Source organism: Nannobrachium achirus, assembly GCF_963921795.1.
Source record: "Nannobrachium achirus genome assembly, chromosome: 1".
Classification (NCBI taxonomy): domain Eukaryota; kingdom Metazoa; phylum Chordata; class Actinopteri; order Myctophiformes; family Myctophidae; genus Nannobrachium; species Nannobrachium achirus.
The window spans coordinates 46,414,034-46,558,212 of record NC_137810.1 but is presented as its reverse complement, the minus strand read 5'-3'; the positions used below and the strand labels follow the sequence as shown (position 1 = coordinate 46,558,212).

The 144,179-nt window shown below is 41.6% G+C and overlaps 2 protein-coding genes and 1 long non-coding RNA gene across 4 annotated transcripts; all 3 read right to left on the bottom strand.

Moving 5' to 3' along the window:
- Positions 1 to 60,395: 60,395 nt before the first annotated feature.
- On the bottom strand, positions 60,396 to 63,519 carry LOC308282949. The gene is made up of 3 exons (XR_013961904.1): positions 61,575 to 63,519; positions 61,333 to 61,461; positions 60,396 to 60,980 (listed from the first exon to the last, which is right to left on the bottom strand). It is a non-coding gene; the product is annotated as an uncharacterized lncRNA (long non-coding RNA).
- An 11,686-nt stretch (positions 63,520 to 75,205) lies between these two features.
- On the bottom strand, positions 75,206 to 108,861 carry LOC308291976 (arrestin domain-containing protein 2-like). Of its 2 annotated transcripts, none has more exons than XM_080734157.1 (8): positions 108,776 to 108,861; positions 107,586 to 107,867; positions 79,669 to 79,886; positions 79,132 to 79,234; positions 78,540 to 78,796; positions 78,212 to 78,374; positions 77,482 to 77,642; positions 75,206 to 77,000 (listed from the first exon to the last, which is right to left on the bottom strand). In XM_080734157.1, the coding sequence occupies exons 1-8, from the start codon at positions 108,810 to 108,812 to the stop codon at positions 76,947 to 76,949; spliced, it is 1,275 nt and encodes a 424-aa protein (XP_080590283.1). In that variant the 5' UTR covers positions 108,813 to 108,861; the 3' UTR covers positions 75,206 to 76,946. The 2 variants fall into 2 exon arrangements, with proteins under 2 accessions (XP_080590283.1, XP_080590284.1); XM_080734158.1 differs by having other exon boundaries at positions 107,586 to 107,871; positions 108,776 to 108,858.
- LOC308291990 (arrestin domain-containing protein 3-like) lies at positions 79,915 to 82,393 on the bottom strand. The gene has a single exon (XM_080734178.1). The coding sequence runs from the start codon at positions 81,393 to 81,395 to the stop codon at positions 81,108 to 81,110; it is 288 nt and encodes a 95-aa protein (XP_080590304.1). The 5' UTR covers positions 81,396 to 82,393; the 3' UTR covers positions 79,915 to 81,107.
- Positions 108,862 to 144,179: the final 35,318 nt, after the last annotated feature.

The window sequence follows — 144,179 nt, the reverse complement described above, 5'->3', positions numbered from 1 at the left end:
GTTATTGGTTCCTCCATGGGACAGCTGTGACCTTTGACCTCTGACCCTCAACTTTACTCTGAGTGCAACATGATCATGAACAGCTTTACACAACAACAACTTACACAACATCCACGTCAACAACAACACGTCAACAACAGGAGTTGTTCACCCCAACAAAATCTATCAATTAGAGATTTGTTTTTGTCGTATTCCTAAGCCAATAACTTTTTGACCGGAGACTCCTACGGCACTCTCCCTCCCTCGACTCCTACTCAAAGAGTCTCATACTGACTGATGACCAGGTCATGTATAATTATTAGCTTAGGAATGTGAGAAAAACAAACACATCTCCATGAATTCAAGGCTTCATGTGGTGTGTAATTGATAGAAAATATGTACAGTATTTTTTGGGTGTGAACTCCCTTAACAAGATCATCATAATGATCAACAACAATGTAAACATCATCAGCATTCAAACAATCAAATAACATCGATGACCGTGTAATGACATAATTATTACTATTACTGCATAATAACTGCATGTTTCACTTCTCGTCAACCGTACTTCATTTTGTAATACATTTCATTATCAGGATACAATAACAAACTAGAAAAGGGTGCATGTCAGCCATGCAGGCTGGGTGTCCTTGCCAGGGCTGTGTGTTTAAGTCGTGGGTTGTAGCCGTCAAAGTTCAGTTCACACAGATTACAGTATGATGAACTAGTTCATGCCCACTTCACAAAATAATGTAATTAAAGTAGGTCGGAGTGGCTTATTGTCGGTTTCGGCCAAGAGCAAGGGTGTCTATGCCATGGTCTATGCCCATGTCAATGCACTAGACCACTGTTTCCCAACACTGGGTCGGAACCAATCTGTTGGTCGTGAAAGAATATGCTGTGCATGGGTCCGAATGAATATCCCTTTATTTTTTGTTTCCTGAAATTTGTCATGAATTATTACTATTTTAAAAGATTTTCATGAGTTGAAAACATTTTCTTTTAAATAATCAAAAAGAATTTCATGAATAAAATAAAATAAATAATCAAAGAAATTCCCCAAATTAGAAAACAACAAAAAGTAAAGAAAATAGCAGATCTGTAAGCCCGCAGCAATGAGCGAAGTGAGTTGGCGCTGAGTTTGCAGTGTCTGGGTTCGGAAGCCTGAACCTTATGGACCAAACTAAGGCGAATACACAATTAATGTATACTTCTAAAGAATCACAGACACAGATTACTTTTATATATTTTTTATACAAACAATGGGTCATGTTATGCAGAAAGTGATAAAATAGGTGCCGTAAAGCCGGTCCTGGATATGTACACACAGATGCACAGTGTGTGTGCGTGTGCGTGCATGCGTGTGTGCATGGATAGTGCGTTTATTTTCTTGTGTGTGCACTGCCCTGCAGACTACTACTATAATAAAATTCCTTGGTCTAGTAGGCCGGAAATTATGTGGAATTTCTGTGGAATTTCTGTGGAATACGGAGGGCATGGGTGGGGCATGAGAGAGAGAGAGAGAGAGAGAGTGTAAACGAGGAGAGAGTAGCGGACTGCAGCAAAGTGGTCCGGCCGACAAGGGAATTCAAACCGAGGGCCTGCTGTCGGGCATCGGAGCCTATGTGGTACGTGTCCTAACCACTCAGCTACCGGGCAACAGGACTTCTATTTTTGTGTGTGTTGGACACAAGGCCATGTCGTCTTGGAACAGCCTCACTCAGCTGTGGCTGTTGATGCTGATGAACCCAGTCGAGAGCATTAAGGTGATGGGAGGAAACCAAACGGCAGTACAAGGCCAGGGCGTCTTTTTACCCTGCTCACTGACCGAGAAACCTGCAACTGAGGAAATATCACAGATTTTCTGGAAGAAGAAAACCAGACAGAACCCGCAAAACCACGACTTCTTTGCCATTTCGCCCGAGTATGGACCAGAGAACGTCAATGGTCAAGATGTTAGATTCAAGTTCATCGGGAGCTTAAAAGAAAACAATGGCTCTATACATTTATCTGATGTCACGCTGTTGGATGAAGGAGTCTACACCTGCATCTTCACTCTCTTCCCTAGTGGGCCCTACACGACAGAGATACCATTGACAGTGCTTGTACCTCCAGTGACCAGCATCCAAAAGCAAGTCCCTGTCGTGGGTGAGGATTCTGTCACGTATGCAACCTGCGTGGCCGCTGGCGCCAAGCCTCCTGCAGAGGTGACGTGGGACACTGGGTCTTCCGGAGGACCGCTGAGGGCGGTGACCAACTCCTCTCAGCACGCCAACGGCACCACCACCACGGTCAGCCACCTGGTCGGCACACCAACCAGGAACATCAACCACCTCCTCGTCCATTGTGTGGTCAAGCAACAAGCCCTGGCAATGGAAGACACGCTGCCCTTCAGCGTCGAGGTGCACTACGCACCTCTGTCCGTGGACATCCAGGAAACATCCAAAGACGTGTTCGAATGTGTGTCTGACGCCAGTCCAGACGGTGCATACAACTGGAGCAGAGTGAACCAGTCGTGGCCCGGGTCTGGGGTCAGAGCAGAGAGAGGCAGGCTGCAGTTCATCAGCCTCACCTCTGACCTGGGAGGTCTCTATGTCTGCGAGGCATCCAACGCTTATGGAAGAAAACGCGGCTCTCTCTATGTGTACCATGCAACAGGAGGCTGCACCACCTGTTGGACTTTATTTGTTTTGAGCACGATCACTGTTGTTGTTGGTCTTGCCTTGTGGTACAAGTGTAAAGAGAGAAGACGCAATTAGGCCTCCCCTTCAGTCTAAAACACCTTTGATTGATTGAAGACTTTATTTGAGGTTTGTATAGGAAAAGGTACAGGACAGTACAGTTCACTGGTACAAGGTCAACTAAAAGGATAAACACCACAAGAAAGCCTTTGCCTTGTTTCCTTTTCAAGCAGGGACAAGAAGAAGAAGCAGAACTAGAGACACAATCATAGAAATGACACTTTCTTTTACTTTCGCTTCAGCGTTTTGATTGATTGAATACTTTCCAAATAGTACGGTGGTACGATTATACAATGCTGCTAAAAGGATAAGTTGGGCTTGTTTCCATTGTGGTCCTGTGTATTCAGTTCATCGAGGCATTTAAAGACATACAATAATGTACAATAAAATATGCAAGACATCATCAACACTAGCAATTAGGGATGGGTATCGTCTGCGATACTTTTAATGGTATCGATCGCATGACATCGATACTATCGGGTATCGGTTCATGTAAAAACGAACGATACCTCGTTTCGATACTCTGGAACGCACCCCTGGCCGATCGCATCTGTAACAGTTGGGCTACTGAGAGTTTAATGACTGCTTTAGTAGGCTACACTCTGTGGAAAATAGCCGACAATAGCCTATATTAATGTTTATTATTATGATGATTATCCAACGTCTATTCTCTCCGCTCCGCCACACTGTACTGTGATCATCATCATCACCTCTGCTCTACCGCAGCAGCGACGCTGCGGTAGAGCAGTTAAACTTAAATAAAAAGTATCGAATAAATGGTATCGAAAAGGGTATTGTATCGATTCCCAGGTATCGAAAAAGGTATCGTATCGATTCAAAGGTGAACGATACCCATCCCTACTAGCAATAAAAACATATAGATGTACAGTAAACAGTTGGAGGGGTAATTTCTGGTGTTAAGCTTAGAATTCATACAGGGATCAGTTACAAATTGCAGATAGGTGCTCTTTTAGGAGGCACACTTTTTGTGACACTGTTGGTAGGCATTTCCACATTTTGTTGGCATAGCAGCAGAACGGGTTTGACCCCATGTTTGTGCCTAATCTGCATTGAATGACATCAGTGTTATCATAAAATACAGTAGAATGTTTTAACCACTTGAACTGTAGCAACCTTATTCTGGCACAAACATTTTGCAAGAATAGCTGATCAACAATTGAGTTTGTAGATCAGCTTTGGTCAAGTAGTAGTCTATAGAATGGGCATGGCTTCAGGGGCCAGAGCTAGGCCATGTGTCATACCATCCATCTACACACTGTGTGTATGTTTGAGGGTATGTGTTATGTTACACATGTGTTACATTACAACATTCCATGCCATTGCATTTGTACATACATACAGTATGTCTTAGTTGTGCGCGTGTGTGTGTGTGTGTGTGTGTGTGTGTGTGCGTGTGTGCGTGTGTGCGTGTGTAATATGCCTGGCCCTGTCCCTGTATGCACAAAGCATGTGTCAGGGCATGTGTGATGGCAGGAGAAATGGTGAATGCGTGCACGCATCAACAATATGTGTGCATGTTGGCGTGTGTCATTGCACACACATACATGCAATATGCATGCATATGTATTTTGTGTGTGTGTGTGTGTGTGTGTGTGTGTGTGTGTGTGTGTGTGTGTGTGTGTGTGTGTGTGTGTGTGTGTGTGTGTGTGTGTGTGTGTGTGTGTGTGTGTGTGTGTGTGTGTGTGTGTGTGTGTGTGTGTGTGTGCTCGTATGAATGATTATGTAGTGTTGTGCTTGATTGATGGTTTGACTAAGGATTCATTGCATTGCTCCTTTTTGCATTCCTATCAAGTTACTTTATATTAATATTGTGGTGTAATGACATGACTCAGACTTTCCTGATAAAATTATCTAGCACTTTTTAATAATCCAATCTTTATTACATTCTCAGAATGCCCTAGAGGTGGGCCTTCATTTTCAATGATGCCGAGAGGTTACAGCAAATCATGAATAAAATCAATAAAATACAAGCAAAGCGTTAAAGAAATAATAATAAAAGGAAGGGAGGTAATAATGTTTTTAATGTTAATTGTCCATGAGTTGGTAGAGAATTGTTATAGCATGCTTAGAAGTTAAGTTTCATGAGATACTACCTACCTGCTTGCCTAACATAGAGATGCAGTTATATTGTATTAACATCTCTACCCTATCATACTCTACCATACAGATAAACTACTGTAGTTATATTACTGTAGTTAACCAGTCCCTGGTTGCAGCTTTAAGCATAAGTACAAAGTTCCAATTGTGATACTACTAAGGTGGTAGGCAAGGCAACCGATACCAATGTTTATTACGCCTCTCTGCCACAGAAGACCAACCCATCTTATCATACAGTACATACAGTAGAGGTCTGTACACAATGTGAGTACACATGGCTACAACCAGTAATACATCTGAGGGCAGAATGATATACAGTACTGTGTCTAGCCCTTTAATAATTTGTCATATGATGACTAGTGAAAATCACCGATATACAAGCTCACAATGTGTTGCGATGTGGCACGTCGAGAGGTTGTAGGTTAGCAACTTTGGCTATTGGGAATTTTTCATGTCCAAAATAGAGACACCAGTTTGAAAGTGGTTCAAATGCATCCCCATAACTAGCGTCATGTCCAGGGGGTGTACATCAAGACGCCTCACCCTACAGAAACAGGAGATAGGCTCCTGAGTCCTGCCCTATGGGCCACCTGGCTCGGGATGAGTCGGGAACTATTGGCTGAATTTGGTTCCCATAGACTACTTACTTTGCTACAGACCAGTGGGGCACCCCGGTCAAATAAGTATAGTTTAAGTGATTAATTAGAGCTCTAATGAAAGCAAACAGTGTGTTGTGTTGTGTTGTGTTGTGTTGTGTTGTGTTGTGTTGTGTTGTGTTCTGTTGTGTTGTGTTGTATTGGTAGCCTATGTGCAAAGTCAGGTTCATCTTCTCCACACAGAGCTGTACACACACGCACGCACACACACGACACACACACACACACATTCCCTCTTAATTAAAGCGATAATTATTATTTACAGTAGACCCTCCTTAATGAACCTGATAGTTATTTACAGACAGCCAACGCACACTCCCTTTTAATCAAAGTGATGATTAGACCTTTTTACCTCTTGTGGCTGTCATTGACTGGAAAAAGACGCATACATGGCTAAATGTGGGAGAAAACTGTAAACATGTATTGACTATTAGAAGTGGAGACACATGTAAAGGTGGAAAAGTAAATGGTTGTTGAGCCAGAGCCATGATGAGCGATCTTTGTGGTGAGTTTGAAGACAATTGGACGACTGCTGTGCTATTAGTTTGTAGTCTGCACACATACGGGCTGCGACGCGTTGAGCTTGTAGATCGGCTATTTCCACTATTTTTGACTTTTTTTTAAATATAAGAACATTTTTCAACATGGAAACAATTATGACGATTATGAAAATTAATGTGGAGAGGATAATAATAAACAAGATTTTCAACAATAACTTTTCTATTAATTACACTGAAGCAGGTTTGACAGAAATGCACGTGATGGAAAATGATGTCTGATTTTAAAAAGAAATCTCCTCGCACCCCATCAAAATTCCAATTGCCTTTAGCGACTCTGTCATGATGACATATTTCTAACCTGACTGGTTTATTGAAAAACTAAACGAGACGCTACCGTACCTGTACTGTACTGTTAACAGCTGCCTGTTGTTGTTATTATTTAAGGTTGTCCAACTAGGTCACGTGTCAATCACACTGTATGAAAACATCTAGTTAGAACAGGTTTATCTGGCGGGGCGGGGGCGGGGGCGTCTGCTCCGTTCCTCAGCCTTTTAAATTCTTGTGGTTGAGACATTTAAACAGTCTGCTGTGATGTCACTCACCGCACTCAAGGTGTCAGGAAGTCGAGGGGGGAAACTCTAGCTTCTTGCTGATTGGCCTGCGCCGGGTCTCCGCTTCCTCGTAAGTTGTGCCTGACAACAGCACGGCCAATGGGAGCGGGTTGAGGGCGTGGCCCTGGTCGCATGTGTCTGACCACAGAAGTCTGTTGATGGAGTGTGCTGTTTGCACTGTACTGTACTGCACTCTCTCTCTCCCTCTCTCTCCCTCTCTCAAACACACACACACACACACACACACACACACACACACACACACACACACACACACACACACACACACACACACACACACACACACACACACACACACACGTGCACGCCTACAAGCACACAGTCTTGCTTTTGCTTCCCTTTTGTTTGCAGCCAAATGCCACTGACAGGAAAGTTCAGTGAGACTTGTAAACAAGTGGTTCTCTTCCCCCCAAGGGTCCTTGAGGGGGGTTCTGGGGAATGGGAATCTCCAGCTAAATTGTTTATTAGTTAGGAACCAAATGGACCCCTATGGTCTTCAACTGTGAGAGTTATCATGGTCTGTGGCCTGCTGCATAACAAACTGAGGGTGCTTGAATTTTTTTTTTTTTTAAATTCAACCTTAATTTAATCCAGGAAAAGCCACTGAGGTCTCATTTGTGATGGTACCCTGTTTACAAGCAGATCATACAACACATGAAACATTCATATATCATAATAAATACAATAAAATAAAAATGATCCAATCTATCAAAATATCACACAGAACATTTAACATACCGTAACATGAGTATTTATACCATAAACAGGTCTCAACTTCAAAAATCCTTTATATGTATTTACAGTAGGCGTAGGCCTATATAAAGTTTCAGAACCAAAAACGAAAGCGAGAACCAAAGTTGCAAGTTGCACAAGTTTGCTGTGAACTACTGTGGTTCAGGGATTGCAGGATGTGTGTGTGTGTGTGTTGTCGTGTGTGTGTGTGTGTGTGTGTGTGTGTGTGTGTGTGTGTGTGTGTGTGTGTGTGTGTGTGTGTGTGTGTGTGTGTGTGTGTGTGTGTGTGTGTGTGTGTGTGTGTGTGTGTGTGTGTGTGTGTGTGTGTGTGTGTGTGTGTGCGTGCGTGCGTGCGTGCGTGCGTGCGTGCGTGCGTGCGTGTGTTGTGGTGGTGGGCAGGTCGGACCACCTCTCACCTCCCCAGCTGTTTCCTTTGGCTACAGAACAAGGGGCAGCGGAGGCGACATGTCAACAAACAGTGTGACACATTCAGAAGCACAGCCAGGGAGACACAGGGGTCTGAAACCAGCCTACACGCCAAGCACAACACCAGCACGCTACAGCAGCAGGCCGTGACCCCCCCAAAATAATCATATTTGAACTGGGGGAACTTCTTTCTTTCTTTCTTTCTTTCTTTCTTTCTTTACCAGTTTTTAGGCCTCAAAAGTCCGTCACTTCACTGTTATCTGCCCCCCCCCAAAAAAAAACACACTCACATACTACACATACTGTACAGACATGCGCACACATACTGTACACAGCACACACACACACAGCACACACACGTGTGTGTGTGTGTGTGTGTGTGTGTGTGTGTGTGTGTGTGTGTGTGTGTGTGTGTGTGTGTGTGTGTGTGTGTGCGCGCGCGAGCGCTCACACTATACTGTACATGCACGCACACACACATGCACACAAACATGCACACAAACATATTAAAATGTTGAACTTGCATTAAATCAGACATTAATAGGCTCACGCACACATAACACGTGCATAAGTACCCCCCACCCCCCCCCCCCCCCCCTCCCACACACACACACACACACACACACTTACTTCCTCCATATGTTTTTGTAGTTAAAGGGCTTGAACTTCGACACAGCTGGAACAGAGGACCGGGGCTGGGGCACAGTAGTGCGTGTATACGTGCGTGCATGTATGGGTGTGTGTGTGTGCGTGTGTGCATGAGCGTGTGCGTGAGTGTGAGATTTATGCATCTGTCATACAGTATGTGTCCCTGAGCACACACACATATATGTGAACATACAGCCAAACACGTGAGCGTCCACTCACTATTAAAAACACAGATGGCTGGAGAATGGAATGAACCATTTCCTAATGCCAAGTTATACTCCCTCAGAACCCTATTCTGGGGGGAACATTGGCCAAAAATAGTTGATCTACTAGCTCACGAGTCACAACACGTCGCGTTGGGGCATGTTGTAAGCTTGTAGATCGGCTATTTCTGGCGAAGAGATTTGCCAAAAAGGGTAAAAAAGCAGTCCAAGTACAGAGCCAGGTTCAGTGACTTTAGAAGGTTTAAAGGGATAGTTAATTCTTTCTATTGATTACTCACATATTTGTTTTGGTTTTTGTTGCATTCCTAAACCAATAATTTGATGACCAGCAGTGGTTTCCCTATATGGAGACAAAGAGCCGCCTCAAATTATTGGCTTATAGTCAGAGCGTTTCAGGCAAAAATCGTGCACTTTATGAAAGAAGCATGACATTTGGCACACAGTTAGAACATGCCATATGGAACATTTTTGGCTATAGGGGCATCGCAGATTTGTCTTGGGAAACTTGTGGGAGCCAATCAAAGTTGGGCTCTCATAGACTTTACTAAAGAGTAAAATATGTGAGGGGTTAAACTAGGTGTTTTTTGGGATTCTGAATCCAATGCAAGCAGTTGTTTTGCACGAAAAACATTCCTTTCCAAGAAACGTCCGCCACAAAACTGTGAAAAGTGATGACTAATCACCAAATTATAGTTTTATTGCCAAATTATGGGTCAGTTTTTAGCTCAAGGAATGTTTTTCCTGCAAAACAACTGCTTGCATTGGATTCAGAATCCCGAAAAACACCTAGTTTGACCCCTCACATGCTACTTAAAGCATATTTATTTTTTGTATTATTTTACTCTATAGTAAAGTCTATGAGAGCCCAACTTTGATTGGCTCCCGCAAGTTTCCCATGACAAATGTGCGATTCCCCTATAGCCAAAAATGTTCCATATGGCATGTTCTAACTGTGTGCCAAATTTCATGCTTCTTTCATAAAGTGCACGATTCCATCAAAATACTGCCCGAAACGCCTGGACTATTAGGATTGCGACAAAAAAAAATATATCCATGAATTCTCCTTGGGGTGAGTATAATCGATAGGAAAGAAAGTCATTTTGGTGGTGAACTATCCCTTTAAGTGGTTGGATTTAAATTATGGAGAATTTAATTAAATTACTGATATAAATAAATATATTATTTCTCACTGCAATGCCATCAGTCGGTCATAATGGTGTTCTTGGTGTGGTTTATGATCAGAGCTGATAAGACTTATAAAGGAGCCTCTGTATGAGCAGCATTCCTGCTACAGTGATCCTACAGCACACAGGATGTTCTACTTGACCTCTAGGCTAGGGCTTAGGGGTTGCACAAAACAGGGACGTGCAGAGAATGTTAGAGAGGCAGGGAGGGGCTGAAATTTCTAAAAGGGCCTTTTGGTGAAAATATTGAAAATGGCAGACCTCAACGCAACGCGTTGTGAGCTTGGAAGTCAGCTATTTCAGTACTTGATAACACGCTAAACTAAGCATAAAAAAGACAATACTGGAGATGTGGCGTATACGGCAATTCTTGTTCAGGAGAGTTTGGACAAGGCAATTCTCTTGAATGCTGCCTTCAGGTATGGCATGGAAAGAGGGCATTTGCATTTCTTTCACTAGTAAAAACTGCATTCATGGTCTAGAGAGGGCACTTTTTTACAGACGGATAAAAGGGCAGGGGCTCAAGTCCCCCTTTCATGTCCATGTGCCTGCATGGGTTGCACAAAAACACATTGCACAAAATCATAACCTGTTTTCATCGAGCCTTGTCAGATGTAAGAAGGTGGGGCTGCAAGGAAGAAATTGGTTCCGAACCATTATTCTATCTGACCTCTAGGCTTGTACATCTAGGCTCAGGGTCAGAAGGTCAAAGGTCATAAGGTTCTATCTGACCCTTGACCTTCTGATCCTGAGCATTTCACCACAGCTCCAAGCTGGGTGACATCAAACCAGATAACATCTGCCTTCATGCCGCGTGTGTATGTCTCTTTAACTAGCTAACTGCATTTTTTTATATAAATCAGTGCTATCGAACTGAAACCAATGGAAAGTAGTAAAAAGCGCTTCTGCCAAAACCTCCTAATATAACTCCACCTGGGCTCGATGTTTTCTCATTTCCTGGAAAATAAACATTTGGGGGTTTGGTTTTGGCCTGACAGCAGAGATACCGGTATAATAGTTCCGCTCCTGCTTTTCTACAGCAAATCTATTTACCGAAAATAGATGATTTGCAAGCATTCTCTCTCTCTCTCTCTCTCTCTCTCTCTCTCTCTCTCTCTCTCTCTCTCTCTTGCTCCCAGTGATCATAAATCTCTCTCTGTTCCTAGAAGTCTGTCTTCCCCACATGTACAGGACCAGAATACTGGTCTGTAATGTGACCTACACATCCTTAATATCTCTCTCTCTCTCTCTCTCTCTCTCTCTTTCTCTCTTTCTCTCTCCTCTCTCTCTCTCTCTCTCTCTCTCTCTCTCTCTCTCTCTCTCTCTCTCTCTCTCTCTCTCTCTCTCTCTCTCCCTCCCCATCAACAGATACTGTGTTGGGGTCATTGATGTGATACCATCAGTGTATTCTGAAGTGTTGCGTGACTGCACTCCTCCACTTGCACAATCCTGCAGAGTTGTTTTGCAAAAAGTCTTGTGCTCGTGCACATGCGTGCGTGCACATGCATGCGTGCGTGCGTGCGTGTTCTCCCAACACTGACAGACGAGAAAATTAACGGGGTGTGGCCTGGCCATAATGCAACCCAGATGCAAAGCCATGTAGAGTTTAGCATTGCTATGCTATGGAACGTTACGTTATGCTTGCATGGGAGTTCTGTTTACGCAGCCGGACCAACATGTGGAACTGAATCTCCACGCCGAAGCTGAAATGTATAAATCCATCTTTCCCTGTATAATGAGTGAATAGCTTTGTGACAATAGACGGAGTGTGTTGTTTAGTCTCCGTCTTGTTTTCACTCTCTGTGTTATTGTGACCCAGCGAAAAGATCAACTAAACTGTGGAGGCTTTGTGCGTCCCTCCAGCTGGGAGGAGGCTGACACCCAGAACAGAGCATCAACGAGAGAGAATATAGAGGAGAGTTTATTTGATTGATTTAATACTTTATTTGTCCGAAATGTAAACAGCACGAGGTACAGGACTCAGACATTATAGGCTAAAAAGGATAACACAAAAAAGGTCCAAGGGACTTTCCATTGTGGTATTCAATTAATCAACATAGCATAAAAATAACACAAAAATACATATCATCAACAAATATAAAACACTATTATTATGTACAAAGGAGAAAAGACTTCACACTTTCTCTCTCCCACATTTATTCATTTTGATCGCGGGAGTCGAAAGCAGGGGAGAGCAGTCCAGAGCACCGCCCTCCCACCAAACCTACTGCACCCATTGGCTGTTCTACATCCATTGGCTCAGTCGACCAATCGCTCACTGCCCTCGTTAGTACCCACAGACCGTACTAAGCTGAAACTACCAATCGTTGTGCGCTCTGTAGCAGAAACTATAGTGCCCGCCCACCTGCTTCACAACAGCACTCAGCCAGCCAGCGTTTGTTTTGCACAGGCATGGAGGGTATTTAGCAACTTAATTCATTACAGACCCCCAACAACAGATACTTATGGTCTGTAGGTGCTGTTTAGACTCCAAAAACATTTCGTTTTTATTTGTTATATCTTATTGATGGCATGTGGATTATTTTATCTGTCACTCAGTCTGCCCCTGCCTGATAGCTAGCAGGCTACTTGGATGTAGAGAGGATAACAGAGTCATACAGGTATGTACAGTTGTGCATTAGATTTACACAGAATGCCACAACGCCACCAAACACAGGTATCATTGTGTCTAGAATGCCTGATTTCATTGTATTTGGACATCTTTGATCCAAGGACAGCCAAAGCTAAACAATTAGCGTATTAGCATCGCCTGTTTAAAGTGTCATTTATGCATGAATTAGTCATTTCTGACATAGGCAAACCAATCGTTTTGATGGCCAGGTAACCTGTTAATATATGGGGATTATAGAGGATTCGTTTTGAGATAATCTGACATCTGATTTGAATGTGTACAGGGCTGTACAGGGCTGACAGAGTTTGCTAGCTGGAGCTAGCTAGCAGCTCCGTTTTTATATGTTTATTCATTATAACCTGACAGGACAGTTAGGCTATTTAACATGACAATGCTTGTTTATTGTTGAAGGCGTGAAGTTTACATTCATGTGTGGTGATGGGGCTTGTCTGTATGTCTCAGTGAACATTGTTATGCAAATACTTCAAAACGTTCACTATTAGGCTATTCTATTTTAAACAGCCTATCTTCCAGCTTGTAGATCGGCTATTTTCAACAAGCTGATGTAAAGGTTTTAAAGTGTCTAAAATTCTAAAATGCTGCATTAACAAAACCTGGAGTATCTAAAGCTACAGTATGACTGGGGGGGGGGGGGGGGGGGGCTGAGTTACTAGGGCCCAAGGTGGAGGGGCCTTAATTATTTTATACTTTAGCTATTGAAAAACAGCTATGTGACACGTGTGCTTGCAATCAATCAATCAATCAATCTACAAGCTCGCAGCGCGTATTTAAGGGCAGCAATCACTGTATTTATTCATAATACCTGAATGCACTTATCATTATAATACATAAATCAGATAGCCCTGTGTTTACAAATTAGCACATACACTTTAATGGGCTTTGGGCTGATAGATATTCACATGTTTTCTAATGTTAAATGCAGTTGACTAAATGGTGACGACAGCCAATACCAAAGAGCCGGTTCGGAAACGACTTGTTTTTGGGGTGCTACACCTCACTGACTTGTTATTGGGGTTCAACTCCTCACGGCTCTGTAAATGCTAAATGTCACCTAAATGTCTCTGTTGTAAAAGGTTTATGTGAAATGTCAAATTCACAATTCTATATTTCATGACAGTCCATCATACAACAGTGCTTTACTCTGCAACCATACTGTGGTTAAATTATTTCACACATTATGCAGTATGTAAAAAATATTTCCAATTAAATAGTTTTGTATTAAAGTATCAAATCACAAGTTGTCACTTGAGCTCTTTTTGTAGGTTTTGCAGATTTTCCAGCCAGCCCTCCTCCACCATCCTCAGAGGTGTGAAACTAGACAACAAGACAACTTAAGATGGTCCTCCACCATACTCCCCTCACTACTAGAGCAATGGTTCTCAACCTTTTCAGGCCGCGACCCCCAAAATAATCATATTTTAACTGTGGACCCCCCCCCCACCCCCCACCCTGACAAGCACATGAGGCATTACATTTTGTTCAATTGTGAAAATATCAGATCTACATTGCGAGGTGTTGTGAGCATGTAGATCAGCTATTTTCACAACCTCTTATTTTGGGACCCCCCAAAATAATCTGGTGTGTCCCCAGGCCTGACCCACAGGTTGAGAACCACTGTACTGTCTACTCTAGAGGGTGTCAGGGAGGGTGAGGTGAGCCAGAGGCCATTGCCAAGGAGAAGGCTTGGCATTTAGGAGGGCTTCCTTGTTTGTTTTTACTTTTAATTTGCAATATACGGTAGGTGCTCTTACAAAGGCTGCTGTAATAGTTTTTCTGTAATAGCTATTCATTATTGTATTATATTGTCGCTGTTTGCACAGTAAATTGACTTATTGTCATTGTTTTCATTCTCATTATAAATGCAAATTTTTGAAAATTATAAAAAGAAAAGTAGGACCATCAGCATCCGCACTCGGCGCTGCGCTGTGAGCTTGTATATCTGCTGTTTTTTCAATAGTTAAAGCACAAAATAATGTGTTCCCAGTCTAAATGGGTTAAACCCCCTCCCCCCACCGTGTATACCATTATATCTCTATTTTGTTTGTCTTTGAGTACTTAAAAAAACAACAAAAGCTGTTATTTGTTTGACTGGGAGCCAGTGAAGGTGACATAGGACTGGTGTGATACTGGTGCATACCAATGGAACGCGTTGTGAGCTTGTAGATCTAGATTCCAAAACTACTACAAGCTTGTAGATCGTCTATTTTCATCCAGTCTGTCTCAAGAGCTCCTATGCTCTTGTGTAGGCTACATGATAGGAGATATATTTATGTGTAGGCCTATTGTTATCAATAAATACATATGTGTGCTAGTGGTTCTTTAACCTTTGTGTGTCAAGGACCCCAAATTAATACTAACCCTTTTATGTTGACGTGACATACAAACAGACAGACAGACAGACAGACAGACAGACATCATTTGGCTACCCTTTGTAGGTGTTAGGTACTGTTGCTATATGCTGCCCAGCATATTGAAAACGAAATGTACACATTGTGGAATAAGTAAAGAGAGACAGAAACATATTTTGTTTTGTACTAAGAAAATGCTATAATAAATATGATAACAGTGAGTTGTGGAATATCATTGCAACAATGTCGTTTTTTTGTTCTGAAAAGCAGACAGAAGTGCTAGCTTGTAAGTACAGCTGCCTAAACAATGTCCAAAACATGTCAATGCATAATGTTGGCATACAGTACTACAAGCATTTTATCAGATTCCTAAATACAGGATAGAAGTGATATGTAAACAAAAGGCATTTGGGGGAAACTCCATTCTTGCAAAACTACTTTTGAGAGATGATGGCTCACATTTACACTCTATGTTCAGCAGAATCCCCATATAACAGGGATGCTAGGGTTCAAGTGTGTGGACCTCATTCATTCTCACCAAGGACCAGCTGACAGGGTCCCCAAGGAGCCTACACTTGGTCATTTTCTTTATCCATCTATTACATCAGACAAGTGATCTAAAAGCTCAGAACGCATCTTACTGTGACACATTATAGTAATAGTAGGGCAATAGTAGTAGTAATAGTGTAATAAGTCTGCCCTGTGGCCACAGAGGGTCATTGTGGGAGGCACCAAGCTAGATATAACTTATAATACCCCAGACCAATCGGTAGTGGTCAGGGAGGAGCTACAATACGCATGATACGCAGACCACTTCACCGTAAACGTTTAGCGAATCACAGGAGCGATTGATTTATCTCCCCTGTGACTATCCCCCGATCGCAGGAGAGGAGAGGAGAGGAGAGGAGAGGAGAGGAGAGGAGAGGAGAGGAGAGGAGAGGGTTGGCCTCTGGGTGGTTAATTTGCGGGTAGGTCGTTGTTGACTTATCTCTGGACTGTTTTAATTCAGAGTTTAAACACAGAGGCCGACGCACTCCACGAGTTCCTTGAAAAATAAAAACAACAACTTGACCTCTGCACTTCTCCGGGGGCCCATGCTGGGAGGAGGAGGAGGAGGGGTCACTGTGGTTTGTCACAGAGCAGCAGGGTCTGGGAGGACTGGGTCACATGTAAGACTCTCCCCAGAGAACTGCTTAAGCCTCATTTATACTGTAATTGCGTGCCGGTGTCGGACTCAGTAAATAGCAGATCTGCAAGCTCCCAACGCGTCCCGAATGTGACGCGTTGTGAGCTTGTAGATCTGCTATTTACTGCATGCACCCCAGCATGCAACTAATTATAAATGAGGCTTTTTACTGTACAAAATGGAAGACCCTAACAAACTGCAAAGTGAGAGTCTTGGTGATAAAGAAGTAAGATGGCGTCCTCCGCGGCTTTTTTCCCATGTTTTGAACCCTGCGGCTTATACAACGGTGCGGCTTATATATCTCTCTATATATATTATATATAGAGATTATATATATTATATATAGAGATTTTTACAGCTAACGGCCAGTTAGTTAGTTTTACAATGGTCTTTAACAAGGATTTATATTTATATTTTTACATCTAACGGCCACCAGGGGCGCTCTAGCGGGAAGCAGGAATGACACCTGCGGCTTATAGTCAGGTGCGGCTTATATATGTAAACGTTTGTTTTTTGTTCTAAATTTAGCTGATTGCTAATCTAAACAGCGTTCACTCCATAATCTCTCCAGAACAGTGCAATGTGAGAACATGTCATCACACAACACAATCTCATCAGACATGAAAATAGTGGCAGCAGGGGCGTCACAACGGGGGGAAAAGTGGGACTGAGTTACGAGGGCCCAAGTTGGAGGGGCCTTCATTATTTTATACTTTAGCTATTGAAAAATAGCAGATATACAAGCTCACAGCGTGGCACAGCGTGCCGCGCTGCGAGCTTGTAGATTTGCTATTTTTGAAAAGTCATGAAAATGTGTGCAAATCTTTGAATATACGTATTTTTTAAGTGAAACATTTGTAACTCAAATTTAGCTGTTGGGGGGGGGGGGGGTCTCTGGAACTAAATATGTTGAGATGGGGGTCCGTGGCCAAATACCTATAATTTTGGGGGTCCTTCACATGAAAATGTTTGAGCACCACTGACATAGAAACACAGGTTTTTCAAAAGAAGGATTTGAAATATTCAAAGATATTCACGATTTTGAAGAACATTGATGGGGGCCCGCAGTGAATCATTGTACTCAGGGCCCAGAATTTGGTGCGACACCCCTGTCCTGAGGACATAAGTGCAAAACACCCTGCCGGGCAAACGGCGCGCTTTAGAAACAGCCGCCCCTATTATTGTCTTGTGTACAACCCACACACCAGCAGCGGCCAGGCACGCAGTGGCACACGTCAACGCGCTGCACACCACGTCCACATGTCGTATTTCCAGTGCCGCTGCTACCATTTTTGTTACATAGCCTGGATGTAACAAAAATAGTAGCAACTCTGTTTGACTCTTCTCATTTAATGCGCTGCTGTGCCTAGACCCTGTTTTTTGTATACTGTGTAACTTTTTTCCAATTAAACAAAGTAATGTTTCAGTCGCGGTGGTCTGTCCCCGACACTAAAATATGTACCTGCAGCATTCATTTTACTTCTGTCTGTGGTTTTGTTAGATAGATGATAGATAGACCAGAGGCGTCGTATCACCAAAAAAAGAATGACACAGTATGTGTGGCTTGTTTAGCTTGGAGCCTTCGTCGAATAGAGTTCATGTATTCTTGCATCTGATCATTTGGTTCATGCAGCCAGATGGTTGGGTGGGGTCAGGTCAAGGATTTGGGGTCACGACCTTGTCATGACAACAATGAACATTGTCAGACAGGCAGCACTGCTGTAATGTTGTTTAACAGGTGTCTGTCTGTCTGTCTGACTGACTGACTGACACTTTCAACCTGAAAGGACACGTGACACAAACTGTCCAACTTCCATATTGTGACGTAGTTCCTAGAGCATCGCAGTTGAAGCCCCACCCCGTCTTCACTCTGGTGTCGGAAGCGTTTTCCCCATTCATTTCTTCCATAGACATTTCATAAAGTATTTATTTAAACGTTGTTAAGCCTCAGACAAAGCCACCTCGGCTGGAGAGGAATCATGACAATATTCCATTTTTTTTAATGCAACAATTAATTAGAAAGCTGAAAAAAGGGCAGGGTACAAGACTGTGTACATCATTATTTAAAAAATTGCGTAAACTACACTCCCAGAATGCATTGCGAATGACACTTGTTTCCTGAAATATAGCCCTTAAATCACGCTCAGTTTAGTTATCCAGGCCAGCATATGGCCTGACATGTATTGATTTTCATCTCTGTGGACGCTCTTATCGTCATCTTTAACACAGTGCATCATATTTGTAAAAGAAAGACACTCGCTCACGGAGTTCTGCTGAAGTGCAATAATCTGCCGGGCAGACAGGGAGCAGTAGCTACTTCCGCGGTAACCGCAAGATATGTGAAAGAAGAAGAAGCTAGACCAATCACAGACGTCGATTTCACCGGATGTACATGTTTAGCACTATGGGAAATGCAGTTCTCCCCCGTGCGATCTTGATTAAAACGTGTTTTTACTAAAACTAGAGTTCTACAGGAGCATATAGAACCATTTTACAACCACCAACCTAGTGGTAAGTGTACATTGAATTGCTACGACTTTGTGGCAATTCAATGAAAAATAATAATGAAAAACCCTATGGTGAAAATGAATGGCCAGCTTGCTTCCGATGCACTGCGATGCTCTATAGTGAAACAGTGGCTGGGCGCATCTCAGCCAATCAGCGATGGGGGCAGGGTCTAAACTTGTTGTCTAGCATAATGAATCATAGCTATGTGTATAAAATGTATTGACAAGGGCATGCATTTGGACATCTAACCATTAATTTATCGAATGTCTGTCCGTCCGTCTGACCATCTGCATGCTGACATCACTGATACTACACAGTTTAGCCGCCATGGTAACCGTCTGTCTGCTCTGCATGCTACTCTGACGTCATTCATACTCTGATGTCAAAGTACTGACATCACAGACTGGCCTGGACACGGAACACCATGTATGGGCATAAAGATCTGCCCAATGGGCCCATACGGGCACTCCAGAGGCACTCCAACATTACTTCTGAGACTCCTACATTTAATCCCTTAGATACTGTGCACACACATGCTCAACAGAGCAAGTCTTCAATGCTGTAATCTTAATGTGTATTTAATTGTGATATTATTCCTGGAGCAAACAATAGTCCCAATGTGGTATTAGTGTCTTAGTCACCCACATGTGTTTGAACTTTTGGTTTCACTTAGAGAGTTGACATAGTGGTGGCATTGACGGGGACTTCCACTGTGTTTCACACTGTGATGAAATTCATGCCTGTGGATTGAAGTATGTCTGAAGTAAGAGCAAAAGTCCCCCCACCCAGTGAGGTAGTGTGTGTGTGTGTGTGTGTGTGTGTGTGTGTGTGTGTGTGTGTGTGTGTGTGTGGGTGTGGGTGTGGGTGTGGGGGTGGGGGTGGGTGGGTGTGTGGGTGTCATCTGGTGATGCATACTGTTGCTACAATGCAGGCAGGCATGGCCACAGTACTCAAAAGTTCCCCTACTTTCATCCGTGATACTGCACTGCACTGCACTGCACTTAATAATAATAATTCATAATCTGTGAGGTTGCAGGTGGGTGTAGCCACATACAAACCTAATTTTAACACTTTAGTCCCTGTCCTGTTTAAAGGACAACTTTAGTTTTTGGAGCTGTGTGAAGCACAGGCTCCCTATACGTGGCCGTGTGGGTCTGTGTGTGTGTGTGTCTGTATGTAGCCTGAACTTCCTAAACTTCGGCACGCTACTAGTCCCACAGTTTTGCCACCACACACTCGCGCCATATGTCAAATCGACCGGCTTACTCGGGAATCGTGGGCTAGTAACTTGCTAAGAGAAAGGTTCAATAGTTTAATTGATATTAATTTATTAGTGAATTAATTTTCCCCATTGACTTATAATGGGAATCGCAAAAACTCACATTCAATTATTTGTCTCTCGCAAACCATAGGGGCTAGAGTTTCAAGACTTGGAGAGGAGGTTCATAATGATTTCAAGGATTAAATTAAAAATAATTGTGTCATTTGGCCGCATGGTGGCGCCATAACACCCCACTTTACGTTTTGGCCTGTAACTCTTGAACCGTAGGTCGGAAAACGCCCATTTGCGCCATGATAGATTTTCCGCCATCTTGAATTTTCTCCAAAACACACTTTTTGCTCCTTTTCCTACATATTTTCTTCAAATGTCACAAAGATCGGTACACATGATCCACACACACACACACACACACACACACACACACACACACACACACACACACACACACACAGCTCCACTTCACACGGGTGTGATTTTTACAACAAGGGTTCATATTTTAGATTGTAATTAAAGAATATAAAAGATGAGTGTTGAAATGATTTAATTTACTTCTTTCTATTGTTTTAGAGATTCTTATTTCAGTGGTTGGGGGCATGCGTACAAGTGGCTAAATATGTCATATGTCACAAAAAAAAAATATGTCATTTGACACAGAATAAGCCCATTCCCAAGATACAGTGCAACCTTTCATGGTTGGATGTGACTTATGGGGGCTAGGAGTGTTACTGTAAATAGCAACAAAGAAACTGCTGACTTACTGTGTCTAAAAAGACATATTTAGCCTCTTGTACGCATGCCCCCATGTGTACGCATGCCCCACATTTTAGCACGGTAAACACGATAAAACAATAGAACGAAGCAAATTAAAACACTCACTTTTTCTTTTCTCTAATTAATATCTAAAATATGAACCCTTGTTGTAAAAAACTAAAGTTGTCCTTTAAAGAGGTGGTGCCATAGTTTTGTACTTTTTCTGTTTTTCATGTGTCTAGGAGGTTGAAAGTACTTCATTAGACCCCCTGGTGTGGTTTTTATGAGAAATTATTTATTCTCTTGGTATTTGTTTGTTTTCTCTTGGAGGCTGCCACCTTGTGGTCAAAAGTGTCAGTTAAAAAACACAGATACTAAGTATGTCACAGTATCAACTCCTCCCCTAATTACCATTCACCCAACACTGTGGGGTGTGGCTAACTTCAGCTGGGTCACCACCCACCATGCCATCCATGCATACTTAATGAACTGGGGGTGTGGCCACATAAAAACCCAATTTTAACTCTTTCTGTATACTTTTTTGGAAAAGATCTTCCTCCTAGTATAATCAGAATACCTGATAATCATGTTTTAGAGGGGGGGGGGGGGGGAATCATGGCACCACCTCTTTAAGAGGAAAATGTTCCATGTCATGATAAGAACAGAAGTCTGAGATATTATTCAAGGTACAGGTCAAGTAAGAGGAGAGAGAAGGTAGTGGGTAGGGTACCATTCAACACTTGTCTGTCTGCCTGCCTGCCCCTTCCGTCTGTCCGTCCGTCCGTCCGTCCGTCCGTCCGTCCGTCCGTCCGTCCGTCCGTCCGTCCGTCTTGTCTGTCACTCTGTCTGTCTGTCTGTCTGTCTGTCTGTCTGTCTGTCTGTCTGTCTGTCTGTCTCTCTGTCTGTCTGTCTGTCTGTCTGTCTGTCTGTCTGTCTGTCTGTCTGTCGGTCTGTCTCTCACAGTGTTTTCCTGAAAGACGACTCCCTCTCTCTCCACAGGCACCTGGGTTCTTTAAAAACAACCTCCCTGTCCGAGAGAGAACGTGTAAAACAAACCCAACAGGTTCTGTTTTTCTGCTCTTCAATGAGAGGCAAACAGTGAGCAGGGCAACCAAGGAGAGACCGAGAGAGAGCTAGAGTGGAGGATGGAGAGAGAGAGAGAGAGAAGGGGGGGCTGATACAGTATTTCTCAAACGTGTTCATGTCAAGGACATGTATTAAGCCGCGGACGCCCATGTGAAAATATGTTGTGCCAGGACGGGACCCCAATGCAAGATTTTTTGTTGTTAAAATATTAACAACAATATATCAAAAATAGCAGATCTACAAGCTCACAGCGCATTGTGAGCTTGTACTCAAGATGTACTCTATAGGGTTTTATGCTATATTAACCACTTAAATCCCATATAGTTGAGTCCCTCAGGGCTCTAGGCTAGAGTATTCTCTGTTATTGTGAGGAAAGCTTTCGCCTGAAAATAGCATATCGACAAGCTCACAAGCTGTGATCCTGTCGCAAACTTTCCCCACAATACGGATGCTGGGGTTTAAGTTAACACATTTAGCTGGGGACCCCCTGGAACTCCCTCAAGAGACCACCTGGGGGTCCGCGGGCCCCACTTTGAGAAGCCCTGGGCGGGGCCACGGAGGGAGAGATGAGATGAGGATAAAAGTGTATTCCTGAGAAGCAGCATGGAGGTGGCAGAGACATGACACCTGTCAACGCTTCTCTGAACTAACAGTTTGCTGTGAGTCAGGGTGGTGGTGGTGGGGGGGGGCAGGCTGAGTAGACTTGTCTTGGTCATTGGCTAGCCTCAGTGTAACCCCTCCTACACACAGACAGTCAGACAGACAGACAGACATATCAATCCGTCTGATATCTCTTTTTCATAATTCACAGAAATCAATCTGTCTCTCAGATTCTTTTAAATACACTGTGTGTGTGTGTGTGTGTGTGTGTGTGTGTGTGTGTGTGTGTGTGTGTGTGTGTGTGTGTGGGGGGGGGGGGGGGGGGGGGGGGAGAGACGTCTCTCTCTCTCTCTCTTATTTTATTATTTTGATGAACATGTAACCTCTCCAACTGTATAGTATCCTTCTCATATCCAGTTGTCTCTATACTGTATGTAAAAGAAAATGCTGCCAGCAGCAGCAGCACTCACACATCCGTTTACCAGCAGCACAGAGCAGAGAGTGGGAGAGAAAGTAGAGAGAGAAGATAGAGTGAGTGAGAGAGAGAGAGAGAGAGAGGTCCAGGTTTGTGCTAAAAACAAACCCCATGTCGCGCATGTTTTCCAGTTAGAACTTGCTGCCGCTTCTCTGCTGGTTCTTGGAAAACAGGCCTGTGCTCTCAAAGTGCTCTCTGGCTCACACAGACCCATCTGACACCGTCTGTCCGTCAGTCCGTCCGCACACTCTCCAGAGGGAAGAGTTGGCCCACAGCACAGCAGCCTGACATCATGGCCAGTTGTTGCTCCTCTCAACACCGACTGCACGCTAAACAAAACCCTCAGGACTGAGGAGGATTGCATGGATTAAATAGCCTGTCTCTCTGCCTGCCAATAAAAGCCATATCTGTGTGCAGGAAGGATGTTGTTTAGGAAGGAAAAAGAGGAATGCACCCTTTGTTTACCACCGTTGGACTATTTCTGAGAATTTGCCTTGCAGTTTGTTTAAAAAAAATTAAAACACTTAAACACTACTGGCAATTCATAGAAATGTGTCTATTTCTGTGAATTTGCCTTGGAGATCGTTTGACCAATCAAATGGGAATGAACTTCTGGGGTCACGTTCAGTTCTACTAGGAATTTTGTGTACACCACAGTTACATGATTCACTATTTAGATAATTGGTATTCCGATGGTTTGTGTAGTCCAAGTAGGGAATGAGACTTTACCCCAGGTGAAGGAGTTTAAGTATCTCGGGGTCTTGTTCACGAATGAGAGAAAGGGGAAAATGGAGAAGGAGATCAGCCGGAGAATCGGAGCAGCAGGAGCGGTTTTGCAGTCACAAAATCTCACTGTCACCGGAAGGCAAAGCTCTCTGTCTACCGAGCTATCTTCGTTCCTACTCTCTCTTGTTGTTGTTGTTGTTTTTTGCTGGTCATACATGATCAAATCAAACTCAATTCCAATCTGGATAGGCCAGAAATAGGATTCGGGGAGCCCAGTCTGAACATAGCCTGAATGTGGCTGTTGAAATTCAGGTCTGAGTCCATGACTACGCCAAGATTTATGGCTAGGGTTGTGGTTTCTAACATTACAAATTGAAACTGAGCACTGACTTAGCAGTTCCAACTGGTGGAGCAGGCAGGGCACTAAATGTGGTATACCACTGCCACCAAACTCTAATGAGTCACCATGACTAACAGGCCTCCGGGGGTGCATTTTGTCTCTTTTCAACCATACAATGCCAAAACTATGAATATGACATTCAGAGGTGAAACACATTAAATTCAGCAGCCTCTTTGGTTTGGAGATGACTTCCGTTGTCGTCTGTTGTTTACAACAAATCCTCCCCCGGTCTTACTTCACCCATTAAGACCTGAGGCCGATTCTAAATATGTCTTGAAAAACGTATCGCTAGTATCGCTAGGACCCCCAAAATTGGTCGCCAACCCAGGGACCCCGGAAGCAAAGATTTGAGTTAAAAATGTTTCGTTTAAAGGATGTATGTATTCAAAGATGTACACACATTTCCACGATTTTTCTAAAATAGCAGATCTACTAGGTCATTGCGCAACACGAAGTGACGCGCTATGAGCTTACACGTCCTGTCTGTCTGTCTGTCTGTCTGTCTGTCTGTCTGTCTGTGCGAGCAAACTCAATGACCACGTCTGGTTTGAACAGAACAGAACAAAACTCTGCACTGTGAACTAATTATAACACTAAAATAATATTTACCCACAGGCTTCTGATGGATAAATTGTCTAACAATCTGAGAGTCACGACTTGATAGCAGTTCAAAACACAGATTCTTTTTTCCAGGTATGAAACAAAAGCAGAGTGTGTGTGTGTGTGTGTGTGGGTGTGTGTGTGTGTGTGTGTGTGTGTGTGTGTGTGTGTGTGTGTGTGTGTGTGTGTGTGTGTGTGTGTGTGTGTGTGTGCGTGTGCGTGTGCGCGTGTATGCGTGCACGTGTGTGAATGTTTTCTCATCACCAGTTGTCAAACACCATACCCACTTCAATTGATACCAGGCTGCTATCGCTGCCATAGTTACCAGCTTTTGATCTATATGTTATAAGTTCATCTGGAGGTAAAATGGGAACTTTGTCATGTGAAGACTAGAAGGAAGTTTCTGTTCAAAACATAAGAACTGGAAAATCATTTAGTTTCCAAGTCCTGCTGAGAGTGATATTTACATTAGGTAGAACGTTCAGTACACCTCTATAGAAAGTCACAATCAATTCAATTGAAAATGCATCATTTTTATTGAACGCTGCGTGTGAAAGGGTGTTGTGCAGTGAAGTATACATTTGGATTTAGTAAGATCATAAAAGTGTTTGAGTGGTGTTGATGAGGGGCAGATTGATGACTCATTCCTGACTCATCAACATGCATGACTCATCACATTCTGTGAAACACGAAACCCCTTCTTTTACCCCGTAAAACTACATTGCATAACTCCAATCTGTTTTCAACTAATAACATGGGAAAAAAACAACACTGACCAGTTCCAGATTTCATTCAGATTTATCCGGTTTCCTTTCACAGTGATGGGTACTTTAACTATTGAAAAATAGCAGATATACAAGCTCGCAGCGCGGCAGAGTGCCGCGCTGCGAGCTTGTAGATCTGCTATTTTTGAAAAATCGAGAAAATGTGTGCATTTCAAATCCTTCTAAGGTTTTTTTTGAAAAACCTAAGTTTCTATGTCAGTGGTGCTCAAACTGTTTCATGTGAAGGACCCCCAAAATGATATGTATTTGGCCACGGACCCCCATCTTAAAATATTTAGTTCCAGGGACCCCCCAGAAGCAAAATTTGTGTTACAAATGTTCGCTCAAAATACACATATTCAAAGATTTGCACACATTTTCACGACTTTTCAAAAATAGCTAATCTACAAGCTCTGAGCTCCTCCCTTGTGACGCCCCTGTCCTTTCATAACAGTTTCTGCTCCATGCAGCCCCTCTGAGTGTGTGAAACACCACACACATGTTCCGCTTAACACACTAAAGGATGATTTAGCCTCATACACGCTGTGTCATCTGGACTCTGTGTGTGTGTGTGTGTGTGTGTGTGTGTGTGTGTGTGTGTGTGTGTGTGTGTGTGTGTGTGTGTGTGTGTGTGTGCGCGTGTGCGTGTGCGTGTGCGTGCGCGTGCGTGTGTTTCATGTGAAGTCTCTGCCGCAGTTGTTTTTTACCTTTTTTGATCTCTGGACCACTGGCACATTTCAAACAATCATCAAGAACCCCCCACAACAATATACTGCTCAAAGACATTATGGTATCCCTTCATTCTTTCGAGCAGTATATGTTGCTGTTGTCAGTCAGAAACCTCATGTCTCCATGTGTTTTTTTGTTGTTGTAAATTAGGGCTAGTCCCGTTTGGGCGGTGTAGCGATAAGGCGAAGTAGCGATAAGGCTTCATCCCATTCATGCGTTTATCGTGCACTTGCCCAGGCCTTACGGCCTGGGCATAAATATAACGATTGCATTCACCACGGCTTCGTAACTCTAACCCTAACCCGCGAAGAGCAGGACCAAGGTCCGCTGGCCTTCGCGCCGCTTCCAATGTCGTGGACAATAACTGTGACATATCGCCTTATCGCTACACCGCCCAAACGGGATTTTCCCATAAATTAATGCCCTTCTAAGCCTACTTGATCATAATAAAGCGTCGCACAAAAGCATCAAAAGTAACAGATCTACAAGCTGGAAATGTGGCACGAAGCAACGCCTTTGAGCTTGTGGATCTGCTTCTTTTTTTTCCTTTTTTTTTCTTCGACAGAGATGATATATAAAGAATGCATAACAGTCATTTATATTACATTTTTTAACATTTTACATTAATATAGACAGATTTAGTTGCCCGACACCTCACGCAGCAGTACAGTATATGAAGCCAATAAAGTCCTTTTTTAACAAACCAAACTGGGTAAATGGTGCATTTATATAGCGCTTTTTGATCCAAAGCGCTTTACAGAGATTGTGCATTACATTCACCCATTCACGCACACATTCATACACCGGTGGCGGAGGAAACCATGCAAGGCACCAACCAGCTCACCGGGAACAATGTGGGGTTCAGAGTCTTGCCCAAGGACCCTTCGACATTAACTCAGGGGGAGCCCGGATTCGAACTGGGAACCCTTCGTGCTCTAATAACGGTTTCTCTACCCCCTGAGTCATCTTCAACACAACAAAACAAACTGAGTCTTCTTCAACACAACAGGTGGTCTGAGCACGATTCACTTTGGTGGGGTCTGAATACAGTTCACATACAGCTGCTTAGGTCTGAAAGTGTGAAAACGCAACATTTAACAAAGATACAATATTACACTTTTTTTCTCCCATTATCCTGTGACTTTAACAAAAAAAGAATGGCCAGTAGACACTCTTCAGTTTCAGTTGAACCTGTGTTATTATCGTACATATTACAACCACTATTAAAAGAAACGCAGCAAATCAGCTTTTTGTGGTCACATGTTCAGATACTGGATTCTGAAAAAAAAAAAAGTAAAAAAAAAAAAAAAAAAAGTTAAAAAAAAAAAGTTAAAAAAAAAAAAAAAAAAATTGGGGGGGGGGGAACTATTGTGGCGGAACTATTGTGCCACAGCGCACGTTTCCGGTCGGACATATTTGACCGCCGGACGCACTGGAGAGAAGTGACTGTTATGCCTCTGCTATTTCTCTGCCCTCACTGTGGAGGCAGCAGCAGCAGCACGCACATAGAAACACAGTGGTGTCAAATTTCACTCCACTTACTGCGACGCCCCCCTCTGTTGAAATTGGATCCGCCGGTCCCATAGCTGGGAATGAGCCAATGGAGGGCTGTCACCATGGCGACGGGGGGCGAATGATAGCGTTAGGGGCGGTATTCCTTACGTCCTAGACGACTACCTATGAGTTGAAGTCGATGTAAAGGGGGCGTGAATGGGCTTGGAAGTGGGATGCGGCAATAGGAGGAATGTATATATAAGATAACCTTGCAAGTTACAACTGTGTTTTCTTTCATTTATATGGTAGAAGTGGTAGAAAAGCAATTTACCATTCGAGGGTCGTGGGTTGTTGGCTGATTTACCACCTTCAGGGTTGTTTGGCACTCGGCTTCGCGTTGTGCCACAACCCTGAAACAGTGGTATAAAAATATATGTAATTTATTTTAATGTTCCATCAATCTAAGTATCTATCACGTACGTTTCAAATGGATGTGATTTCGGAATACAAACGGATTGCATTCCACCTCAGACATTGTCACTCAGTGCGTGCAAACAGCATGAATCCATCATGATAAGGATTAGTAACAGCCTTGTTATTAGCAGACTACATTAGTTCCAGTCTGTCTGTCATCAAAAAACACTTTCCACAACAAACTGTTTCTGCTACAAACTATTCTGCCGAGGAAGTTGGAGTTACTGTGTGCGTGCGTGTGTGTGATTTGAAACTTTGTGGTTAAACAACTCGCTCCGCTCTCAGTCACTCAGTACACAATGTACAGAAAACAAGGCCCTTTGTTGTCTGGCCCATCATGTCACATGACCCAAAAAACAACCAATAGGAGTGCACAGTCTCCACGTGGAGATTTCCCATCCATAAAACACAACAACGCCCAGAGCACACATTGTCAGTATGTGTGCGTGCGTGCGTGCGTGCGTGCGTGCGTGCGTGTGTGCGTGTTTGTTTGTGTGTATGTGCATGCGTGTGTGTGTGTGTGCGCATGGCTAGGCTACAGGCTCTATTCTGCCCTGGGTTCACAGTCACACCTGTTGATGAGCTTCCTGTCACACACCTGTAGTCATCTACACCTGTGCGCACTTGTGTGTGTATGTGTAGGTGTGCGCGTGCGTGCGTTTCATCATCTCACTTATAAATAGCTCAGCTGGCTCAGTGTCAGGTGGTTTTGCAGGTCAGTCACGTAACGTTCCAGACAGACCTGATACAGTACATGTCTCTACTTCCTCTGTGTGTCTTATAGAGTAGAGTTTCTCAAACTTTTACATTTCAAGGTCTCCCCTTAACTCTGACAGTAACTCTGACAATATACCAAATGGATTTGGTTCCATTTGTATAGGGTCAATTTGGTTCCATTTGTATACTGTCAGAGTTACAGACTTGTATGGGTCCATTTAGACCCCCAAAAAGATCCTTTGAGTTATAGAGTGTTCTCTCCTGTCTCTCCACTGATCAACTTCTTCTAAAAGTTAAATGTAGTTCCCTTTTCTTCCCTCTCCCCCTGCCCCAATGTGTTGATGTTTAAAACATTAAATTATTTGAGTTTAAAGGACACCAATGGAAACAAGCCATAGTGCTTTCTTGGGTTTAAATACTCTTAGCAGACCTTGTATTGAACTGTTCTGCCCTACAAAGGCAGAGTGCAGTAACTACGTTTTCGGACACACCGACTTATTTGTGTCGCCCAAAGGTCAAATTAGCTTTCAAGATATTGGGGGATGAACAATTATCTCAAGAACAGATATACAATCAGTGTAATATCACATTAATGTTTTTATCTAATTTGGCTGATCAGCTGTAACACTTTTAAACCAATTTTTTAGTGAAATTCTTGTACGTAGAACTGCACTCTGCCTTAAAGTGCAGTATACTTTCCTGTGCTTTTTTCCTGCGAACTGCTAATAAAGTATTCAATCAATCAATCAATCAATCAAGGAGTAGAGAAAGACATTTTCCTCAATATTTTCAAATTTCTTTGTTCAAATTCAAAAGAATCAAACAGTAGCAGATCGACAAGCTCGAGCTTGCGGATCTTCTTTTGTGTGGCGCTGCGGTGTGATCAAGTAGGGCATTATAATTAAACACAATTAAAATAAATAAATAAAATATGGAGATAAGAGGGAATTCTGCCCGACAGCCATGGTAAAGATAAAGTGATACAGCCTGCCCGTCACCTGCCTGTTCACCCGCCTACTTGGTAACCGGTAGAGTCGCCAGGAAAGAAACTCGCAGAGATTTTTATTCTTGTATTTGTTTTACTGAGAATAAAGTTAGAAATAACTTTAGGATTACGCATTATGGTTAGGAATAAAGTTAGGTTTAACTGTTTAGGCATAGTTTACAGAGGTATAGGATTAGGATCTCAATGGAAAATAACAAATAAGCCTTGCCTTACCCGAGTTTCCTTTTAGTTGACATTGTATCAGTGAACTGTACTGTCATTAAACTGTACCTTTTCCTATCCAAAACCTCTAATAAATACCTCAATCAATCAATCAATCAATCAATCAATCAATCAAAAGGCATAAACTATCAGCCCAGGCGAGTTTCTTTCCGGCGACTCTTCTGGTATTGGCCTGCTTGCCAGCCCTGACTCCCCACAGCTCCACCATTCTGTATTTAAACTGCAACACTTTCTCTCACTGTTTGTCATGCCTCACTGCTGTGATCTATGTGTGGGTTCACCACTATAAGCTTCACCAGTCATACCGTATACCAACTAATGACTATAGCCACAGTCATTTGTTTCAATCATACCAGTTGAAAGAGAGAGTTACCACACTCTTTTATCTCGCCGCAACGTCATCACGTAGGCCTAGTTTGTGCGTCGTGTGTGCTTCATCAACAACCATTATGAACGCTCAAGGTTTGGATGTTTGTATAGTCGAAGTATAAACTATGGCTTAATTGGTTAATGTATCATGTTTTGTTCTGCAAAGTAAATGGTAAATGAAGCTGTAAAACTTTTTTACATTTGCCTCTGAGATGTAGTGTTGTAGAAGTAGGCATATAAACTATGCTTATAAGTAAAGTAAATGTAGGCTACCTCAAAAATGTAATTAATGCTTTAAAACCGGGAAAGCTTCTGTGTCATTTTAGATGTTTAAGTTGGCTATTCATAGGTAGCAGATGTACAAGCTTGTACATCTGATATTTTTTAATAGTCAATACATAAAATGTGGATAAAGTGGTTAAAATGATTGTGACGCACATTAACATTTAGCTGGGGACCCCCTGGCACCCCCTCAAGGACCCCCACTTTGAGAACCAACACCATACGGGTCATGATGACCCCCAGAGGGGATGGTCCCCGTTCTGGTGGGAGGCATGATGGCGGTGTGTGAAGATCACTCTCGTATAGGCCAAGGGTCTTCAACAGGGGGTCTGGGACCCCTAGGGGGTCCTCAGAGTTACTACAGGGGGTCCTCCAAATCTTTGTGTGACAGAAACTTTTTTCTCCTTTTTTATAATAACCACTTGAACCCTAGCGTCCATATTCTGGTAATTTTAGCCAAAAATAGCAGATCTATAAGCTACATTTACAAGCTTGTAAATCAGCTATTTTCGGCAAAGAGGTTTGGTGTAGAGGGGAAAAAAGAGCAGACTAAGTACAGAGTGAAAGGTCAAGTGAGGGTCCCTGCTTCATCTCTCTCTCAACTAAGGGGTCCTCAGTCTGAAAACGTTGAAGACCCCTGGAATAGGCAGAAATGATGGGGTGTTTTTCTCTGGATATATAAATACATGTTTGAGGAAGAACTGAGGAGGGTAAAACAATATTTAACCTCAGATCACGTCTCCACACGCATTCAGGTTTCATAGGTCTATTTAAAGTATAGTCTGTGGTTTGTGATGAAACCTATGACTTATCTAACCTCAGGCCATGAAGACTCATCTGTCTGAAGCTCTCTCTCTCTCTCTCTCTCTCTCTCTCTCTCTCTCTCTCTCTCATGTGTAATAGTACAAAATTATAGGCATCAAAATGTACTTAAAGTACCAAAAGTAAAAGTACTCATTATGCAGAATGTCCTGTTTTACAAGTTTTATTCAAATTAAAAAAAGAAAAAAGAAAATAGCCAATGTTTAAATAGGGCTGAAATGGGAAATGGCTAATGTATGTTTTGTAATAATAATCAACATCTATTCTTTATTGGCATTCTGGGGTGAACATGCAATGAAAATAGCTGATCTACAAGCTGACCACTCGTTGCTTTGCGACACATTGTGAGCTTGTATTTTTGGCAAATAGTTTCTGTGTAGAGGGACATACTAGAGCCCTGAGGGACCCCAGTCAACTAAGTACATAATTGGTTTAAGTGGTTACATTGCCAAACCAAGTGTGAAAACAATAAAATACTAAGAAAGTATGTTAAGTGTAGTTTAAATATAATGAGTAAACAGAGCTGTGTCACATTTTTTGTAATTAATATAACCAGTAAGACACCGTAAGGGAGAAAAGCGACCTTGCCCTTTTCGCACAGAACAGAATTAATTTGCAAGTGTGATTCGAGTTGTGGTTGGTTGTTTAAGTTGGACAAAATGTGGACAAAACATTTTCCCAAATATGGATATGACTGACGTCTGACATCATAGATGTCTTATGTTATAGACCACATGAGACGCACACCATATGTCCATATATGGGCATTCCGAGCTAGGGGCTTAATATTGATGACATCAGGGATCTCCATGTATGGGTATACAAGAGACGAGGACGGAATTCTTTTGCAAGTGTGATTTGTGTCAGGGCAGCCACACTGGTTAGACTGACACAATATGTATATATATTGGCATTCCCAGATATGGGCTTAATATTAATGACATCAGGGATCTCCATATATGGGCATAAAAGGGATTCTGTTAGGGTGGTTCCCTAACGGCATCATCTGGGAGCGTCCATATATGGGCATTGCCAAATATGTCACAACAATGTGGTGACTCACACAATATGTCAAGCTATGGGCCTAATATTGATGACACAATGTGATGTCACAACAGGTCAGCTATAGATTACGGAAGGACATATCAGTTAACTAGCTCGAAGGTACACAGCTCTCTCTCTCTCTCTCTCTCTCTCTCTCTCTCTCATATGAAACAATTCGACCAGCTCCATTCAAGTTTTATGTATCCTGATGTTGTATCTCTGCTTACCGCTTACTCTCTCTCATCACTCTATATTCTATATACTCTATATACTCTATATCTCAGTTTGTATTTTCCCCTCTGTCTCCTGTCTCTCGCTTTCTGTTTGTCACACTTCAAATCTAACTCACAAATCAACTTTATGCTTCTCCATCACCGTGTTTATAAACCCACTGAGAGCAGGAGAGCTTCTCTGAAGTTATAGGAGGAACTTTGAATAGAACGCATTAAATCCCTGATCATACATCCATACTATTAACATAGCATGAAGAGATGCCAGGAATGAACAGATAGGCTGAGAAGTTTAAATAGCCCGCTCTGATCAGGCAAAGAGTGCATGTGACTGGTTGCCTGATCAGGTTGGCGCGCTGTACTATAGCTACGCAGTACGCAGGCTTCGCATCATAGATGGACGAAGTATCAGTTAATCCAGCTGTCTATCTGTCTACAACACCATACATGCAAATGTTGCCACAAGAGTCAGCAGGAGACTGAACTGCATCAATCAGCTCTTTGTAAATCCTTTGATGTACAAACGATGACATTATCATCTATGTTGATCTGACATTTATATATACCTCATCTGATCTGCAATGACACCAACATCTAAATGCATGTCCTTTGGTTCCGAACCTTCTACTCTACTGTACCCTTCTACACACATTTGCTTGCTCGCAATAACACTTTGTCCTTATATGCCTCGTTATATATTCCAATACTTATTGGCCGATCGATCCACTTTTGGAACGCAGCCCCTCGTTGTCAGATATGTAGTTACCTGGAGATCAGTCTTTGATATTGATGACATCAGAGATCTCCATACAGACAGACAGACAGACAGACAGACAGACAGACAGACAGACAGACAGACAGACAGACAGACAGACAGACAGACAGACAGACAGACAGACAGACATTTTCGCTTCTGCAAGTTGATCAGCCGGATGGATCTCTCTATATGAGGGGAGCAGGCAGACAGACAGACAGACAGACAGACAGACAGAGAGAGAGACACACACACACACACACACACACACACAGATTCTGTGCATTTTATTATTTAGCGAATGCATGGTCCTTAAGCCAAGCAGTTGCCTCTTGGTCTGCTGTATGGAGGGTGACTAATCCTCCTTTCAGTCTTTGGAGAGGACAAAATGTCTATGATGTGCTCCATTGTTCTTTGTGCCTCTCCACAAGCACACAGTGGGCTTAGGCTACTGGCCCATTTGTCGAGGCTGGCCAAGCGGGGCCATGTCTAGTACTCAATCTATTGAGCGTATATCCTTGGTTGGTGCCAAGAACTTTATTGTATTCTGTGTAGGCCTATAATGTTTTGCTCTGTGTCTGAGAGCAATGCACTTACTCTAATTCTAAATTGTAGAACTAGGTTAAACAAATAAAACGTGTATATTTACACGTGACCCAAAAAAACTAGGCTGTGACCCATTTCTGTTTGGGAAACAGCCATCACTGCTCTGGAGGCACGTGCATGCATACCGGTACTAGCTGGCTGCTACTTGACAGGAGGGAGGAGCCACCAAGGTGTGATTAGGGTCAAGTATGCCTCGGGTCAAGTAAGTGTGTGTGTGTGTGTGTGTGTGTGTGTGTGTGTGTGTGTGTGTGTGTGTGTGTGTGTGTGTGTGCGTGTGCGTGTGTGTGTGCACGTGTGTGTGTGTGCACGTGTGTGTGTGTGGCTGTGCACGTGTGCATGTGCACGTGTGTTTTAGGTCTTATAAACAGATGATGATGGAAAGGTCAGAAATGGCAGCCCAGAACAGACCATCCTACATAAGCCCTAGCTGCCCTCATATGTCCCTTCTCATCCCCTAAATAAGCTATAGGAACCAAACAAAGGGACCCATTTGGGACCTTATGTGTCAAGTTCTGTCTCTCCAACTGTCTGTCTCTCTCTTTGTCTCTCTCTGCCCATAGATAGACATAGAAAGGTAGACGACTCCTCCGGCTCTAGGGCGTTGGTGAAAAAGGATTGGCATATTTTAGGCAAGCTTCCGGAATTCTGAAGGACGCTTACACGTGCGTCACAGAAGGGGAAGTTCGGTAGGCCAATCAGATGCGGGACTCCCTCTTTCCAATAATGCTCCTTTTAATGGAATGTAAAGCCCTTTGCACACAGGCGCGTTTATCCGCACGGATAAAACGGACAATTTCATTTTTTTAAAAGAAAACTATGATTCTCTACGACCTCATGCACACCGGATCCGAATTAGCCGTGCAACGAGTGGCTGCGGCCGTGCGTTTTTTTCTCGATCGAACCCAGTTCGATTTGTGCGTCTTGTCGCATGCGGTAAAAAACTAATCACTCCTTTTATGACTCCTTTTGGGATCCACAGCGCCGATTCCGCACAGCATTGCACACCAAATCCAATGCGTTTTATTCATGCAGCAAACGAAAAAAACACAACTGCCCTGTGTGCAAAGGGCTTTAGTCCCCGAAAACACATGCTATGATTGGTCATACATTTAGTTAAACATTTAGTTCAGTGCTAGTGAATCGTTTAGAAGCTGTGTTCACGTTCACTCTCCCAATGGAATTAATAGACTCCAACCTAATTCCACCTTCTGTACGTCACGCAGATACGGGAGGTAAACTGGAGAGGTATTGTCTTGGGGCTGTAGTCCAAGGTTTTCAGAAGGTGCCATACCCATACCCGTTTCCTGTTCCAGGTCATTTTCCCATACTTTCATTTGATTGGCTTGTCAATCAAATTAAACACACATTGCTAGTATACCATCCTGTTCAAATCTGCTGCCGATCCAATCAAACACAGCTGGGACTGGAACCTGCCACCTTCTGGAGGCATGGGACAGAGCTGACGACGGCGCATCGATTACGTTGAACGTTTCAACGTTGAAATCAGGTGATATTCCAGGCCAGATCTGACTAGTCATGGTTTGACTTGATCTGGCCCCAATCGAGACGTCACTTATTGGTCCAGGTCCTGACCGTGCTTGTTGGGTGTCCATTAGTCTCTATCTTGCACGCCCTCTCTTCTATATCTCTCTCACTCTGACTCGATGTATCTCTCTCACTCCCTCACACTCTTGTCACTCTCTCACGCACACGCACACGCACACACACACACACACACACACACACACACACACACACACACACACACACACACACACACACAGTCTGTCACTGTCTCTCTGTCTCTCCCTCAAACTCTCTCACACTGTTCTGTCTCTCTCTGTATACGTTGACCTTGGCGTGTCCTTGTCAGCGCATCTAAGCGCTATTAACACTGACAACAGTGTTGTTTACGAAGGGCTCTCTCTTTGTTTACGTAGCCATGCGCTCTGACGTCAGAGCAGAGGCGGCCCTTCCTCTCGGGGGGAAAAGACAATAAATCCATGAGATCTGAGAAGACAACAGGGCTAGAAAACCCACGGAGAGACAGACCGACCCCAAGTGTTTTTGTGTTATGAACAGGGGCGTCACACCAAATTCTGGGCCCTGGGTACAAGGATTCACTGCGGGCCCCCCATGAATGTTAACTATTGAAAAATAGCAGATATACAAGCTCACAGCGCGGCACCGAGTGCCGCGCTGCGAGCTTGTAGATCTGCTATTTTTGAAAAATCGTGAAAATGTGTGCCAAGAAACCTATGTTTCCATGTCAGTGATGCTCAAACTTTTTCATGTGAAGGACCCCCCATCTCAAAATATTTAGTTCCAGGGACCCCCCAGAAGCAAAATTTGAGTTACAAACTTTCACTTAAAAAATACATATATTCAAAGATTTGCGCACATTTTCACGACTTTTCAAAAATAGCAGATCTACAAGCTCGCATGTGAGCTTGTATATCTGCTATTTTTCAATAGCTAAAGTTACTAGGGCCCCTCCACCTTGGGCCCTGGTAACTCAGACCCACTTTCCTACCCCTTGTGACGCCCCTGGTTATGAAGCCGAGAGACACGCGATGGGAAGAGAGCGTTTGACCACTGACTGACCCTATCTGAGGACACCACGGTGTTGTTAATGGAGCAGTCTGTAGTGAATGATCCTCTTAGGACTCAACAGTGTTAATGGAACAGTCTATTAGAGAGTGTATGAATGCTGAACGTTTGACAAAAACAAAGCTGGGTTTACTTTATATCACTGTTTCTCAACCTTTTCTTGGTCACTTGCAAATCTTGAAAGCGCCCGTCTGATTCAGCTGCCGTGTTGTTTCAGATGGGCTGCATGCATCAGAGAATGTTTATTTTAATGATCAATCAAACGATTGTGTTCCAATTTGGATCAATACTAACAGTAGTACTTTAATCATTGTATCACAAAGAAAAAAAAAACATTTCAAGGTTTTAAAGAAAGAATACCACAACCTTTTTTAAATCATTTATCATTTATTATCATGATCAAATCTATTGTGTTTTGCCAATATTTGGGGGCCTCCAGTGGAACTGGGCATCTCTGGTTTATATGATATTGAAGATCTGTTCTTTCTTTATATCTAAGTGACACTTTTGTGCGGTGGGGTTTACGTTAGCCATGAAATATCGAGTCAATAGGGAGATCAGAAAGAGTGAGACAGACAGACAGACAGACAGACAGACAGACAGACAGACAGACAGACAGACAGACAGACAGACAGCTAACTATGATTCCCTGATTTATGACTGGACGAAAGACTTGATGTATTGAAAGGGAACTCTCTCTATGTATAGAATGTGTGACCAAATAACCACTGGCATCTAAAGTTTCTTTCTACGCTTTATTTTCTCCAGGGGATGATAGTCACACAGCAGCATTGTGCTGCTTTGCACACAATCACACCTGGGAGCTGCTAGCACCACCCACACCATCTACTAGTGTTTCACTGTTGTTATCACCATACGTACAGTATACAGTATATCACTATGATGCTGCTGCACCGACAATATCATATGATATATTTAGAAAATATATTATAGTGGGAGTAGCAGCAAAAAAATGTGCTTTAAACCAGTGGTTATCAACCTGTGGGTCGGGATCCCCAGGGGGGTCCCCAGATTACTTTAGGGGGTCTCCAGATGATTAACTTAATGTGCAACAGTAGGCCTAAACAAACCAACATAAAGTTTACGTGTATAGAAGGTATCTGCACATTTCTAAAGTGACAATTTAAGGACTTTTTAATACCTCTGAAATGACAAATTAAACATTAGCCAAATTGTCAAATATTAGAGGCAGAAATTGAAACTCTTACTCTTGTAGGGTGGGGGGGTCCCCAGTTAAAATATGATTATTTTGGGGGTCGCTGCCTGAAAAGGTTGAGAACCACTGCTTTAAACAAAACACAGTGCGTGCAAAGTGCAAACTTTCACGCCAGTTGGTCTAATGGTGCCTCAGATTAGGCGCTCACAGACATACACATACAGACACACACAGCGTGCGCGGAAGGACGAACGGACGGACAGACAGGAGTGAAAACATAGTCTCTGGCCTTCGGAGGCCTTGAAGCTGAAGAAGTTGACGTTATTCGACAGGGTATGTCAACAGTTGCTGCTGGTGACAGCAGCATAAAGAACTACTTGTGCAATTTCCAGGTGGTCTGTGGATTTGAACGGCCTATGACCCTCCAATCAGGAGTCGAAAGCTATGTGGAACAGCTTCCTCCAATGTCCTGTGAGGTCACGTTCAGCTCAACCATGCAACATGCAACAAGTCTGCACGCGGCACATAAGAGTGAAACGTTTTAACTTTTAAATCTACGCTGAGTACTGTACAGGGAGTGTATACATGATCAAACGGCTCTAATGCTGTTGCATAACAGGCCCATGTACTAAGACCATGCGTTCCCCACTCCAACAGCGCCTGTTGACTGTGTGCCAGGGTGCCAGACGCTTTTGTGCCCAAATTTAACTCCCTGCAGGAATTCCACGACAGCATGACCTTCTACCAGAGTACCCACCTAGCCTTCGCTGCACCCTGGCCCTGCCACCACTCCACCCTGACCCTCCACTGGAAGCATCAGGCTCTCTACTGCAGTGGTTCTCAACCTGTGGGTCGGGACCCCCAGGGGGTCCCCAAATTATGTGGGGGGTCCCCAGATGATTAACTTCATGTGCAACTTTGTTTTCTCACTCAACAGTGAACAAACCAACATAACATTTTAGTGAATAGAGGGTATATGCACATTTCTAATTTCTATTTAAGGGCTTTTTAATACCTCTAAAATTACAAATTGAACATGCATGGAAGGAAGGATGAGGTCAGTCCGTTGCTCTCCCCAGGTTGGCAGAGGGAGTTTAGCGCCCAGGATTACATTAGACAATTGACGCTTCACTGGGTGAAAAAAATGGGTTACAAAAATCGTGAAATAAAAACCCCTGGGTCCCCACATTATTTTAGGGTGGTCCCCAGATGACAGTAAAGTGACAATTTGAGACCTTTTTAATACCTAAAAAAGTTCATTTCATTAAGCGTCCCATAGGCCTACATACGTACAGACAAAGACAGATGTCGGAGTGGTTAGCGCCACTCAAAGAAATACCATTACTGCATCAAAAGTTGGCCTAATCAACAAACGATACAATAAAAACTGGTCAAACATTGGCCAAATTGTCAAATAATATAAAAAAGAGGCAAGAATTGTGAAAATAGACGATCTACAAGCTATCTAAAAGCTCACAGCTTATTTTCACAATATTTATCTGTGGAACTGAGTCAAACTACATTGCATGCCTCAACTCCTACATTCCAAGTGCTCTATATGTTCAACTTTATGTTGTTGTCACCCTCCCTTGCCCCACCACGGGGAGGGGAGTGGAATTCCGGCAGGGAGTGAACTTTCTGCTTAAATAAAAACACTGACTAAATAACAAAGTTGCTCTGACACCCTCTGCTCAGCCGGAGAAGGAATCACCCAAGTCTAGGAGCAAAACAACAGCCCTGTTACCGTATCAGCACGCCCGCGTACAAACAGTCTGATCCTATTACATCTCCCTCCGCAAAACAAGTGGGAGAGGAACTCCCACTCTGCACATGACGAGCGCTTGTTTGCCCGGCCCACACAGACACACCACTGTACAGTATCAGTGTGTGTGATACTGTAGAACTGTGGTTCTCAGGCAATTTGAAAACACGTTGTGATGGCATAAGATACGATTTTTAGATTTAGTACAAAATTATAATTCTCTCATTGGGGTTAAATTCTTCCTTTTTTTTAAGATTTGTTTTGGGGCTTTTATGTGTTGTAGACTGACAGGAAATGGGGAGAGAGATGGGGAGTGACACGCAGCAAAGGTTGTCGGGATCGGGATTCGAACCCGCGACACACATGCATACCACATAAGCTATGCATGGGGACCACTAAGCCAGCGGGCACCTCACCTTGGGGTTCACTTCTAGCAATTTGAAATAAAAATACAGTGAAATGAACCACTTCCAATGCAAACAGTAAAAAAAACATCTACAGTATAAGGTCACAATGCGCTGCAATGTGTCACGTTGTGTGAGTGTAGATTAAAGGCAGATCTTAATCTGTTCCTCCTTTAGCTGGGGTCCCCTTTGAACCCCCATCAAGGATCTCTGGGGTTTACAACTGTCAGAACCAATGGTGCTGCTAATAATGTCTTAGAATTGACTTGAGGAGAATGTGCTCGCATCCCATTATTTGTGATTGTGATGATGGCGTGACAACGGCCTGATCAAAACTACAGTTCTGTTCATTCGCACACGTTTCAATAACAACATCATTCAAGGATACATGACACCCCGGCAAGGCGTGGGCAGACCTACACTACACAGTGTTGCCATGTTGGCTTATTATAAGCAACTTCGGGCTTTTTTTTTTTCCTGTGAAGTGGCTTGTGGATGTTGGTAGTTGCGGTTTGCGGATTTTTTAAGCTTGTTTCTAAAGTCGCTTATTTGGAGGGGGGCCCGGCCCCTCAAGTGACGCAGGTGAAATGTTAACCTGCTGACCGTGCCGTCGAGCGCGTGCCATGGGACGGGACGGGGCCGCGAGAAGTGCCAGATTTTTGGTGTTAAAATGTTTCGAAAATAGTTTTTAAATACCAGATCTACAACTCACAACACGTTGCGATGCGTTGTGAGCTTGAACATTGGCTATCTTCAAACTGCTCATGTGTTAGTCCAGGGGTTTTCAAAGTGGGTGACGGGCACCCTGGGGTGCCACGTCGGCAGTCCAGGGGTGCCGCGAGATAATTTGATAATATTTGGAATTTCTTTGGACACTTGAAAAAATATTTAGTATCATTTTAAACTTGAAGTACAAAGTTATTTTCAGTCAGTTCTAACCAAAATGGCTATTATCTCAATGTTTTCCTCGCAACATTATCACTAAAATATCATTACTGCCAGGCAGAAACCTTGTATCTCCAAGTTTCAAATGTCTACGTCATTTGGTAAAGCAAAGCCCTGCTTCATCATACAAGACTGTCACACAAAACCTACAAGCACACAACGCCTCGCGATGCGAGGCGTTGTGTGCTTGTAGATCTGCTGTTTTCACTAGTTTACTACATTTTATAGATGATAAATACAAAACGAACGGTTTTGGACAAGGTTTCCACCCGACGACGACGATATGCTATAAAGTTAAGGTGCTGGGAGTGAAAATTATAATGTAGGGTTGCCTCGGATTAAAAACATATTTATGGAGTGCCCTGAGACAAAAAGGTTTGGGAACCCCTGTGTTAGTTGCTTCTTTTGGGCTTGTTTTTTTTTACCTGGCAACACTAACCTCTACAAGTAACAGCCCCTCCTGCCTTGCCTTTTCCTAGAAGGAGCGGAGCTCCCGCCTCCAGGCGTTTAAACGTCTCCCCGCTTGTTTTCGTGGGACATAGTGTTCTGTTTTAGCATGTTTTTTTTTTTTTTTTTACCAAAACTGAACTGGTGTTGTCACGTCAGCCCTTTTACCCTGACGTTGTTTTGATGTGTTCTAGCCTGAGAGAGAGAGGAGCTGAGTGCTTTTCTGCGGTGCCTTCACAGAAAATACATTCCTCAAGTCAGCGCCCCTTTCATGTTTGTCACTGTGTGTGTGCGTGTGCGTGCGTGTGCGTGTGTGTGTGTGTGTGTGTGGTGATGTAGGGTGTGTGTGTGGGGTGGGGGGGCTTTAGTTAGCAGTCTCTCTCCAGACCTGGCTCAGAGCCAGAGCTCTGTATGAAATAACACGGCCACGTGCGCGGCCCGGCCGCCCCGCGTGCGGACCGGACCGGAGGCGGTGCCCCGGGACGGGAAGTCACTGCCGTATGTGGTTTACGCATTTAGCACACACTGAATATATGTGAGCTATTCGACTAATTTGCTGCGCACACACACACACGCACGCACGCACGCGCACACACACACACACACACACACACACACACACACACACACACACACACACACACACACACACTAGGCCTCAATTGGACAGGCTGCAGCTCTCTCTGCCTGTTCTGGATGCTGGACACTGGCAGACAGGCTTTTTTCTTTTAAGATATTTGTCGGGCTTTTCTGCCTTTATTCTTAGTATACAGTGGAGACAGACAGGAAACGGGGTGAGAGAGATGGGGAGTGACATGCAGCAAAAGTCGTCAGAATCGGGATTCGGGACTCGAACCTGCAACGCGCTGTCAGGCATCAGAGCCTATGTGGTACAGTATGCCACAGGGCACCCCACTGGCAGACAGGCTTGAACCCCATCACCAGCATCCATATTCTGGTGGGAATATTAGCCAAAAATAGCAGATCTGCAACGCGTCGTGTGAGCTTGCAGATCGGCAATTTTTTTGCAAAGACATTTGGCGTAGACTAAAGAAAGCTGTCCAAGTATAGAGCCAGCTCAGGACCTGTTTACTACGTTTAGAGGTTTTAAGTGGCATTAACTGGATGCACTGATGCATGCAGTGAAGAGGGGGGCGCTTAACCACTTAAACCCTATAGTAAATACTTTGTTGACCGGGGTCCCCCTCTTTGTCCAAGATCACCAGTGCACTATATATCACAGTATAGTGATTATCACCTTTTGTAGTAGTGTGGTGTATGATTATGAATATGTAGTGATAAATGTTATACCCTGCCTATATAATAGACTCATTTAATCCTCATTTAAATGCATTTTGAAAAGTATAGGTACAACCAAACCCTAGAACATACCACCATCATGCATTGCTCTGAAAGAACAGATAACCAGACGGTTATCTGCCACGTGAAGTTGTTCACTACATAGCCTACAGTAGTCCCCTACATAGAATGCCCTATTTCTAGGGAGTAGCATAGGCCATACACATATAGGCCAGATCGACTTTTTTCGATGAGCGCTATAGGGTTCATGTAGGCCTAGTTAAAATGTCACTTAGATTTTCTCTTTGTCATAAGATCTGAAAGTTAACCCCTTCAACCCTCTATACTGAAACGGACTTGCAACTGTACTTGGATTGCTTTTTCCCGTCTATGGGGAAAAAGTAAAAGTAGCCGATCTACTAGCTCACAATGCGTTGCAACACATCACATTGGGAGCTTGTCGATCTGCAATTCTTTGGCTAATGTTCCCACCACAATATTGATTCTGGGCTTCAAGAGGTTAAATGATGTACAATTTGATGACATGTAATAGCTCTGTGTGCATACAACACAATACACCAAACAACACACACTGGAATGCACATTAACTCTACTGACAACACATTGTGAAATCCCATTATAACAGCCTGTTCAATATCATGACCAGGTGGCAGTGGCTCCGGAGGAAGATTCTGTCATGGAATCCGAAGGTTCCAGGTTTTTGATCCCGGCTCTTCCTGGCTATGTGTCGAAGTGTCCTTGAGCAAGACTGAATCTCTAATGTCGCCTTGCATGGGTTCCTCGGCTAGCGTTGTGTGAATTGGTGAATGTGAAATACATTGTAAAGCGCTTTGGAGAAAAGCGCTATATAAATGCAGTCCATTTACCATCAAAAATCGAATCAAATCAAATAAAGTGCAGCTGTGTTCTGTGGCGGCGGCGACGGCTCTCCTTTAATTCGACAGTAATATATTTGTTTCAAATTCATTATTTCAGCGTGACATTGTGAGCTGTGAGCGGCTCTCTGTTGTCTGCTCAAAGAACCACAAACAATGAGCCTCTCAGAGACGTAAAACAATGGGACACAGATAAATGCCGAACAAACAAAGTTACAAAATAACAAATCAACGAGACCAACCACAGCGTTAAAGGGGAATGAAACAACGTGTTGATTTTGTAGCTTAGTTTTCCAGTTCAGGTTAAAAACTACAGCAGATTAGAACATGGCAGGCTGCATAAGGTTTTTGTGAGGGTATCTACCCTAGGAGACACGGGGAGAACATGCTAACTCCACACAGAAAGGCCCTTTCACAAAAATATTGTTTTTCAATTGAAGTGGATAGTAGCGTCCACACCACAACGATAAAGCCGTCATAATTGATGTGAATGCCGTCGCCGACATCGTTATCGTGCCCAGTGGGAAAGGGCCTCAAGACTGCCCTTATCGTATTCGTATATCGTGATGTAAGCAACACAGCTACAGCAAATAAAATGTATATTGGCTATATTGGTTTTTGCAATACTGTTGACTGCTGTCTATATGCCTGCACATTGACACAGCATGGCTACGGACACACCTAAATCTCCAAGTCCAGTCCACACCAATGATTCGTGATGCAACAAAACAGTTGCAGAGACAAATTGCAGGTTGGTGCAGCTTTTGGGATTATGTTGCAAGTGGTTGCAAGTTGCAAGATGCAAGCTCGGTATGACTGTGAACTGGCCTGAACAAACCCATCGTTAATTTGATTAGCTGCAGCTGTGTTGTTTTTTTTTTTTGGCGTGCCAGGTTTTTAATCTGAACCGGAAAACGGGTCGGCCTAGCTTAGGGCTCCATGTCACCCTTTAAACAAACTAAAACATATAGATATAATAATAAAATAATAATAATAATAATAATAACAAAGATAAATAAATGAAGAAGCACATACCGGTAAGTAAAAAGTAGAACACACATCTGATGTTGTCTTTGAACTCTGGTCCAGTTGATGTGACCTCAGGTCATATTTTTTTGGGTGTCATTTTAGAGCACTGTACCGTACTGTCCCCCTCTAAACTTACACACATTTCCACGAAACACACAAGGGGGTGGGGGTCAGGCGGCCTGGGTTGAGAGTTGGGCGTGGTCGTGGGGCTCAGTCGCAGTATAACCCCTTCAGCCAGGCTGAGCCAGCCTCATTCTTCCGCCAAGGAGAAACCTTGGACGTGTATGTCAGTGGTTGTCAAACATTTTCATGTCGGACCCCCAAATTGATATGTATTTCACCACGGACCCCACCCTCCATCTGAAAAGGTTTTGTGCCAGGGACACACAATTGTTCATATTACGTTTGTAATTTTATAAATTTATTAAACAGCAGGGGCCCTATTTTTGTCCATGCCTTACCTCTTTTTTTTTACTATTTTGACAAACATTTTATATAATGTAGATCAGCTATTTGAAGTATTTTAAAATGTTTGGATGAAAATAGGCTGCAGTCCCCTCAAGGACCCCTGGGGGTCCCTTGACCTGCACTTTGAGAGACTCTGGTCCGATCAAAATCAGCTGTGTCAGGTTGTCAATCAAAAATGTCAACAGGAGGGGTCATACTTAAGTTGTCACTGGCGGTCGGGTTCCTCAACTGTCCACAGCCCTCCTCTGACTGAGACACAGGTAGACACAAATGGTGCCATCTTATCATTTTTACATTATCAACATAGTGAGGACCAATGGTATGAAGATAAGGTTGAAAATGGGTGATGTGCTCCTTAGAAATAAGTAAGAGGCATGTCTTCAAAATTGTACTTGAGTAAATGTACAAATGTATTGGCACCCACTTACAGTATCAAAGTAAAAGTATGAATGTTCACACAGTTTTTCAAAATCTTTTAATAATCTGGAAGCTCACAGCGCGTACCATTGCATTGTGAGCTTGTAGATCTGCTATTTTCGAATAGCCAAAGTATACAATAGGTAAATCAAAGTATAAGGCCTAGTATAAGTACAAGGCCTAAGTATAGTACATTTTAGATTGGCCTCTGAGATGTACTGCATTTAAAGAATAAAAAAGGTAAAACTACCTCAAAGTTAAATTTAAAAAAGTACAGTACTTGAGTAAATGTACTTGGTTACTTTCTACCACTGAAGAGCAGGAGGAGCTGTGGCGGTTCCCTGCAGAATGTAAACACTATCGTTTTAGGAGGAAACAGAAATCTCATAACAATCCAGTGGAATTCCACTTATTATTCCCCCAAAGCATAAGCCACCTCTGGCCTGGCCTCTCACTTTCACAGCCAACAGCATGATGTCAAGTCAAATACCTTGACATCACTATTGCAACCGTAGGTCGCAGTTAACTATGAAAACCGGCACATCTTGTCCACGTATCCGTGTATCCGCGTTTCTCTGTAGGTCATGCCTGACACTGTAGTTCCCCTGACACATCACTGTGACATCACAGGTCTATGGGTTTGCTGTGATGTCAGGGGAACCACTCTTTGCTGCTCTGACATCACGCTCTGGCCTCACTGTGATGGCACACTAACGGAATCCCTTTTATGCCCATATATGGAGTTCCCTGATGTCATCAATATTAAGCCCATATCTAACAGGACTTCATATGGGAATGTCCATACCGGTAAGTGGAGGCCACATTGGCCACATGCCACACTAAAATAATCCATATATGGCCAAGACAGATGGCCAAGACAGCCCATATCTGTGTGGCTGGTTTAGTTCTACAGACAGGGATCTCCATGTATGGGCATAAAAGGGTATGATGTCAGACATAGACATCATAGGACTTTCAAATAACGAATAACTGAGTAAGCATGTTTGGGCTCTCACAGCATATCTCCATATACAGTACATGGATCTTCATATATGGGTACCAGGGGTCTCCATATGGGTAACTGGTCCGATATACATCACTGGCCAGATGGCAAAGAATTGGCGCGACCTGTCGCCCTGAGGCGTCTTACTAGTAACATACTGTATATACTTTGTTGACCGGGGTCTCTATTCTTGGGACCCTTCTTTTTTCCGTATACAACAGAGGCCTTCTATGTTTTTCAGCCCAAGGACAGCTGAGAGAGAGATGAAGCAGGGACTTCCACAACACTACATATTGTATAACATTGTGTAGCAAAAGCTTTCATAGATTTCATTGATCGTAGTATAGCAGCGGAGGCCGTCAGATTTTGAGATACCCCTACCCGAGGTATAACCAAACACAACCATCTTTTTTCTTATGTTTAGGGTCTCCCATTAATGAAATGGATTGTTGTGAAATTTTATTTTTTGGAGAAATTCGTTTTTTTGGCTATTCTTTAGACCTACCCCAATCTCTGAAAAAGGCAAATCCGCCTAGGTCAAAGCTGACGAAAATGCCTATCACTTGAGAATGCTCACTCTTATCTTCATAAAATCTGCTGAGATGTGAACCAGGTGTCTACCCTACATCAGCAAAGAGTCAGAATGCAATTTACCTAAAGCAATACTGAAATATTATCCTTTAAACACACCTTTAGTTTAGGCGGAAATTGTACTTTTGTGGTGAGAACTACTTTACTTTCTCTCATTTACAAGAAACACAAATTTACATCAAATAAGATGTGCACTGGGCAGTTTGCAGCTGCATTCCAGCATATATTCGACTTCTTCCTGAGGTTGAGTAAAGTAAAATGTCCTGGTGTTTAAGAAGGGACACCCAGTGCATTCAGTGACTACATGCCAGTTAATTTTCTTGACATTACATGTCAAGAAGATCTTTGAGATTCTGCTCCTGGTAGCACTGTGAGAGTCATGTTCTTTGACTTCATAAGCATCTTCAATACCATCTATACCTACATTTTAGAACTGCAGCCAGCGGTTTTTGTCAGTTTGTGTGTGTGTGATCACTCAGACACGACCAAATGCAGCACTCCAATTGGCTAGGACTGATCACGTGGCACACGGAGTTCTAAACCGGAAGTGCGTCCGGCGATCAAATAGGTCCGACCGGAAACGATTTTTTTTTTTTTTTTTTAACTAGATGGGAGCGGCCCGAAGGGCCGTGACCCTCTAGTACAGTACATCCTTAGATGGCCCTGAAGCTGTCAGTGCAAGTGGATCTAGGCTTGGTTGCAGACTATGTCACCAACACTGGTGCTCCCCAAGGAGCCATATTATCCAAGTAGTAACTGCTGCAACCTGCGGGAAGGCGTCTGCGAGACCTGGGTCTGCAAACAGGTCTGCAGTGCAGACCTGTTTGCAGACCCAGCACTGCAGACCCAGGTCAACCTCTCTACTGCTCCCAGTGGCAGCCTTAGCTCCAGGCGTTGCCGCTCGATTGTCCACGACATTGCAAGCGGCGCGAAGGCCAGCGGACCTTGGTCCTGCTCTTCGCCCCCGAGCGCCGCAGGCGCGAGTGGCCGCGAAGAGCGGGCCAGGGCCGCGCGGCCGGCGGAGCGCCGCGCGAGTTACGAAGCCGTGGTGAATGCAATCGTTCTATTTATGCCCAGGCCGTAAGGCCTGGGCAAGCCCACGATAAACGCCCTGTCCAAGTGACTACAATGTCTGCACAGTCACCGAAGCACTAGGGGGTAGTAAAGTCAAGTAGTATGGGGTCTGCAAACCCGGGTCTTCAGACCCACGTCTGCAGACATGCTGCAGACTTCCCGCAGGCTGCAGCGGTTAGCTTCTCATATTATCACCCTTCCTGTCCACCCTCACAACTTCATGGATGACAATGTGGGGGAATACAGAGCTACATAGGGTAGTGAGTGAGCGAGTGTGTGTCCCCGCAGGCACGCGCGCACACACATGCACAAACATGCACACACGGACACCTATCCAAGGGGAGGAGTTGGTGGTGGTGGAAGGAAACCTATAACACAAGCACTGCAAAGAAATGAATCAGCCGGTGAAGAAGTTCCAAAGCTCGAGTTTAACAGGACAGTCTGGAGATGGTCACAGAGGGTAGGAGCTAGCTGTCCTGATGAACTCCTCTCATCTATCCTATGATTGTGCTAGTGGGGATGAGGAGCACAGTCATCCACAGATTGATCATCCCAGGGTCAACACAACATGATTTTGTCAGTCCTTTGTGCCAGTAGCCATCAGGGTACACATCCAAGTCTTACCCCCATATGTTCTATTGTTTTTGGGATTACTGACTTCTGCTTCACTCTGACACACAGAGTATTTCAGATCCAATAATGCCCACATTAGTTTTGACCAAGAGAGAACATGCAAAGAGCAAGGTTACTGAATGGGATTAAGTAAGACCCTGTCCCAGAGTTTGTTTCAAAGAGTCCTTGAGCAAGACTCAAAATCCCTATACTGTAGTTGTTCCCGGTGCCTTGCATGGTTTCCTCTGCCATCAGTGTATGAACGTGTGTGTGAATGGGTGAATGTACTGCACAATCTTTGTAAAGCACCTTGGATAAAGGCGCTATATAACTGCACCATTTGCCATGTATCCATATTGTCTTTCTATATGGATTGCATACCTCTAAAACACTTGATAATTGATATATTTATTTTAGTGTTAGTGAATGTCAAATGATAAGGACTTGACTTGAAAACCTTACAAGTTGGTACATATCCAAACGTTGAGTGTTATTTATCCATGGAAATCTTCGCCTATATATATAGAGAGAGAGGCTTAAAGTACACAGGTGAAATTATCACTTGTGTACTCAGACAGTGTCTTGAAAAGCCAGACAGCATTATGTTGCCCTGGTACGCTCCTTTCTAAAGAAATCTGATTTGCAATAAAACTGTACAAGCTATCTCCACACAACCACTGGTTATTAGTGGCATCTTAGGCAATGCAGTAACATCTTATTTGACATAAATGTATGTTTTTCTTGTAAATGAGAGAAAGTAAAGTCCCCAAGTACAATTTCCGCCTAAACTAAGGGTGTGTTTAAAGACCAATATTTCAGCATTTCTTTCGGTAAATTGCATTCTGACTCTTTGCTGATGTAGGGTAAACACCTGGTTCACATCTCAGCAGATTTTATGAAGATTTAAGAGTGAGCATTCTCAAGTTATAGGCATTTTTGTCAGCTTTGACCTAGGCGGATTTGCCTTTTTCAGAGATTTCACAACAATCCATTTAATTAATGGGAGACCCTAAACATAAGAAAAAACATGGTTGTGTTTGGTTATACCTCGGGTATGGGGTATCTAAAAAAAACTAAGGCCTTTTTTGAGGGCTTGCTGCAGGACTATTATTGCTTTCACAACAAGGTGTTTCTGTTGCATCATGTTTCATGCCAACACATGTCTTTTTTTTATAATTGATTTGGGGCTTTTATGCCTTTAGTCTAAAAGTCAGGTCTGAGCAATCATTTCATAAGGTTGATAGATTAATTTGGCCAGCAATGAATCAACTACTCACTGGTTGAGTGGTGACACATAGTGTGTCCATGCGCATGTTATGCAACTTTGGGAAAGTTGCAAGTTTGTTTATATGGGTTGGTTGTTGACCGTGTGTGCATTCCTTAATTCCCATGGCTTGACTTGAAAACCTTATAATTTGGTAATATCCAAAAGTTGAGTGTTATTTATCCATGGAAATCTTTGCCTATATATATAGAGAGAGAGGCTTAAGTACACAGGTGAAATTATCACTTGTGTACTCAGATAGTGTCTTGAAAGGCCAGACAGCATTGTGTTGCCCTGGTACGCTCCAGAAAGACCAATTTCAACTTTTTCTGAATTTAGTGCACACTTTTATCCTTTTGCCTTAAAATACATTTCCACAACAATTACTTTATGAACGGGAGTAGTAGGGGGGAAAAGGCATTGCTGTGTTTTGATCAATGTTGTAATTTTAGATGAAATACAATATTGGTTTATTCAAATTGTGATAGTTTGGTTCTGTGGTACAGTACAGCCAACTGGACCTCCCAAAAAAACTTACAGTATGTCACCTAACTCCCATTCAGAATTACCTAATTTGTTTTTTTCAGGGGAGGGGGTCTAAAGAAATCTGATTTGCAATAAAACTGTACAAGCTATCTCCACACAACCACTGGTTATTGTTTAGTGGCATCTTAGGCAATGCAGTAACATCTTATTTGACATAAATGTGTGTTTTTCTTGTAAATGAGAGAAAGTCCCCACCACAAAAGTACAATTTCCGCCTAAACTAAAGGTGTGTTTATTCTGTTTAAAGACGAATATTTCAGCATTTCTTTCGGTAAATTGCATTCTGACTCTTTGCTGATGTAGGGTAAACACCTGGTTAACATCTCAGCAGATTTTATGAAGATTTAAGAGTGAGCATTCTCAAGGCATTTTTGTCAGCTTTGACCTAGGCGGATTTGCCTTTTTCAGAGAAGAATAGCCAAAAAAACACATTTCCGCCAAAGGTACAATTTCACAACAATCCATTTCATTAATGGGAGACCCTAAACATAAGAAAAAACATGGTTGTGTTTGGTTATACCTCGGGTAGGGGTATCTAAAAAAATCACACCCGTGTGAACTGAGCGGTGGTTTACCCACCTCATAGATCATGTGTACTGATTTTTGTGACATTTGAAGAAAATATGTAGGAAAAGGAGCAAAAAGTGTGTTTTGGAGTGGCCTATATGGGGAGATGCGTCTTGACCCAAGGAATCCAGGGAAAAAAGAATTTTAATTTTCCGATCTACGGTTCAAGAGTTACGGGGCAAAACGTAAAGTGGGCCGTTATAGCGCCACCATGAGGCCGAGTGATGTAATTATTTTTCGATTCATTCTTAAAATCATTATGAATCTCCTCTCCGACGTTTGAAACTGTAGCTCCTATGGTTTACGAGAGAAAAATACTTGAAAGTGATTTCTTGCATTGTCCCATTATAAGTCAATGGGGACAATTAAGCGTCGTTTTTTGCCGATTATGTCGGCATGGTAAGGCGGATCGGAACGAAAGGTAATAGCACACCATTCCCGGCCGAGCCGCACATTTTGATGTATATATTGCGCGAGTGGCGTAAATGGTGCGGCACTAGTTACGCGCCGAAGTTTAGGCTACATACAGACAGACACGGACGGAGACCCACACACACGGCCACGTATAGGAGCGTTGTGACCACCGCTCAAAAACTAAGGCCTTTTTTGAGGGCTTGCTGCAGGACTATATTGCTTTCACAACAAGGTGTTTCTGTTGCATCATGTTTCATGTAAATGAGAGAAAGTCCCCACCACAAAAGTACAATTTCCGCCTAAACTAAAGGTGTGTTTAAAGACTAATATTTGAGCATTTCTTTAGGTAAATTGCATTCTGACTCTTTGCTGATGTAGGTTAAACACCTGGTTCACATCTCAGCAGAAGATAAGAGTGAGCATTCTCAAGTTATAGGCATTTTTGTCAGCTTTGACCTAGGCAGATTTGCCTTTTTCAGAGTTTGGGGTAGGTCTAAAAAGAATAGCCAAAAAAACACATTTCCGCCAAAAGTACAATTTCACAACAATCCATTTCATTAATGGCAGACCCTAAACATAAGAAAAAACATGGTTGTGTTTGGTTATACCTCGGGTAGGGGTATCTCAAAAACGAAGGCCTTTTTTGAGGGCTTGCTGCAGGACTATAGTTGGGTTGGGTTGGTTGAAGCAGATTTTTTACTTTCCTCAAATTTAAGCTGTTCATTAGAATTTTTGTCATGACATCTGCACATAATGGTACCCATCCCTGGGTATTAGTTCATTCATTATCATTATACAGAAATATAACAGGCCTATGATACCCAGTCAAATGCAATGTAGTGTCACATTGTCTGTCCACCAGCAACATTAACAACAAGTGAAGTCAACATGTCAGGTTTTGACAGAGGAAGAGTCAGTAATGCTCTTGCTGGGCTGTAATGGAAGTCTGTGGTTGGTGGTCAGATATTGACCTAAAGTGAGACTAGATGAGATGTGTGATAATGAACTGTGTTGCAGATGGACACAGAAGAGCACAAAGTGACAGGTTATTATTATTAAATCTGTGAAACAGATTTTATTAAAGACGTGCGATTGTGCTGAGACATTCAGGCTACCTAGGCTACCTAGGCGACCTATTTGCCTATTGGCTGTCCCCATGTCACATGGTAACCGAGCTAGTTTCATGATTGGGAGCGGCCTTGCGCTGTTCTGGCGCTGTTCTTCTTCTCGAGTTTGGAAAAAAAGGATCCGTTCCGTTTGTCACATTGTCATGATCGTAAAACTATCTAGTTTTAACGTTCAGAACGTTTTCTTTTTGAACAATAAAAACATTGACAGCCAGGGGGAAAAAAAATCCATGAAGGACACGGAATGCAATCGTTCACTCGCCGTTCGAAAATTGACATATATTAGACTATTCTGGATGTGTGGCTAACGGCTAACGCTAACGTTAGCTAGCGCTAGCTGCAGGCTAACGCTAGCTAGCGCTAGCTGCAGGCTAACGCAGGCATGTTATACACAATTACTCATGGAATAAAACGGCGACCCAACTCGGAATGCAATCGTTCACTCGCCGTTGGAAAATTGACTTAGACTATTCTGGATGTGTGGCTAACGGCTAACGCTAACGTTAGCTAGCGCTAGCTGCAGGCTAACGCTAGCTAGCGCTAGCTGCAGGCTAACGCACGAGTCACGGTGTGTAATAAATTCACTTCAACCTCGTGTTGAGCAGTTAAACCTATTTGCTACGTACGTCTACAAAAACGTTCATATTTCAAAGATAAAGTGCTTACTGAAGTCTCACAGATGTCACAGTATGGTACGCTCAAGCAGAATTACCTGTATCTTTCGTATTGTTTAATAAACAGCATTTTAATCCGATCAGACGTCATTTTCTGTTGTTTTTCAGCCATGCGACCCCATCGGTTGCGAGGTGTACTGCACTTAGATACATTAATACCTTTTGAAGGAAACGACGACCGATCGGATTAAAATGCTCCTCTTTAAATAATACGATCATTACGGGACATTCTGCTGGAGCGTACCCTATGGTGACATCCGTGAGCCTTCACTAAGCAATTTATCTTTGTAATCTGACCGTTTGTGTAGACGTACGTAGCAAATTGGTTAAACTGCTCAACAGCAGATTGTGTTGAATTCACGGTTGGCGCAGCGTAGCGTCTTTACATTTAGCCCAATAATGCTAATCTACATCAATAACTAAAGTTTAAAACATACATAAACCACTTTAGCCCTATGTTATACCAAGGCTATTTGAAAATAGCCGATCTACAAGCTCACAACGCATTGCGGTGCGACGCGTTGTGAGCTTGTAGATCTGCTATTTTCAAACATTTTGTACTTTTACTTTTGGTACTTTAAGTACATTTGGATACCAATACTTTTGTACTTTTACTCAAGTACATTTTTAATTCTGGACTTTTACTTGTAACAGAGTGATTCTACATTGCAGAATTGATACTTTTACTTAATAAATAAAAATGTAGGTACTTTTTCCACCACTGTGTAAACGTTTGTGTTCTCATGCCAATAAAGCTTCTTTGAATTGAAGATTGCTCCCCATGTGGCGGAGTACACAATAATGGTAAATAAAGTAGCTTACTCTAAAATAATCCATCCATCCATCCATCCATCCATCTTCAACCGCTTATCCAGCATCGGGTCACTGGGGTAACAGTTCCAACTGAGATTTCTAGAGTTCCTTAATAATAATAATTAAAATAAACAATACTAATGAATATAATTGCGACCGTCAGGTCGCAGTTACTATGAAAACCTCCACCGCCTGTCTGTCCGTCAGTCTGTCTGTCACGTCACATCACACTTTTTTGCCCCTATCCATGTGAAATTTTCCACACACAATCCTTGTCTGCCAATCCACAACCTCCACCCTTCCAGGGACCCCCGCAGCTCCAGGGACCCCTGCCAAATCTTTTAAAACACATTTTTGAATACTGCTCCTACAGTTTTTGCCCTAAAATCACACAAATCGCTACACAGTATGTCTACACTTATCTCATCGACATGGATCTGTCCCATATAGCGCCACCATCAGGTCGATTTTTTAACACATTTTTGGACCTACATTTTTTTTTTTTTTCAATTTTTTTTTTCAAACTTTTTTTTTTTCAAAAAAAAATTTTTTCAAACTTTTTTTACACTAACGTCAACACACCAATCCACAGATTTTATATTGACTGTGTGTCAATTCTTGTTATTTATTATTTAAGTAGTTAGACAGGAAAGAGAGAGAGAGAGAGAGAGAGAGAGAGAGAGAGGGAGAGGGAGAGCGAGAGAGAGAGAGAGAGAGGCACGTATATGTATTTAGCAGAGTTCGAGTTATGTGGGAGCCAGTGGGGTCTTAGCTCCCATAGTTAAAGTCTGGGACCCCATAGTCAACAACCCCCTTTGGGGTCTCTTTTTTTCTAAGTGTGTTTTTATTTTTTTTTATTTTTTCGTTTTTTTTTATTTTTTTATGTTCCATTGGAAGAATTTATATTATTTATGTTAACTAGATATACTAAATAAACATGTTAGACAGTAAGACTGAACAATGACATCACACCGTTTAATCCTACTATTAATTTTATTATTATAAATCAGGCGCATTTAATGTGGGGTGTGAGTCTTCCTTTACCGTCCGGGTTATAACACACTCGCTGCAATGGTTCCTACCTTTCTGGATGCAGACCTACCCAGCTGCGTGGTCTCGCCATGGCCTGGGCATAGGCTAAGCTAGGAACCACTGCATCGAGTCTTTGCACTTCTAGCCACGGCCCGGACGGCAAAGGAAGGCGGACACGCCGGAGAGCAACAAAACAACCAAACAAAACAACGCTGTCTTAGCAAGACCATACCCGAGGGAAGTAGGGGTGCTGGGGGTGCGGCCGCACCCCCTCCCCCACGTCCCACCGCACCCCCTAAAGGGGGTTTGGGGGGAAAATATTGCCGATCGGCAAGTAGAGGCTCTGACATCAGTGGCGTGAAGTAGGAGCTATTGGCTACTTCTATTTCCAGTACAATTTCAAAATAAACATGTGTTGAATGATCGATTGTATAGACAAAAAAAAAAAAGAAAGGCTCTTGTTTTGAAATGTGCTTCTGGGCACTGTTCAGTGAGGAAATGGCTTTCAAAGGACTTCCCTTTTAACTTGTCTGAACGTCTGTCTCTCCGTGCGTAACTGATGCGTCATGGACTCGGTGGATTATAACAATACGGCCATAAAGGAATATACAGAACACCAAGACAACACAACCTAGGCTATGAAGGGATTAAACATCGCCCTCTGCTAGCCCTGGCGTCCTCACTGGTGAGTCGTGGGCTCGTGGCTATAGACTTGTAATGATGAATGAATGCTATGTTATGCTGCTGTGCTGCCTGGCTAGGCTAACGTTTGGGCTAGCTAGTGGCTAATGGCTATGGTGTACCAGAACCATCGCCAATGAAGCCTGGGTTTCCGAGGCTAGCTGTTTCCTAACACTGGGGTCTGGACCGATGTGGCGGACACGTTGTATGGGTCACAACGCACTGAACACAGTGCGAAGCAACTCGTTGTGAGCTTGTACATCTGCTATTTTCACTACTTGTTTGGTACAAGGTAGTAATGTCTCTTGGTTCACGGGCTAAAAAGTTTGGGAACCATCATACTTGCTGTTGTAGACAGGTTCACGGGCTAAAATGTTTGCTTGCTGTTGTAGACAGTGGTGTAAAGTAACTAAGTAGATTAACTGAAAAGCTCTGGGAACTGAATGATTTTATGAAACTGGCACTTGTTGTCTGACTGTTGGTACCAAGAAATCCAGACTATATACCGAAAAATACCTGATTTAATATGATTTAATATAGGAAAATACTCGTTTTAGCCGACTTTATACCCGAAAAATAGGGCCCCCATAACTATGGGGGCCACCCCCATAACTATGGGGGCCCTATTTTTCGGCGGCGCCTTTGGCGCCGCTAGAGGGACCCCATAGCTCTCGGAGTATAACTCGAACTCAGGTATTTAGCATACATTTTGGGCCCTACCCTACCCTAAATGTCGGGTCGGGTTCGGGTATGGTCGGGTTCGGGCAGAATTTGAGAACTCTACTACTTCACCGGTCGCACCTCCCTTCCAATGGCGGTGCTCACTTCAAATGATATCAAACATGACACACGTGCACATCTCCTTGCGGGCGGGCACACATACAGACCTGCACACAAAGCCAGACGTAGGAGCGGTTAGCACCGCTCAAAAACAGTTGATTAAGGCTGAGTTCCAGGACCAGACACATCACAACACATGCCCAGGCAACAAGCATCATACCATCTCCGGTTGAGGACCTGATAGAGGCCAGGCCTGTTCTACATCAAAGGAGTCATTCATAGAATGAATGTTCTCCTCTCATAGCCCTCGTTCGCTCAACAATCTTCCCACGACTCTCAGATGAATACTCAATCAAATAAAAACATGTTTTCATTTTCTTAACATGTTTCAAAGAAAAGAAAGCAAGTTAGATTGCAGTAAAATACAAGGGGGAAAAAAGAGCACAAACATATAAATAGATAATGAATTTGCACAGCTGCTGACATTAAAGTGCCTGGTAATGCTGACTCAGCACAATAATAATCATAAACATAACTTCCAGCTAGGTTCACAGCAGTGTTAGATAAATAACACCATGATTAAAACAATGGAGATGACAGATCTACAAACAGATCTACAAATCAAATTAAAAAGGTCAAACGAACCAAAAACAATAAAAAGTGATAAGTGGTCTGTAGAAAGGGGCTTTAAGATTAGATTTAAAGTAGCATTTCACCGCTGCATTTTGAAAATAGACTATCTACAACTACAAGCTCACAACGCTTCACAACTCGAGGCGTTTTGCTTGTCAGGGTGGGGGCCGGGGGTCCCCAGTTCAAATATGATTATTTTGAGGGGTCATGGCCTGAAAAGGGGCACTGCAGTGCTATATAAAGAACCAGGAGCAGCTCTATTGTGATGCCAATATCATATGAACAATGTGCAACCCATACTGAACTCACAGCAAACAAATGACCCAGGCCTTTGTAGCACAATGAGCCAGGCGTTATTAGGCTGATGCTATGTATTATGTTGACGTTTGTTTATGTTGACGTGTGTGAAAATGAATGAGTGATTGGAAGCATCTGGGACAATGGTGGTGTGGTGTACAGTATGTTCTGTTCTAGCTTCATGTTTCCTTGCTAGCTCTCGTTTTGTGCATGTAACAGCAGGCATGTGCAGTTGTGCACACATAGATATCAAGGGGGCTCAAGCCCCTGCCCTTTTACTCTGTAAAAAGTGCCCTCTCCATACCATGAATGCAAATGCCCTCTTTCCATGCCTGTCCAGATCTCCTGAACTTGAATGCAGCATCTTGTGTTGAAAGAATTGCCCTTTCTGTGTAGAAATTATGCGTATGAGTGGTATAACGCAGTGAAAATAGCCGATATTTCCATCAAAGGCCCTTTTAGAAAGTTCAGCCCCTGCCTCTCTAACATTCTCTGCACGTCCCTGCGTAACAGTCCTTACAATAATGCACCACATATCCGGAACATACTCTGGGACACACTGACTTATCTGTGTATCCCAAAGGTCAAATTAGCCTTCGCGATTTTGGGGGATAAACAAAAGATATACAATTAGTTTAATATCACTAATATGCTGATAACCCATTTGGCTGGCCAATTGAAACACTTTTAAACCACTTTTATCAATCAGTTAAATGTTTTGCTGCTCTTAAAGGGCATGATGCGCGCACGTTGCATAACAGTCTTCACATCAATGCGTGCACGTTGCATGGACGGTCCTGATCAGGGTGTGGCTTGCCTTTAGGAACAACCCAGAGGAAAAATCTGCTTCTCATTTAAAGCTTTTCAGTTGCTCATGAGACGTAAGGGAGCCACACTTTTGTTTCTCATGTGTGCTTCATTAGAAGATCAGATATTGCTCACCTTGAAGCTCCTTGTAGATCCTAAAGGTGCTTTAGGATCTTTAAGGAGCTTCTCATTTGGAGCCATGTTTGAGAAGAATTTGAGTATCTTATTCTGAGATTACAGGGAGTGAGAGACGAGATGTAGGGGAGCACTCTCTATTGACTCATTAGTGTATCCTATATTACTCTCATATTGAGCCAAATATGAGAAATAATTGAGTAGCTTTATTTGAGATGATAGGAGCAATAAATGAGACATAGGTGAGAGCTCTCTGATGGCTCATTTAAGTCTCTTAACTGTGACCCAAGATTCTTACTTTGAGCCATTAATGAGCAATAATTGAGATTTAATTACCCAGAACCTTTTTTTCTCACTTGGAGCTGTAAATGAGATACAGTATACATGCAGATATTTTGATATAAAAACAATACAATAATTTCCTTCAATAAAACTTTATTTAATTTCCTTCAATAAAACTTTATTTTCTGTAAGGTGGCTGAAGATGAAGTGCTTTTAAAAGTAGTCTTTTAAAAGACTACTTTGGAAAAGGTTTGGGTTGTGTATTTACCTTGCCATGATGTAACTCTAAGGTGGCCAAGAAAACAATACATTTTAGTTATACAACAACCCAAACTACGACCAAAGTGGTCTTTTATTCCAAATAAAATAAAAACAAACATCACAGTTCCTCCCCTTACTACTCATGAATGCAGTGCCAAACAAGAAAGTGACCCTAATCAAATCAATGTGACCAAAACAGTCACTGCTACTTAAGTCAAATACATGCAAAAAAAAACACATGCAATAATACTTAACTAATTAAATGCGCACAGCTTAAAAGTTCACTTAAGAGTGCAAAGTGCCCATTGGTCAGTGCAAAAAGCAGAAGTGACATGTACTCCCAGCAAAACCGGACAGGAACAAACAGTCAGTGATAACTATTCCAGTTATAAGTTACAGTTGTCCTTACCAAACGACCGTTGTGTTTCATTGTATAATGTGAGGACAACATTCACGAAGGACTGCCAGTCTCTCACGTCTCCGTCCTGGGTAGATGAATCTATCTGTTCCTCTGTCTCTTACTCCAGTATCCGAGGATCTCGGGTGGGAGTTCTTAAAGATTGTATTAAGTTTCCTGCACCCTGGCCAATTCCTCCACCCCTGCAAGGAGAACCCAACAACGGTGTCCGCCTTCCTCACCAGTCTGTTGAGGTTGAAGGTGTCACCCGCTCAGTTGTTCCTCCCCAGCACGTTATTCCAAAGAAAACTGCTCCACTTGCCATACCAGATTGGTAGAACATCTGTAGCATCCTGTTGCACACGCCAAACGATCCCGTCTTCTCAGGAAGAGCAGGCTGTTCTTACCCTTCCTGTGAATCGCCTCTGCGTTGTGCGACCAGTGTTTCCACGGACACCGCCTTCCATCCAGCTTCGGTGCCATACCGTAAGACATAGTCTGCAGACAGGGAAGATGAAATTAGCTATATAAGCACAGTCAACATGTTTTCCCCACGCCAGTGATGTCGTTCGAACCTTCTCTCAGTCAGTGGGGGAAAATAAAAGATACAATGTTACATTAAACCCTGAGACACAATCTCTTCCATTGAAATAACCAAAGAGTTAATGATCGTTTCGGCCTACACCTGCCACTGTTCAGCGACTGTTGCAGCGCAGCTATCTACAAGACTCTTATTAAGAAGGACCCAGAAGGGGCACTGTTTGATGTAAAGTCATCAACAAAACTTCCAGCTAAACCTTCAGTTTTAGAGGGGCTTTCAACAGGATAATCACAAGGTTTGTGTGCTTTATTAAGATAAAGTACCAAAGAAATTAGAACAACCAGGCTGACCGCATTTAAGACAAAGTGTCTTTCCTGAACAAAGTCTGTGGATTAACTTCAAGTGCGTTGTTAGTGAGTTGGCATTGACCTGAGGGACTTTACAAATAAAACAAAACATCTCAGTATCAAATCAGTGCATCATCAGAGCACTCAGATAACAATATACTTTTCAGTATTAAAATTCAGTGCAGCATCAGAGCCCTCAAAATAAATCTTCTCAGTTTAGCATCAGAACCCTCAAAACCATCTCAAAAGTATCAGAAATCAGTGCAGAATCAAGAGCCGGGAGTCTCTGGTAGGGGACCCAACCGGTAGGAGACAATATAATCTCAAAAGTATTAAATAAATAAAAACAAAATAAAAATAATAATCAGTGCAGCATCCGAGCTCTCATTTATTTGACCCTGGGATTGACCTTGGTGGTAGCAGCATCTATCTGGTAAACAGCACTTTGCAAGAAGTGGTAGACATTAGCCAGATCCCGGTTGTACGAGGTAGCGAAGACGAAATGATTTTTAAAAAGCGTGTCGAAAGAGGCAAGGGAGTCTGGTGACTTACACGGGATTGCACGTTTGTCAATCACAATGAAGTATTTGTGTATGGTACACCTCTGGGTCCCCACAGCCAGTAGATAGGGTTGACGACTCTCGTGATGCTGTCCAGATGCCCCTCGACACTGGTCCCAGTCTGTGACAAGAGAACTTCATTAGTCATGTTATTACAATTAATATGTTTGCAGTTTAGAGCCCCAACTTTATGAGATAGCCACCAGAATCACTTCTTGCCACAAAATGCAACCAACAACATTCTGCCTTATCTTTATTCTGCTAAATGTAAAATAAATAAACATTCATATCGGTGTATCTCAGGCTGATGGGGATAGATCTGTGGGGGGCGAAAGCAGACAATTATCACAGGGCAGTCGCTGATTACAGATGAGCATGGTTATCGCATGATTTCACAAAAGTATAGTTTTAAGGGTGACTATTAGGGACAGAACAGTGAGCCATCTTAAACTTTAATTGAACTATAACCTTACCTAGATGAACTTCACAAGGTGGTCAATGGCTTGTCGGGCTGAGAGCTTCCCTGGTCTCTTGTTGCGGCCTTGAGGTGAGGGTGGCATGAGGTGGATAAGGCAAGATGGAGGACATCTCACTGTCCCATCCTGAAAATACAAGGGAGAGAAAAAAAAACAGACATTTTTACTAAAATCTCTTCATTTTGGTTTCGAAACCAATTCCCTCTTCCATTAGTATTAGTCATTTAATTCCAGCATACCATTTTCCAGTTGTCCTGTTGGGATTCAGCTTTATGAAGCAGATCTTCAAGGTCGCCTGTCTGGGTGAGGCCATGGCTTTGTTCAAGGACTTTCTGCCTGTAGCGAGTAGGCCCCTTTTCCAGGAACTTGGAAAAGGGGCAGCGATGCAGCGATGTCATCACCAAACATCAGACTGAAATTCTGCTCCATCTGCAGACAAGATGGAATACAGACGACAACATGGCATACATTTTTAATAGGTTCACCTTATGACCAGGGCTGTGATCTGTTTAAAGTCATTTTTCATTTCAGTTCGACTTTAAGGCAATACATACCATTCCCGCAATGTCAAGAAATCTTGGAAAGGTGGTGAATATTTCAGAGGACTTCACTGGGTCATGAACCATTGCTTGGCGATGGGTGAAGGTGTGTTTCATCTTCTCCTCGACGATTGCTTCATCAGTTGTATGGTTCATCAGTGCGATGGCCTCACAACACTGGGTTTTGACAGGGGATTCTGACACTCTGTAATGATCCTCTCTCCTCCAGGTTTGGCCATCAGAATGTTTTCAATCATCTAAGTGGGAGGGGGGAAAAGGGGGGGACAGGGATTTGGTGGCCAAATATATTTACAGTAGCACAAATGTAAACCATGCCCCCCATACTTCTCCGCAATTGTACTTTGCCATTTACCCCCCTGCTGCCCCCTTTATCAGAATCACCATCTTGATCTCCATTTCAAACAGTCATCTGCAAATCTTACCTGAGCGAGATGAGTCAGGTCAGCTCTGTTCCTTTGGGCAGGACACGGCTGCAAAATGGTGGTGTCATCAGTCCCCATTGTCTGCACTGGAGCTGAGAAAGGCTAGTTTCAGTGAGCCTCACTGAATCTAGCATGTTGACATAACAGGAGTGATTATAATAACATGTGATTAGCAAGAGGGGATCATTTGTGTTAAGAGTAATGTAAAAGAGATATTATAAATAAATATTGCGTGCCGGATCAAACAACATGAAGTGCTTTTGCGCACTGCTGCCAGTAGCCTACTTATTTAGCGTCTGGTACTAACTCTGCTGTCACGTACTGCAGTTGTTCTCAAACTTTTCAGGCCGCAACCCCAAAAATAATCATATTTTAACTGGGGACCCCCCACCCTGACGAGCACTAAGAGTTGGGACAGTACATTTTGTATAACACTGTTCTATTGTGAAAGTCTAGCAGATCTACATGCTCACAACGCCTCGCATTGCGAGGCTTTGTGAGCATGTAGATCTTCTATTTTCACAATCTCTGAGTCTAATATTTGATCATTTGGCCCAATGTTTAGTCTGTCATTTTAGAGGTATTAAAAAGTCCTTAAATTGTCACTTTAGAAATGTGCAAATACCCTCTATACACTTAAAGTTTGTTGGTTTGTTTACTGTTGAGAAAACAATGATTAGCCAATCATCAGGGGACCCCCCAAAATAATTTAGGGACGCCCCTGGGGGTCCCGACCCAAAGGTTGAGAACCACATTTCTAATACCTCAAAAGAACAGGGGAACAAAGGAAAGAAAAGACCGTTATAACATTAAAAGTAAACAAATTATATAAAAACTGGTCAAACGTTGCCCAAATTGTCAAATGATATAAGAGGCAACAATTGTGAAAATAACAGATCTACAAGCTCACTGCATTCCAAGTGCTTGTCAGGGTGGAGGGTCCCCAGTTCAAATATGACTATTTTGGGGGGTCCCCAGTTCAAATATGATTATTTGGGGGGCTTAAGTGGTTAACAGTCAACAGGATCACTGATTACATTAATTATGAGAAGCAGTGTTCTTGGTGACATCACCACCAACAAGTGCCACAGGATATAAATAACAACAAGTGGGCTTGAGACCAGTATATTATACCAAAACTTCATAGGATAGACCAAGGATATTCTCCTCAAAAATATAAAATAAATAAAAAATACCAACAGTACAAAGGCACCCTAACCCTTAGCCAATGAGGCTAAGGGCACAGGGGTATATATTTGTGCCCATATGAGCCCACACTGTTTTGTATGAACAGTATTTCTAGTTAAGAACTGGTTCTCAAACTGTTTTTTTATTTAAAGGACCCCCTGTTTTTAGTATGCATATGGCCATGATCCCCCGTCATCCATAACTCCCCTAGAACTGTACAAATGGAACCAGATGGACCTGTTAGGGTTAATTTGGTTCCATTTGTATACTCTACTACCATTGCTAGCTAACATTAGCCACAAATACCACACACACACACACACACACACACACACACACACACACACACACACACACACACACACACACACAGTATTGAACAGCTTGGCTCTGTTAGCCACAATACCACACAACAGGCTGCAAGCTGTGCACAAATACACAGCAAAGCACCTTCTGTTAATACAAAATAAAAAAACGTCCACTTCTATCAAAAGGGAAGCTTATCTTACACATTTTGAACATTCAGTTCCATTAGGATGTAGTCTACTGTAAAAACGTTAGCATCAGCTAGTGTTAGCATTAGCTAGCGTTAGCATTAGCTTAGTTGTACTGGTTGGATGAACCTTTCAGAAAAATACACACTTTGTACAAAAACACTGCAGACAACATTCTTAAGTAACATACAGTACATGTAGGTTACTTTATCCAGTGGCTATGTTGTTTCACCTACCTAAAAAGGATAAAGTCCATGAGAGCATATAACTCCTGGTTGTTCTTCTCTTCAGCACTGACTGACTGAGGTTCAAAATGGCAGCCAGCCCAGACTGGTTCAAACCAGTTCCAAGTCGTTCCAATAGCTCCTCTCTGTCTTGAGGAGCAATAGATGAGCAGCAAATGAGCAGCAAATGTTTCCTCTGAGAAAGTATAATAATAAGGATATGCCCCGCCTCCTACAGAGCTCTGTTTCCTGCTAGATCAAAGCAATATGTGATGTCACTGTTCTCATCCTTCCCAGTTGTTGTTTGGGCAATTAACCCTTTGACTGACTGCTGCTGAAGCAATAATGCATTGTTTTTCATGAACTACTGTACACTTATCTAAAGATTAGATCTGATCAGATCAGATCAGGGGTCTTCAACAGGGGGTCCGCGACCCCTAGGGGGTCCGCGGGGATACTGCAGGGGGTACCCTAAAAAAGGGGGGGGGGGGAAATATATAGGATATATATAAATATATAATTTATTTTAAGAAAGAAAAAAAAGAAAAAATATATATTTTAATAGCATTATTATTATAGCAGTATTGAATGCACAATGTGATTTTACACAATTTTATACATAAATATACAATATATGTTGTAGCCCCCTTCCCTACCCTACAAGGTATCTCAGTTATAACTATTATAATTATAATAAACATACTATAAAGTGTTAGGCCTATACATCATTGGAAAAAATACTATTTTTGTCAATACTGCATGTAGAAATACTCTGTAACAAATCATTCTAAATTTACTTAAAGTACAAAACTGTTGGTATGAAAATGTATTTAAAGTGCAAAAGTAGAAAGTACTCATTATGCAGAATCTTTGAAAAGAGCAGATCTACAAGCTTACAATGGCATTGGTAACATTTTTGAGAGGCCATTTTTGCGACCGTTAGGTCGCAGTTACTATCAAAACCTTCACTGGCAGTCTGTCTGCCTGTCCGTCTGTCCGTCTGTCCGTCCGTCCGTCCACATCACGGCACACCACACTTTTGCCCTTCTCCACAACCGTTGCCCCTATCCATGCCAAACTTTGCACACACACTCCTTGCCTGCCAATCCACAAGCTCCACCCCTCCAGAGACCCCTGGAGCTCCAGGGACCCCCAGGGACCCCCTGGCGCCACTGCCAAAAAGTCAAAAGTAGCCGATCATACATGTGCTTATCTCCTGGTTAGGGAGTCTTACTGGTATTGTTCTGCTCCAGGATTCTGGCTACCCCCCCTAAATCACATGCGCTGAGTCAGAATATGCAGGTTTTATTCCAATGCGCAAACAGGAAGTGTCTCAAAACTGCCACTTCCTGGTGTGTTTTGGGTATTACGAGTTGGTAGGTGCTCCGATATATTTTTTTCTCATGTCTGCATGTCATTTTAAGCCTCAGGTCGACATTCAGTAACCCTAATATCCTATCGTGATTTTATAGTAATTCAAAGGAGGCTAACCCTAGTTTAATCCTAGGAATGTCGCACAGAAATAAAACACACCTCCACGTGTTCGTCTCGGTGAGCTATTCAACATACTAAAAGATGCGCCCTTGACACATGATGGTTTCGGACTTATAACACGAAATAGCTAACCCTAGGGTCAGCTATTTCGCGTTATAAGTCAAAGACGATGCGACATCAGACCTTGGTTCCGAGATATGTTGTAGAGCTCTCCGAGACGAACGTGTGGATGTCTTGGTTATCCTCCTACGACCTTTCTTCCCTGGGATCTCCAATTTGACTAAGGGTCATAGAGTCTATAAACGTTAGAGCACATTGAATGCCAGGCCAGAGAAAGCTATCTCCTCACAGGAGTGTCTGTGTGGGATGAACCTTATACTGGCGTGTTCAGCTCGCAGAGACGAACATGTGTATGTGTGTGTGTGTGTGTGTGTGTGTGTGTGTAACTCCTCTATACGACACTCCTGTGCCGAGAGAACGGCCCCTAAAGTTAGAATTAGGGTTAGCCCTCTAGGGGTCATACATCAACGCGTTCGTCTCAGCGAGCTGATCAAGAATCTTTTTGCCATGTGTCTGTGCGTCCCCTAGAACCCGAGCTAGCTCTTTTAGAAGGGTTAGAAATCGACTAAAGCATTTTTACGTGACGGGATAAGACTAAGAAAGATCTAACTGATCAGTCTTGATCACATGACTAGCGATTTGTGTGAAATTTGAAGGAGTAATAAAAGAAAATATGTATTACGTAAGTCGGCCTGCTGGTGGCGCTATAAAAGGCATGTGACAAATGTAGGGCAAAGTTGAAGTTTTAGTCATGCTGCATAAATTGTTGAAACTCATGTAGTAGTAATAATATCTTAAAATGTAACTAACTTATAATGGTTATCCCCCAAATTAGCATTCTATTGATGCAGACCCTTAGTTTTCATTAGATAACGTTTCTGTAAGTTCTATACTTTATCTTAATAAACTATCTGATACATTGCTTTTAACATTCTTAAATTGGCATGAGATTGGTTCTGTATGTGATAAAATTGAGACATAATTTATCTAATTGTTGGTATCATTCGAGAGCTTGTACTAGCTAGAATGATATATACTTAAGACATTTTCTGAATATGCTATAAATAAAGCAAGTGAATTAAAATGAGCATTAAACACAAATGCATGATCAAATGAGAATGATTGAAGACTGCATCGTTTATAGCTATATACTGGCCAATCTGAGTCTTTAATGTGACTTAAATGAGATAATCTTGAGAGCTCTTTTACAGCTCAACAGTGGTCATTCTGAGACAGACCTGAGATGTAACAAAAAGCCTTAATTGAGCTTTAAATGAGATTATATTGAAAGCTATTTTTTATATCACTTGGAGCTAAGTTTGAGACGCAACAATCCAGATGAATTGAGCAATATTTGAGACATTATTGAGCTCTCCTGTATAGCTCATCAGAGCTTCCATCTGAGGCATGTTGCTCCCCAGAAATAGAGGAGAAACAGGAGCAATACCTGAGATCTCCTTTTTGTATCACCTTGATCTCATTTGTGGCTTGAGAAACAAAAGAGCAATAGATGAGGGCTCAATCATGGATTCTGCTTTCCTCTGGGAAATGTTCTGGCCCGGCACACAGCTGCCCCTTTCATAAAAGGCCATTACCTTTTTAAAGGGACAGTGTGTCTTTTGTGTCCAGTGTGTGGGATGATAATGGTGCGTTCAGGGCAAATCCCTGGTGCATTCAAAGACGAGACAGCGATGTGTGTGTGTGTGTGTGTGTGTGTGTGTGTGTGTGTGTGTGTGTGTGTGTGTGTGTGTGTGTGTGTGTGTGTGTGTCTCTTTCTGTCTGTCTGTCTGTCTGTCTGTCTGTCTGTCTCTCTCTCTCTGTCTCTCTCTCCAGAGACAAAACACGGCTCTGACCGTGGACCATGCAACTTCCCAAAAGACTGTGCACATTCTCTAAGCAGACAACACACACAACACACAGACGCGTCCTCTGTTCCCGAAATGTCACAATGACAGTGTGTGTGTGTGTGTGTGTGTGTGTGTGTGTGTGTGTGTGTGTGTGTGTGTGTGTGTGTGTGTGTGTGTGTGTGTGTGTGTGTGTGTGTGAGAGAGAGAGATAGTAGAATGTGAGAAATATTGTGGGGAAAGTTTAGGTTTAGGGGTTAGGGTTACATTTGAAGCCTACACTTAGTCAACTGCAGGATTTAGGCTTACAACATTTCTTTTAAATGGCATGAGTGTAAAATCACGGTGCTAAAATGTTGATGTTCTCACCAGTATAATAATATAACTGTGTGCGTGCGTGCGTGCGTGCGTGCGAGCGTGCGTGCGTGCGTGCGTGCGTGCATGCTGGGACCAGAACCGAAGGAACCGGATCCAACATTGAGAAACCTTTTCCGGAACCGGTTTTATCACTCTGTCAGAGCTGGTATGTGGACTTCACGTCTGTTATACAATTACAATACCGGTGGTTCTCAAACCTTTTAATTTCAAGTGCCACCATAACTCAGAGAGTCTCTCAGAGTTACAGACTTCTAAGGGTCCATAATTTCGAACAGCCTACAGTATAGGAATCGTTAAGGACCCAGAATAGCTTAAATCCCTAAAGGATCCCAACCCTAGTCACGACAGTGTCAGTTTTTTTCCTCCTCAAAGATAGTGTTGTGCTCATGCTGGAACCTAGACTACTCCCATAGGCCAGAATAAAGGAAAAACAGGTGTGCGTGTGTGTGTGCGCGCGTGTTGATGATGGAATGTACACTAACCTCATGAAGGAAAATAAGAAAAGAAAAACAGCACAAATTACTTCCTGCGGCCGACCTTGACACAGCGTTGTCACGGCGTTGTCTCCAGGGCGGGGCCTGTGGGGTTGTTGTTCTTCCTGTGTTATCTAGGAGGGGGAGGACTGATGACAAGCTGAACTTTAGCTTCATCATAACAGTCATTCTAATTATCACCGCTATAGCCAGGGGCGTCACAAGGGGTAGGAAAGTGGGACTGAGTTACTGGGGCCCACGGTGGAGGGGCCCTAATAACTTTATCTATTGAAAAATAGCAGATATACAAGCTCACAGCGCGGCACCGAGTGCCGCGCTGCGAGCTTGTAGATCTGCTATTTTTTGAAAAGTTGTGAAAATGTGTAAAAATCTTTGAATATATGTATTTTTTAAGCGAACATTTCTAACTCAAATTTTGCTTCTGGGGGTCCCTGGAACTAAATATTTTGAGATCGGGGTCCGTGGCCAAATTCATATCATCTTGGGGGTCCTTGACATAGGTTTCTTGCACACATTTTCACGATTTTTCAAAAATAGCAGATATACAATACAATATATCTGCTATTTTTCAATAGTTAACATTCATGGGGGGCCCGCAGTGAATCCTTGTATACCCAGGGCCCAGAATTTGGTGTGACGCCCCTGGCTATAGCAGTGACAGGCTGTTAACCACTTAAACCCTCAAAGTGAAATGGACGTGCGTTAATTGGCTCTGTACTTGGTGTGCTCTTTTTTTTCCCCCTCTACACACTCTGACTCAATCTCTTTGCTGAAAATAGACAATACAAGCTCACAAGCTGGGTATCTATCAGCTTGTAAATGAGCTATTTTCAAGCGATCGTCACCCCTAGAATATGCTACCTGGGTTCAAGTCAGGTTAACACTGTATGAGTTGTATGATTTGTATGATTGTATGTATACTGTATTTGTATACGGTATGATTGTATCTATGAATTTATGCATGCTTCATGGTTATTTATGAATGGCATGTACACTGTACTAGTATTCCCTACTCAGGAATGATACGAGTTGGAAATGCATGCCCCACCCAGTACCCGTTGTCAGCGTACCCGTAGCAGTCTGTCTGTCTGTCTGTCTGTCTGTCTGTCTGTCTGTCTGTCTGTCTGTCTGTCTGTCTGTCTGTCTGTCTGTTTGTCTATCTGTCTGTGTCCCTTTTGTGATTTGAATTCCTAACCATATATATCATAGTCGTTTGTTACTAGCATTTTCCTTCACTGTGGCATTGTCTATTTTATAATTTGTCACATGACCGTGTTATATGTCACATTGTCATGCAGTTCAAATCTTTATCATTTTTGTCAAGTCAAGGCTGAGGCGATCCTACTTGTAACTTTCAAAGTTACACTGATTTGTGGAAATTAGCGAATAAATTCACTTGACTTTCATTAAAATCACTTAAACCCTATGCTCAGTCGACCGGAGTCCCAGAGGCCTCTGCACTAGACCCCCTCCAGTTTTTGCTCAAGTTCGCGGTGCTTGTAGATCGTCTATTTTTTTTTTCCGTTTACCCCAGAGTAGGTAGCCTGATAAACGTGTGAATTCACATTTTCACGTGTCTTCTGCAGACAGAAGCCACATCACGATAATGTGAATCCATACGACTGGGATGGTTTACCAGGCCAAGTAGGGACTTTATGGTTCAAAAGGTCAAACTCTTCAAGACAAATAAGTTGGTGCATTGGTGCAAGATGGTTCATAGCTTTAGAAGATGATGTGCGTCATGTGAAGAAGCAGAATACATTCTTCTGTGTCTGCTGGTGCCAGATAATGGCCAGACATTGACGATGCCCTTTTAACCATAATATTCCGCTAAAATGAAAACAGACCTTGAAATTCTTTTTTAAAAACGGGGGTAATTTGGTTAAATTCAACAACATGGACTCAACCCAGCACAGATAAGGAGAGTTTGCCAACTCCGCTGTGAGTAATCAGTGTTGCCGGGCGCCACATTTTCCAAAAGAAGCCCAGGATGTCCCCAGGGTCAAAGCAACAGACAGACGATAAAAAACACTGTGCTCCGCACATGCTTTTATTATACTGTCAGAGTTGGATCAGCCTGAATGTGAAAATATACACACATACTGTTGCCTGTTTGACAGGCAGACATTACACACATCTCTCTTTCAACTGGAAAAAGAAGTAAACACAGTATGTTTGGCCTGATTGTTAAAACACTGAAACCCTGATTTATGCTCAACTGTCGCGTGCCGGAAATGTCTCAGATCTCATGGATTAAAGTTCTCGAGTCGCCTTGACCGCTTTAATACATTTCATAATAATAATACATTTCATTTGTAATGCAGTTTATATTTGAAGAAACTAAATAAAAACAATGGAATTAATACATTTCAGTCATTTGGATTGCTAGCATCTTGCACAGCGACAGCGCAGATGCGTTGAGAGCTTGTAGATAGTCTGTTGTCGGTTAGTATTTTAAGCACATGTAGTGGTCAAACTAGCAATATGTTCAGAAGCATTTTCCCAATAATCGTAATAGTCTTGGATATTTTGCATAAAAGCAAAGGTTAAAGCCTCAGTCTGTGATTTCTTCACCATACATACTGTAGGCTACGAACATTTTCAGTCGTGATATTATTGTTTTTTACACACACACACACACACACGCGGGCACGCACGCACGCACGCACACACACACACACACACACACACACGCACACACGCACACACACACACACACATTCAAATACGGCTAGACAAACTCCATGCCCCGGTTTATTTGCACTGTGAGTCAATACTGCTCTTTGTAAATGTGATTAGCATCAGGTAAACATTTTTATTTCTTAATGTATAGAACATTTGGAGAGGTCAGAGCTACTCGTGGTCAAAGATGAAAAATTATGCTTTGCAGGCTTCTTGAACCAATTGCTGTAGACCAGTGGTTCCATTTCTACTCAACTTCTGCAGTCAAGTGGACAATACGCTGTGTTGTGAGCTTGTACGTTAGCCATGTTTGGCAAGAACCAAGTACTAGAGAGATAAGTGTTGTAGAGTATAGTTATAGAGTATAGTGTTATAGAGTATAGTTTGCATGGTGATGAGATTTGCCTTGAGATTTTTACTTCTTTGAAAACCGTGCCAAGGAAGATGAAGAAATGATTTGATAAGGAGGCTATCTTCATGGATATCATTAAATAAGCCAGGTCCAGGAGGGGTTATTGTTTTTCTCAAAAACTATTAATATTGCTTCCTAAAAACTTGAGCATCTGGTTCGGACAACAGCTTGTCATTTTATTAGGCCAAGAAATTGGGACTGTTATAAAACACACAGAGTGCAGTTCCCCCCTAAATATAGGCCAAGAATCTCCCAGAGGCTCTGTTTCAAGTATGTACTCCCTCTGTGCTACAGCACTCGCTGTGAGACTGAACATACACATTGACTTGTACACAAAATAACACCTCCACGTGCACCTGCCAACACGCCAAGTACATGACACATCATTGTATATGACTCATTATTAACACACTAGTCAGTAACATTTATGGAAAATAACATTGGTATGAAAAAAGCGGATGTTATGAAGCTTGATGTATGATGCATGATGTTTATATAAACTCTGCAGCAGTTATGAGGAATGGGTTTACCTGCAAGCCCTCATTCCATCAGCTCCATTGTTAACTTCAAGTCCTCCATAAAGAGCAGACTGAGAATAGCAGCTGGACCTAATTTTAACCATCAATTAGTTGTGTTATAACAGGTTCCATTCACAGTGCCCATGTTGTTTTTATTGCTGTTTTAATGGTTTAGTACAGTTGTATACAATTCTTTATTATTTTATTTGTCTTTATGTCCCCACGCTTTATGTCCCTCTACTATTCTGTAGGCCTATGCCTCCCCTCCCTACATGGTACTCAGCTTACACACGTTTACACTCAAAGGACCACGATGGAAATAAAGCTCTTGAGCTTAAACTCTCAAGCCTTTGACCTGTTTTCCTTGTTTTGTCTATATTATTTTCCCCTTTCCTGAAAACAAGCAAATCATTGGACACTTGTAATAAGACAAAGAATTTCACCCACTTTGCTTACACCTGTAAACCTGTGATGTGGCAATAATGGTGAAAGTTGAAGTTGAAAGTTTTAATCTTTATTGTGTGTTTAATCCTTTTCATACAGGTACACATACAGTACATACAGTATGTTCAATAACAACGTCAATCAATCAAAAGAGGACAGCGTCTAGTGAGCTGAGGTCTGAGGATACATAAATGATGCCTGGATTGGATACCCGGTTTCTCACCAGGATCACCGAACAGGGACTATCGGGGTCCAATGTTTGTTATTCGGTGCACAATATCCTTAACTGGATTCTAAAGAGAATATAGTAGATTAGCCTTTGTAAGAGAAATTTAACGATATTGCCTGAACAGCGCTGATGCATCAAATGTATAAAACCTTGTTTTATAAAAAAATAAAGAATACATTACAATGGGCTCCATACTGTCTTAATGTCACACTGCCCACTTGGCTATCAATTCACCCAACCTCAAGATAAGAAATTCACTCAGCCACGTTTACAACCTTGTATGTGGAGTGTACCATTCCCTCATCCTTAACCCTAACAAACCCAACCCTACCCTAAACTGGGGGAACCTGGGACTGAGGCCTACAGTATGTTCCCTGTAAGGCAGGGGTCTTCAACAGGGGGTCCTAGAAGTTACTACAGGGGGTCCTCCAAATCTTTGTTTGATGGAAATTCATCACTTCATCTCTCTCTCAACTAAGGGGCCCTTGGCCTGAAACATTGAAGACCACTGCTGTAGGGGCACGGTAGGGTAGCTCTGCTGCTGTATTTGGAATTGTCACCAAGTTTACATTGACATGCCTGATATGTGCTGCATATCAGGCATATGCTGACATGCTGTGTTGTTTACCCAGGGGCGGCTATAGTGGAACGGGTAGAGACTAAGGCAGCATGGGAAACAGAAGCTCCCCGACTCCCCGGTTCCGCGTCTCACCCCTGGTCTATGTGTCCCTTAAACCCCTAACTGCTCCCTGGGAGCTGTGCCCACTGCCCCTGATACTTATGCATTTCACTGTATTTACAGTGACAAATCCCCCAAAGCAGATGGGGACCAAAATGATTAAATGATGGCTCACTGACATGTGACACTATACACGGTACAGTATTATGCACAAAGGTCTATGTTCTATAACTGTTACATGTTCTATTGCTGCACCTTATGTATCTCCTGCTATTTTGACCTCGTTTATACGTCTGATACTATATCTGCTGCTATTTTAACTGCCTCACACCACTGAAGAAATGTCTTCTAACCATGCACCCTACTGTGTATAGAGTATATGTTTGCACATATCTTACACTTACAGTACTCATATCTGGAAAACTGTCACTCTACTCATAATATTCTTCTCAGCAATATTTGAATATCTATTTTCTTTGTTCTTTCTTTCCGTCTCTTCAATTCTTCCCTTTGCTGGAAACTACAAATGATGGAAGCTTTACAAATGTAAACTTGTGATGCGACAATAATTTTTGGATGTACACTGTTCATTATGAGGCAATCAATCAAGTAGTGCACGATTATGAAATGATAGCGCACAATAATCAAATGTTGGAGCATGTGAAAACAATCTTGTGAAACTGATTCCTTGCCTTCCAAATATTTACATACTACCTGCTCCCTGCCCAAGATGATAGTCAACAGCGTTGGAAAGTACATTTACTTTCACTGTAACATTTTGATGTACTTTTAGTTTCCATGTTTCAATACTTTATACTTCTACTCCAAATCACAGAGACACATCTTTTTACTCGCTACAATGATTTGACAGCTTTAGTTACTAGTTACTTTGCAGATTTAGATTGTTAATACAAAACACGAACCACTCAATCACTTTTTTTATACTTCAGCTATTCAAGTAGTACTTTCACTATTGTACGAGAATTATATTTAGATGCCAATGCTTTTGCACTTTTACTTGAGTGAAATATTTAATACAGGACTTTTAATTGTAACAAGAATACAGTATTTCTGCGGTATTGTGGTATTGCTACTTGTATTTTCAGTGGGCAGAATTCTCTCTGCCCAAGACATTGATAGTCAACATGCTCCAATCTCAACGCTATCAGACCCACACATCACAGATTAGCATGATTGTTTTGATTCAGAGGCATCGAGTGGGAGCATTCCTGCAGTGAACCCTGCCCTTGGCAATGATACGTCTTACTCAAGTTAACGGTAGAACATACTGTACTATACCATACATACATCTGAACATGATGCACCACTCACAGGCCAGGGCTGAGGGGGTGGGGTGGTTAGGATCAGAGCAGAAACAATGCCTGTGGTGGTCTTAGTAGCATACAGTATGTGCTCAGACTGGCATTCCAAATCAGATTTTTGCCCAATCCAAATTGGTTTAATCAAGTCTGAACATAAAACAAACACTGATTTGAACCACTTTCCTATTGTAGATGGTTTTGAAAGGCAATTAAAATCTGATTTCTAAAGCCGTGATTCATACTTAGTTGTTGATTTACCATGTCTGGCAAGCGACCTGGAGTATAAGTTAAGCATTACTCACAGCTATCTATATGTTGTTACCACAGCAACCAATGCAAATCATGCCTGTGAGGTCTGTTGGATCACTTGTAATTATCAGCGTGGACAGTCAGTCCTAAAGATCAGTAGTAAGTAAACAAGAAAAGTTATTAATGTATTTCTTTTTTATTAGAAAAAACAATTACAAAACTTTGGCAAGTTCAGAGAATCAATAACAGTCATTTGTATAAAATACATTCGTAGTTTTTTTGTTTTTCCAGGCATTGCGTCCGTAACATCTACGGTGGAACGACTTGACCCTGCAGTTTTCATTCATCATTCCCATACACACTATTTTTGGAAGTGAGGATATTATAAAGAAAATAAAAAGGGAAAATAAATCCTCACGTTGGAATGTTCTTTTTCCATACAAAGTGGCATCTTCTCTACAGCTTAAGGCTTCAATGTGGTACTGGGCTGTGTGTTGTGACAAACACACAGCCCCAGATACACGCACACACGCGCACGCACACACACACACACACACACACACACACACAGTGCTGTAGAACAAAAAAAGGCACAAGGCATCTGGCTTGCATCAAAGCGTCCAGCCCAGCGGGCTCAGATCATTTCCCGCCACCGCCTCGTCTCTTCCATTTAGCAGCTGGGAAAAACTAAAACTAATCTGTGAACTTTTTCTTTTTTTTGCTAGTTTCAACACAAACCTCTCATCTGCCACGTTATTGCTCTACAAGGCGAACACCTGTCCCTGTCTTTTGTTTGCCCGAGACAAGCTTACACCTTTTAACAAGACGCGTGCACGTACGTACAGTATAGGGCCTGGCAACAGCAAAACACCTCTTATCTACTGCATTCGTCCACATGCAAAACAAGTCAACCGTTTGTTCTTTATCGTTGTGCTGTAGAGAGCACGGCTGCTCCTTCAAACTCATGCGATCATGTTTCTTCCACAGATACAAAGATATATGCATTTCTTTCCCTTTTGCATATAATTACCTGCATGCATTCATTTAAATACACCTAGTGTGTATGTATACCTGATGACTTGCTCTCACCTTCCTCTGCCATGACATTTACAGACATGTGCTTACATCGTTATCTATTTGATTAACAGTAGAAAGTCATGGCAGACCACTCTAGTCACAAAGTATGTATTAACACAATAACACTTATTGACTAGGGTTTAATGTAAGTCGCTCCGGATAAGAGCACAGGCTAAAAGCCTAAATCGTAAATTGTTCTCTCTTGGCGAAAGAACAAGACAATTCGCTCACTTGCAGATGAGCTCTGAATGGAATCAAAGCATAATTTCAAACCATCGGTGGTCTGTGTGTGACACCATCTGCAACTCCTGAACTCTCGCCATATAAACATCAAGTGACCTTTAGCCCCCCAAAAAAACACAATGTCCCAAACTTCATCCAACTCTGAGCAAGCTTCTCGTTGAGGGATTCATTGATTGGGAGGACAGTTCCGAGGGCTTTTCTTCACCCCAAAAAGCCAGAAGAAGAATCACTTGGGAGGGGGGGAGGAACAGGAACCGGTGGGGAGAAGTTACATCCTTCTTGATTTTTGTTTGACTTAACAACAGTAACGTGTCCCTCTGTCTTTCTCTTCTGAAAAAGAGTTCGGGGGACGGAGCTTCTCCACCAAGCAGAAAGTTCCTGTGAGCTCCTCTCTCTTCTCTTCCAACTTCTCCGTGGCTCTCCAGTCCCTCTTCTCCTCATCAACAACTGGAGCCGCGTCCCACGAGGGGCCGGAGGCCATTTTTCACGGAGAGACGTTGATCCGGGAGAAGACAAATCTCTTGATTCGTTGTTTTCTTTTTTACACTTTTAATTTTAAGTCGGGCCGTCGCTGAAGGCTCGGGTTGGGGCTTGTAGTTCAACACGTCATGCAGCGAGGTCTCATGTTCAGGGGCTGAGGGTTGGGGTCAACCTGGACGCAGAGAGGGAAGACAAAACATGTATGAGAGTCAAGAATAAAAACACTTTGTGGACACATCAATTTAATGTTTTTGATAGCAGAATATTTCAAGCTGTAGCCTTCCATAGCTCTCTCATAGATCTCTGCCTATTGGTATGTCTGGTGACATCTAAATTCAATAAATGGAGTAAAACTGGCGTAGGTTTGTTACAGCTGGTTTTCTCTGCTCATTGATAGATGTCTCATTGATAGATGTCACCAGACGTAGGCTATCAGTAGGAAAGCTGTAAAATATTCAGCATCTGAAAGTTTCTTTTAGTCTCTTATCTCTTTCAACTCTCAGTCTGACTCATGCGCTTTCTTTGTTTCACTTTCACTCCAAGTTATTCTCTTTTTTTCTCTTGTGGTGCACGTCACAGTAATAATAACGAATCCAAAACTAAAGCTAACTGGCCAACGGATGATCGCGCGAGGTTTGTGCGGCGCCACTCACCTCGCTGTAGACCGGAGGAGGCAGGAAGCGGAACTCCTGGACGAAAGCCATGAGCGGCCGCTGCAGGATGCCACTCAGGTCGTCCGCCGGGGTGGGAGGGGGCGAGGAGGTGTTCTGCTCCGCCTCCTCCGCCGTTACCACAGAGCTGTAGTCAGGAGGAGCTGAGGGAAGGGAAGAAAAAAGAAAGTGAGATTCTGCGATTCTGTCCGGATTCTGAAAAACACAACATGTCCCAAACACCAAGGGCGAGTCAAGACTAGGGATGGGCGATATGGTGATAATTATCGCTGAGACGATACAATGTGTCCAAGATATGCCCTTTCAGAGGTATCGTATATATCGTGATACAATTGAGGGAGCCTTATAAGAAATCCTGTTTAATCGTTAATACAGAGATTCATTGCAGAATTCAATTTAAAACTGCATTTTGGTCTAAATCAGTAGTTCTCAAACTTTAAAATGTCAAGGTCTCCCCTTAACTCTGACAGTATATTTGTATGCTGTCCGAGTTACATACTTGTAAAGTTCAATTTAGACCTCCCAAAAGGAACCCAGAGAGTCTAGTTTTTGTCAAGTAACTTAAAAATAACCATAAAAACCAACGTGAAAAAGAATCGTGATAAAATCGTGTATCGTGATACAGCTTGGGAAAATATCGTGATATTGTATTTTTCCATATCGCCCACCCCTATCCCAAACACGAAGGGCGAGTCAAGACATTGACACTTACGCTCAGGCTGCTCTGGGATGGCGAGGCGAAGCCACTCCAGGTTGCAGCTATACTGGCTGCTGACGCTGGAGGTACGGCTTCCAAACGGGTGCAGGGGGATGGTGCCCATGACCAGCGGCAGCTCCAGACACAGCTTGGACGTCCCGGGAACATCCACACAAACCTGAGGAAGGCAGGAGAGGGGGCACTTTTAGGATGAAGTGTAAAATAATTAGCTTGTGCTAAAAGATGAAAGATATGCTCTCAAGAGGTGTGACACCCTTGAGTCTGTCCAGTTTTAATAAATGCTCAACTTGCATGGAGTGGCCAGTGAGAGAACAACGCTTACCCTGAGCATGTACTCGACTTTGATGATGCGACACTGCAGGATGGAGGGTCCGACGGGGGGTATCTTGATGGCCCGGCCGTGCCATGTCTCCCTGCGGCGCGCGCCCACCACGTCACCGCTCAGCGTGGCCACCACCGACCGCTTCTGCTTCATGGTCCCCCGGGCGATAAAAGTCTGCGTCTGGGTGATGTAGGCCTTGGGCACCACCGAGCGCGACGTGGCGTTGTCGAACTCTGCGAACACGGGGATCACCTCGCCTGAACACAGCGAGAGGGAGAGAGCGAGAGAGATCATTAAGGACTGTGGCTCTGTCGTGGTGAAAAGATTAAGACTAAGTATTGTTTAGACAGATGCAAAGTTCAATGTTTACCTGGTATCCTAGTTTCTTAGAGGTACAACACTGTTCTATCTACACAACATTTATATCATATTTACTTTGTTCGTGTTACTCTGCTTATTTACTTATTTACTCTGCTGATCTAGCACTTTTAAGTCAGTCTGGATAATATTGAACTTTCAGCTAGCGTATCCATGTAAATCTGATTGATGGAGTTACAGGGATGGGACGTCGGTTAGAAATGATCTCTCTCACCTGGTGTGTAACCCTTGCGGTCGATCTTTGCTGTTATGGACACCTGTCCAAAGTTGCGGTACCAGACCCGTGCCATCTTGTCTTTGGTGCCAGCCTGCGGAGCCTGAAAGGACCAAAACACAAGCATACATGAACGAGAAGGTCGACAGAAACCAGTATAATATTTTGTCACAGTAAAGTGTGTTTCATCAGAGAAATGATCATGTGTATTGGGTGAAAATCACTGACTAAGCATTCTACGTATTGTGTATTTTATTATTATATGCAACTTCTGGTTAACTCTGGCAAATTTGTATCCAATATGAATATTCAATTAAATATAATTATTGTGTCAAAACCAAACAAGTTGTGTCAAGACACTTTACAGAGACGCAACATTGTCTGAGCAAGCGTTTATGCCAACAGTAGCAGCGAAAAATTAAATAAGAAACATTGATTTCCTAAGAAGCAAAGTGGAGTTTCCCTGCTGTGTATAGATATACTAAATATATATACAGTACATGACATGCTACAGTTGAACTGCATGTATCTTCCTACCAGCAGGGTGGGTGTGTTGATGTCGATGGGCTCGATGACAGTAAACTCTTTCTTGATCTTCTTGACAGTGGCCCAGGGCCGATGGAGCTTCACTTTCACCCAGTAACGAATGCTGCCGTGTTTCCCCTCGAAGGACGTCACCAGGGTCTCTTCTGGAAGCTGGAAACTGAAGGGGAACTCATGTCTGCCTGCCGGGAGTGTTGTCAGCTCTCCATTATCTGGAGAGAAAGAAAACAAAATAACAATACATGTTAGAATTCATATTCTGTGTAATAACAGCAATGTTTACATGGTACTAAACAAAAAAACTTGTAACGGTGATTACAACCAGTTAAAACACTCACATTGGAACAGCTAAGAATAAATTAAGTTAAAATAAAGTATCTCTCGTTGTTATAGAACTAGTGTTCTCCAAAATGATTGATAGTTGGGAACCAAATGGACAAGACTGCAACTCTATTGTAACTCTGAGAGTGTACATTTGGTTCCATTCATACACTCTCAAGAGTTATGGGGGTCCATACCCTAATGCCTACCAAACTGGGGGTCCTTGAAAAAAATAAAATAGTTGAGAACCACTGTTGTATGTATTCCAACACCTCAACAAACGGCCTACATACAGTTTGCTTACCAATTACCATGACTGTGCAACAACAGCGAGCAAAAACAATCACATGGTTGCTCCTGCTTGCACAAAGGGGTGGTGCCTTCCCCATTGTGCTTAGAGAGCATGTTTTTCTCAACAAGCGCACAAAGAGAAAAGAACAGTATAAAAGTAGGAGCCTAGTTGGAGTGTAAACTCTTTTTAAGTCACACTTCGACGGATACAATTCAACGCGTTGGTGGTTCTTTGTGTTTACTGTTATTTTGAGTTGTATTAGGCTACTCGCAGACTTTGCATTTGCTTACTGTCAGACCCTTTTGAATTGGTTAAATGGGTTTGTTTTTGAGCCATCATGCCGTCACCAGCAATTCATCGTCGAACAGTAATTGCTGCAATTTAAAAGTCAAAGTACACACTCACCAACGTTGTAAAAAAGACACTTAAAATTAGTTTTATGGTTGTTGTTCTAATTGCCACGATTCCTATAGCCTAAAACGCTGCACGACACAAGGAAATAATAGGCTAAACAAACTAGTCCATTTATATGACAGCCATAAGCCATTGGTCGCAATGAATGGTCTGCAGGCGTTCTGAATGATGCAGTGGTTCTCCTCAAAGTGGGGTCCAAATAATAAGTTCCTTGACGGGGGTCCCCCAAAAGAAAACCAAATGGACCTAATACAGGTCTGCGAAAGTGTGCAGATGCATGGAACCAAACATCTGCACACTTTCAGAGGCACGGACCCTGCGCCCGATCCATTGATTGGTGCACTCTCGGGAGTTATCATCATCATCCTTTTAAATTGAAACCAAAAGTTGTGATCAATGGTGATGATCATGGATCCTGACCTGCTTGCAGGAGCACCTCTCTGCGGTTCAGGTACTCCACCTCGTCGCTGTAGTTCTGGGTGTACGCGGTGCTGGAACCGGCCGAGCGGGACTCGGTCCAGTGGACCTTGGCGAAGCCCTCGGCGTGCAGCTTGACCGACTCCACCCTGCTCTCCCCGGTCAGCTCCACCACCACCCGGCCGGACACCACGTCCCCGCTGCTGAACACCGGGGGGGCGTCGATCTCCGGGGAGTCGAAGACGATGAAGAACTTTTTAAGTTTGTCGAAAATCATCTTTGGAAATGTAAAAGCTGCACGTATATTCCCCAAAGAAATGTTCTTCTTTCTCTTCTTTGTAAGCTCCGATCGCTTCTGTTAAAGTTCTGTTCTTTTAAGCAAAGTTTTGGTCCAAAGCAGTCAAAACTTGTGTCTCTCTCTCTCTCTCTCTGTGTGCGTGTGTTGAGAGATCTTCTCGGTTGGTTTGCAAAACAACTTGTGTGCAGTCTGGATGTGCTGCAGTTGCTTTTGCACGCCTTGCTCTGACGGGAGGGGAGGAGGAGGAGAGTTTATTATGTAAGGCCCTGCAGGGCAGCCTAATAAACATCTTCTCTTTCTGGGTGTGGAGATATGAGAAGCAGGAAAACACGGCCTGCCTGCCTCGGCTGGCTGATTGATGGTTACAGGTTCTTAAGACGAAAACAAGGCTTACTGAGCGTGAGGCAGCCGCCCGGGAGAGAGGGACATGCACAACTTTGGAACTTTTAACACAATGTACAGTTACAGTAAACGTTCTAAATTGCGCGTAGGCTACGTTCTCGCTGCAGGGTTTATGCAAGGTTAAAAATAATTAAATTAATCAAGAGTTTGTGCAAATGAAATGGAACCAAATGGACCCGAAACTCCCCTCAATGCAATTCCACGGAGAAGCTGTTCTATTTCAGTTATTTCATAACTTTAGTGTCACTATTGTTACATAGGCCTATATAGAGACTACAAGAAATCCACCCCTTTTCCACAATGTATCAATAAACACCGTTTCATTATTCTCCATGGCATGGCTTCTACTTTTAATCAGTTGTTACTTGTTGATCAATGAAAAAAAGAAGATACATTGTTGCACGGATCATCCGCATGTCCTGCATGTGTTACTTTGTGGACGCTTTGTTACAATGTTACAACTATTTAGAAAATAGAATCCCAGTTTGAGCTTGCAAAATCAGTGCTCGTGTGAGAAAAATAAAGTTGTTTACGTCTTTGTTCCCCACTGTGTCAGAGAGAGAGAGAGAGAGAGAGAGAGAGAGAGAGAGAGAGAGAGAGAGAGAGAGAGAGAGAGAGCGAGACCCTCTACCCCCACCGTCCGTCGTAACAGTGTAATAGCCTAGATTGTAGATTCTATAGGCCTACACTACAGTAGGCCTACACAGTAGTAAACAACTCCATATTTGTATTTAATAGCCTTAAGTTCTTGTGGACAGTCAGCAACTGATAGCGATGTATGCCGTTTATTTTTAGATAATTAATCAAGATCTAGTCTTCTCTGGAAGATATTTGACAGCAAGAATCCCTGCATGTTGGCATGCGGACTTCCATTGAACAGCTGTGGGGTCTTAGAAAAAGTGTTTTTGTCACGGTCTGGTAGATGAGCTCTACCGCCATCTGGCGGTGGACAAGTGGACTATCCTTGCAAGGCCCCGGGGCCTCATCCTGGGCTATGGAGATAAGAATGAGGTTTGCTTTGTGCAGACTACTAGTAATACTAATACGTTATGATGTTCTTATGTGAACACATTGTAAAACTAGCATAAAGTACAGACAGTTTTTTTATACAAACATGAAAATGACTGCCTTAAAGTGCCTTCTGTTAGTTTGTCTATAATTTGCTATTTAGAAATAGGAAATGTAAGACTGCCATGCATTTTCAAATTCAGGACATTCTGTAGAACAGTGGTTCGCTGCGGTACCCCCTTATACTGATTTCTGAAGCCGAGTACCCCCTTCCCCTGACTACTGCATTTTGCATCGAAAAAAATTACAAAGTCCAGACAGCCTGGACTTCCCATGCCAAAACAAATAAAACAGCATAATGGCAATTAAACATTGCTTTCTATTCAATAACTGTGTAACAATTTACATGTGAGCAGTACACAAAGTCTGTCAATGTTTTATCATTGGCCATAACACTAATATACATGTTCCCATTTTCTAGTTTTTTTCTCCTGTACCCCTACACATACCCCCATTTGAGAAACACTGCTGTAGAATACGAACATTATGTGCTCTGAATTATGTGCAGTTTGGGTTATGGGGTGTGCACAGTACATGAAGGATTGAATGTAGGAGTCTCAGAAGTAATGTTGGAAAACCCAAACTGATACGTATCAGTGATGTCAGTCACCTCCAAATTTGGGAACTGTTTAGTTAGTATCAGTGATGTCTGCATGCGTGGGTGTATATCAGACAGACAGAGACATTCGTCGGATAAGTAGGATATTCAATTATTAACTGTTGAATCTTCAGAATGTCCACTTTCACGATCCACAGTTAAAGGGGGATTTGAAGTTGAATGGGTTTATGTGGGAGGGAGGAGTGTCTGATCAAATTAACATCAAATTGAAATATGTATTGAATCAAGCAACTTAAAAACGGTCTACGGTGCACAAGTAGATGTGAAAAATGAAGTGTCAAATTCCCTTTGAATCTCTCAGAATTTTACGTAGCCGTGTTCAGACCATTACCCTTTGGCAATACATTAGGTATCCATGCAGACAGGCTCATCATGTTCAATCGTTTCCTCATGGGAGAGAGTAGGTTCATGTTTTATAAGACTGGAGGACACTAAAGTAATGTACATATTTACCTCTTCATTAATTTCTTTGCTTCTGTTGCCATTCTTGATTATTGTGGGCTCGCCTGGAAGGCGAGCACACGTATGTTATCTTCATTATTGTGGGCTCGCCAGTACCTGGCGAGCACACTTTAGATATTGTCATTATTGTGGGCTCGCCTAAAGGCGAGCACACTCTAGATATTGTCATTATTGTGGGCTCGCCAGTACCTGGCGAGCACACTTTAGATATTGTCATTATTTATTTATTTATAAGTAGACGGGATTTTCGGTTCCTTTCTACTCCTACATACTTAGTGAGAAAATGAAAATAAAAACATCAATGTGTTCAGCTTACAGTGGCGACGTGTGCTATTACTTTATACAGCAATCGGCCAAATGGTGGCGCTGTAGGAAGCCTTCGAAAGTGCGATCTTTGAACAGGTATAGCTCATGCTGTGTTATACATACAGCCATGAAACCTGTATACACTTATGCGTCTCCTCATGCCGAACAACTTTTACCCTCTAACTTTTGACCTCTGACCTTTAGGTCTCCCACAATTCGGAATTATATGAAAAACGGTAAAAATCTATCTCCTCCTGGGATTTTCGCGTCAAGTGCACAAAACTTTTTTCACATGAACTTTGAACCTATATCTACACAGGCTATGTGGTGAGAAGTTTGTACGTTAAATAATGATTTTTTAATAATTCAATAAATATTGCGGTTTTATGCAAATTATTCTTCTGCCTCTAAATCATGCATGCAAAGTTACACGTTCATGGCATTTGGCAAAGATGTGGAGGGTTAGTCAAAGTATCACTGAAACCAATTTTATTCCAATCGGCCAAAGGGGGGCGCTATACGAAGCGTTTGAAAATTCAAACTTCAAACGGGCATAAGTCATGACTCGTTTCGTTTGAAGACATGCAACTTGTTACACGCGTGCTTTGACTCAAGCGGAAGACATCTGTGTCGTTGTTAAGTAAGCTCCGCCCTTCGATTTTCCGCCACTTTGAGCAGTTTGTAAAACGCGTAAACCCGCTTTTATTCTGGAATTTTCGCGTCACGTGCACAAAACATTTTTTTACATGAACTTTGGACCGATATCTAAAGATCTGTCAGATCGGATTTCTTTAACATTGAAACATGCTTTTTTAAATAATTCAAACAATATTGCATTTTTATGCAAATTATTCTTCTGCCTCTAAAACATACAAGCAAAGTCACATTTTCATGACAAAATAGTGTAGAGGGTTAGTTCAAATATCACTGAAACCAATCTTACCCCAAATGGCCAAAGGGGGGCGCTATATAATTTTGAGCAGTTTGTAAAACGCTTAAACCCGTTTTTATTCTAGGATTTTTTTGGCAATTTGCATGAAACATTCTACACGCAATCTAAGGACCTTTATCTAACATGCCTATGAAGTGCACACAAAAAAATTATAAAATAATAATAATAAATATAGCTGCAAGCAGCGATAAAGTGTCCAAAGCCAAAAACACCTCAAATCATGAACACAGCCTGGGATGTGCGTGAAATCTTGCAAGCACATTCCCAATAGGTCAAGGAACAGATACCAACCTTCTCACATTGGCCTGTTATAGCGCCACCAGCGGGTCAACTTTTGCACAACACATTTTTGGAACAAAATGGACCAATCTTTGACGTCAGTAACGTCAAAGAGAGCACTGCCTGCGATCTTGACATTTTGTGCTTTTATAGCCATTGTTTTCCGGCTTGAAGCGAGCCCACAATTGTTTCGAAGGAACAATATTTTTCTAGTGACAATATCTAACCGTCATATCAAGTTCTCCTCAAAACTTCGGTTCCTTTCTACTCCTACATACTTAGACAGAAAATGAAAATAAAAACATCAATGTGTTCAGCTTACAGTGGCGAAGTGTGCTATTATTTTTTATAGCAATCGGCCAAATGGTGGCGCTGTAGGAAGCCTTCGAAAGTGCGATCTTTGAACAGGTATAGCTCATGCTCTGTTATACGTACAGCCATGAAACCTGTATACACTTATGCGTCTCCTCATGCCGAACAACTTTTACCCTCTAACTTTTGACCTCTGACCTTTAGGTCTCCCACAATTCGGAATTATATGAAAAACAGTAAAAATCTATCTCCTCCTGGGATTTTCGCGATACGCGCATGAAACTTTTTTCACATGAACTTTGAACCTATATCTACACAGGCTATGTGGTGAGAAGTTTGTACGTTAAATAATGATTTTTTAATAATTCAATATATATTGAGGTTTTATGCAAATTATTCTTCGGCCTCTAAATCATACATGCAAAGTTACACGTTCATGGCATTTGGCAAAGATGTGGAGGATTAGTCAAAGTATCACTGAAACCAATTTTATTCCAATCGGCCAAAGGGGGGCGCTATACGAAGCGTTTGAAAATTCAAACTTCAAACGGGCATAAGTCATGACTCGTTTCGTTTGAAGACATGCAACTTGTTACACGCGTGCTTTAACTCAAGCGGAAGACATCTGTGTCGTTGTTAAGTAAGCTCCGCCCTTCAATTTTCCGCCATTTTGAGCAGTTTGTAAAACGCGTAAACCCGCTTTTATTCTGGAATTTTCGCTCCACGTGCACAAAACTTTTTTTACGTGAACTTTGGACCGATATCTAAAGATCTGTCGGATCGGATTTCTTTAAAATTGAAACATGCTTTTTTTAAATAAATTCAATGAATATTGCAGTTTTATGCAAATTATTCTTCTGCCTCTAAATCATACATGCAAAGTAACATGTTCATGGCATTTGGCAAAGATGTAGAGTGTTAGTCCAAATATCACTAAAACCAATCTTACCCCAATTGGCCAAAGGGGGGCGCTATATCATTTTGAGCAGTTTGTGAAACGCTTAAACCCGTTAGGATTTTTTTTTGCAATTTGCATGAAACATTCTACACACAATCTAAGGAACTTTATCTAATATGCCTATGAAGTGCACACACACAAAAAAATAATAATAATGAATATAGCTGCAAGCAGCGATAAAGTGGCCAAAGCCAAAAACACCTCAAATCATGAACACAGCCTGCAATGTGCGTGAAATCTTGCAAGCACATTCCCAATAGGTCAAGGAACAGATATCACCCTTCTTACATTGGCCTGTTATAGCGCCACCAGCGGGTCAACTTTTGCACAACACATTTTTGGAACAAAATGGACCAATCTTTGACCTCAGTAACGTCAAAGAGAGCACTGCCTGCGATCTTGACGTTTTGTACTTTTATAGCCATTGTTTTCCGGCTTGAAGCGAGCCCACAATTGTTTCGAAGGAACAATATTTTTCTAGTGACAATATCTAACCGTCATATCAAGTTCTCCTCAAAACTTCGGTTCCTTTCTACTCCTACATACTTAGACAGAAAATGAAAATAAAAACATCAATGTGTTCAGCTTACAGTGGCGAAGTGTGCTATTATTTTATATAGCAATCGGCCAAATGGTGGCGCTGTAGGAAGCCTTCGAAAGTGCGAACTTTGAACAGGTAGAGCTCATGCTCTGTTATACGTACAGCCATGAAACCTGTATACACGTATGCGTCTCCTCATGCCGAACAACTTTTACGCTCTGACTTTTGACCTCTGACCTTTAGATCCCCCAAAATTTGGAATTATATGAAAAACAGTAAAAATCTATCTCCTCCTGGGATTTTTGCGTTAAGCGCACAAAACTTTTTTCACATGAACTTTGGACCAATACGGTCAGATTGATCAACCAGATTTTTTTTAAAGGGAAACATAATTTTTTAATAATTCACTCAATATTGCAGTTTTATGCCAATAATTCTTTTGCCTCTAAATAATACATACAAAGTCACACGTTCATGGCATTTGGCAAAGATGTGGAGGGTTAGTCAAAGTATCACTGAAACCAATTTTATTCCAATCGGCCAAAGGGGGGCGCTATACGAAGCGTTTGAAAATTCAAACTTCAAACAGGCATAAGTCATGACTCGTTTTGTTTGAAGACATGCAACTTGTTACACGCGTGCTTTGACTCGAGCGGAAGACATCTGTGTCGTTGTTAAGTAAGCTCCGCCCTTCGATTTTCCGCCATATTGAGCAGTTTGTAAAACGCGTAAACCCGCTTTTATTCTGGAATTTTCGCTCCACGTGCACAAAACTTTTTTTACGTGAACTTTGGACCGATATCTAAAGATCTGTCAGATCGGATTTCTTTAAAATTGAAACATGCTTTTTTTAAATAAATTCAATGAATATTGCAGTTTTATGCAAATTATTCTTCTGCCTCTAAATCATACATGCAAAGTAACATGTTCATGGCATTTGGCAAAGATGTAGAGTGTTAGTCCAAATATCACTAAAACCAATCTTACCCCAATTGGCCAAAGGGGGGCGCTATATCATTTTGAGCAGTTTGTGAAACGCTTAAACCCGTTAGGATTTTTTTTTTGCAATTTGCATGAAACATTCTACACACAATCTAAGGACCTTTATCTAATATGCCTATGAAGTGCACACACACAAAAAAATTATAATAATGAATATAGCTGCAAGCAGCGATAAAGTGTCCAAAGCCAAAAACACCTCAAATCATGAACACAGCCTGCAATGTGCGTGAAATCTTGCAAGCACATTCCCAATAGGTCAAGGAACAGATACCACCCTTCTTACATTGGCCTGTTATAGCGCCACCAGCGGGTCAACTTTTGCACAACACATTTTTGGAACAAAATGGACCAATCGTTGACGTCAGTAACGTCAAAGAGAGCACTGCCTGCGATCTTGACATTTTGTGCTTTTATAGCCATTGTTTTCCGGCTTGAAGCGAGCCCACAATTGTTTCGAAGGAACAATATTTTTCTAGTTTATTTATAGCTATATGTGTATCTCCTCAAAACTTTGGCGCGCTTCATCTCTTAAACGCTTACACCTTTCAACACCATTCAAATTTTTATGTGTTCAGCTTACTGAGGACAAGTGTGCTTGTATTTTTGGTTTTGAAATGTTTTGTAGTATAAATATAAAAAAATAAAAATGTTTAACTTTAAGCACCCAATGCATTTCCAATGGGTCCCCAGAGTGGAGAGAAGGATAATAGACCCATGTTTATGTTAAGGCGCTGTGGCTGCAGTGTTCACACTTCAGATATGCTATCTATATCATTGCGTTCACACAGGTCTGCTCTCTGATTTGATCCAAATGTCTAAGCTGTGTGATGTATAAAACTATAGTTATAGTTAAAACTATAAATAAATGTCCCTCTCCACTCTACTGATTACACAGCTGTGATCAAGAATCAAGTCCGGGCGATGGGATGTAAATCCCATAGCCATATATCCTAGAGCCCGCAGGGACAGTCAGCCATATTAGTGGTTGTTGTTGGTTGTCAGGGAGATATCAAAACCAATGCATTTCCAAGTCAGATCCACAAACACAATAAAAGCCATGCTCCACTCCTCAGTCTGGAGTGGCCACATAGAAGAACGCCTTGGTTATAGACATAGTGGAGGACATATGTGATCTGGGATTGTTAGCCTACAGTATATGCACTCAATATACTCCACTACAGTTGGAGTCCATTTGACAGTTGCTGGTTCCCAAACACAGAATCAAAAATGTAGATCTAGAACACATATAATATGTACAGTACAGTAAGGTTCAGTAGAGTACAGTAAAAGTACAGTAAGGTTCAGTAGAGTACAGTAAAGTACAGTAAGGTACAGAAAGGTACAGTACAGAAAGGTACAGTAGAGTACAGTACAGTAAGGTACAGTAAAGTACAATACAGTACAGTAAGGTACAGTAGAGTACAGTAAAGTACAATAAAGTACAGTAAAGTAGAATAAAGTACAGTAAGGTACAGTGGAGTACAGTAAAGTACAGTAGAGTACAGTAAAGTACAGTATAGTAAGGTACAGTAGAGTACAGTACAGTAAGGTACAGTACGGTACAGTAGAGTACAGTATAGTATAGTACAGTAAGGTACAGTACAGTACAGTAAGGTACAGTAGAGTACAGTACAGTAAGGTACAGTAGAGTACAGTAAAGTACAGTAAGTTACAGTAGAATACAGTAAAGTACAGTACAGTAGAGTACAGTAAAGTACAGTAAGTTACAGTACAGTACAGTACAGTACAGTAAGGTGCAGTACAGTATAGTAAGGTACAGTACAATACTGTAAGGTACTGTACCTTACAGTACCTTAAAGTATCCTATTTGTTGGGTTGGAACCGAGCCCACACTGTTTCGAAGGAACAGTATTTCTAGTTTCTATACTATGCTATACTATATCAAGTTCTCCTCAAAACTTCGGTTCCTTTCTACTCCTACATACTTAGTGAGAAAATGAAAATAAAAACATCAATGTGTTCAGCTTACTGTGGCGAAGTGTGCTATTACTTTTTACAGCAATCGGCCAAATGGTGGCGCTGTAGGAAGCCTTCGAAAGTGCGATCTTTGAACAGGTATAGCTCATGCTGTGTTATACATACAGCCATGAAACCTGTATACACTTATGCGTCTCCTCATGCCGAACAACTTTTACCCTCTAACTTTTGACCTCTGACCTTTAGGTCTCCCACAATTCGGAATTATATGAAAAACAGTAAAAATCTATCTCCTCCTGGGATTTTTTAGTTAAGCGCACAAAACTTTTTTCACATGAACTTTGAACCTATATCTACACAGGCTATGTGGTGAGAAGTTTGTACGTTAAATAATGATTTTTTAATAATTCAATATATGTTGCGGTTTTATGCAAATTATTCTTCGGCCTCTAAATCATACATGCAAAGTTACACGTTCATGGCATTTGGCAAAGATGTGGAGGGTTAGTCAAAGTATCACTGAAACCAATTTTATTCCAATCGGCCAAAGGGGGGCGCTATACGAAGCGTTTGAAAATTCAAACTTCAAACGGGCATAAGTCATGACTCGTTTCGTTTGAAGACATGCAACTTGTTACACGCGTGCTTTGACTCAAGCGGAAGACATCTGCGTCGTTGTTAAGTAAGCTCCGCCCTTCGATTTTCCGCCACTTTGAGCAGTTTGTAAAACGCGTAAACCCGCTTTTATTCTGGAATTTTCGCGTCACGTGCACAAAACATTTTTTTACATGAACTTTGGACCGATATCTAAAGATCTGTCAGATCGGATTTCTTTAACATTGAAACATGCTTTTTTAAATAATTCAAACAATATTGCATTTTTATGCAAATTATTCTTCTGCTTCTAAAACATACAAGTAAAGTCACATTTTCATGACAAAATAGTGTAGAGGGTTAGTTCAAATATCACTGAAACCAATCTTACCCCAAATGGCCAAAGGGGGGCGCTATATAATTTTGAGCAGTTTGTAAAACGCTTAAACCCGTTTTTATTCTAGGATTTTTTTTGCAATTTGCATGAAACATTCTACACGCAATCTAAGGACCTTTATCTAACATGCCTATGAAGTGCACACAAAAAAATTATAAAATAATAATAATAAATATAGCTGCAAGCAGCGATAAAGTGTCCAAAGCCAAAAACACCTCAAATCATGAACACAGCCTGGGATGTGCGTGAAATCTTGCAAGCACATTCCCAATAGGTCAAGGAACAGATACCAACCTTCTCACATTGGCCTGTTATAGCGCCACCAGCGGGTCAACTTTTGCACAACACATTTTTGGAACAAAATGGACCAATCTTTGACGTCAGTAACGTCAAAGAGAGCACTGCATGCGATCTTGACATTTTGTGCTTTTATAGCCATTGTTTTCCGGCTTGAAGCGAGCCCACAATTGTTTCGAAGGAACAATATTTTTCTAGTTGTGGGCTCGCCTATAAGGCGAGCACACTTTAGATATTGTCATTATTTATCTATCAGTCAGTCAGTCAGACAGACAGTAGACGGGAACTTCGGTTCCTTTCTACTCCTACATACTTAGTGAGAAAATGAAAATAAAAACATCAATGTGTTCAGTTTACAGTGGCGAAGTGCGCTATTATTTTTTATAGCAATCAGCCAAATGGTGGCGCTGTAGGAAGCCTTCGAAAGTGCGAACTTTGAACAGGTATAGCTCATGCTGTGTTTTAGTTACAGCCATGAAACCTGTATACACGTATGCGTCTCCTCATGCCGAACAACTTTTACCCTCTAACTTTTGACCTCTGACCTTTAGGTCTCCCACAATTCGGAATTATATGAAAAACAGTAAAAATCTATCTCCTCCTGGGATTTTCGCATCAAGTGCACAAAACTTTTTTCACATGAACTTTGGACCAATACGGTCAGATTGATCAACCAGATTTTTTTTAAAGTGAAATATAATTTTTTAATAATTCAATCAATATTGCGGTTTTATGCAAATTATTCTTCGGCCTCTAAATCATACATGCAAAGTTACACGTTCATGGCATTTGGCAAAGATGTGGAGGGTTAGTCAAAGTATCACTGAAACCAATTTTATTCCAATCGGCCAAAGGGGGGCGCTATACGAAGCGTCTGAAAATTCAAACTTCAAACGGGCATAAGTCATGACTCGTTTTGTTTGAAGACATGCAACTTGTTACACGCGTGCTTTGACTCGAGCGGAAGACATCTGTGTCGTTGTTAAGTAAGCTCCGCCCTTCGATTTTCCGCCATATTGAGCAGTTTGTAAAACGCGTAAACCCGCTTTTATTCTGGAATTTTCGCTCCACGTGCACAAAACTTTTTTTACGTGAACTTTGGACCGATATCTAAAGATCTGTCAGATCGGATTTCTTTAAAATTGAAACATGCTTTTTTAAATAAATTCAATGAATATTGCAGTTTTATGCAAATTATTCTTCTGCCTCTAAATCATACATGCAAAGTAACATGTTCATGGCATTTGGCAAAGATGTAGAGTGTTAGTCCAAATATCACTAAAACCAATCTTACCCCAATTGAACAAAGGGGGGCGCTATATCATTTTGAGCAGTTTGTGAAACGCTTAAACCCGTTAGGATTTTTTTTTTGCAATTTGCATGAAACATTCTACACACAATCTAAGGACCTTTATCTAATATGCCTATGAAGTGCACACACACAAAAAAATTATAATAATGAATATAGCTGCAAGCAGCGATAAAGTGGCCAAAGCCAAAAACACCTCAAATCATGAACACAGCCTGCAATGTGCGTGAAATCTTGCAAGCACATTCCCAATAGGTCAAGGAACAGATACCACCCTTCTTACATTGGCCTGTTATAGCGCCACCAGCGGGTCAACTTTTGCACAACACATTTTTGGAACAAAATGGACCAATCGTTGACGTCAGTAACGTCAAAGAGAGCACTGCCTGCGATCTTGACATTTTGTACTTTTATAGCCATTGTTTTCTGGCTTGAAGCGAGCCCACAATTGTTTCGAAGGAACAATATTTTTCTAGTTGTGGGCTCGCCTATAAGGCGAGCACACTTTAGATATTGTCATTATTTATTTATCTATCAGGCAATCAGTAGACGGGATCTTCGGTTCCTTTCTACTCCTACATACTTAGTGAGAAAATGAAAATAAAAACATCAATGTGTTCAGTTTACAGTGGCGAAGTGTGCTATTATTTTTTATAGCAATCGGCCAAATGGTGGCGCTGTAGGAAGCCTTCGAAAGTGCGATCTTTGAACAGGTATAGCTCATGCTGTGTTATACATACAGCCATGAAACCTGTATACACTTATGCGTCTCCTCATGCCGAACAACTTTTTCCCTCTAACTTTTGACCTCTGACCTTTAGGTCTCCCACAATTCGGAATTATATGAAAAACAGTAAAAATCTATCTCCTCCTGGGATTTTCGCGTCAAGTGCACAAAACTTTTTTCACATGAACTTTGGACCAATACGGTCAGATTGATCAACCAGATTTTTTTTAAAGTGAAATATAATTTTTTAATAATTTAATCAATATTGCGGTTTTATGCAAATTATTCTTCGGCCTCTAAATCATACATGCAAAGGTACACGTTCATGGCATTTGGCAAAGATGTGGAGGGTTAGTCAAAGTATCACTGAAACCAATTTTATTCCAATCGGCCAAAGGGGGGCGCTATACGAAGCGTTTGAAAATTCAAACTTCAAACGGGCATAAGTCATGACTCGTTTCGTTTGAAGACATGCAACTTGTTATACGCGTGCTTTGACTCGAGCGGAAGACATCTGTGTCGTTGTTAAGTAAGCTCCGCCCTTCGATTTTCCGCCATTTTGAGCAGTTTGTAAAACGCGTAAACCCGCTTTTATTCTGGAATTTTCGCTCCACGTGCACAAAACTCTTTTTTACGTGAACTTTGGACCGATATCTAAAGATCTGTCAGATCGGATTTCTTTAAAATTGAAACATGCTTTTTTAAATAAATTCAATGAATATTGCAGTTTTATGCAAATTATTCTTCTGCCTCTAAATCATACATGCAAAGTAACATGTTCATGGCATTTGGCAAAGATGTAGAGTGTTAGTCCAAATATCACTAAAACCAATCTTACCCCAATTGGCCAAAGGGGGGCGCTATATCATTTTGAGCAGTTTGTGAAACGCTTAAACCCATTAGGATTTTTTTTTTTGCAATTTGCATGAAACATTCTACACACAATCTAAGGACCTTTATCTAATATGCCTATGAAGTGCACACACACAAAAAAATAAAAAATAATAATGAATATAGCTGCAAGCAGCGATAAAGTGGCCAAAGCCAAAAACACCTCAAATCATGAACACAGCCTGCAATGGGTGTGAAATCTTGCAAGCACATTCCCAATAGGTCAAGGAACAGATACCACCCTTCTTACATTGGCCTGTTATAGCGCCACCAGCGGGTCAACTTTTGCACAACACATTTTTCGAACAAAATGGACCAATCTTTGACGTCAGTAACGTCAAAGAGAGCACTGCCTGCGATCTTGACATTTTGTACTTTTATAGCCATTGTTTTCCGGCTTGAAGCGAGCCCACAATTGTTTCGAAGGAACAATATTTTTCTAGTGACAATATCTAACCGTCATATCAAGTTCTCCTCAAAACTTCGGTTCCTTTCTACTCCTACATACTTAGACAGAAAATGAAAATAAAAACATCAATGTGTTCAGCTTACAGTGGCGAAGTGTGCTATTATTTTTTACAGCAATCGGCCAAATGGTGGCGCTGTAGGAAGCCTTTGAAAGTGCGAACTTTGAACAGATAGAGCTCATGCTCTGTTATACGTACAGTCATGAAACCTGTATACACCTATGCGTCTCCTCATGCCGAACAACTTTTACGCTCTGACTTTTGACCTCTGACCTTTAGATCCCCCAGAATTTTGAATTATATAAAAAACAGTAAAAATCTATCTCCTCCTGGGATTTTTGCGTTACGCGCACAAAACTTTTTTCACATGAACTTTGGACCAATACGGTCAGATTAATCAACCAGATTTTTTTTAAAGTGAAATATAATTTTTTAATAATTTAATCAATATTGCGGTTTTATGCAAATTATTCTTCGGCCTCTAAATCATACATGCAAAGTTACACGTTCATGGCATTTGGCAAATATGTGGAAGGTTAGTCAAAGTATCACTGAAACCAATTTTATTCCAATCGGCCAAAGGGGGGCGCTATAAGAAGCGTTTGAAAATTCAAACTTCAAACGGGCATAAGTCATGACTCGTTTCGTTTGAAGACATGCAACTTGTTACACGCGTGCTTTGACTCAAGCGGAAGACATCTGTGTCGTTGTTAAGTAAGCTCCGCCCTTCAATTTTCCGCCATTTTGAGCAGTTTGTAAAACGCGTAAACCCGCTTTTATTCTGGAATTTTCGCTCCACGTGCACAAAACCTTTTTTACGTGAACTTTGGACCGATATCTAAAGATCTGTCAGATCGGATTTCTTTAAAATTGAAACATGCTTTTTTAAATAAATTCAATGAATATTGCAGTTTTATGCAAATTATTCTTCTGCCTCTAAATCATACATGCAAAGTAACATGTTCACGGCATTTGGCAAAGATGTAGAGTGTTAGTCCAAATATCACTAAAACCAATCTTACCCCAATTGGCCAAAGGGGGGCGCTATATCATTTTGAGCAGTTTGTGAAACGCTTAAACCCGTTAGGATTTTTTTTTTTGCAATTTGCATGAAACATTCTACACACAATCTAAGGACCTTTATCTAATATGCCTATGAAGTGCACACACACAAAAAATAATAATAATAATGAATATAGCTGCAAGCAGCGATAAAGTGGCCAAAGCCAAAAACACCTCAAATCATGAACAAAGCCTGCAATGTGCGTGAAATCTTACAAGCACATTCCCAATAGGTCAAGGAACAGATACCACCCTTCTTACATTGGCCTGTTATAGCGCCACCAGCGGGTCAACTTTTGCACAACACATTTTTGGAACAAAATGGACCAATCTTTGACGTCAGTAACGTCAAAGAGAGCACTGCCTGCGATCTTGACATTTTGTACTTTTATAGCCATTGTTTTCTGGCTTGAAGCGAGCCCACAATTGTTTCGAAGGAACAATATTTTTCTAGTTTATTTATTTATTTATCTAGTAAGTAGACGGGATTTTCGGTTCCTTTCTACTCCTACATACTTAGTGAGAAAATGAAAATAAAAATATCAATGTGTTCAGCTTACAGTGGGGAAGTGTGCTATTACTTTTTACAGCAATCGGCCAAATGGTGGCGCTGTAGGAAGCCTTCGAAAGTACGATCTTTGAACAGGTATAGCTCATGCTGTGTTATACATACAGCCATGAAACCTGTATACACGTATGCGTCTCCTCATGCCGAACAACTTTTACCCTCTGACTTTTGACCTCTGACCTTTAGGTCTCCCACAATTTTGAATTATATGAAATACAGTAAAAATCTATCTCCTCCTGGGATTTTTGAGTTAAGCGCACAAAACTTTTTTCACATGGACTTTGGACCAATACCTATACAGTCTATGTGGTGAGAAGTTTGTACGTTAAACCATTAATTTTTAATAATTCAATTCATATTGCGGTTTTATGCAAATTATTATTCTGCCTCTAAATCAAACATGCAAAGTGTTACTTTCATGGCATTTGGCAAACATGTAGAGGGTTAGTCCAAATATCCCTGAAACCAATCTTATTCCAATTGGCCAAAGGGGGGCGCTATACGAAGCGTTTGAAAATTCAAACTTCAAACGGACATAAGTCTTGACTCGTTTCGTTTGAAGACATGCAACTTGTTACACGCGTGCTTTGACTCAAGCGGAAGACATCTGTGTCGTTGTTAAGTAAGCTCCGCCCTTTAATTTTCCGCCATTTTGAGCAGTTTGTAAAACGCGTAAACCGCTTTTATTCTGGAATTTTCGCGTCACGTGCACAAAACTTTTTTTACGTGAACTTTGGACCGATATCTAAAGATCTGTCAGATCAGATTTCTTTAACATTGAAACATGCTTTTTTAAATAATTCAAACAATATTGCATTTTTATGCAAATTATTCTTCTGCCTCTAAAACATACATGCAAAGTCACATTTTCATGACAAAATAGTGTAGAGGGTTAGTTCAAATATCACTGAAACCAATCTTACCCCAAATGGCCAAAGGGGGGCGCTATATAATTTTGAGCAGTTTGTAAAACGCTTAAACCCGTTTTTATTCCAGGATTTTTTTTGCAATTTGCATGAAACATTCTACACGCAATCTAAGGACCTTTATCTAACATGCCTATGAAGTGCACACAAAAAAATTATAAAATAATAATAATAAATATAGCTGCAAGCAGCGATAAAGTGTCCAAAGCCAAAAACACCTCAAATCATGAACACAGCCTGGGATGTGCGTGAAATCTTGCAAGCACATTCCCAATAGGTCAAGGAACAGATACCAACCTTCTCACATTGGCCTGTTATAGCGCCACCAGCGGGTCAACCTTTGCACAACACATTTTTGGAACAAAATGGACCAATCTTTGACGTCAGTAACGTCAAAGAGAGCAATGCCTGCGATCTTGACATTTTGTGCTTTTATAGCCATTGTTTTCTGGCTTGAAGCGAGCCCACAATTGTTTCGAAGGAACAATATTTTTCTAGTTTATCTATCAGTCAGTCAGTCAGTCAGTCAGACAGTAGACGGGAACTTCGGTTCCTTTCTACTCCTACATACTTAGTGAGAAAATGAAAATAAAAACATCAATGTGTTCAGTTTACAGTGGCGAAGTGCGCTATTATTTTTTATAGCAATCGGCCAATTGGTGGCGCTGCACGAAGCCTTCGAAAGTGCGAACTTTGAACAGGTATAGCTCATGCTGTGTTATACATACAGCCATGAAACCTGTATACACTTATGCGTCTCCTCATGCCGAACAACTTTTACCCTCTAACTTTTGACCTCTGACCTTTAGGTCTCCCACAATTCGGAATTATATGAAAAACAGTAAAAATCTATCTCCTCCTGGGATTTTCGCGTTACGCGCATGAAACTTTTTCACATGAACTTTGGACCAATACGTTCAGATTGATCAACCAGATTTTTTTTAAAGTGAAATATAATTTTTTAATAATTCAATCAACATTGCGGTTTTATGCAAATTATTCTTCGGCCTCTAAATCATACATGCAAAGTTACACGTTCATGGCATTTGGCAAAGATGTGGAGGGTTAGTCAAAGTATCACTGAAACCAATTTTATTCCAATCGGCCAAAGGGGGGCGCTATACGAAGCGTTTGAAAATTCAAACTTCAAACGGGCATAAGTCATGACTCGTTTTGTTTGAAGACATGCAACTTGTTACACGCGTGCTTTGACTCGAGCGGAAGACATCTGTGTCGTTGTTAAGTAAGCTCCGCCCTTCGATTTTCCGCCATATTGAGCAGTTTGTAAAACGCGTAAACCCGCTTTTATTCTGGAATTTTCGCTCCACGTGCACAAAACATTTTTTACGTGAACTTTGGACCGATATCTAAAGATCTGTCAGATCGGATTTCTTTAAAATTGAAACATGCTTTTTTAAATAAATTCAATGAATATTGCAGTTTTATGCAAATTATTCTTCTGCCTCTAAATCATACATGCAAAGTAACATATTCATGGCATTTGGCAAAGATGTAGAGTGTTAGTCCAAATATCACTAAAACCAATCTTACCCCAATTGGCCAAAGGGGGGCGCTATATCATTTTGAGCAGTTTGTGAAACGCTTAAACCCGTTGGGATTTGCATGAAACATTCTACACACAATCTAAGGACCTTTATCTAATATGCCTATGAAGTGCACACACACAAAAAAATTATAATAATGAATATAGCTGCAAGCAGCGATAAAGTGGCCAAAGCCAAAAACACCTCAAATCATGAACACAGCCTGCAATGTGCGTGAAATCTTGCAAGCACATTCCCAATAGGTCAAGGAACAGATACCACCCTTCTTACATTGGCCTGTTATAGCGCCACCAGCGGGTCAACTTTTGCACAACACATTTTTGGAACAAAATGGACCAATCGTTGACGTCAGTAACGTCAAAGAGAGCACTGCCTGCGATCTTGACATTTTGTACTTTTATAGCCATTGTTTTCTGGCTTGAAGCGAGCCCACAATTGTTTCGAAGGAACAATATTTTTCTAGTTGTGGGCTCGCCTGGAAGGCGAGCACACGTATGTTATCTTCATTATTTATTTATAGCTATATGTGTATCTCCTCAAAACTTTGGCGCGCTTCATCTCTTAAACGCTTACACCTTTCAACACCATTCAAATTTTTATGTGTTCAGCTTACTGAGGACACGTGTGCTTGTACTTTTGGTTTTGAAATGTTTTGTAGTTTAATTATAAAAAAATAAAAATGTTTAACTTTAAGCACCCAATGCATTTCCAATGGGTTTAGTAGAGTGGAGAGAAGGATAATAGACCCATGTTTATGTTAAGGCGCTGTGGCTGCAGTGTTCACACTTCAGATATGCTATCTATATCATTGCGTTCACACAGGTCTGCTCTCTGATTTGATCCAAATGTCTAAGCTGTGTGATGTATAAAACTATAGTTATAGTTAAAACTATAAATAAATGTCCCTCTCCACTCTACTGATTACACAGCTGTGATCAAGAATCAAGTCCGGGCGATGGGATGTAAATCCCATAGCCATATATCCTAGAGCCCGCAGGGACAGTCAGCCATATTAGTGGTTGTTGTTGGTTGTCAGGGAGATATCAAAACCAATGCATTTCCAAGTCAGATCCACAAACACAATAAAAGCCATGCTCCACTCCTCAGTCTGGAGTGGCCACATAGAAGAACGCCTTGGTTATAGACATAGTGGAGGACAGATGTGATCTGGGATTGTTAGCCTACAGTATATGCACTCAATATACTCCACTACAGTTGGAGTCCATTTGACAGTTGCTGGTTCCCAAACACAGAATCAAAAATGTAGATCTAGAACACATAGAATATGTACAGTACAGTAAGGTTCAGTAGAGTACAGTAAAAGTACAGTAAGGTTCAGTAGAGTACAGTAAAGTACAGTAAGGTACAGAAAGGTACAGTACAGAAAGGTACAGTAGAGTACAGTACAGTAAGGTACAGTAAAGTACAATACAGTACAGTAAGGTACAGTAGAGTACAGTAAAGTACAATAAAGTACAGTAAAGTAGAATAAAGTACAGTAAGGTACAGTGGAGTACAGTAAAGTACAGTAGAGTACAGTAAAGTACAGTATAGTAAGGTACAGTAGAGTACAGTACAGTAAGGTACAGTACGGTACAGTAGAGTACAGTATAGTATAGTACAGTAAGGTACAGTACAGTACAGTACAGTAAGGTACAGTAGAGTACAGTACAGTAAGGTACAGTAGAGTACAGTAAAGTACAGTAAGTTACAGTAGAATACAGTAAAGTACAGTACAGTAGAGTACAGTAAAGTACAGTAAGTTACAGTACAGTACAGTACAGTACAGTACAGTACAGTACAGTACAGTACAGTAAGGTGCAGTACAGTATAGTAAGGTACAGTGCAATACTGTAAGGTACTGTACCTTACAGTACCTTAAAGTATCCTATTTGTTGGGTTGGAATCGAGCCCACACTGTTTCGAAGGAACAGTATTTCTAGTTAGTGTGGTTGCCCAACAGGGCAACACACTATAGTTCTAGGGAAACTTTATTGACCTCTAGTGTAACCTTTTTTTCGGCGCGAATCTCCTCCCACAGTTTTTGCGCCACTCACTCGCGCCATATGTCAAATCGACCGGCTTGATCGGGAATAGTGTGCTATTACTTTTCTAAGAGAAAAGTTGTATAGTTTAATTGATATTAATTTATTAGTGAATTAATTTTCCCCATTGACTTATAATGGGAATCGAAAAAACTCACATTCAATTATTTTTCCCTCGCAAACCATAGGGTCTACAGTTTCAAAACTTGGAGAGGAGATTCATAATAATTGTAAGAATTAATTTAAAAAAAATTACATCAGTCGGCCACATGGTGGCGCTATAACAGCCCACTATACGTTTTGGCCTGTAACTCTTGAACCGTAGGTCGGAAAATTAAAATTATTTTTTCCCTGGATTCCTTGGGTCATGACGCATCTCCCCATATAGGCCACGCCCATTTGCGTCAGGATAGATTTTCCGCCATTTTGAATTTTCTTCAAAACACACTTTTTGCTCCTTTTCCCACATATTTTCTCCAAATGTCACAAAAATCGGTACACAAGATCTCTGAACCCACGCGATAAACATATTCAAGCGATATTTCGATAGTCCATACCGTTCGTCCGGAACACGCTTCCGAAGTTAGCGAGAGGGGCCCGTTTTGCCAAAAATAGCCATAAATCAAAAACGAAACATCCAGTCAACACCAAATTTTAACCACAAGTTGCGGGTGGGATATTCAACAAATCCCCAAAAGCATTTCCACTTCGACCCTTAGGGGGCGCCACAAACGCACAAAACGTAACCGTTTCAGGCCAAAACGCGTTTTTCAGGGGGAACAACCCTCTCAAAACGAAACACAAATGATCTCGGGAGCGACATGACAACGTAAAATCGCCTTTATAATACAAGTGTGGGGAAAGCATAGCCCTATATTGACAGGCTACCGCCACCTTTTTGTAATGGTCAGTCAGTGTGCCATGTCAAGATAGATTTTAATGACATGCCATCAAACATTCATATTTTGATTTGCAGGACATTGTTAGGACGATGATTAGACTACATTAATCCACCTCTTTACCAAAGCCCCCCAATCAGAGTTCAGAGTTTTAATGCATGTAGAATTTTATGCAGATTATGTACTCTATACAAAGTATTTTCAACATCACACAATATCAAATCATATTGTGCTAATCTCAAAAGATTAAGGTTCAGAAAGGTTGCTTTGTATGAATTTTGATATCTATTAAACCAACTGTTCCACTGAAATACTGCACAAGATAAACCATTTTCCTGGGGTCCCGCCAGCACACCCCACAACTCGCGTCCAGGTGAGTCAGGCAACCACACTCGCAATTTCCCAAATTGCACATTTTCTAGTTTATATACTATACTATACTAGTCAGTATCTCCTCAATACTTTGGCGCGCTTCATCTCTTAAACGCTTACACCTTTCAACACCATTCAAATTTTTATGTGTTCAGCTTACTGAGGACAAGTGTGCTTGTATTTTTGGTTTTGAAATGTTTTGTAGTATAAATATAAAAAAATAAAAATGTTTAACTTTAAGCACCCAATGCATTTCCAATGGGTCCCCAGAGTGGAGAGAAGGATAATAGACCCATGTTTATGTTAAGGCGCTGTGGCTGCAGTGTTCACACTTCAGATATGCTATCTATATCATTGCGTTCACACAGGTCTGCTCTCTGATTTGATCCAAATGTCTAAGCTGTGTGATGTATAAAACTATAGTTATAGTTAAAACTATAAATAAATGTCCCTCTCCACTCTACTGATTACACAGCTGTGATCAAGAATCAAGTCCGGGCGATGGGATGTAAATCCCATAGCCATATATCCTAGAGCCCGCAGGGACAGTCAGCCATATTAGTGGTTGTTGTTGGTTGTCAGGGAGATATCAAAACCAATGCATTTCCAAGTCAGATCCACAAACACAATAAAAGCCATGCTCCACTCCTCAGTCTGGAGTGGCCACATAGAAGAACGCCTTGGTTATAGACATAGTGGAGGACATATGTGATCTGGGATTGTTAGCCTACAGTATATGCACTCAATATACTCCACTACAGTTGGAGTCCATTTGACAGTTGCTGGTTCCCAAACACAGAATCAAAAATGTAGATCTAGAACACATATAATATGTACAGTACAGTAAGGTTCAGTAGAGTACAGTAAAAGTACAGTAAGGTTCAGTAGAGTACAGTAAAGTACAGTAAGGTACAGAAAGGTACAGTACAGAAAGGTACAGTAGAGTACAGTACAGTAAGGTACAGTAAAGTACAATACAGTACAGTAAGGTACAGTAGAGTACAGTAAAGTACAATAAAGTACAGTAAAGTAGAATAAAGTACAGTAAGGTACAGTGGAGTACAGTAAAGTACAGTAGAGTACAGTAAAGTACAGTATAGTAAGGTACAGTAGAGTACAGTACAGTAAGGTACAGTACGGTACAGTAGAGTACAGTATAGTATAGTACAGTAAGGTACAGTACAGTACAGTAAGGTACAGTAGAGTACAGTACAGTAAGGTACAGTAGAGTACAGTAAAGTACAGTAAGTTACAGTAGAATACAGTAAAGTACAGTACAGTAGAGTACAGTAAAGTACAGTAAGTTACAGTACAGTACAGTACAGTACAGTAAGGTGCAGTACAGTATAGTAAGGTACAGTACAATACTGTAAGGTACTGTACCTTACAGTACCTTAAAGTATCCTATTTGTTGGGTTGGAACCGAGCCCACACTGTTTCGAAGGAACAGTATTTCTAGTTTGTTTTTGTTATCGTTGCTATTGCTGCGACAACGTTGAGGAACCAAAACCAAAGAATTTGAATGGTGTGCTCGTTTCTCGATACTGTGAATTATATCCTCTCTATCGGGTGGAAACCTCACTATGTCCAAAACTGTTCCTGTTACTAATTCAAAAGTAGCAAAAGTAGCAGATCTACACCCTCAAAACATGTCGCTTTGTGTAGCGTTTCAAGCTTGTAGATCTGCTACTTTTGATGCTTTTGTGCACTGTAGTATAATCAAGTAGGGCAGGGGTCTTCAACAGGGGGTCCGGGACCCCTAGGGTGTCCTCGGAGTTACTACAGGGGGTCCTCCAAATCTTCCAATCCTTTTTATATTAACCACTTGAACCCTAGCGTCCATATTCTGAGAACTTTAGCCAAAAATAGCAGATCTACAAGCTCGTAGATCGGCTATTTTTGGCAGAGAGGTTTGGTGTAGAGGGGAAAAAGGGCAGACCAAGTAGAGAGTGAAAGGTCAAGTTTATTAAGTATTGACGGTTCAAGTATTTAAATATCTGAAATTAACATGAATCCAAAACACACTGATGACTGTGCTGCCAAACGATGAAACTATACAGAATCTATGAAAAGGTTGTGGGGGTCCCTGCTTCATTTCTCTCTCAACTAAGGGGTCCTTGGCCTGAAAACGTTGAAGACCCCTGAAGTAGGGCAAAAAAAAAGGATGTAACAAAAGAAAATGTAATCTTGTATCTTGAATCTACAGTTGAAATACACCGAGCAACAACAGTCTATCATCATGACACAGCACTGCATTCAACATGATGCAAGGTATTTTCTATATTTAGAGATAACATAACATTACATCAGCTTGTGTGGGGTTGGTTAAAAGCATTCATGGTGAAGGTACATGACATGAACAGTGGAGACTCTGTAAGCAGCATGGTGAAGGAGGAGGCGGGGCCACCAGGGGCCCACGTGTTGTTTTTCTGGTTGCCTGGGAGACAAAGGCAGCATTTTTTAAATCCTCAGCCCGCCCTGCCCCCTCCTGTCTGAGCTGAGTGGCTGCAGCTGTCTGCTAATGCTGGCATTATTACTATCCCTTCCTTCCTTCCTTTCCTTCCTGCCTTCCTTCTTTCTTTTTCTTTCTTTCTTTCTTCAGGACCACATTGGAAATAAGTGTTTCATTACACTTAATGTGTAGATTGTGGGTTGAAGTTACTAAGTTGGAACTTGTATTTCTTTTACCAAAATAAAATGCATCACTCTTTCTTTCTTTCTTTCTTCCTTCCTTGTGTTTTCACTTTCTCTTCATTCCACTGTCCCCAACTGTGTACCCCCCACCCGACAACAATCAGGGACCAACGAAACCTGGGTAGGAACTGTGACTTGCCTCTGCCGTTCTGATAGCCAGTTTAAGAGTGTGATAGGCTGGCTAGATTGTGTCATTTCAGTGGCCCTTAAACACAGCTGGGTCATTGTGATAAAAAACATTCCCTGATTGTCACGTCACCAGCTCACCACACAAGAGCAGCAACTTCATGAAAAAGCTGTCCCAGAGATATGGTAATGAATGCACTGGAGTCAAATTATTACAGTATAGTTTAAATTTACTGTGATTCCCATGTAACTACTACTCAACAAACTGCTTATCCCAGCTTCTTTTGGTCAAAATGTTAACAGAAAAGTACAAATTAACCTAAACGAACATCATCATTTATAGGCCTACTAGGTTGCTCAACTCTCCAGATGAAGATTTTGTTGACACTTTTCAACTCAAGTGTGACGCTGTAGCCAGTTTCCAAATAAAACATTAACCCCCTTCCCACTATTTATTTACCATCAGCACAGATATTCTGTCCACAGCTGTCATTTAGTTCAGTGGTTCTCAACCTTTTTGGGCCGATACCCCCGTAAATAATCATATTTGAACTGGGGACCCACCCCAGCCGTGACAAGCACTTGGAATCATAGGAGTTGAGGCATTACATTTGGTTTGACTCGGTTCCACAGAAAAATATTGTGCAAATTATTGATTACTTTTCATGCAGTAATTCCCGTTCAGTTTAGTTCAGCGTTCAACTCAGATGAGCTGTGTGTCTTGTGCCTCCTCCCATATAAGAACAGCACACTTATAGTTGGGTCACGCGTACCACCGGCCAGGCCTGTCCTGTTTATTTGGATAGAGAACCATGCAGGTTCATGAACTCCTGTTCAGCGTTAAGCCCAGTTCAGGGGGCCAAAGATTCGCGACAAGCGTCCAAAATAGCAGGCCCACTACAAGCTCACGGAGAATTGCATCTGCAACATGCTGTGAGCTTGAAGGCCTGCTGTAGCATGATGGAGCATAAATGAAGCTATAGAACATTCGCAGAGAAAAATCACAGCGGTCTGAATGGCCATTTAAGCCGGGTTCAAACCAAAGATTCACAAAGGGCCGAAACCATCTTAAGCCAGATTTCTTTTATATATATATATATATATATATATATATATATATATATATATATATATTTTTTTTTTTTAATTTTATTGTATGACGGTGTGCCAGAAATAGCCAACATACAAGCTCACAACGCATCGCATCTGCACCGCGTTGTGAGCTTGTATGTCGGCTATTTCCGGCACGAGACATTGCCCTATGACGGGGCATAAATTAAGCGTTCTAATTGGGTCACACGTGTAGCCTGCCACAGACCCTGTTTATTTGGACAGAGCCAGGTTAATGGACTCCTGTCTAACACGAAGAGTTATGGAGAGAGAGGTTGGTTCAGAGTGCAGCTGGAATCCAGCCCATCTCTCTCTCCCTCTCTGTGGTGGAAAAAGTACTAAAATGTTTACTTAAAGTAAAAGTATCAATACTGCAATGTAGAAATATTCAGAGACAAGTAAAAGCCTGGAATTCAAAATGTACTTAAATTAGGCCAACAAAAGAATTGGTATAAAAATGTACTTAAAGAACCAAAAGTAGAAATTACATCTTTTGAAAATAGCAATACGTTGCATTGTGAACGTCTTGTAGATCAGTTATTTTCAAAAGGCTGAAATGTATATGGCTGAAGTGGGTTTTCTACCCACTTCATCTACAAAGTAGGCTAACTAATGTTTTCAAATGATTGTAACAGAGTCAGTACAATATTTACCTCTGAGATGTAGAAGTACTGAAAACTGGAAATAAAGTGAAAACAGTAAGTACAGTGCTTGAGTAAATGTACTTAAGTTACTTTAAACCACTGCTCTCTCTCTCGCTCTCTCCTGCAAGGGTCTCTATGCAACAGGTGCAAAACTAGTGTTTCATTCTTGCTGACGTGACATGACAAATGGCAAGATATAGCATGGCCAAAACACCACCCACATCTACACAACTATCTACTGTACACACACAAGCAGGACCAGTTGTTTTGGGGTCAATAGCTCCACTTCCTCCAAGGGATTTCAAAATACAGCATTAGACACTCATACTTTTACATGTAAAGGTATTTAAAAACAGAATAACAACACATAAGCCACTACTGTAGCAAAATATCAATTTATTGTTGTTATTATTATGATACTATGCTATTATTTCTATTATATTCTGAAATTGTATTTATTTATTTTATTGGGGTAATCTTTTATAATATATAATAAAAAGAAAAAAAAGAAAAACACATATTTGACTGGAGGCTTGATATCCCCAACCTGATTTGGGGGGGGGGGGGGTACACTAAAAGAGTTGAACCACCATATCATCGTATGTGCAGAGTAACAGACGAGAGAGAAACAACTGACCTCGGATCAGATGTTGCCTCTTCCTGAAGTAGGTGATCTTGGAGGTGTAGTCGTTGTACACGGAGTTCATGCCCACGCTGCGGTTCTCCAGCCAGTGCGCCGAGGCCACGCCGCGGCCAAGCACCCGCATAGAGCGGACCCGCGTGTCCCGGTTGAGCTCCAGAACCACCAGGCCCGTCACAGGCTCCCCGCTGCTGAACACCGCATCCTCCGGCCCGTCCAACTCCAACCTGAAGCTCTTTATGGCCCGGAATGCCATGATCCTTGTTATGACGATGATGCCTGGCTGGACAGGACAACAAAGTTTAAACATGCAGCTCTTTAAATTCTAACAAGGACAAGACCAGTGCTGTGTTCTAGATTTTTTTTGTGGGCAGACTCCAATTTTGCCCTCCGACACGCGCGCGCGTTCACCCTCCCACACCGAGCATGCGCGCTCGCCGAATGAAATTAACATCACTAATATATATATATATATATATATATATATATATATATATATATATATATATATATATATATATATATATATATATGCAAAACAGTCAAGTACATTGGTGTAGCCAAATGTATTATTCTTTGTTATTCTAAAGAAAACAGCAAGTGCACTTGCTGTTTTCTTTAGAATAACAATATTAAGCTGTGTTCATGAACACAGCTTAATATTGACAATGTCAATTCTAGTTTATGTAGGCTGTTGTCAAGTGGCGAGCACACTCTCTCAGAACAAGTTTGGCCACTTCAGTCATCAGCAAGGGTGGGCAATAGCCAGCAGTCAAGGCAGGCAACATTACGCTTGCTTGTCAATGTTCCCCCAGCAGCCCCCCTCCCATCTGACGATTCTGAGCGCATTTCTTGGACGTGTCGAGTGAGCAGACGCTATTCATATTGTTTTCTCCGACAGGCGACAGATACGTGCGTAGAACACAGCACTGGACAGTCACAAGACACGTTTGTAGCACAATTCAACAATTCGAAGCGAACTTTTTACACAAAACATTAAAATAAGCACAATTTAAAAGCATATGGGAATACAATACGAATTGTAATTAAACGGTTACGAGCACAGAAAATGAGAATAAGCCGAAGACGTGCGTTGCAGGAAAATATAGGCTACGATTAATTGCATGATAGTAACATTTGTTTCTTTATGCATTTGGTCAAAGTGTGTGCGTGCGTGTGCCACTCACCGCAGGCTCCGTTAGCAGCCTGTATGTATGTATGCATACACACACACAGAGGTCTCACTGTCTGCAGAAGGGCTGGTGTTTACTCCAGTCCAGACGCTATCGATGGAAGCCTTGCTTTATAAACTAGTCTATCTGCATCCCATAGCCCGGGGGGACGGTCGGTCGCTCGACGCTCGCACTCTGATTGGTTGTCATGCAGAAACTGTCTGGAGGATGCAATAGCCCTTATAACTATGCAATAGCCCCCTTCTTGTAGTCGGCATCCTTCCTCCAGATCCAAGGGCTATAATAACTATTGATTATCTTGGTAATTATTAACTTTTTGAATAATCAAGAAAAAAACGTTTATTTTTATTTATTTATTTGATCCTACCAAAGTAGAAGTAGGCCTATCCACCTGACTCTTTCCGCGGGAATTTACTGGAGAAATGCAAAAAAAAAAAAAAAAAATAGATGTTTTTAACGATAGACAAAATCGATGGATTTGATGAACATCATAAGAGCTATTTTAGACTTTGTTTTAACTCATAACATTGAATGACAGACAAATAAAACACAGTACTATGCAGAAAAAATAGGAAAAACAGTCGTAAATCGATGCAAAAATAACAATGTGAACAATGCGAATGTTCTATAGCTTCATTTATGCTCCATCATACAGCAGGCCTTCAAGCTCACAGCATGTTGCAGATGCAATTCTCCGTGAGCTTGTAGTGTTCCACATTTTAGCTGTATAGCAGGAGAACAAATTTGACCCTTTGTTTGAGCCGAATCTGGGTTGAACATGATCTGTGGAGCTGCCTCTGGTGGTACAGGGGTGTAGTGCATCTTGTTGTACACCAGGCCCATTGCAAGATGTTGTACTCTGTCACTGTGAGCCACCACACACTTGAAAAGTGATTAGCAGGACCCTAATTAGTTTGTTTTGTGCTGTTTGGAGCCTTGTTTTCAGGGCCTTTGAGGCATCGCGATACTATACGTGGACTCTATAGTCAAAGTGGGGCTGAATGAGTGCACTCGCTAGAATCTTCTGTTTATTGTTATTGACCAACAGGGCGATCCTCTCTAAAAAATAAAAAATAAACGAGTTTGACATCAACAGCTAAAATAATCACAGGATAAAATGAATTAGTTTAAGAGAATATTACAGACACACACACACACACACACACACACACACACACACACACACACACACACACGCACACACACACACACACACACACACACACACACACACACACACACACACACACGCATACTTTGTAAACCTTGTTCAATATAACAAATGTGGATTAGCTTCAATAGGCATATAGGCTACTTATTCATTAGCGTAATTTGTATAGGGTTGATGGGTTTCATAAACCCAAGGGGTCAACTGTGTTGAGTCTTTTAGTTAAATTAATTTTGTTTTCAATAAATATAAATAGCCACGCTACATATAAATGAATAGGCTATTATATGTATTTTGTCATTTCCAATATATTAGGAGTCTCTAATCTCCCAATCTGGCTAGCCATCGTCAAGGAAAAGTTAGGTCGCTCTTTGCAGAAGTCTGTAATCGAGAGACTACTAATCTCCTAATACTATATGGGCCCCCCTCGCATGTGTGTATAAACGTGCACATACTCGCACAATATTTTAAAAATGAGTTACCCACTGACTGATATAGGGTACCTAATGGTCAGTCGCTTGGCACCAACCAACCACAAGGCTTCTGTCCCTCCAGATCTAGAAACTATCTAGGTTCATCCAATCAGATAGAGAGAGTCTGCTTACCATTTCTGAGAAGAGAGGGCAGAGAGCAACACCCACCAAATAACAAAATATGCTCATTAATTCACTTCACCATCCATTTAACACTATTTTACCTAGATCTATGTTTGCATATTTTATGTGGCTTAAATGATTCATGGTTGATAACTTTCAACCTAGTAGGCCTATGTCCAATTATTTCCAAAACAATCACAAAAATGTCAAGCTCATAATCATAATTCATCCCATGTTGATGCTTTGTGATTCTGCTATTTTCTCTACTTTTGAAAATATGAAACAGGGTTAACCTGCTGTAAAGATCCAACCAAACTGTAGTAGGCTATATTGGATGTGTATGCAGCTATGGCCTATAGTTGTTTTGGGGCAAATGTTGGGGGCCCCTATGTGTACTGTATGTGGATTTTGATTAAAGCATCCATCAAAAGGCATATGCTATCTGATTTTCTCCACATACTGAATTACTCCGCCCAGATATTGTATATATTACTAGGTTATTGTTAAAAGAGTAGGTCACCCAAATAAAAAAAGATTTAATTTCTATCAATTACACACCATGAAGCGACACACCATAGAGAATTCTTAGTTTTCGTCACATTCCTGAGACAAACATTTGATGACCGCTGACCGGGTCATCGGTCAATAGGAGACTCAATAGGAGACTTAATTGAGTGTGCCGGTCATCAATTGGCATAAAAACAAGCATAATCCTTGTTTGAATGATAAGGCTTGATGGTGAACTACTGTAACAGATCATATGTTATCTAGTCCACAGTGCATTATGGTTTGCATAATGACCTACAGCTTGTTTAGTAAATGAGTAATGTGATTTGACCTAACGAGGACTTGAACATTGGCATGCTGCCACCTTTCAGCTGACTTATATGACAATGTATATGCATATAAACACTTGTGGGAAGAAGAAAACACAAAGAGGCATGGCAATACAGTTTGATTTAGCAATTCAATGTGCTTTACACACAGAACATCAAGCAAAGGAAACACAGTTATACAATGACAAAAAATAAAAATAACTCAATCAAAGGCAGCAGCAAATAGAAAGGTCTTTAGTTGTGTTTTAAAATAAAGAGTGGCAGCAGAACTGCAATTTTATGTAGAGCTTTTTCCAGATAATAAAAATGAGCAGAGCATAAAAATGACATGCTGCTTCCCCACATTTATTTTTGGTTATAGGGACGGAAAGCAGACCTTTCCCATAGATGACTTGAAAAGTCTGGATGGTTCATGATATCAGAAGATCTGAAATGTATTTTGTCCCTAAACCATTTAAAGCTTTATATACCAAGTATGTTTAAATCAATTATTTGATACACAGGGAGCCAGTGTAAGGATTTATGAACTGCAGTTACACTAGAGTAGTTCTATTACGGCTGCCAGATGGGTGGGCCCACAAATGCTTTCAAGATTTTCAAGTGGGTCCTGATCCAGAAGACACATATACTGTATATACTGTAACCCATTTTCCACCTGGTGCCAATTGCCTTAGCTGTATTCATGGGGGCTACTTGCCCTCTGCCAACCTTCTTCTTATCACCTGACAGGGGGGAGTTTCCCCGGTTGGACGTAGCGCGTGGAAGGAACACGTTATTCCAACCAGTTCCTTTCCCATCCATCAGGCGCCCTGCCTGGAGGCAGTATAGAGACCAGGGTTACTGCATGTTTTCTTTTAGGGTACCTACCCAAGGGGACACAGGGAGAGCATGCAAACTCCACACAGAAAGGCCCTTTCACCAACCCCACCTAGGGTATAGGCACTGTTACCGACAAGGAGTGAACACACCTCCAGCGACTACAGCGTCCCGGCGGGAAGCAAACCCAGGATCTTCTAGCTATGAGGCAACAGCACTACAGACTGTGCCAGCACCACCGTGACCCTGCTCTAAATATCTTTGACACTGATTAGGAACTGTTGGGTTTAAGTGGGTGATCTGAGAATGAAGTTGCTGCACCATATAATGTATCTGCTGCAATTCATCTAATTTCATGAATACACAGTGTTTGACTGTTACTATACGATATGTAATTATGTATATGTTATTCAGCTTCTCATACTATTGCCCTTTTTTGGAATATCATTCTGACCTGCTTGTGTTTTGTATAATACAGTATTTATACAGGATTATACAGGATTATTTGAATATCTGACCTTTTTCTTTGTTATGTCATTCCCTTTCCAGAAAACTACAACCGATGATATATATACTAATTTCACCTGTAAACCTGTGATGTGACAATAACGTTTAAAGTTCAAATATGCCCCCCCACCTGTTTTCACTCAACACTAAATATCTTTGCCAACGATAGCCGATCTACAGGCTCACAGCGGGAGTCATAGTGTGAGCCTGAATGTCGTTTGCCAATCTTTGCCTATTTTCGGCAAAGAGGTTTGGTGTAGAGGGGAAACAAGAGCACACTAAGTACAGAGTGAAAGGTCAGGTTGATTAAGTATTGACGGTTCAAGTGGTTAAATAACTAAACACAAATTGACATGAATCCAAAATACACAGATGATTGTGCTGTCAAACAATCTGGAATCTATGAAAAGGTTGAGGCGGTCCCTGCTTCATCTCTCTCTCAACTAAGGGGTCCTTGGCCTGAAAAAGTTGAAGCACCCTGGTTTAAGTGGTTAGGAATGACTGCAAAAACAAACCATGACAAACCTCACAAACAGACCACATTATGTCTCATGCCCGGGTTGATGACCTCACACTGTTTATTTACATCGATCCGACTGCCAAACTCTTGCATTAGCCAATATGCACGCAAACACACGCACGCACGCACACACACACACACACACACACACACACACACACACACACACACACACACACACACACACACACACACACACACACACACACACACACACACACACACACACACGCTGCCTGCCTGCATCGGTGAGGTCAAGGCCGTGTTGTGTATATTCAACATGATCCTGTTTGGCTTTGCACGGTTCATATTTAATCACGTGTGAAGGTGGACAGAGAATCCATGATCCATTTCAGCAGCTACTCCTCATTGCCTAAACAAAGGCTCCAGCCTTCTGCTTTACAATGTAAACACAGGCCTGAGCCTGCAGTAAACCCTGAAGCTGTGGGCAGCATCACATCGCTCCCTACTTGGCCTACATACGGTGGTGGAAGAAGTACTTACTAAGTAAGAATAGAAAATACCAGTGTTGTGTAGAAATACGCTGTTACAAGTAAAGGGCCACTATTCAAAATTGTAATTGATTAACAGTACAAAAGTACACACATGTTCAACTTTTTCTCACAACGCATCATATCGTGATGTGACATGTTGTCATGTTGCAAAGTAACTAGCAACTATAGTGAAGTGAAAAGCACATTTACCTCTGAGATGTATTGGAGTAGAAGTTAAAAAAGTATATAAAGTATTATAAAGTAAATGCACCTCAAAATTGTACAGTACTTTATAGCCTAAATGTATTTAGTTACTTTCTACCACTGACCTACATTCTATGTATGTTGTTGTCTGGGTTTGTGTAAGTCATCTAACTGCTAAATGCTCCACTTGCACGGCACGCTGCTTCGACATTTCACACTCACGAGTCACGACTGATCCTGCAGGCTTCTTCTGGGTCAAAGTGTTGTGTCTTATCAGGCCACAGGCCACAGAAAAAGAAAAAAAAACACTCCTCATCCTCACGTTAAGGCCGGCCCGGGTAGAAAAAACACATCCACACATGAGGATGGCAGGCCCAGGTTGGCTTGAACTAATTATGTTTAGAATTTGACTTACATTCAAAATGATGAGTGTATTAAATACTTTATATTCAGATATTGTGCATTCGTCTTTCGAGAAGAAAGCTGAATATACAATATTCTGAGGCGCCACCTGCGAACGTGACAGTATAATGTTATCACATAATTGGCCCTTAATTAAAAACAACAATGAAGAATTTGAGCAAAGTTCTGGTGTTTATTACTTATAAACTGATTGATTGGTTGATTGAATACTTAATAAACATGTTTATTAACAGTACGGGTAACAGTCAAAGGCTAATAAGATAACGCAAAAAGCCCCAGGGGCTTGTTTCCATTGTGGTCCTTTGAGCTCAGTTCATCAGTAATAATACAGACAATACAATACAATATACTACAGAATATATTGGAATAAAGCTAGGGGAGCGGGCGGGGTCAGAGGATTCTTCAAGGTGATCAAGGGGTTAAACTGTAAATACTGACCCAGGAAATACACCTCAGCCTATAGGATGAAATGGGTCTGGTACTCCTCAGCCTATAGGATGAAATGGGTCTGGTACTCCTCAGCTTATAGGATGAAATGGGTCTGGTACTCCTCAGCCTATAGGATGAAATGGGTCTGTAACTGTTTGTGCCGGTCCAGCGGGGCAACACAGGACAGAGGTTTGATCTGAAAGGAGTCAGTGTGTGTGGTGGTGAAATATTGCTGAACACATGGAGCCCTGATGTGACTCTCCTTCATCTGCAGAGAGAGAGAGAGAGAGAGAGAGAGAGAGAGAGAGAGAGAGAGACAAGCTCAGTGAGGTGAAGTCAGGTTTATTACATTGACAGTATTCCACAGTATTGTCAATACTTGGACTTTGGCACATCTAAATCTAACACAATAACCCTTTCTCTACTATAAGGTCAACAGCCTGCATATTTTTTATATATATATATATATATATATATATATATATATATATATATATATATATATTACCACATATTACTTCTGTATAGTTTTAGAGGAAATCAAACTAATAGGCCTAGTAGTTGGATATTTCACTTTCAAAAAAACTTTTGGTCATGTTATCATCTAATCAGGCTTTTATGAACACCCTGAACAGTTTTTAATTTGCTTAATTCAATATTTAGATATTTGATATAAATGTTTTCCGGCCTTCCAGGCCCAGGGCCTCTTCCCATACACAGCTATTGTAATTCCATTTTAACCACGATATAGATTCATTAACCCTATTAGTGCCAACACCGAACAATTTCTTTTTCTTTTTTTTTTCAATCCAATACAATTTTTTTGCTATTTTACTTACCCTGAGCTGCTTGTAGAGACGTGGGTGGTCCTGGCTCGTCCTACGCTTTCCAACGAGCCATTCTACGTGTTCCGACGATTTATTCCATTGAAAATGGTTTAGAATAAAGTTTAGAGCCCCCCCCAAAAAACTCAATCTATGCTGTCGGCAGCGCGACGTATCCGGGGTGCCGATACCGAACTAGTTCGGCTTTTTTAATAAAATGAATTAAATAATCGGAGGCCTCACCGAAGCCTGGCTCTAAATTTTCATCCAGGCCGCCGACCGCGATCTCTTTCCACCGGCCCGTAATCGGGTAACGCCGCCGCATCGCGCTGCCTAATCCAATACATTCTCACATCTTTAGAGCTCATTTTCTCTGAACTGTGTTCCTATGGAAGCAGAAAAGTTTTATTTACGGCTAAATCGCCGCAAAGCGGGCTTCTAAAATGAGTGATAGCCTATAGCCATCTTGTAGCGCTCTTCATCTGGGTCATTTTCATTCCACTGGTCAACGTGAAATGAAAAGCCACTGCTGCGTGGGTCCCCGTATCTTACAGCGGTGGTCTATGGGACTATCTCTGGCACTTTGGCACACTCTTGTGGCCTTGGCACGCAAACAACCATTATTTGTTCTGGTGACTCATGCTACCCTCCTATAGCCTCGTAAACCAGTCTCCCTTCCTGCCTTCATTCGAATGATTCGAACTGAAGATGGGAGGAGTCAGTTTACTAGGCTAACCCTCCTAATATGTGAGCAGGCTGTGTTTTTTCAATAACCTTTTTCAGTTATTTCAGAAACAATTAAATACAATAAAAAATATTAAAAATAAATGAAAAAACACGGCCTGCTCACATATTAGGAGGGTATTATGAGTCACCAGAAAAAATAATGGTTGTTTTGAATGAATCTATCATGGTTAAAATGGAGTTTGAAGTTACAATGTGTGTGTATGTGGAGAAGCCCTGGAGAAGGAGGGCCTGATAACATTTACATCTATCTAAATATTGAATGAAGCTAATTCAAAACTGTCCAGGGTGTTCATAAAAGCCTAGACGATAAAATTACCAAAAGTTTTTTTGAAAGTGAAATATCCCTTTAGGGCGAAGTCATGCTTATCCTGGTGAGCAGGTTTTGATTTGTAAAAGACGCTTGCATGCATGAGTGCGTGCGCGTGTGTGTGTGTGTACGTGATTAGTAGGAACAGTGTTCCCCAAACAGTGGATCGGAGTTTTATGGGTCATGATTTCCTTTTTATTTTATTTCCTACAATAGTTTTATTTTTATGACATGTTCATGTGTGAACCACTGGACGTACAGTCACCTGCGTTCATAGTACTCACTGCTTTAACATGTCATTACATAATGACCAATATCTGTACCGATAACCAATCTCATCAATAACTACAATATTTCCAGAAAGAGATTTCATAACTAGTTTCGTGTGTGTGTGTGTGTGTGTGTGTGTGTGTGTGTGTGTGTGTGTGTGTGTGCGCGCGTGCGTGCGTGCGTGCGTGCGTGCGTGCGTGCGTGCGTGCGTGCGTGCGTGCGTGCGTGTCTGTGTCTGTGTGTGTGTGTGTGTGTGTGTGTGTGTGTGTGTGTGTGTGTGTGTGTGTGTGCGTGCTCGCGTGTGCGTGTGCGTGTGCGTGTGTGTGTGTGTGTGTTTTGAGGGGGTTATTTTCCTTACATTTATGCCAAATTAATGATGACTGTGTGTGGACAAAATATCACAATATTTTAGATCAAACACCTCAATATCAATATTGTGACGATAATATCAATACAAAAGCATGTCCCATTGCACCACATTGTAGATTGGCTATTTGCACTATATTTTGACAATGTTTTAAAATATATATTTTGCCTTATTATGATAATACAATATCCAAAATGCTAGACAATATCTATATCAATGTAATTTCAAAATGTTGCCCAGCCATTAAACAGATTTCTCAGACCAGACCGTGTGGTGCTGTTCCCTATAGGCTGGTCTGTTTCTGTAAACAGGTCAGTGGACAAAATAAAAGGTTGAAGTCTGCTTGCGGCTCAGAGACAGCTGACAGGCCTCAAAGAATAATTTACTGATGTGCTGTAAAATACTGACAATAACAGTAGAGATAGCAGAAGTAGTCAAATTAGCAGTAACAGTAGTAGGTGTCATGGTCACTATCTCTGCGATGCCCCCTCTCCTCTGAGCCTAGATTGCTTTGAGTTATCTCACCTGACCTGAGAAGTCCAACTGATCAGCAAGCTCCAGAGGCGATTTACTGTTACCGTTCTTCTGTTCATTTATCTTTGGTAGTTCAAGTGTTCTTTTGCATTTGAGAGTTATGTTTGGAGTCAACTGTTGTTTGCTTGTAAGTCTGTCTCAGTAAAGTCTGGTCTACGTTCATTTTCTGAGTCTTGAGTTTGGTGTTGATTCTTTGAGTTTGACAGTAACAGTAGTGTAAGTAGAAGTGGTAACAGTGGTGATAGAAATAGTAACAGTAGAGGTAGTAGAAGTAACTAGTAGAGAGGAATGAGTGACCAGTTTGTTCTCATGGCCTCTCTCTTACGGTCTTACCATGTCAAGGTGTTGTGGGTTGAGTGTCTGTCTGCACGTCTGGGGTGGTGGAGTGAAATCAGCTTGTACTATGGAGTAGACTGGCCCTGCATGATCTGAGGACCAAATCTGATAATGAGACATGCCTGACAAAAGCTTGTGGATTGTAACAAACCAAAGAGTAGACAATTTGAACAAGAAAGATTGACTTTCAGTGTAGAACCGTCTACACACAATTTCACTTATATCAAACATGTTTGGCTTCTCAGACTGGAACAAATAGGAATGTGATCTTGTAAGTTTGAGCTGATTAACGACAGAAACCTCAACAGCCGCCCTGCAAAACATTGTAATCAGTGAAAGTCAGATTGTGTTTGTGGCGTGGGTGGGGAGGGAGGGTGAGCTCTGCCACTGAACTAGTGACTTCTACAGGTTGGTTGAGGCATCTGTTCAGTAGGGAGTGGATCTGAGGACATGTTCCTCCACAAGCGTTACAGTACCTCCCAGTGATACTTGACAGTCAGGTGAAAAAAAAAGTGGCTACCAAACTACCATGGGTTCTCAACCTGTGGGTCGGGACTACCAGGGGGTCCTCACATGACTTCACTTGGGAGGAGTCCTCAGATGAATTTACATTTTAAGGACTTTTAAGACCTTTTTAATACAAAATAAATAAATTAATGAAATGAAAAAAGAGTCAAAGACCATTACTGCATCAAAAGTAATCAAGAAACTATACTATAAAAACTGGCCAAACATTGGCTAAATTGTCAAATAATATAAGAAAGGGCTATGTCCTCTCTGTGCGAACTCCTCACTGGCAGGTGAGCCAGCGGGGTACAACAGCAGTGGCAACACAGAAATGTACGAGCACGAAGAGGCATTGGTAAAATGACTAAATTGGAAAATAAAATGGTAAATAAAATTGTCTACTATTACTTTGAACCTATTTACAAGAAAACTTTTCATTGTTCTTATAATAGTTATCTTTTCTCAGGGAAATGTATTAAGAGTATTTTTCTTCTAGGGTTTCTGTTTTGCTCTACACTAGAAAGACGCCTCAGGGCGACATGCGACCTCGCCCTAAAGGGCGAGGTTGCGCCAATTCTTCGCCATCTGGCCAGTGATGTATATCGGACCAGTTACCCATATATGGAGATCCATGTACTGTATATAGTACATCCCTTTTATGCCCATACATGGAGATCCCTGTCTGAACCAGCCACACAGATATGGGCTGTCTTCCTCCATATATGGGCATTCTCATTTGAAGTCCTGTTAGATATGGGCATAATATTGATGATAAATGGATCTCCATATAGGCATAAAAGGGATTATTTTAGAGTGGTTCCCATGACATGACAACATACAATATCTTTTATGCCCATACATCCGCAGATATGGGCCTTGTCTTGGCCATCTGGTCAGTGATATATATCAATGACAGGGATCTTCATATATGGGCATAATCACACACACATTATCCCATGTGTGGCTCTCACCTTCTCCAGACAGAGTCCATCCTGGTGTCCAGGAGCAGGTGGTGGCTCTGTGTCCACCTCTCCAGGGGTAGTGGTCCTGGACGGTGGTCCTGAGGTGCTGACCTCTCAGACCGGATCCACCCAGCTCCACGTTGCTCTTGGTCCGCAGGTCAGCTCCAGACACATGTACCGGCCGCTCTCTGTGGTTCCGCTATACGGGGAGAGAGGAAGTCCAAAAAGCTGGTAAGAAACGGAGAGTCAAAAGCCCCCCAAGAAGAATTGGAACAACAGCAAAAACAAAAAGAAATAAAATGTATGTTTACAATACATTTACAAATAGCTCCACTTCTTGGACTTGAGATATACAGCAACTGTTATATCTCTTCCAATACCTAATCACAAGAAGAGATTCAGTTCTAAAACATTGTAGCATTAGTCTCATAAACCACCAACTTCCGGAAATCGCATTGGCACTTGAAGTTGGTGGTTTACGAAGCTACTGTAGCATCCCTCTTCTGGGGTGAACATTCTGCAAAATTAGCCAATCTAAGCTGCGATGCATTGTGAGCTTGTTGATTGTTATTGTAGAGGTTATTGTATTTTCTGTGATTTGGTCTAGAGCCAACAAAAGGAAGAGGCCTAGTACTGTATATTGACCTCTGGGGTCTACGGTCAATTGAGCAGCAGGGTTTAATTGGTTAAATCACTGTACATACAATTGTACGTTAAATAAGAGGCAAGTACAACAGATACAGTACTTGTTAGTTTGACTGATGTTACATAAATTAAGTTAGTGGTTCTCAAACACTTTCATGTTGAAGACACCAAAATTGACAGAGAACCCCCAGCTGAAAAGAGTGCCACGTCCCTCATAAGAGCAGATCGTAGTATAAAATTGGTTTAAAGTGGTTAAACTGATTTTGATGCTATATTAACTAATTCTGCCCCTCTTTATAGTTTGGACACTTTGACGACCACTGACAGTAAAGTGGTAGCCTGGCTCCAGCCCCTGAATCCCTAGCCACGGCCATTAAAGAAATATGTTCAGGCGAAATGAAAATTCAGGCTGATAGTCAGGCTAAAGTGGTGTTCTTCTCAAGTCAAAGACCCCAGCAGAGGTCAGCGTTTCACCTCAGAGAAGAAGAATCTGTTGGTGGTGGCTGACATCATGTCCCTGTTGCGTCCCTCATGCGTGTCACCCCTGGGAACACAGCTCAGGTTCCTGTTCCTCCTCGACAGGTGGACAGCATCACCTGATCAACACACAGATAGATGGAGTCAGTACAAGAGTCAGGACAAGACCTCCTTCAACATGGTGCAGGTTTATTATTAACATCTAATCAACGTCAAGTAAACCTGACATGATGTGTGTTTGTGCGTTTTACTCCCAATCTATATGAAGTGCTTCTCCGTTATATAATCATGTCTTTATAGTCGAGGATAAAAGATGGATGGGCTGAGCTAAAGGGAAACCTAGACCTAAACCTAATACTGTATACTAGTAAGACGCCTCAGGGCGACAAGCGCCATGTCTTGGCCGTCTGGCCAGTGATATCGGACCAGTTACCCATATATGGAGATCCGTGTACTGTATCTGGAAACATGCTTACTCAGTTATTCGTTATGTGAAAATCCTATGACGTCTATCACATCTGACATCATTCACAAATCCCTTTATGCCTACACATGGAGATCCCTGTCTGAACCAGCCACACAGATATGGGTTGTCTTCCTCCATATATGGACATTCCCATAAGTCCCGTTAGATATGGGCTTAATATTGAAGACATCAGGGATCTCCATATATGGGCATAGAGTGCTTCCCATGACATCACATACAATCCCTTTTATGCCCATACATAGAGATCCCTGTCTGATGTTCTCTGAACCAGCCACACCACTGTGATGTCACCTGTTTATGCCCATATATGGAGATCGCTGCTCTGAGTATCTGACATCACTGTGATGTCACCTGTGATGTCACAGTGATGTCACAGTGATGTGTCAGTGTCAGGCGTTACCCGTATGGACAGATACGGACAAGCTGTGCCGGTTCTGACAGTAAACTGCGGTGGCAATAATCCTATGTAAGCTCTCTTTTCCTTGTGCTTTCCAGTTCAACTGAAATGTATTGTCCCATCACAGGTGTACAACATTATAAGTGAAATTCGAGATAGAGAAAGAAGAAAAACAGGCAAGATATCATCAACATGGCAGTGTGAAATATAAACATAATGGGCCTAATGGTGCATGCTGTTTGGATGTGTGATTAAACTCGCAGTGGGACAAGGCAGTACACAACAGCACATAATGTTATAACATGTTATGCACGTTATGTACATAACATAAAGAGCATGGTCTAAGGCAGGGGTCTTCAACGTTTTCAGGCCGGGGACCCCCAAACTGATGGGGAGATGGAGCAGGGACCCCCTACCACCTCGTAGGGTGGGCCGTACCACTACCATTTCTAAACATACTACTTATTAACTGAGAACCAATGTCAATAATATCAGCAATCTGTCAATTGCATAGTAATCATGTATTAAAGCTATTCAAAATGGATGGAATCATGATTTATTTTTTAACATTAATGTAAAAAAAAAAAAAAAAAAAAATGAAATCTTTTTTTTTTTTTTAAGCAATAATTTCACGGACCCCCTGCAGTACCTCCGCGGCGGACCCCCTGTTGAAGACCCCTGAAGGAAAAATCTATACATTCCCCCAAATCCTGTGTGATGATGACCACAGAACACACCTGACCTGCCAGTGTCACCAAAGGCCTCCCTGGACGTTGATGACCACGGCTCTTTAAAGTCATCCCCGAGATTCAGTGTCCAGCGCGGTGTCACTGCAGCTGCACTCCTTCTGGAACTGCTAGATCTTCTGTCTTCACTATTTGTAAATATAGGGAGTAAGTGGTTAAAACCACTAATACTGTTCATCATGTTTCTGACACATTTTACTTGTATGCTGCTAACTGTACATTTAAATGTTCACATTGCATTCGTTTTTAATTTTGTAAGATATTGACAAGTTATTTTAGCTTTTCTGCCCTTATTGATAGTAGACAGTGGAGATATACACAGGAAACAGGGTGAGAGAGAAGGGGAGTGACTTGCGCAGCAATGGTCATCGGGATCGGGAATCGAACCCGCGACACGCTGTCAGAACCTATGCGGTATGCACCTGGACCGCTAGGCCAGTGGGCACCCTGTGCATTGCAATTACGATGTGTCAGGAGGTTCAAAATGGTTTAACGACTTAACCGTATGTTAAATACCATGGCTATTTGAAAATAGCAGCTCTGCAAGCTCACAACACGCAGTGATGTGGCTTGTTGTGAGCTTGTAGATCAGTTGATCTTTTCAGGTGGGGGTCTGCGGCCAAGATGTTTGTGAGCCGCTGTCATGATAAACAACAAGTTACGGAGACTCACACACCCAGAGACCGCCGTGTATGTGAAGGCTGCAGCGTGAGTGGTCTCTCTCTCTATCGTCTTCGCCTGATCGCCCATTGGCACAGAGGAGCTGGACTGCTAAACACATTATGACACAACAAATAGCTATAACTGGTATTACCTTTACTTTTGGTACTTCGAGCGCATTTGTCATGCCACTGCTGAATTGGTTAATGTATGTTTTGTAATAATCCAAATCTTCAAAGTATAAAGTTTTCAAATACCTCAAAATACCTAACAATTGTACTTGAGTACAATACCTAAGTAAATGTACTTCATTACTTTCCACCACTGGGTGCTACCTTATCCACAAGTTGAGGTGGTGGCTGACACTGTCCTCTGAAGGTGTCACCATAGTGGGAGACCACAACGTCACCTCTGCTGTCTCCATTCACAGTGCAACATCGCTCTGAAAGCACACAAACACATCTGCAGTGTTTTATTGAACAAGAATAATTCTTCTATTAAAGAATAATTCTTCAGTGATTCTCTTTTGGATGGTTGAGGTCCTATAGAGCAGGAGATGCCAACCTATTCATCTTAAATATAAATGTGCTATTTCCCCCGTTGTAGATCAGCTATTTCCACTATTTATTAAAAGTACATTTTTATGGAATTTATTGATATCTCCCACAACTCATGAAAATGGGTCTATGACCCAAAAAGGGAGCCCCATTGTTTAAGAATAATGCACCACTATCATACATCATGTATGGTTCTTAGAGATTCACTACTGGTTCTTCAGCTTAGTTTTGTTACCTAATGGTTCCATATTGCACCATTGTTGTGTTTTTTGTTGAGCTATACTGCAGGGGTTTTCAACCTTTTCAGGCCGTGACCCCCCAAAGTAATATTTGAATTGGGACCCCCCCCCCCCCACCCTGACAAACACTTGGAATGTAATAGTTGAAGCATTTTTTTTTCTTTTAATATTTGTTTTTGGGCTTTTATGCCTTTTGATAGGACAGTAAGCTGACAGGAAATGGGGGGAGAGATGGGGAGTGACATGCAGCAAAGGTCGTAACTGGCGACGCCGCCAGGCATCCATGCCTATGTGGCAATGCCTAAGTGGTATGCACCTGGACCAGTAGGCCAGCGGGCACCCCGAAGCATTTCATTTTGATTGACTCGGTTCCACAGATAGATATTGTGAAAATAGCAGATGTACAAGCTCACAACGCCTCGCAACGCAAGGTGTTGTGAGCTTGTAGATCTGCTATAGTCCTTCAATTGTCACTTCAGCCATCTGGAGACCCCCCAAAACCATATCGGGACCGCCCAGGGGGTCCCGACCCACAGGTTGAGAACCACTGCTGTATAGCGCCAAACGGACCAAAGTACCGCTTTTAGTGCTATTTTGCACCATTTGTGTTTAGCGTGTATGCTGTTACTCATTCTGAAAGAAAGTTACTGTTCAATATTTGACCCGGTGATCATGCCCCACTTAAAGTTAATACCAAACTAATATAGCCTACGTTATGAACTTGGTGAACTAAAAATACAAATGAAATAAACAGTCAACTGCCAAGAATATGATTTTGGTTAATCAATCATTTGACATGCATGGATCCGTAATCTCTGAGATCACTGACCTAGATCAGTGGTCCTTGTGGGTCCCTAGCAAGATGATTGATAGTAACCAAATTGACCCTTTCTGGTCTGTAACTCTGAGTGTGTATGTATGGACCCTTACGGGTTCAATTGGTTCTATTCGTACACTCTCAGAGTAATAGGGGTTGGTAGTCGTACCAAGCTGACTGGGTCCTTGAAATGAAAAGGTTTGAGGTCACTGACACTGACCCACAAGGACGTGCAGAGAATGTTAGAGAGGCAGGGTCTGAAATTTCTAAAAGGGCCTTTTGGTGAAAATAGCAGACCTCCAAGGCAAACTCACAACTCGCTGCAGCGCGACACATTGTGAGCTTGGAGGTTGGCTATTTTTCGGTGCTTGATACCACACTGAACTAAACATAATCAAGTCAATACTGGAGATGTGGCATAACGCCATGCATTTCTACACAGTTTCTTTCTTCTTTCAACATAAGATGCTGTATTCAAGTTCAGGAGAGTTTGGACAAGGCAATTCTCTTGAAATGCTGCCTTCAGGTATGGCATGGAAAGAGGGCATTTGCATTTCTTCCACCACAGTAAAAACTGCATTCATGGTCTGGAGAGGGCACTTTTTACAGACAGTTAAAAGGGCAGGGGCTCAATGTCTACGGTATGTACAGTATGCACGTGCCTACTGACCCAGATGTTTGGCTGAGGCCTTAACCACAGCAGTGACACAGAGAGGTGTGAAGGAGGCCCTGTGTGTGCTTTCTGGAAGCTTCTCCTCCGCCCGACTCCACCATGAGGCTCTGGCTGGGTGGGGTTTACTGGGACGGGTGTAGCTCTGGCCCTGCACCATGAGGTCCCTGGAGAGGTTGGTGGAGCAATTGGGTTATTACAGTTTCAAATCAACCAAATTGGTAAATAAATGCTATCCAAGGGGCTTTACAATGATTGTGCATTACATTCACCCATACATTCACACACCGATGGTGGTGGAAACCATAAGGCTACCAACCTGCTCATCGGGAGCAACTAGGGCTTCAGCGTCTTGCTCAGCAAGGACACTTCGACAATTAAGTGCACAGAAAATGTTACATTAATCGGTGGAGTTATAGGCAAAAACACGAGTTTCGGCCATGCCTTTTGGCCTGGCAGAGACAATAAAAACAAGGCTTTACAAAAAAGAATAACAAACAAACAATTAACAAAAATAAAGAGAACATTTTCTAATATTTCATTCATGAATTAACTGCAAGATCCTCGTGCTGGAAGGATGATGTGGTGGTGGGTAGCACTGGGGGTCCGTGATCTCTGTCACCTCCCTGGGCAAGGAGGTGGACTGGGTTTGTGGTGGGGTGTAGCTGTGGCTCTGCACGCTGAGCTGCGTCACCTCCCGGGGGTCGGCATGCATCTTGAAGTTGGTGGTGAGTTTGGTCCAGGCCGGTGTTTGACCCCTCGCCGTCACCTGTTGCTGCTGGGGCCGCCACTGGAAGGAGTCCCCCGACTCTGTCCTGAACTCCTTGATGTTGCCCACGTCCCTGTGCTCCACCTGGGCCAGGGTGGGCCGGGGAACGGCCGGGGTCCTGCAGGGTGGGCTGGAGAAAGGGCCGAAGTCTGCCTGGAAACTATTTGGGAGACAGGGTTATTATTAAACGATTACCAACTGAAACTGTTTTGTGTATTTACAAAACGAACCAAAATGTATAACTATCGTCATAAAAATTAATAACTATCGTCATAAAGAAAATGTCCTCAGATATTTTTGGGTGGATATTATTATCTTCCAATATTTTGGTAAAAAAAAAAAAAAGAAAAAAGAAAAATCCAAATCTTCAGAGGGGAAAAAGGCAGATTTGTAGACGCTATTTGTTTTACCTTGTTGAATCTCTTCCCTTATCAATCCATATTACAACTTAAAAAAGGAAAACTAGCTCTAAAACTATTCAAATATAAGTCACTTAAAAAAATAAAAAAATAAAAGAATAATCTGAAATTGAAGAGAACTCTAATAACCTTGTAGTGAAAGCAGCGCTGGGGCCAGAGAATGGGATGTGACTGGAGCGCAGGAAGTCCATGCCCTCAGCGGGGGTTAGGATGGGTGTTCTGACCGCCACCACCGCCATGCTGGCTCCTCTTGCCTTACTGTATTATCCAGAGGTGCATTGGGTGCCATTAAGACCTGAAGCCGATTCTAAATGCCCTCTAAATCAGATGTTTTCACACTTTATCCACGAGTTTCCAACGCCCCATAGTGCATTGCGCAGACGTCTGTACCGAGCTTCCGGCGCCGATTTACAAGCTCACAACGGGTTGCATGCGACGCGACGTGAGCTTGTATGTCTGCTGAACTCATTCTGTGCCAAATGCCAAAATGGCTCCAAGGTAATAGTCTCCAGTAAACTCCCGCGGAAACTTGTGGATAGATTTTTCTTTAAAGTAAAAAAAATAGCAGATGTACAAACTCACTGAATGCGAATAAGAAATGAAAGCCTGGATACCAAGGCTACAAACTCGCAAAATCTGTTATTTTTTAATATCCAACAAAAACGTGACAAGATGACATAGACGCTTTCTTAGTTTTAATGGGAACTAATCAATTTGATAGATTATTTAGAAATAATTGATAATGTAATAAAATAATCACTTAAATAATTGGCAGTAGCATGAAAATAACACTTGATTGGTTCTCGAATATTGACACTTCCCGATTATTCAATCAATCGAAAAGGTAATCAATAGAATAATCGGTTCGAAAATATTCTATACATGCAGCCCTTCACTTGCCTTACCTTCTTATCTGTACGCTGAATTACTGCGACTGTAGCCAACTGTCCCCCCATCCTCTCCCAAGCAGCTACTGTCCCTCGTCATGGTAACCACGATGACACAGAAAATGATGATGTCAACAATGTGTCTCATGCTCAGAAAACAACAACAACATACTGTGGAATCAGGTACTAATCACAATAGAAAAACATTTACAAATCAATAATTACAGCAAAATACAGTAAGTGCAGTGCAATTATTGGGGGCCTATAATGTTTATTCCAAAGATACGTAAAAGCAGGCTTTAATGTCTCTGTTTACCCCCCACAGGAATTCATTATTCATAGCAGTGCATGGTTACCTCCATTCTGCAGTTATAGTGTCCAATGTTTGAACCATTGTTCACAATCCTCTCAGACTTGTTACTATCAGTTTTATGTCTGTGCACGACAAGCTAATTAAAGTCATTTACCTTTAACACAGTTAAGTGCATAATAGTGTCTAAGCAGTTAGAGGGGACTAGCAGTCCCCTTATTCAATGATCTAATACATAATTCAACATTTCAGTGGGTAAGCTTACAATATCACTTTGCAAGATGTCTACATGTTACCTCACCTGTCACAGTGGAATGCACAGCCATGTAAAACCAGGGTCATTTTACTATACTCAGTCAAGTCAATTTTATAATATATACAAATATGAATAAATAAAGCACACATTTAAAAACAACCAGGGCCTGTAATCGATTATGACTCCTTCCATGTGAACGTTTGGTCTGGGCATTGTCTGTGTGACTCCCATGCTCCCAAATCCTCAGTATGGGGGTAAAGAATAAATCCTTTTGACATTTTATCCCAGATGTATGAAAATAGCATGTGGTCTATGACATCAAACATCTATGATGTCAGACATCAGTCACCTAAAAGATGGACACATTTTGTCCAACTTAAACAACCAACCAGGTCTGTGCATATTTTTTTGGTCAAAGTTGATCCCATTAATAGTCTTTAAAAGACAAAGAAGCGGCCACACACACTGTATCCAAAGTGCCAATATTTATTTTAAGACGCAGAGGGAACGTTGATCCCATGCCAAAGCGCCATTGCTTGCCCAACAGCCTGCTGTCACCCAGGCGGATGTGTGCACACGCCCATGTGCTTCTCGCCCTTAGGGCGTCTTACTGGTGTTAACTTGCTCTACCATATATAGGCCTACAGATTAGACCAAATTACATTTTATTCATTAAAAAAAGTTAGTAAGGCTTTAAAGAATAACTTTGTTTTTGTACAACAAAAGGGTTCATATTTTAGATTGTAATTAGAGAAACGAAAAGGTGAGTGTTAAAATGTTTTCATTTATGCTTTCTATTGTTTTTGCGATTTTTGTATTTTGATTTCAGGGGTGGGGGAATGCGTACAAGTGGCTAAATATGTCTTTTTAGACAGAATAAGCCGGCAATTTCTTTGTTACTATTTACACCAGCGCCCAGAAGTCATATCTGCCCATGAAAGATTGCGGTGCATCTTGGGAATGGGCTTATTGTGTCTAAAAAGATATATTTAGCCACATGGCTGGGGGCATGCATGCAAATCAAAATCGTCAAAATCACTAAAACAATAGAAAGCAGTAAATAATATGAACCCTTGTTGTAAAAAAAACAAAGTTGTCCTTTAACGACTTTCAAAATGTTTTTATAGCCAATGTTGTAAGTACTTTAAAGATAAGGGTTCAAGATTAATTTATTGTGGAAACAATCTGGTATACATGTACCATATATCCTTTTGAAAACCTATTTGTGCAAATAACATCCACTTGTAGAATGCTGACACCTTGTGGCTACATATCAATATACACTTCAAATCAGTCATATTCTGTAGCTAGCACACAGCATAACTTTAGTTTGGAAACAACCCCAGAGTAGGGATCATCACCATGGCTGGCTTGTGGTGGACATTTTTGTCTTTTTTTTGTTGCCATGGATAATAATATTGCCAGAAACAAATAAAGAGCTAGCCCTAAATGACCATTACAGGTTTGTTTGTTTGATTGATTGATTGATTGATTGATTGATTGATTGATTGATTGACTGAAGAGTTTATTAGCATTTTGCAATAGAAAAGAGTATAGTTTCATGACAGCACAAATCACTTGTACAAGGTCAAATAAAAGGAGATCCTAGTAAGCTTTACGGCTTATTTACACAGGAACCACTTCATGTATCTCATAGGCTATAACATTGAAAGACAGACGGATCGAACAGAGTACTTTGAATAGGATAACATCAATACACAAAAGCAGAAAAGAAAATAATAAAAAACATGGCGATAAAAAACAATAGTTGGGGGCTTAGTCTATTTACAAGTCACTATAGCAGCCGTCTGAAGGTGACTTTTCAGACCGATTTTGAAGGAGGCTAGGGATTTGCACTAATCTAAGGCCTGCGGGATGGCGTTCCACTGGAGGTTGGGACTCCTAATATGCCATAGTGTCATAGTAAATAAGTGGCATACATATGAAAACCTGGAGACTTTACATTCTGTAATTGGGATTTATGATGAAAATAAGAAAATAATTATAAAAAATGTTAAAAATAAAATCTCGAATTTACCACAGACAAAACCAAGTCTTGCCATGGTCATATCTGTCTGTGTATGGACATGTTGATGACCCCTGGTGTGTGTGTGTGTGTGTGTGTGTGTGTGTGTGTGTGTTCCTGTAGTAGGTGTGTGTGTGTGTGTATGATGAACCTGAGTGCAACAGTGTGTTGGCTGTGTGGGGTATGGACAGTGGAAAGGACTACTGGCTGGTCAAGAACAGGTAAACTCATATCATGGTCCATTACATTACAAAATCCTCAGTGTTAATTGTTCCACTTTTAAATGAACACTCAGGATTTCACTGTTTTTTGACAAAGACTTCCAAATACATATTGAGGTAAGGAATTCAGACAAAATATTTAAAAAAAAAGTCATCGCACATTTTTCACCATACATTTCTATGAGGTGTTCAGAACAACATACTAAACTAGAAAAGAAAATTTCTAAGAAATTTTAAGTGTGCCTGCAGCTCGCAAAGTCTGTGCAACCTTGTGTAGCGGTTGGTGTTAGTGTTTCGTTTTGAGAGGGTCGTTCCCCCTGAAAAACACGTTTTGGCATGAAACGGTTACGTTTTGCGCGTTTGTGGTGCCCCCTATGGGTCGAAGTGGAAATGCTTTTGGGTATATGTTCAGTATAGCGCCCCCCACTTGTGGTTAAAATTTGGTGTTGACTGGATGTTTCGTTTGTGATTTATGGCTACTTCTTACAAAACGGGCTCCTCCCGCTAACTTTGGAACCCTGTTACGGAAGAACGGTATGGACTATCAAAATATCGTTTAAATATGTTTATCGCATGGGTCCATAGATCGTGTGTATCGATTTTTGTGACATTTGGAGAAAATATGTAGGAAAAGGAGCAAAAAGTGTATTTTGAAGAAAATTCAAAATGGCGGAAAATCTATCCTGACGCAAATGGGCGTGGCCTATATGAGGAGATGCGTCATGACCCAAGGAATCCAGGGAAAAAGGAATTTAAATTTTCCGACCCACGGTTCAAGAGTTACAGGCCAAAAGGTAAAGTGGACTGTTATAGCGCCACCATGAGGCCAACTGACGAAATAATTTCTTATTTAATCCTTGATATCATTATAAATCTCCTCTCCAAGTTTTGAAACTGTAGCCCCTATGGTTTGCGAGAAAAAAAATATTGAATGTGAGTTTTTGCGATTCCCATTATAAGTCAATGGGTAAAATTAATTCACTAATAAATTAATATCAATTAAACGATACAACTTTTCTCTTAGAAAAGTAATAGCACCCCATTCCCGACCGAGACGCACGTTTTGATGTATATATTGCGGGGGTGGCGTAAACCGTGCGGCAGTTATTACGTGCCGAAATTTGTGGGATCGTCATTATTATTATTTTTATTAAGTATGGCGGATTACAATAAGTGTTTTGCCATTGCATGGCAGGCACACTTAATAAAAGTCCTAAGGAATCTTTCTGAAATACGAATTATTTTTAATTGGCATCAATCTAACATGTGGACAATTCCATGCTGTGTGCACTGTTCCTTTAAGCAATGGCCCAGGTGCCAAATGTTTGCAATTAGCGAAGCATAATAATTGTTTCACCTGTGAGCTTCATTCTGCCATTTTCTGTGTGTTTTTGACCATGTAAGTTTTCACTTCTGTTGTTTTTCACTGTTTTAGTGCATTTATGTTGGACCATACAACAATATTTGTTATATCCAGAGTCTGTTTATGCTGCAGGATAATCGAATCTTGTCAGATGTATGGTGATACACTGATGATCTTTAGACTGATTTTAGACTGCTTTGCTAGCTCAATAGCTATTATAAAGTAAAGTTTTTAAAGAACTACGTGTTCAAAACCTGTGTAAATTACATTTTAATTCTCTCTCAACAAATAGGCTATTCTATTAATTTCATTATAGATATCATGCAACAATCATTACTGTTTGAACATTTATTCCATCCTCTCCTATTATCATTTACTGTAGGCTGATGCAGGAAAGAGAAACATGGCTGAAATGAATCCGGTCGATGCCGTTCTACCCCCCTGCTCTATGGATGTTACCTTTGAACTTCAGGAGGGCTCTAGTGAACCACTATCCTCCTCACTGCAGAGTGATGACTATGTGTTTGTGGAGAACAAACACCCCAACAAGCTCTTAGAGGGCCTAAACCATCTGCGACTCAACAATTCTTTCTGTGATGTGATTCTGTGCTGTGGGGGACAGGAGTTCCCCTGCCATCGTAATGTACTGGCCTCCTTTAGCTCCTATTTTGAGGTAAATGTAAAAGGCACTCTGGGCTATATTTTGATTGTCTTAAGTACCAGCTCTTATGCCTTAGGCCTATCGCCGAAACCAAACTTTTGTTCGGTGAGTTATATGACTTTCCAACGTGCAGATTTCTGAACTCTAATTCGGTGTAATGCTTTTCAGAAGTCGCTAGTGACTCGTTTTGTAGTCGAACCGGACCTTTCTGACAAAGTTCAGAAAACTGCATGTCGGAAAGTTGGAACTCTCCGACAAAAAGTTTGGTGGTCAGAGACGGTATGGACAGGCCTTTAAAGGGGCACGCCACCACTTTTCAACCTATCTTCATATAATAGGTCCTCACTAATGTTCATGATAAAATATCACACATTTTTTTCTACTCAGTTTGGGTCTCATAGGAGAGCTGTGGGTGGGTCAAATCCTTCCTACCGGTGACATCATCAATGGGAAATGCAAGCTAATAGAAACTGCAGGCTTTCTATTCCTGAAAAAGTTGCAATGTTAAAGTGGAAGCCATTCTCGTGATAATAAAAATCTTTTTTCAAAAATATTATTTATTTTTTTTGTCAAACGATGATGTCACCGGTAGGAAGGATTTGACAGCTCTCCTATGGGACCCAGACTGAATAGGAAGAAAATGTGCTATTTTTATCATGAACATTAGTGAGGACCTATTATATGAAGACAGGTTGAAAAGTGGTGAACTACTCCTTTAAGTTAAAGGGATATTCCACTTTCAAAAAAACTTTGTCATTTTATCATCTAATCAGGCTTTTATGAACACCTGAAAAATGTTATTGAAAAAACACGGCCTACTCATGTATTAGGAGGGTAGTATGAGTCACCCGAAAATAATAACTGGTGTTCTTAATGAATCTATCATGGTTAAAATGGAGAGGGGAGAGGCCCTGAGGAGGGCCTGATAACATTTACATCAAATATCTAAATATTTAATCAAGAAATTTTAAATCTGTTCAGGGTGTTCATAAAAGCCTGATTAGATAATAAAATGACAAAGTTTTTTTTGAAAGTGAAATATCCCTTTAAGGTATAAGAGCTGGTACTTAAGACAATCAAAATACAGCCCTCTATGCCAACTTCACCTTTTCAACCTGCACAGGCAATGTTTACAGCGGGCATGATGGAGTCCAAACAGGAAAGAGTGATCATCAAAGGAGTGGAACCTCAGATGATTTGTGTGATGGTGAAATATGCCTACACTTCAGAGGTGGTCATCTCCACAGCAAATGTGCAGGTATTATCATCATAAACCGCATTCACTATGTTTTGAGTTTTGACTTTCATCTTTGCTTAAAAAAATAATTTCTTTATCTGGTCTAGGCCCTGCTTGCAGCATCAAATTTGCTGAATGTTATGGCTGTTCAAGATGCCTGCTGTTATTACATAGATTGTCATATGGATGAAAAGAACTGTGTAGCGATTCACAGCTTGGCAGAGACCTACTCCTGTAAAATGTTGGCGAAGCGCAGCAAGGATTACATACTTGAACACTTCAGCGTCATCCACCAGCAGGTCAGAGATTGAGGCATCCTTTTTTGCAACATTTCCCACGTTTTTTTTTGTCTCTTGTTGGATTTTTATCTTATCATTTTATGGTAAAGCAGATAAATTATACCATTTATAGTACTACTACTCAACCTGTCATATCACTGCTAGACATTAATCTGGAATCTCTGTGTGGAATTTTTTTCTTTTTCTTTGTTGTTGCAATGGCAAATGTTTCTGGTTTCCAGGCTAGACCCAAACATCTGTGGGAACTTCCAATCAGTGATTCGATAAATATTAATATTGTGATAAAAAGTCAAACTTGTCCTTTTCACCACCAAACCACCTATCACTTCAGAGGAGAAACGGTTACTTCAGAAACTATATGGGAACAGGGTTGTATTGTGTCAATTAATCTACTGTATTCTTTCTTTAGGAAGAGTTTCTGTCCCTCTGCGTGGACAAACTGACAGAGATCCTTGCCAGTGATGACCTCAATGTTGCCAAGGAGGAGATGGTCTTTGAGGCTGCCATGTTGTGGCTAAACAAGTGTCCTAGCCGCAGACTGAACTTAGAAAAGGTCAGTCACTTCTCAGTGTTTTCACTTTATTCTCTTGAAAGACCATGAAGAGGTCCCAGCAATGGGATTGGCTAAGCCTAGCCTAAAGTGTTGTTAATGTGAGGCCATGCACCACACATGACCTCAGAAGTACAGCAAGACTGGGGGGAAAGAGAGGGACTGTACCTATGTTCCCCACTTACCCCAAAAAGGTCCCATGTTCCCCAGGTTCTATGTTCCCCACTTACCCCTACAAAAAAAGGTTCTATGTTCCCGCTCAACTTAACAATATTCTATGTTCCTCACAGCAGGAAACATTCATTTCTAATTATTAATAACAACTCAAAACACACAATAATGGGGAGAAATTACGAATACTAGTAGGACAGGGGGCACTAGGGACATCTGGACACCATACTTTTGTTATGACTGGGCATCTGGACAAGTGGGCACCTGGACATCTGGGCGATAGGGACATGTGGGCATTTGGACGAGTGAGCACCTAGACGAGTGGGCACCTGGGCAACTGGCCCTGCTCCTGAACTTTAGTTGTCCCAACTCTATTTGCCCATTTGTTCTTAGTGCCCAGATGTCCCACCATTTCCTGCATTTGAGTTGGGAACATATACTTTTTTTTTTTTTGGTGGGGAACTTACAGTAGATCCTTTTTTTTGGTTGAGTGGGGAACATGTAACCTTTTTGTGGGGAGGGCGGGTGGGGAACATAGAACCTTTTTGGGGGGAAGTTGGGAACATGGAACCTGGGGAACATAGGGAGGACCCCGAAAGGCCATTAACGGCATCAAAAGTAATCAACAAATTGTGCTATAAAACCTGGTAAAACATTGGCTATATTTTCAAATAATATAGAGTCAAAGATTGTGAGATTGTGAGAATAGACAATCTACAAGCTCACAACGCATACAAGCTTGTAGATCTGCCATTTTCACTATCTGTGGAACAGAGTCAAGCAAAATGTAATGCCTCCACTCAACAATTCCAAGTGGTTGTCAGGGTCTCCAGTTCAATTATTTGAAATAATTTACTTTACTAGTTACTTTATAGATTTTGTTACTTTCTACTTTTGGTACTCTTAAGAACATTTTGATACCAATACTTGTGTACTTTTACTGAAGTATATTGTGAATTCCAGACATTTACTTGTACAGGTAAGTATTTCTACCTTGCAGTATTAATACTTTTACTTAAAGCTATACTGTGTAAGTTGCTCAACTAGTGGTCAGTAGCGGTATTGCTTTTTTCGGCCGTTTTTCGGCCGGAGTCGTCGCGGACCACCGCCGCGGACCACCGGAGCGGCGCCGCAAACCACCGCGACCGATAGTAATCCGTGGAGGGGTAGAACGCATGGTAGAACGTAATTTTCTGGCCAGGATTTGTGGATTAAGAGGTTAAAATCCTTCACCATGGTAAACACTGTAGCCAAGCGGAGGCGCTTCCTGGAGACCAGAGCAGATAAGCTGTGATTGGCCGGTAGTGTACCATGTGTGCATGATCGGCGATGTGATTGGGCAACGTATACACAACGTATACAGATGATGCAGATTACGTCATTTTGGCGCGAAATCCCGCCCCTGTCACTGCTAAGAAGAAAACATATAAAGAGAAGGCTTCAGAAGCTGAAAATAACGGAGTGGGTGTTCTAAAACTTTAGCGATTTAACAGTTAGGACAATTTTAAGATTTGTTTTATAAAAAAGTTACATGGTACAACTTTAAAGGAGCTATAGTCAACTTTTTCTTGAAAAACGGATGCTAAAATAAAAATAATGTTTCGAAAATATTTTATAAAAGAATAAGCTTCATATATGTGTTTCTATTCAAAAATGACCACAAAAAGCGTAAAATAATGATAAAATAATCATTTTGGCCATTGTCAGACCGACACCTTGTTTACATTCTAGTCTATAGACTAGGATGTAAACAAAGTGTCGGCCCTACAATGAAAAAGTTGACTATAGCTCCTTTAAGTAAGAAATGTGAGTACTGCATTCAACAGACCAAATGAAGGCATTTAAACGCCACACCTCATTCAGGTACAGTCTCTCACTCTCATTCACACCTCATTCAGGTACAGTCTCTCTCACACTCATTCACTCACAGGGCGAACGGCACGGCCGGGCGAACAGACTGGTATTCACTATAAATAGCAGTGTCATGATTCTCCAAATTAGTCTAGTGGAATTTCTGAAAAATCTGATTGTTAGAGGCATTTTGGGGTAAAAGTTTGGAACCAGTCTATTTTACACAATTAGTCCATGGGCCAGACGGGTTGTCGGTATGACGGGTTGTCGGTATCAAAAAGCCGGCAAAGGTTACCATGCATTTTTGAAAAGCTCTATCTGTAGATTATGTTTTGGTATGATAACCCTTTCTTAGACACAGCTAAATTGGTGTTATCAGCCGCTGGAGTTGGTGTCCCATTAACTTTACATTACAGGGAAAAAAAGCAAAAAAATAATCTGCTTTTAGTAGCATAAGGGGGGGTCAAACTAGGGGTTTGTCATAATGCCGAATCCATTGCAAGCATTTGTTTTGCACAAAAAAACATTCCTTGGGCTATAAATGGCCTCAGAAAACGATGCATGTATGGGTGTGCATCCATGTTAGTCAGAGGCCTTAGGGTTTTATTTCTTGTGCTAATCAGTCTAAAAGCGCCAAATTTTGCACAGATGTAGCCCAGGGCATGCTCTAATGATTTAGCTAGGGCGCCCGAGTCGGTGACCTTCGGGGTCGCCACAGCTCCAGAAAAACAATGGTTTAGTGATGAAAAGTGAGAGTTTTGTGGATGTTTTCTGGAGCCCGAAGGTCACCGGCTCGGGCGCCCTAGCTAAATCATTAGAGCATGCCCTGGGCTACTTCTGTGCAAAATTTGGCGCTTTTAGACTGATTAGCATGAGAAATAAAACCCTAAGGCCTCCGACTAACATGAATGCACACCCATGCATGCGTCGTCTTCTGAGGCCATTTATAGCCCAAGGAATGTTTTTTGTGCAAAACAGATGCTTGCAATGGATTCAGCATCATGAAAACCCCCTAGTTTGACCCCTCTTATGCTACTAAAAGCAGATCATTTTTTTTTTAACCTTTTTTCCTGTAATGTAATGTTAATGGGACACCAACTCTAGAGGCTGATAACACCAATTTAGCTGTGTCTAAGAAAGGGTTATCATACCAAAATATAATCTACAGATATAGAGCTTTTCAAAAATGCATGGTAACCTTTGCAACCTTTTTGATACCGACAACCCGTCTGGCCCATGGACTAAATTCAAGGGTGCTGAATCTGAAAAAAATAGTTCCCAAGCAAAATTTTGAGTTTTTGACCTTCTAATTTGCATAACAAAATAGCTGCCGAATTGTACATTTTAAACTATTTCTTCAAGGGATATTTCACTTTCAAAAAACCTTTAGTCATTTTATCGTCTAATCAAGCTTTTGGGAACACCCAGGACAGTTTTTGAGTTGTTTGATTCAGTTTAGATTTAGATATTTGATATTCATTTTATCAGACACGCCCCCCTCCTATACAAACCCATTGTAACTTCAAACTCCATTTTAACCATGATAGAATTAATGAAAACACCCGTCCTTTTTTCTGGTGACTCCTGACATCCATGATCCTCCTAATGCGTGAGCAGGTTGTGTTTTGTAAATAACATTTTTCATTCATTTTTAATAATTTCTTAATTATCGAAAGAACACTGCCTGTTCGTGTATTAGAAGGGCATCAGGAGTCACCAGAAAAAAGGATGGGTGTTTTTATTGAATCTATCATGGTTAAAATGTTATTTTTATTTAAAAGGGATATTTCACTTAAATACAAAAACATTTTAACCATGATAGATTCAATGAAAACACCCATCCTTTTTTCTGGTGACTCCTGACGCCCTCCTAATACACGAACAGGCAGTGTTTTTGTTTTTTTGATAACTTTTTTATAATTATTTGGGAAAATGAAAAATAAATGAATACACAAAATAAATTATTAAAAATAAATGAAAGGAGTTATCGAAAGAACACGACCTGCTCACGTATTAGGAGGGCGTCAGGAGTCACCAGAAAAAAAGGACGGGTGTTTTCATTAAATCTATCATGGTTAAAATGGAGTTTGAAGTTACAATGGATTTGTATAGGAAGGGGGTGTGTCTGATAAAATGAATATCAAATATCTAAATCTAAACTGAATCAAGCAACTCAAACTGTCCTGGGTGTTTGCAAAACCCTGATTATGATAAAATGATGAAAAGTTTTTTGAAAGGGAAATATTGCTTGAATGAATAGTTCAAAATGTACAATTCGGCAGCCACTTTGTTATGCAAATTAGAAGGTCAAACTCAAGATTTTGATTGGGAACCAGGTTTTTCAGATTCTGCACCCTTGAATTATGTAAAATGGTCTGGTTCCCCACTTTTACCCCCAAATGCCTCTAACCTGCTTATATAAGGCCTTTTTTCAGACTAAATCCACAATTTGATTAGATGGTTTATTTTAAGATGTAGAGGTTTAAAAGCAATGCTTAATGTTCTTCACAGTAAATCATTTGTATTCTATCTGTTCCTGAAGGTGCTGGAGCAGATCCGTCTTCCTCTAATCAGTCCCTCTTACCTACATGATGTGATGGAGCCTCTGGATGAGGTGAAAGAATCTCAGGTCTTTCAGAGGCTCATCTCTGAGGCCAAGAACCAGGATCTCCTGCCCTACAGCCACAGAGCACAGCCACGCTTGTGTACAGGTACCCTGCCTCACACATCCATGTATGTTGCACCAAATAAATACATCAAGGGTTTACTGGTTGGGATTTCCAGTGCCAAGACAAATTACTCGATTGTGCAAACGATAACATAAATGCAATAATTCAGATTTAATTTTTTTTGGTGTGAAATTTGGGCTCAGTTTGCTTGTCTGGCAGGCTTTATAATCGTATTATTAAATGTTTTACTATTCACGCATTGATTTCAAATTTTCTATTATACGTAGCTTAAGTTGACTATACATTTCAAATGTATACAACATTTGTCCTTGGATTTGTTCAGTGATTGTTGATTTGTGATAACATTTCACCTGCTCACACATTACTACACTGAATAAAAAGTGCCTGAAGTCATAGCGGTGGGAGGATATGCTGCTGATGAAGACATGGAACAATGGACTGGCAACATTGATTGCCTTGATCCCCTGACACTTCACTGGAGGACTCTAAGAGGTCCGCCCTCGGGTGTAATAGAGCCTGCTATGGTTGTGTCAGGTGAGGAGTACAGAACCACCACAGCCCTCTAAATTAGAGATTAATTGCCTTACAACCTGTAATAGATCTTATTACCCGGCTTGGTTGAATGCTTGATGCTGATTGGTCAAGCGCTAAAATCGGCGGTGAATTATAGGTGAATAATGACCGCTCCACTCTATAATGGACCGCTGCCTAATCAAAGGCTCAGAACACCTGCTGCACTCAGGCTGCGCTGTGTGAATTTAGTGCCGTATCCAACATGTCAGCCATGTAAATAAACACACAGCGTCATTTACAATTAAACGTTGCTCTCAAGAATGTTTTCAAAACATTTGAGGCGAGAAATGGACGACGCAGTTTCAGAAAATGGATTCTATTTGATCAGCACTTGTTTTCCAAGGTGACAGTGTTGCGCTGGGGGGGACACCCAGCGTAACACTTGTGGAATACGTTCAGCCGTCTGTAAACAAGGAAATTCTTTGTTTTGTTTTTAGTTTTGAGTCAAATTATACATTTTATTTAGTAGCCGGGTAATAAGCGGGATAACGACTGGCTCCTTGGTGGTTCTCCATAAATAACAATCCCTTCAGCCTGAGAACTCCCCTCAGCTGCACCTCGCGGATTTATCAGGCTGTCTGTATTATTTCTGGAGAACAACCGCGGAGCCAGTCGTTATCCCTTACCTATCTGTTTTGCCAAAACCAACCCTCCTCTGCCTTCCTCAGTTGGGTTGGTTGTCAACACATCTGTACTATCAATACTATCTGCATCAAGGCATAACTTGTTTAATTCTGCTGTTCTGCCACCATAGGCTCGACTCTGTATTTGGCTGGAGGTCATTCGTATTTGGCTGGAGGTCATTCAAATTCAGTAGTAGTACAGTACCATAGGGAGATGTGGTGCTATGAATGTTCCCACGACTCATGGTTGCAGATGGCTCCCATGAATGAGATACGCGCTGACTTCGGTAAGACTGTCAAACTTAAGTAATTTAATTTAACTTTGCTAAAGGCTGTTGCCAGTTACCCCAAGATTGCATATGACCATGATTCTAATCCTGTTTTTCATTTTGTCTTGCACAACTACTTATGGTCCATAGACCTGGTGATGCTCCATGGTTATGTGTTTGCAATAGGAGGGGGCAGTCACTCAGTAGAGCGGTTTGACCCCACCACCAACAACTGGCAGCTCATGGACTCTGTCGGAATGCCACAGGAAGTTATTTACAACACTTCTGCGGTCGCACTAGATGGACTGATTTATGTTCTTGGTATGGAACAGGGTATGGAACAAGTCTTGTGCACCTGCAGGTTCAAGCTGCTTTCATGAGGTTGAATTTTGTATGTGATGTATTTAAAGCATAATGTTTAACTGAAAATGTCCAAAGACTTTGTTTTATTCATCCAAGTAGGTCCAGGAGAAGATGACCAGCTGTATGAGTATAACCCTAGATCATCTGAATGGACAACGGTTTATATGCACAAGCAACATAGCCAATCAGCTGTCTGTACTCTCAATGGCAAGATTTACGTTATAGGTATCATACCTGTTCTTAATGGCTGTTAGTTCCATAATACTCACTTCAACTTCACTGTAGTTTGAGCACACCAACACTCACTATCCTGTTAATTACCTTTTATTTATAGGTGGTGACACAAACGATGTGGAGTGCTACAACCCTCAAACCGATCTGTCGACCAGTTGTGCCCCCCTGAGAATTGAACAGCAAAAGCCAGGCGTGGCTGTCGTGGATGGAAATATATACGTACTAGGATGGTAAGAGGCTGCTGCTCCATGAAAGCTGTGTGTCCATACCAGATATTTCTCATGTCTATTTGTCTCTGTCCGTGTAGGGATCACAAGACCATTGATCGCTGTGTGTCCATACCAGATATTTCTCATGTCTATTTGTCTCTGTCCGTGTAGGGATCACAAGACCATTGATCGGTACTGCGACAAGACAGACACATGGGAAATTGTGGGGGAGTTACCCAACAGATGGAGCCAGTTAGATGGAGCCAAATGTGTTTCTCTGAGGCTGAGGATGGCTGCACACACGGCAAACAAACCTTCCACAGCTGATACCGTAGCTATGAACTGAGGGGAAGATGACAAAAAGCTCTTCTATGTTGCCAAAGGGAGAGATACACACATACTGTAGATATCTCATTGGAGTAGCCACTGTTCTAGCTGGGTCAAGCTATGCTTCCTAATGCATGTAGGCACCAAATACGTATGTTGAAGGAGAATGTCTATGCACAATTCAAATCATCCTAACTCAATTCTCCAAGTGGATTGGTTTATTATTACACATCTGCGACTTGTAGATATGATATGATATGATATGATATAGGATGTTTTGTTGTTTTTAATCCCAGTGGCAAAGGAATCAGGTTTATCTTGTGAGTCTTGTACGTATGCTTAAGTTCAATTTACTGCAGTGATGACAACATAGCTGGTAGTTCACCCCCAAAATGTCTTTCATTTTTTTCTATTGATTACTCACGCCATGGAAATTATATAGTATTTGTTGTATTCCTAAAACAATAATTTGATAACAATACATGTACCCCTATTAATTCCAGATGGGGACCCAAATGCATTTGGAATCAAAGGGGGTAAATTTACTATAATATTTTTGTCTTAGGAATGCGACAAATACAAAAAAAAAATATTGAACTAAAGTCTCCATGGCAAGTAATCAATAAAAAATAAATATAATTTTGGGGGTGAACTACTCCTTTAACACAGTTTATTATAACACAGGTTAAACCATTGTGGTGTTAGATCGGGTCAAATCTGTGATCTGGTAGTTTACCAGAAGTTGTGCATTTCTGTATTCTGTGCATGCTCTGTTTTTGAGGGACTTTGCCATGGAGATAGCCTGTTAGTTAAACGAAGCCTGTAAATACTTGTGCTGCATCAAAAGATGCTCTGTGTGCCAACTAATTACTAATATTTTTGCAATTTGCATTTACAATAAAGATGTTACATTTGTTAACCCATGAATGGTGTTTGCACAACTATTATGTTGAACCACTATGTGTAATCACAGTTTAAATGTGTGAGCTCATGTAACTATAGCTCTAAAGGCCATGTCAGCAGGAACAGTCAGGGCCCGATCAGCGAAGGCCATATTGTAATGCAAGGAATTATTGTGATCTCCACCGAGATTATATTTTCACTGTCTGGGTGTCTGTTCACAGCTAATCTCATGGGACTAAGCTGATCACTATCAGATATGGTGTGCTCATTGACAGCAGTTTTTCCTCAGTTTAGTGAATTCATAATAGCAGAGCATTCCTCCCTCCAGACTATAGAGGATATTGTGTGTTGGAATCCCATTGTCATTCCCATCTTATTTTTGTTCTGTGAATGTCTCACACCAGAGGTGTTGAGTTATTACTTCAAATATTATATAGGCTATTATTATGCAGCATGTGAGTCTTGCTGATGACTTTGTGGGTTCACCTGCTGCTGTTTTGGTCCTTAATGTTTTTGAGTTGTCATTTTAGTTAAATGCTGTGTATTAGAGCCGCTCCCGTCCTATACGGAGAGCGGCTGAGGAGTTGAGCCCGTAGTTAGACCTGGCTGACGCGCTGATGTTGTGTTTGGTCCAATACCGAACACTTGCTGTGTTTCAGTGCTCTAATGATGAGATGCAGGCAGTTCTTAATGCAAAAGCTTATATTTATTACTTCACCGTGCATACAGCCACATTCCAGGTTCCATAGATAGATCACAGATGAATAAATCAAATAAACAATTGATTCGCGCTGCCTCATTTAAACCAGCATAAATGCGGTCAAAAACCGTTGCCCTTCCAGGTCAATCCTCCTACCTGTGCCCATGAACTTGACACTTTTATAGCCAACAGCGCCACCACATGGTCACATAAATTCACATAAATTCAAAGGTACATTTTGCCCATTTTGGCTCTTACACTGTGAATATTTTGCTAAATCAAAAGATGCACTATATGGGCGCATCTTGTGTGGGACTGGTTAATATTAAAGATGATAAATGTTGAACCACTTGAACTAATCCCAGTGTGAAAGTATGCGCTCATGTTGAAACTAGTTCTAATAAATTACATGTCAATGTCATTCAAGCTAGAGTTCTAAACGGGCCTGAAAATTAAGGCCCGGCCCTAACTGGGCCCTAAATGGTCCGGCTCGACTAGTTGGGATATTACCCGGCCCGAAAATGTTGGGTCGGGTATGGTCGGGTTTGGAAAGAATTAGAGAACTCTACTCTTATCACAGAGTAATAGTAATAAAAATAATTACAATATATATTTTCTATTATCTTCCTTTTTCATTGAGCCAGAGCCCTACCCGGCCCGGCTAATTAGCATACATTTTAGGCCCTACCCTACACTAAATGTCGGGTCGGGTTCGGGTATGGGGTATGGTCGTGTTCGGGCAGAATTTGAGAACTCTAATTCAAGCACTGTTGGTGGCAATGGCTATATTGCAATGCAAGGAATTAGGATTATCTCATATGTTCAACCCCCTGTGCAGCTAATCCCACATACAATTTAGCCAATCAGTCTGGTAAAATCTCAGATATTATAATATAATTGATATAACCTCACAGAATATATGCCTAAACACCCGGGGAAGCGAGA

Excerpts from the sequence above, each read along its gene's own strand:
- LOC308291976 (XM_080734157.1), bottom strand. The coding sequence starts at position 108,812 with ATGCATACATACATACAGGCTGCTAACGGAGCCTGCG. Across the intron at positions 107,868-108,775 it reads GGCTGCTAACGGAGCCTGCG|GCATCATCGTCATAACAAGG; the intron begins GTGAGTGGCACA and ends CTGTCCAGCCAG. Across the intron at positions 79,887-107,585 it reads GAGGCAACATCTGATCCGAG|ATAATGGAGAGCTGACAACA; the intron begins GTCAGTTGTTTC and ends CTTTCTCTCCAG.
- LOC308291990 (XM_080734178.1), bottom strand. The coding sequence starts at position 81,395 with ATGATTTTCGACAAACTTAAAAAGTTCTTCATCGTCTTCGACTCCCCG.